General features: G+C 36.5%; 1 protein-coding gene across 1 annotated transcript; it reads right to left on the bottom strand.

The window, feature by feature from the left end:
- Positions 1–63,545: 63,545 nt before the first annotated feature.
- On the bottom strand, positions 63,546–104,162 carry Tes (testin LIM domain protein). The gene is made up of 7 exons (XM_027926307.3): positions 103,970–104,162; positions 82,672–82,757; positions 72,930–73,182; positions 71,710–72,045; positions 70,629–70,844; positions 70,090–70,248; positions 63,546–65,783 (listed from the first exon to the last, which is right to left on the bottom strand). The coding sequence occupies exons 1-7, from the start codon at positions 103,994–103,996 to the stop codon at positions 65,595–65,597; spliced, it is 1,266 nt and encodes a 421-aa protein (XP_027782108.2). The 5' UTR covers positions 103,997–104,162; the 3' UTR covers positions 63,546–65,594.
- Positions 104,163–144,179: the final 40,017 nt, after the last annotated feature.

Genomic DNA, 144,179 nt, shown 5'->3' with positions numbered 1-144,179 from the left:
CTACTGTCAATTTTTTTGAATTCTCATTTACCCCTACTATTAGTAAGTTGTGATTTTTTAAAAATCATTGAAGCTAATTCACATTTTTTTTTCTAGAAGTAGAATTGCAGTGCAAAGAATAATTACATTTTAGAACTTCTGATGTATACTGAAATTGTTTTCCAGAAAGTTAGTGCCAATTTAGGCTATCTCCAGGCACTTAAAAGTATAAATTTTCAAGTACTCCCACCTGGGTCTGCTAATTAGATTTAGTAAAGGAGTTTATTGCTTTTATTTACATGTCTTTAATCCTAAGTGAGATTGAGTCTTCTTTAGTAGCTATTATCCATTTTCTCCATATCTTTCACTATTCATTTTCTCTTATTGTCATTGCTCTTCATCTGTGTCATTGATTTTTAAAACGATAACAATCCTTTACCACAAGTGTCCCAAGTATCTCCTCAGATTATGGTTTTCCTTTTGAGGTGTTAGACGTAGATTTTTAAAGCATAGATATGAGGTAATTTTTTAAACCTGTGATTACACAACATAACTAAATTTACATTTGGGCAGAGGACATTTTTCTTTACAGAGTTATTGTATTTATTTATTTTTCCATGTAGAATATGGTGAACCAATGTTCTGTCTTCTATCTTGAAGAAATAGAGTGCCTATATGTCAAAGCTACTGGAGTGAAATACAGGCAGAGCAAGAGTGTACTTTATGCACAGATGATGGTATTGATTGGTCAACAGATTTGTTCACTTAAAGCCTAGATAAAGTTGATCTGGGCTCATTTTATTTTTCTATGTAGGGATAAGATAACAAGAAAACAAAGTCTGTAATGCAGCATGAATTGCTACCATACTTTCTGTGGGCCTCTGCCTCTAAACCTCCCTTCACTTTTCCAAAAGATACGCAGAGGTCACAATTTTGTTGACCAGAATTAACTTCAGTGTGTTAGGTGAAAATTAGCTCAGCAGCTCATATGTACTGGGAAGTATTACTTCTTCCAAGAGATAGTTGGCCAAGAGACTGCCAATTTATGTGTTTCTATGAAGCTTTTCAGAAAAATAAATTATTTTATGCTTGTCCCTAAGAGAAAAACATTCATCTCTCAGCCTTCTAGCCTTGTCTGAGACACCACTGTACGCATCTTTAGAAGCTTTATTTTCACTACCATCTGACAAATACTATTCTGTTTTCTGTTGTCATATTAAAGGTTTACTTCTCTTGATTTTATAGTCTTAGATAAATAAATATGAGGATGTAGTAGTTTAATTCAATTGCTATCGAAAGTTCACTAGGAAGAATATAATTTAGGTGTATACTGCCTAATTTATTTGTGTTGATGACTTGTTTACCAGAAACTTCCTCTAAGGCCTGAAGCACAAGTATCCAAGTATCCAAACTGTGGTAGACTAATTTCCAATGGAATTTCCACTTCTGTTTAGTCTTCTCATCTTGAATGTGGGTAGAGCCCATGGCTTGCTTCTAACAAATAAAATATGGCAAAGGTGATGGAATTTCACTCTTTTGATTAAGCTGTGTTTTTTGTCACAGGAGATGAAAGGTCTCTGTCTTCAGTAGACATGCCTCTGTCTTGGCAAACTGCAATTAGAGATTTTTCCATTGACCTTGAAGAAGCAGATGGCCATGCTATGTATGAATGGCCTACAGAGGGGGAGTTGGTGGCAAGGAGCTATTTCTAAGACCTGAGGGTGACCTCCAGCCGACAAGTGGTAAGAAGCCAAGACCCTCAGGCATACACCCATGAAGAAATGGCTTCTTCCAGAAAAATGAAAAGGCTTCAGAAATTCAATCTTCTCCTACCAAGCCTCCAGATGAGAATACAGACTGGCTGACATCCTGCTGGGGGCCTTGTGAGCTCCTAAACATAGGGCCTAGGTGAGTCACCCCTAGGTGACTCACCCAAAGGAATCTTAAAGGAGGTACTAAAGGTGAATTGCTTTAAGCTGCTGTGTTTGTGGCAATCTGTCACAGAGTATAGAAAACTGATACACAGACCTAAAGTAATCACTGCCTTTCTCAAGTCTCTTGTATTTTCTTTTTTATTAGCACAGATCTTTTTCCAGGGAATTTCATTGTTGATTCCCAAAATCAAGTGGTTACTGCATCCTGCCAATTTTATATCTAAAGCACTTCGGCTATGATTCCATCTTTCCACGTCTTTTCTCATCTCTGGTTTATTCTCTCATTCCTTCTCACCTAGACTGCTGCAGATCTTTCCCTTCATTTGGCTTTCATTGTGTCTTTGTCCTGGGCAATGGTGGCACCTTTCTCTACTCAGAGATGTACTTCCCAAACCCCTTCTGCAGATCTCAGTCCCAGGAAGCATTCAGTATAATGTGAGCTCCATAAGGGGAAGACAGGTGGCTTTTTTGTCCTCATTTGCACGCCTGGTGTGCAGTGAGAATGCGCCTGGGAAAATAATGAGTGCAGATCAGATTGTTGAAAATTCAGAGTATCTAAATAAAAGACTGATATTTTTTGCTTCAGGTTATAAGAGGAGTATAATTATGTTTGGACTGCAAGAGTTTTCGGAGCCCATCAGAGTTTCAGAAAGGGTGTGGAGTAGAAGAAGAGTTTCTGTCCTTTAAGCTCAAAATCACCCTGACTGAGACTATTCATGAAAGGTGGTAGGTGGTGGGTGAGGTCCTGGAGCTTGCAGGAGAGTGAGAACACTAGATCAGATAACCAGGCAGCTTCCTCCCTCTTGCCCCTGGCACATGCTTCCTTTCTAAATATAATGGGTTGGGAGGAAATTTGGAGATAGTGAGGCTGAATAGTCTTGATTTTGTTGTTGCTATTGTTAAACCATTGCAGTTTGCCATGTCCTTTAACCCTGATTATAAAATCTCAAAGGGAATTCAATTCCATGTGTTTCTGGTTAATTTTCATTGAATTATCCAAAAATTTTGTAAAAAAATATTTGGAATCCAAAAACCTTTGTGAAACTTCTTCTTCAATTTTTTTTTAAGTGGTGGGGTATTAGAGGAAGGGAATCAGTGGGATAGGTAAAGGAGAGTGAGAAGAATTTTGAGTTAGAATCAGGATCTCAAGAAAACCTCCCCAAAATGGCAAGATTAAAAATATAATCTAATTAAGTTTTGTGAAACATGAAGTTTATTTTGTTCAAATGTGTTTTAGTGTAGCACAGTATAATTGCCTCATTTTTGAAACTAATCTCTACTTGTAATAAATATCCACATTTCATAAGTATACTGTTTATATATATAATACTAGATTTAAAATGCCTTCTGTTCTATTTCTAGATTAGGGTTCAATGCTTGGTCATATATACTGCTTATTAATATAATCTTTTTCTCCATTTAATGAGTTGAAGAGAACTTCCAAAGACAGAGACAGTGAGGAAATATTAAGTGATAGAGGAGTTCACAGTGTGAGTATTCTCTGTCCAAAGGACTCAAGTTATAAGTTGAATTCCAGTATGTGTGCACAAATATCTGTAAGTAAATTTGAAAGCTAATGAGTGTGTATCACAATTAAAAAAAAAAGTTTATACCATTGTTACCTTTTGACAAGCATTGCAAGTGAGTTGTTCTATATAGAAACACACAAGGACTAATAATAATTTGTGCTCACAAACTCCTTTTTGTCCAAGTTTAGGCCAAGTTTCAGCATCTTACATCTATAGTTGAGAATGCCGGTGTGCTTAGAACTCAGGGAGTGGGCTTTTCCCTCACTGGTCCTGCTGATCACAGGTTGTGTTATTTGGTCCAAAGTTAATCCACTGCAAATCACATCTGAGCATAATAACAGATTTCGTGTACACTGAATATTTAATGACTTAAAATAATGAAATGAAACGGTCTTATGAAGCATTATTTACCTTTCTGAAATTTGATGCCAGGACGCATTTAGGATTTGAGCACATCTGTCTCAGTTCACAGTCCTCCAATACTAGTTTCAGGCATTTACTAACTGCATTCAGCACCTTCTAATCTGAAACAAAAGACCTTACCCACTGTCATAATAGAATTAAATTGTAATGGCATTTATGCCTACCACATCCTATGATGGGCCAGGATTTTATAGAACATACTTGATTCCTTTGGGAAGCAAGTTTATTTTTGGGTTTCTGAGCAGATGCATTTCTGCAGTTGAGAAGCAGCTTGGCAGGAAGCTAGATTCTGAAAGCTAGCCATTTTAATAAGAAAATCCAAAATAGTGGTATAAGTTCTTTACCATCTGTTAGTGCTTTTGTAGAGAAGGTGAGAGGGAAGAATTCTCAGGTGCCATCTAGTTCTAAGAATCTGTTATTTAAGCGCCTCATGTTCATTTACTATTTCATGAAAATTGGAGTTTACTTTAGGACTAGCTGTGTATGGCTATGCAAAGATCTGTGTTTTTTGAGCTGTATAATCCCTGATGTTCAAAATGTGGAGAAGTGTTACAGCTTCAGAGTTGATGGGTAGGGTTACCCTAAAGTGTAAGAGAGCACCCATAAGCAGTTGGGAGTTATACCTCATTTCTCTTCGCAAACTTGGAATTATTTTCATTAGGTAAAAATGGGCAGCATATATTTAAATTTAGCACTAAATTACATGTTCCAGGGAATGTAAAGAAGTACAAAAGGTAACAGTCACTTTTAAATAATACAGACAGGAAAAGTTAATCATAGAAATAAATTTCTATCTTAATGAGTGAAAACTAAAATTGTAATCTCTATCAAATTTATTTTTTCAGTATTTATATTTATTGATGAAAGTACACGTTTAGTCAGAACAAAGTTAATAGAAGTAAATTACTAATTTCTCATGTATCAAAACAATATCAGAAACATAGAGCAATAGGGTTTCTTTTATTTTCAACAGGCCATGTATGACCCTATTAGGAGATGTTTTAAAGGCGTTTCTTAGCATTTTGAACAAAATATTTGTACTCCTTACTGAAAATAGCTTAATATGAATTCCCAAAGGAATCCTGTCTGCCTTATAAAGTTGCTTTTAGAGTTTTAAATTTTTGGCTTGTCCCTTCTAAATGCAGTGAATATATAATCTATCCCAAAATTCAATTTTTGGAGAAATAATACATTTCCTTTCCTAAATAATGGACCCTTGCTAATTCTTTCAGTAGGGGGCATGTTCCTACAATGAAACAATCTGTAAATCCATAATTTTAAGTAGTGAATTTTAGATATTACTCATCCTGTGATTTCTATTATATTCACTCTGACTTCCCTTTTATATTAAAGAAAAACATACCCTCTCTTTTTTAAAAAAAATATTTATTTGTTATACATGACAACAGAATGCATTTTGATTCATAGTATACAATAGGAGCACTATTTCTCATTTCTCTGGTTGTACACAAAGTAGAGTTACACCATTTGTGTCTCCATATATGTATCTAGAGTAATGATATTTATCTCATTCCACCATCTTTCCTACCCCCATTCCCCTTCCTTTTCCCTTCCTCTCCTTTGCCCTATCCAAAGTTTCTCCATTCCGCCCATGCTCTCCACCTCTGATAAGTGGATCAGCATGCACTTATCAGAACATTTGGCCTTTGTGTTTTGGGGGATTGGCTTACTTCACTTAGCACAATATTCTCCAACTCCATCCATTTACCTGAAAATACCATGATTTTATTCTCTTTTAATGCTGAATAATAATCCATTGTGTATATATACCACAGTTTCTTTAACCATTCATCTATTTGAGGGCATCTAGGTTGACTCCACAATTTAGCTGTTGTGAATCGTGCTGCTATAAAAATTGATGTGGCTGCATCACTGTAGTGTGCTGTTTTTAAGTCCTTTGGGTAGAAAACAAGTAGTGGGATAGCTGAGTCAAATAGTGGTTCCATTCCAAGTTTTCTAAGGAATATCCATATTTCTTCCCAGATTGGTTGCACTGATTTGCAGTCCCACCAGCAATACAAGAGTGTGCCTTTTCCTTCACATCTTTGCCAACACTTATTGTTGTTTGTATTCTTTTTTTTAATATTTATTTTTTAGTTTTCGGTGGACACAACTTCTTTGTTTGTACGTGGTGCTGAGGATCGAACCCTGGCCGCATGCATGCCAGGAGAGCGCGCTACTGCTTGAGTCACATCCCCAGCCCTGTTTGTATTCTTAATAGCTGCCATTCTGACTGGAATGAGTTGAAATCTTAGAGTAGCTTTTATTTGCATTTCTCTAATTGCTAGAGATTTTGAGCATGTTTTTTTCATATATTTGTTGATCAATTGTATATCTTCCTCTGAGAAGTGTCTGTTCAGTTCCTTAGCCCATTTATTGATTGGGTTATTTGCTTTTTTGATGTAAAGTTTTTGAGTTCTTTATATATCCTGGAGATTAGTGCTCTATCTGATGTGCATGTGGTAAAAATTTGCTCCCATTCTGTAGACTCTTTCTCCACCTCACTGATTTTTTCATTTGCTGAGAACAAGCTTATAATAGCCTCAAAAATAAATAAATAAATGAAATGTTTGGGAATCAACTTAACAAAAGAAGAGAAAGACCTCTACAATGAAAACTACAGAATGCTAAAGAAAGAAATTAAAGAAGACCTTAGAAGATGGAAAGATCTCCCCTATTCTTGAATAGGCAGAATGAATATTGTCAAAATGACCATACTACCAAAAGAACTGTGCAGATTTAATGCAATTCCAATCAAAATCCCAATGACATTCCTCATATAAATAGAAAAAGCAATCATGAAATTCATTTGGCAAAATAAGAGATACAGAGTAGCCAAAGCAATCCTTAGCAAGAAGAGTGAAGCATGTGGCTTCACAATAACAGACTTTAAACTATACTACATAGCAATAATAACAAAAACAGCATAGTATTGGTACCAAAATAGACTTGTAGACCAATTGTACAGAATAGAGGACACAGAGACAAACTCACATAAATACAGTTATTTCATATTAGACAAAGGTGCCAAAAATATACATTGGAGAAAAGATAGCCTCTTCAACAAATGGTGCTGGGAAAACTGGAAATCCATATGCAGCAAAATGAAATTAAGCCCCTATCTCTCTCCATGAACAAAAATCAACTCAAAGTGGATCAAGGACCTAGGAATTAAACCAGATACCAAGTGCCTAATAGAAGAAAAAGTAGGCCCAATCTTCATCATGTCAGATTAGGCCACAACTTCCTTAACAGACTCTTAAAATGCAAGAAATAAAATCAAGAATCATATGCCCTCTCTTGCTGCCTTCCAGCTACTAGTCTTACCATTGAACCTATGACCTCAGATTCCAGCTACACCATTTATCAGCTCTAGCCATCAGCAAGTCACTTATCTTCTGTAATGATTCACTCTCTGATTTGTAAAAGAGGATCAAAGTAGCAATCACCCGAGAGAATTGCTATGGGGAATTAATTCAATAGTAAATTTGGAGTTTGCAGCATATTACCAGCCATGTGGAATGCACTAGAAACCATCAGCAATTTTTTTCTCATTATTAATAAATTCCTTTCCTGGATTTTATTAACAAGCCATATTTTTCTAAAAGTGACATGCTCTCTTTTTACCTAACAAAACATAAACCTTATGTAAGTAATAAGTAATAATTATAGACAGAATGTTAATTTATGAGCAAATGCAGGATATATTGAGGCTATTATCTGGTGAACGCAGTTTGTGTAGATGGTAAATCTAAACAACTTAGAATCTACAGAGAACATTAAAATTATTATTTTTTAATTCCAAGAATAAAACTGGCTGTTACAAAATACAATGGCAAACTTGACCTCTGAAATCTTTGAATAAATGCATAATTACATCTTAGTGTAAGTGCTCATTTCAATAGGTTAACAATCTATTTAGGTAAGTAAATATATCTAGTATGAACACTCTGGGAAAGTGTGTTTGGCATATTTTTTTTTTAAATCCTTAAATGAACTAATTCAAACATGTCATTCATTATGCATCAAATTTTGCAAGACCAATCCAAAAAAGATGGAAGAAAAAAAGAATCATCATTATTTCAGTTTCTACTGACTTCCATCATTACAAATATGCATCATTATATTTATAAATAATATTATAAATATTATCTTTTGTCTTAAAGTCACAAGCCAATCAACAAATCTGACTTGAGTCTATGCTTTTCTCCACTAGCCCATTTCTGTTTCCTTTTATGTCCTCCTCCCTAAGACTATCCCATCTTAACAATTTCACTGAAAGCTCTCTTGTTGAGGTCACTAATAACTCTTACATTGTCAAATCCAATGCCATTCTTCATTCTTCATCTTTGACTCAGTTTATTACTTGGCCCCTAATCTACTACTCCTACTCGTCTTTTATCTTTTGATCTCTAAGCAATGGAATGCTGCAGGGTCAGGCTTCAAGTACTCTCTCTTCACTGCCTACCTTCTTTCTCTCACCTCTTCATCCAGGCCCCTGCTTCTAGCCATCAGTATATACAGATGACCCTAAACTTCAACCAACCATGAATGACAAATTTGTGTTTTCAATGAGTGGCCTGTCACCACCTAAATGAAATACAGAAACTTCAAAATTATTTTGTATATAATAGGACCTTCAAATCTCTTTTTCCTAAAGTTTTTTCAGTCTCAGACTGTTATATAATCTTCTAATCCCTTTGACAAAAAAAAATATAAATAAATAAATAAAAAGAAAGCAAAAGAACAAAATCAGCGACCTTGGAGTTACCTTTCTATTTCATTTTTATCTTGTGTTGCACATCCATTTCCTTAGCAAATCTTTTGGCCCTACCTTCTAAATATACTCAGGCCTAACTATTTTTCACCACCTTAGACCACTAACACTTAAGTCTGTTAGCATAAATAATTAGCTAAAGATGAGCAGGAAAGAGAGAAGAGGGTGATAAAAGAGGGGCATCTATAAAAGGACCCCTAACTGGCAACTGATCCAGAGGACTTGATACCCATCACACAATGCCATAAGAGCATGAATTCCTCCCTCCCTTTATGCCATTAGGGCCACAGAAGAAATCTGTCTTAGGAAGGTGAGAAGACTGCTCAGAGCCACTCGATGGCATCACCAGTCTCTCTTCCCCCACCTTCCTCCAGAGGGGGCCATCATGCTTCTCCATAGATTTATGGACCCATATCATGTTCCCAAGTTTGTGCATGCACCCACAAGCTGCCTCAAGGATCAGTTGACCTTTATATGACCTTCCACCATTGGTGCTAGGCTCCAAAGGGCAAAGTAACTCATGTATGTAGATGCATGACCTCAGGTTCACAAGTGAGCAGCAGCAGTGCAAGCACCAGACCCAAAGAGATGTGGCTGTCTGCCATCCCAAGATCTCTTGCCACTTCAGGTTCCCATCCCTCACCTGGCAAAAGCCCAAAGTCTAATCATTTCAGTGTAGTTTGGTCTCTAGTCACATACCTGCCTCTCTCTACCAGCTATATCTCACATTTTCTTGTCTTTCCTTCACCTTGTAATAATCTGCTCTAATTACCACCCTTGTCTTGCTGTACTTCTGTTTTCACTCAGGTAATTGCCCTAATCTTAGGCATCGCTCTCAAGGACTGACAATCATTTCACAGTTGACTCTCAACCTAAGGTAGCAAGTCCATATCACCATCATCTCTCACTAGGATTATGAAAATAGCCACCTACTTGCCTTCTCTGAGTCTGACGTAAATCACACTAAGGTACTTATCACTTCTGATTACTATGGGTATATGCTCCTGATATTAATTGCCTTATAATGAAAAGGATCATGTGCAAATAATCAGTAGCTGAATAACAGGAAGTTTAGATCATTATACTTTGGGGAAAAGATAAGAAATAGTTAGAAATGAGTTTCCTGCATGGATAAAACATGAGCTCATAAGGCTATGTAGGGTCTTGGTCTTATAATTGATTTAAGTGTGTTCAGAGCCATAACCAGTGAGGGCTGATTATGTCCCACCATTGAGGTTGAAATTTTCTGAGCACTCTGCATAATGATCTGTGAATTAGGAAATTAGGAGTTTTTTCAGTCTGGTTAGTAGGAACAGGCTCTGTTCTGGGCAAATCTTTCAATCTGTTAGCATGATATATGTAGCATATCTTTTTATGTTTTTATTTATTTATTTGGTGGTACTGGGGATTAAACCCATGTGCTATATCACTGAGCTACATTCTCAGCCCAGTGACATATCTTTTTATTATATATGTCCTCATCAATTTCTATCAAAAATTTTATATGCATCTTTTTTTGGACTTACCCGTTGGGGCTTTGCCTTTTTTTATACATTCATATTTTGTTCAATACCTAAGAATTTTATGTTATTAAATGTTTTATGTCCAAATGTACTGTTTTAAAATTTCAACTTTAAATTTTTCATTCCTAAGTACTAGAATATAAAAGTTTTTGACATTGACCTTGCATCTGGTAAACTCGTTTAACTCATTCATTTGCTCTGACGACTTTTTTGTAGGTTCCTAGGGATTATTTTTATGTAGACAATCTATGACATCTAGTGTAACAAGAGGTCAAGAGTAATGAAAACAGAAATCCTTGTTTTCCTCCTGATCTCAGGGGAAAGCATTTATTCTTTTTAAAATTGTTATTCTACTTAGAGATTATTTGCTTGTTTGTCATAAAAGATGCTTTACCAGGTTAAGAAGTTCCCTTCTTAATGAGTTCTCTTCATATGAATAGATTTTGAATTTTGCCAATTGTTTTAGCTGTATCCATCTAGATTATCTTTGGTTTTTTTAATATGGTGAATTTCATTGATTGATTGTAAATGTTTAATCTTCCCTGCATTTCCATATGAATCTCATTTATTCATGATGTGTTGTCCCTTTTTCATATTTAAGTTCAATTTTTAAAAATATATGTAGAGCTGTTGTGACTATTTCTCCTCTACCTGGAATTCCCTCTACTCAGTGCCCTGGCCTTCTCCTCCTACACCAGATGAACTGCTGGAAATCCTTGAAATTCAGATCATCTTTCATTTGCCCAAAGCTTTCCCCAAAATACTCTCTTCTTCAAGATTTTCTTTCTTGTTCCCATAATACCTGTTCTTTTTTAAAAGAGAGAGAGAGAGAAAGAGAAAGATTTTTTTTAATATTTACTTTTAGTTTTTGGTGGACACAATATCTTTATTTTATGTAGTACTGAGGATCTAACCCAGCACCCCGCATATGCGTGCTACTGCTTGAGCCACATCCCCAGCCCAATACCCTGTTCTTTTTTTTTTTGTGGTTTATTTTTTTCTTTTTTTTTTTATTGGTTGTTCAAAACATTACAAAGCTCTTGATATATCATATTTCATACATTTGATTCAAGTGGGTTATGAACTCCCATTTTTACCCCGTATACAGATTGCAGAATCACATCAATTACACATCCACGGTTTTACATATTGCCATACTAGTGACTATTGTATTCTGCTATCTTTCCTATCCTCTACTATCCCCCCTTCCCTCCCTTCCAACTTCTCTCTCTACCCCATCTACTGTAATTCATTTCTCTCCCTTGATTTTTTTTCCCTTTCCCCTCACATCCTCTTATATGTAATTTTGTATAACAATGAGGGTCTCCTTCCATTTCCATGCAATTTCCCTTGTTCTTGACCATTGTTTTAGTCATTTTTTTTTCTGCCATGACTTAAAGACTGACAATTTTAGAGGGGAAAAAGTTTATTTGAGGGCTCACAGTTTCAGAGGTCTCAGTCCATAGAAGGCTGGCTCCACTGCATTCCTTAGGACTTGAGGTGAAGCAGAACATCATAGAAGAAGAGTGTGGCAAGGGAAAGTGGCTCGGGACATGACCAGGAAGGAGAGAGACTCCACTTGCCAGATACAAAATATATACCCCAATGGTACGCCGTCCAATGACCCACATTTTCCAGCCACACCTTATCTGCCTTCAGTTATCACTCAGTTAATCCCCATTAAGGGGTTAATTCACTGATTGTGTTAAGTCTCTCATAACCCAATATTTCTCCTCTTAAGCTTCTTGCATTGTTTCACACATGAGTTTTTTGGGGGACATCTCATATCCAAACCGTAACAACCATTATTGATTGTATTACACTACAGTAGAAATTTCTCTACAGCTATTTTCTTCCCAGATTATACAATTGAGGACAAGCACTATACCTTTTATATTATCATATTCTTGGTACCTATATAAAGAAAACATATATGTCTATTTATATGCATATACCCATTACACATACAAGTACTTCATTTATGTATATATTTGCACGTATGCATGTTTATACTACACATATATGTATATACATATATATGTACATGTATACATATTTTACATATATAAGTAAAAGTCCCTTTGTTTTTACCAGTTCCTTAAAATGAAATGAAAACTGTCAGAATCATTACTAAAGTCACTGTCTGGATTTAACCTTATGAGACTTAGAAAACATTTGGGAAAGTCTTTTGAACCCATGAAGCTAATTCCTATGAGGAAAGCCAGGTTCAGGGCAAATTCAGGCCAATTCCACATTTTCCAGGACTTAATTGAAAGAATATAGAGGGAAGTATTTATCAAACCTGTTGTGATTATTGGGCCATCTATATAATTATGCACAAGTATCTAGTTTTCTTCTGTATTTCTTTGGGTCTTCTTTAGCATTTTCCTTTCTAAAAAACAGGCTATATTACTGGGCAAATTTTAATACCACAATTAGTCATGGATGTGGTGATTCATCAGGTTGGCTTATAAAGTGAAAGCAACCTTGCCCTTCCTAAGCATTGACTGTTGGCAACTCTCTTTTCCCCACTCTGAATCAGACATGTATTTGTTTGAGTAATCAAGAAAGAACTGTCTGTCTTGTGACCTTAGAGGCTGGTGAAAGGGAGCAACTGAGTGTTTTTGGCATAGGAAAGTTAGCAGAACAATGCAAAGCTGTAGAAGAGAGAGCCTCTCGGCTTGGCTGCTTCCTCTGGGCAGACTTGAATGTCACAGTATCCTCTGATTGCCAACGGATTTTTCATCCTCTGCAGAAAACTAATATAAGAAAAATGGATTTCAGGTCTTAAAAACAAATGCTTGAACTTTGTCTACATTCATTTTGTTAAACTTGCTACTTTATATTAAGACCTGCAGTCTCGCCAGAATTAGCATTTTGAATCTTACTGTGATAAGAGCCAGTAAAAGACAGCTTTAGGACATGGGTACCACTGGGGGAAAAGCACACCAAATATCCGGCTGGGGAATGAATGAATCAGCTTAATGCAAATGAGGTGAGGCAATTAGACCACACAGGGAGGATGTTGAAACCTTTCAAAGATGTGTAAAAGGAGTGATAGCCAGGGAGCCAAAGAACTTTGAATGAAATGACAGATCTGATGGCAATAAAGTGAACATAATCTGGCAGAAGCAAAGGATTCCCTTCTTGTAATGAATCCACTTATCCTATTTGCCTGTTCATCAATGGGTTTTTTAAAGATACCAGTTGAAGAAAGTGCAAATATTTGATTTTCAGGATGGCTAATAGAGGAATTACAAGAGGGTCTCTCTCCCTCTCCCTCCCTCTCTCTCTCCCCCTCTCTCTCTCTCTCTCTCTCTCTCTCTCTCTCTCTCTCTCTCTCTCATTAGAAAAATGTGGGGGATATCATTAGGACTGACAGAGGTTTAAACCACAATACAGAAAAACAAGCAAGCAGAACTCTCACTCTCCTATGTTTGATATCCTTCAAATCAATACCCTTTATCTTGAAATCTTCCAAAAATCTACAACATTCTTTTGCCAGCCTGGGGTGGTCAACTCCATTACTAGAGCTGAGCTGATGACACACCTGCTTTGACTCATGTTCCCAATTGATCTTATTCCAGATATGATTTGGGGGAGAGTGATGTGTGTTGTTATGATATTTTCCTAAAAGGAAATTATTTTGAAAGTAAAGTCACTGATAAGATCAACCCAGGAAAATGTACTTTGCAAATATGAAAACATGGCATTATTAGAAGCCGTGCTATAATAATACTGATGATTACTTTTATCAGAGAATAGTATTAAATAAAATTTATGGGAGGCTGTTTTTGTGGATTAAGCTCCTGCACTAGGCCAAACAGATAAGATTGAACTAGAATGAGTCACTAGGTGTCATTTCATCAAACTGAAGATGAAAAATGACCAGTCTGTCTTCTGTTCCTTGTTTCTGCTTTCATTAGCCTTTTCTGCCTAGATAGCCCACCTCCTCTGGTCAGCTCAATCCTGTGCCTATTTCATAGATGGGATGATGCCTAATTTCATGAGTTTTTATTAAAAGCTAAGCATATCACTCAACTAAATTTGTTGAAATTTTGCCTTTTGATAGTTTATTACAATAGAAGATAAAGTGATATATTGAAAGAGTCTCAATTTGAAAAATGTGAGACAAAAGATGTTTTCTATAACTACAGCCAAGAGCACTGCCTAAGTGGTTACTTAACAGAGAATTCCTTTCATACAATGAAACAGGAAAGGCTAATGTAAAGAAAATAGGAGTTAATGTTATAAAAGAAGATAAAATTTTTAAAAAAGTTTATTTTCATATCTCAACAAGGAAGAATCTTTTTCCCTTGTCTCTTGCTTCCATCAGAAGAAATTTGCTGAAAGACACCAGCCCCAGCTCTGGCCACCTTCACTCACTGCTCCCCAGAGGGATGAGCCAACAAGGGTAGGCGTGACCCCCTCATGGTGCCCTGGGGAAGGTTAGTGAGTCTCCAGCTCTGCCCTGGGCCACTCTTCTGACTAGCTCCTTCAGGGGTTAGCTCATGGAGGTCAATTGTGACTGCAGATCTGAAGCCAGATTCTTCAATCCATATTTTAGGGCCATCTTTCAGTTGGTTCTGAATTCAGGAAGGAAAGGGAATTATTGTCTGTGGATTCTGCTAAAGCTCCAGTAGCTGATTTAAAAACAAACAAAAACAGAATTATGTGAGATGCAAGAGTTGTACCTAAGTATCAGAAAAATTAAATACAATTTATTTTCCAGAGAAGAAACTAAACCATAAAAATAATGCAAATTGAATCTCTTCACACTTACTTACACTGATGTATGATGTAAGAAAGGCCCAGCACAGAGACCATGCACAGAGGAAGCACAGGCTCCACTTGAATGAGGATTAATTGACCAGAGAAAAATCAGAACTTCAAAAAAAGCTGAAAGGAGAATAATGAATTTTGGTTCTTGCTCCTCCTTCTAAAAGAAAGTGACTGCAAATGTTTGAAAGGAAGGCATGGTAGTAGACATTTTGAGGCCCTGCAATAAAATCATATTCCAGAATATGCACATTTGATTCCAGAATTTACATGAGGATCTATCACAAGATAGCATGTGAGATGCCAGGAAACTGTGCTTGAGAAACTTCCCCGGGAATGAGGGGAACAGCAGATGCCATCTGTGGGAAGGAGAGAGCCTCCCTTCAGAGATTAGGAGGAGGAACTAAAGGTGACTACAAAGGAGTTAGAGGCTCAGGGAAACAAGGTACAGAGACCAGGAGTTGAAAACATTTGGCCAAAGATCAACAGGGCAATGCAAGTGATATCCAATGGATGTTATTTTTATTTAAATCAAGAAAAAACATGATGACTTTACCCTTCTTATAAACTGATCACCCTCATTTGAAAACTGCTGCTTTCAGTGTAATAAGGATTCATCAAGGGCTTACAGTGATTTAAAAGTTCTTAACTAAAGAACAAGTGACTGAGATGCTGATGCCTCCAAAGTCACTTTCTCTTCCAGTGTGACTTCTCCTCCAACCCACACCCTAGCTCCCAACCACTGACCAATCCCTGTCAACTCCTACTGAAAGCTCTCCTCAACCCCTTCAATTCCCATTCTTTAGCAGACTTAAGGCATCTCTTCTAAGATTTAGATGGCTGACCCAGTGTTTAAGAACTTTGATCTCTACAGCCTATGATTGAAAGCAATCTGCAGTTTACCATCTGCACAATCTTGGGTCAGTGTTCAAATCTCACCTAACTTTGGTTTCTTCATGGGTAATATTCCACAAATGTTAATATATATTGAACCTACACAAAGAACTTTTTAAAAATAGGTGGTTATGATTACTAGGGCACTCTTTTCAGTCTCTAGCACAGCATCCACACCCTACATTTCAACTGTCTGCATACTATCTGTTTGCATACAGATTAAAATAAGGGAGGTAGAATCTTTTATGCCTGCTACATCATGAGGCCCTATAAATGATTGCTGAATGCATTCAGAGCAAGCATACCCCATTGTCTACCATAACTGATGCTGATGACTGTGGCTATATTTTAGAGAGCATGCAAGAGAAATATCTGTCAAAGTCAAATAGTATCGTTGCTTATTCTTTTTAATTGGTAGTATTCTCCAGTCAACATTTTGCTAAGTCAAACAGACATACTTTAAATGAGTCAATAACTTATTATTATTAATATACATCAGGAGAAAAAGGAAACAGCTGCCTTTATTTCCTATAAAATTGTCTCTCATACATGTAAACATTTACATTGGCACTGTCTCATCCTTCTCTTCATAAAATAAATATATTTATTTGATCTTTTTAAATTGTCTTTTCTCTTCAGGGATTTTAATAATTATGATCCTGAAAGATACTGAATTAAAAAGCATAAAAATAGTGGGGGGAAAAAAAGAAAACTTCAGAAGTGACTTATCACCTAAAGAAAGGATAATCATTTAAAACCGGCCTGATTCTTTGAAGACCTACATTTATTCACAAGCGGTCTTCAAAACATTACTATACAGTTGAGTAAAATGTTAGTATTTCCTCCTTACTCTTATAAAATAAATCTATTTGCAAATGGTTAAAATACTAAGTGGATATTTTAAGATCTTTAAAATGTTTTACCTTTGGCATATTAACTGCATTCCTAAAAATCTGGCCTAAGAAGAATTATCACATGCCGTGATATATTCCTTTACTTATTTAAAGTAGAATGAGTTGGTTCTACTATTGACAACTTAGTACTCTGACTGAAATAATAACCATAACACATTTTAACACAGTGAAAGCCAGAGACAGCTTAAATTTTAACATTAGGAAAAAGGTTACACAATATAAAAAATAATTTATTTCAGAAACATTCATGTGCAACACAGCCTTTCCTAAAGAAGAACAATGTCTTTATAATTTTATGTATGCACTTAAAACAATATTTTAAATATTATTTTTGACATTGGAAAATATTCATGATATAATATAGAATTTAAAAGCAATTTATCAAATTGAATGTTCAATATGAAAAAGTTTAAAACAAAAATTAAAAACAAAATGCATATTAATAATTAGTGTTAGGTATATGTCACATATGTGGCCTTCTATGGGTCAATAGTATGATATGCTATCTTAAGGATCAATAGGATGGGCTTTTTTGCCATCTGTTATGGTTTGGATGTGAGGTGTCCCTCAAAAGCCTACGTGTGAGACAATGCAAGAAAGTTCAGAGAAGAGATGGTTGGGTTGTGAGAGCCTTAACCCAATCAGTGAATTAATAAGGATTAACAGAGTGGTAACTGAAGTGGTAGGTTGTGGCTGGAGGAGGTGGGAATTGGGGGTGTGGCTTTGGGATATATATATATATATATATATATATATATATATATATATATATATATATATATTTGGTACTGGGGATTGAACTCAGGGTCACTCGACTACTGAGCCACATCCCCAGCCCTATTTTGTATTTTATTTAGAGACAGGATCTCATGGAGTTGCTTAGTACCTCACTTTTGCTGAGGCTGGCTTTGAACTTGAGATCCTCCTGCCTCAGTCTTCTGAGCCACTGGGATTACAAGTGTGCCCCACCACGCCCAGCTGGGGTATGCATTTTATATCTCTGGAGTGGAGTCTCTTTCTCTCTCTGCTTTCTGATCACCATGTGAGCTGCTTCCCTCTGCCTCCCTCTTGCTCCATGATTTTTAGCCTCACTTCAAGCCCAGAGAAATTGAGCCAGCTGCCTATGGACTGAGACCTCTGGAACAACGAGCTCCCCAATTTTTCCTTCTCTTCAATTGTTCTGGTTGGGTGTTTTCATCACAATGGCAATAAAGGTGACTAGAACAACGTCCTATAAAGTTGGGAGGATCTTGAATAACCTAACTACAAGCTTTCCTCCCCACTGTTGTCTGACTTATAAGGTCCTATACCTAATCAGCCCTCCTGATCATAGACACCAGGCACAAATTTTGCTAACCCATGAACAGTGAGCTTCATTTCATTAACTGCCCATAGGATTACTCAACAAGCAGATCACATCTTCCCATTAGAACCAGGGATCATCCACTCTATAGATTCAGCAAAGCTTGCTTTCCACAGCCCCAGCTTGTTTGCTATAGTCCCAAGTGCCACATTCCTGTGGCACTTCCTGCATAGAGTCCCCTTTCTCCAGTCTGTGAGTATAAACCCAGTGCTAGGTGCTATATAACCTAGGGCAGAATCTTTCTATCACCAATGGGATGAATAAGAGGCAATTCAACATTACTCCCAAACTTGTAAGTACCCCTTTTACAGTAAGTGAAATGTAAGTTGTCACAGTTGGAAGTCACTTTCTTAGCTTTCCTTCTAACTAGGATGCTCCATGGGTGACAAGGTTTCCATGCATGCAACCTCATGAGACTTTGATCTGTGACGCTGAGGATTAGACATTCAATCCCTGCTCTCTGCATGGGGACGGCCATAGTGATATCTGGCAGCTGATGTGCAGCAGTGGTGCAGATTTTCAAATTCAGTCCCTATCAGTCAACTTCATAGAGAGTTGCAGTATTTGTGAAGGTTGCAGAGCGGAGTCAGTATGTGGCAAGAGTGGCACCAGTAAACATTTTTCCATCCTGCATTGCTTCTCTCACTGGATCTCTGACCCCACAGATCCTGTGAGACCTAATATGCTGTGATATATTCCTTTACTTATTTAAAGTAGTATGAGTTAGTTCTACTATTTACAACTTAGTATTCTGACAGAAATAATAAATAGTACCGGAAGAAATTACAGGCATCCAGATTCTTAAGGAAATGGAAATCTGAGACCATTTGACCTACTTATGTCTGAAGGCCTTGAGAATAAAATTATTATCAGATAATTGACTTTGCTAACTCATGGCAAGCAGGGGCAAAACAACAAATTAAACTTTCACCCTTGTTTGCTTGGAATAATGGACTTTAAGAACTAAATAAACGTTCAGTGTCATGGAATAGTAGGATTATGTTGAGAAATGCAGGAGTATCATGGAGGTTGGTTGTTTCTTGGTGCACTGGAGAACTCAGAGAAGACAATCTGCTCAACATGCAAAATCCTTGGCTCTGATCACACAGGAATAGCTGATTTCCTTGATTATATGAAAAGGTCTTTGAAAATTTCCAGTAATGGAATACTAGTAACAGAAAATAAAACTCAAAATTTTATCCTCAAGGCCACCAGTTACACAATCAGTTTAACTTTCAGTCTTACTCTCATGTAAAAGTTCAGGCGTTTCTTGGGCAAGAGGAGAAACCTATGGATTAAAATAGAATTAAATGGGAAGAGTCAGATTTTGAGAGTACATAAACCTTAAGTTGCACAAAGTTCCTTGGTAAGCAGAAGTGACCTTATTCCCTTGTCCTGTGCCTTCTTGGTTTGCTTGGGGACTTGTAACACCCTTGCCTAAGACCTTCAAAAGGAAAGCCACCTTTCTTCATGTGTGCTTATATCACCTCTCCTGTATAATCAGAGTCAGATATCCAGATACCAGCAAATCTGAGAGGCCCATTTCTAATAAAATAGGCAGGACAAAGTTTGCATAATATTATTTGAAGTGCTTTATTAATTTGTGATGGCAAAAATCTAGAGCATCTATGTGTGAATGAATCTGTTAGACCAAAAGGGGAGACATAGTTTAGCTGATGCTGAATTTGCTGACTTACAGCACTTATCAGGAGTTCTTTACTCAATGTCTTAACTCAAGCAGCTGGCAATGTGATTAATTCTTAATTTAGTTGGTTTGGGGTTTTTTGTTTTGTTTATGGCTAAAGCTTGGATTTATGCATGGTCTATATACTAAATTAAAAGAAGACTCCTTGAATGAATTTCTTGTTCTACAGATGAAAAGAATCATATGGATAAAATTACAGGATTATTTCCATTAGTACAAAAGAACATTCTAATATTTATACATATTTTCTCACTTTTTTGTCATATATCCATTAAAATATTTTAGCGAACACCTCCCCACTACCACTCCCATTTTTGTACTGTTTTCTGTGGAGAAGGGTTGGTGGTGCTTGACCTTAGTATTTAGTCCATAGCTTACAAAATATCAACAGAGGAACATGGTAGAACTAGAGAGAGAATGAATATTTGGAGGAATCCTAACTTGGAATCAGTTGTGGTAAATAATGAGATTGGGATTCAAGCTTGACTTGTTCTAACTAATTGAATATTTTTGGTTTACCCTAGGAGTAAAGGACATTGATACAAGGTGATACAAAAGACATATGTGATCATTTTGGTTGGTCTTAGCAAATTCACCATTTAAAGGAGAATTTAAAAATCCAAATGAAGAGTAACTTATGTAATCGAAATATAACACATTTGCTACCAGATTATAACATTTTATTTGGTTATATATAAAAGCTTATCCCTTTTTTCCCAGTGGTTATAACATATGAAATATTTTACTCCCCAGACCATGCAATGACCCAGTCCCTTCAGTTCAAGTTACCGTATGTAGTGTCATATAATTAACCTTCTCTCCTGGAAATTTTAATCACTATTAAAAGCTGAATATTTTTTTTTCTCTATAGGAATAACCTCCTTTTCTTTCCTCTTTAGGAATAATGTCTTTTTCTTTTTAAATACTATCAATTTTATCTCCTTATATATCCACTTGTTGAAAACTCTGAATGAACCTAGTTGTTTACCTTTGCTCACCACCATCCAAGTGCTACATTCTCTTCTTTACACACACATATCTGGCAGTTCATTATTTAATTCTTTTGCCAAGTCCTAACCAGATGTTTAAAACCTGGAATTATAAAATAGCAACCAAGGTCCAACATCTTCCCACTAAATACTTGCCCTAGGCAATCTCATCCATTCCAAGGCTTTAAATACTATCAATACACCAGTGACTAACATATAAACCTCTTGTGACCATAAACTCTTAGACACCTCATTTAGCTTACAGGCATCTTTCCACGTAATATGTCTAACTGAACTCTTTCTCCTCTAAAGTCTGTTCTTGAATTTTTCTCCTATGCAAATGCTCAAGTCAGATAGACAGCCAATACAGTAGATTGAATAGTGGCTCCTAAAAGATGTGCCCACATGTTAGAATCTGTGAATTTGACCTTATTTGGAAAAAGGGTCTTGGCAGTTGTAAATAAATTAAGAATCTCAAGATGGTATCATCTCAAAATGTCTAGATGGATTCTAAATCCAGTGACAAGTGTCTTTAAAAGAGAAAGGCAGAGAGATAAGAAGTGAAATAAGAGAAGAAGACCATGTAAAGACAGAGAAGAAAACTGAATTTATACAGCCTCAAGCCAAGGAATGCCTGGAGCCATCAAAAGCGGAAAGAGTTGAATAAGAATTCTTTCTTAGAGACTTCAGCAACTACATGGCTTTGTCAACACCTGAATTTTGGATTTCTGCCTTCCAGAGCTGTGAGAGAATGAATTGCTGTTGTCATGAACCACCATGTTTGTGGTACTCTGTTAACAGCAGCCTCGGGAGCCTCAGATGGATTACCTGGACACTCCTTTTTCTGTCATTGTTCTCTCTCACCCTTGTCTATTCTATCGTCCCCGCTGGAAGAATTACTTGAATAATTTGACTTTTAAAAAATTTCTCTTCAACAAATTTATCACTTGATTTTAGTACAAGCTGCCATTGTCTCTTGCCTTGTCTACTATAATAGTCACCTATTTATCTCCATATTTCTCCTCTTGTCTCCTCTATTGTCCTTATGACAGGCACTTAAAAATTGTAGGAATATGAAACATTCTTTTGACAATGTAAAATAAATCTTCTCATTTCCCTGTTTAAAACCCTTCCTATTTCAACTGGATTGAATTCAATGGCCTCAACATGGCCCCCAAGCTCACATTATCCATCCCCTGCCTACCTCTTCAAACTCATACCTCTCACCTCAGCCTCTGTTCCTTCAAACTGCCCATCTGTTCTGTTTCAGATCATTCACCCAGACTATTTCTTTTTCTCTCTCTTTTTTCTCATTGGCTTCCTTTTTAAAACATACCATTTCAATCACTTAGAACATCCTTTTGTCTTTTCTTTACCTGACAAATTTATTTTTTCTTTCAGTGTAATGACATTTATTTACTAAGGAAGTTATTCTGCAATCTACAGATATGTCCTGATTACAACCGTTATGCTTTCACCTAGGAACCCTATACATTTTCCCACAGAATTTATAATGTCCAATTATATAGATATACTAGAGATAATGTGTTTAATGTTCATCTCCTTCACTAACATACTCAGAAAGGTAAGATTCACACCAGCTTTGTTGACACTGAGTCTAGAATAGTAATCCTAACTTCCTCCCTAAATTCCTGTCTGGGCTTTTCTGCTTCCAACTTCAAGTTCTATTTGTAAATTTTACCTTTCTCATGAATTCAGCAGCTTTCAACCCACGCCTATCAGCCTGCAGACTTGAATTATTCAACTGCTTCTCTGAGCTCTTGTTTTCCTACAATGTGACTATTCCTCAATGACTCAAAAGACAATCCCATGGAATCCTTGAAAGCAGTAACAAAGTTCATGTATCTACACTTTGTTTTAACTTTTTTTTTTTTAATTTTTGACAACTTTCCTTTCAGACATTCTCATGAATCTTGGCACTATCAATATTTTGGACTGGAAAATTCTTTGTTGTTGGGGACTCTTCTGTGCATTGTAGGAGACTTAGCTGCATTCCTAGGTAGTGCCATCTGAGTCATGAAAACCAAAATATTTTCAAATATGTCTGAAGGTATTGCCAAATGTCCCTTGAGAGGCTAAATCACCCTGAGTTGAGAGCCATTGTTCTAGAACATAAACTTACTTCCTCTGGCCCAAGCATGACTTGGACCATGACTTCTTGACAGTTCTTATTCCTCCAGGCATTTCTTTCTCTCAGACACTCAACATATTTTTTATTAAACGTATATTGTGTACTGTGGAATATCTCAGTCCCTGCATGTGAGTGGTAGATCACGGAGTCTGTACACTAGCTTAATGCTCACATGGGTTCCACATTCTTCTTAGGCTTTAACGTATTAATCTTGTCCATTGACTCCTCAAACACTTTCAGTAGTATTACATCTCTATTAAAAGTATTTTGTAGTCCTCAGTCTGCCTTCCACAGACTGGTTTCAGTGTTGACTTTCCAAACTAATATTTCTAACCTTTCTTGGCACATGCCCTAACAACCTAACAACCAGTGTGTTTACTAATTGAACCTGTAAAGTTTCTCATCCTCTTACCATTTCCATTCCACTACCCTGCTTGTCCTTCTTGACCCAAGTCAGAATCTGTCTCCTATCCTTTGTGCCTACAGGAACTTTCAGCTCTTGTTCATTCTGTTAGCACTTATTGGTCTAAATATTGATTTGACACTTATTCTGGCCTGTCTTACGTTACATGTAAATAGTTCCTATCCAAATCACCTCAATTACATTACAATTGCTGGTAGGGAAAAATATGGTTCTCATGTATTTTTGTATCCCTTAAAACAGTTATTGATTTCAATTTAATCAGAGCACCAAATTTCATTCTGACAATGAATGGGACTTCTTGGGTGGCTCAGTTTTCTTTAAAAACCTCTGCTTTTTTTCTGAATTACACATTTAGGTCCTGTCTTACTCATATCTCTTCTAATGCAGAATTTGGTTCTAGCGCAAATATGGCTACTAACCCAAAGTCTGTGCCTGACTGGCAAAAGCCTGTGGAAATTCACACTTTAGGAAGATTTCATTTTACTCTTGTTGTTAAGGTCTGTAAACAAGTCTGGATGGCACCTGGTATTTTGCCAGAGGGAGTGGTTTGTGAAGTAATGCCAGCGAGCCATTAAGTGTGGAGATTCCTTATTGGTTGACTGATGTATCTAGTTTATGCTAATTAAGATAAGCTGTGTGGAATGTATAAATACCTCTGTTGTCCTACAATGAACGGCTCCCACTCCTGCTGTATCAACATACACAAGTTGTTCGTCACCCCCCCCACCCCCCCCCCCCCTTATTTTGCTGCAGCCAGACTGCGGCATCTTGTATTAATTGTGATGCCAGGCTCAAAACATTTCCTAGCTCCAGGGCAAGATGTTTCTTATTTCCCTACTTCCCTCTCCCTACTTTTATGTTATGAAATTAAAATTACAAATGGTGCTAAATCCTATAATAATTATGAAATTGTCATGGAGTATCCTCTGACATACTTAGGTGATTTTTAAAATGAGAATATACCAATCCTCATTGAACCTCTACTACATGTAAATCAGTAAAACCGGCACCCTTTTTAATAAAAAATAAATTTTATCCTTAAACGTTTGTGAATACCAGACTTAAAAAATGTGTACTCATTTTTGTTAAGGTTGATTTTTGTTCTTGACAGTGTAAAGAAAAATGGTGGTTCTTAAAATAATGTTAAGAAGAATAGTAGATAAATTTAAGTTAAAGTCAGTTTCAAGTAAAATATAAGGGAATGTAACAGAGTAACTTAGCCATGGTTCCCCTCACTGCCCCAGCCCATTTCCTTTTCATGTATTAGTTAGCTAGTAAAAGATTCTGAAAAAAATCTCCCTTTACCATTTGCTTTAGCTTTCCGACAGATTAAAGGGGACAATTTAGACAAAATTGTCTAATGGGAGGCCATTGCCCTGGACTGAGCTTCTGTACTGTGCCCCAATAGACCAGACCAATCAAAACACTCACTCATACTAACTACATGCCACTCAAACCTTAAATAACTAGACCTCCAAACAGACCAGTTTTTCCTGAAAACAGCAGATTCCAGTCTACCTGAGTCAGCATCATAAATCCCCCTCTGCTTTAATCACTACCAAAAAGTCACCTGAAGTAACCTGATGTTCACCAATCAGTTTTTTTTCTTATTGTTTAGTTTTCTTGTTCCTATCTTACAACACCCACCACTTACCTATTGCCTGACGGGACTTTCATTCTGTTTTATAGAATGGAGGCCATCCTGATTCCTTAATCTTGCATAAAAGCCAGTTCAAACTATGATTAAATTTCATTGCAATTTTGTCTTTTGACCTTACTGTGGATTGGAAGCCAGGTCTTCTATAAAATAGATTTTAATGGATTCAGGGATGTTGGTAGAAAAGATCACTTATTTCTACTTGGCCCATGCAATCCCTTTAGTATATTGCTGTTTGGTAATTTGCCAAAAGTAGCAGAGAAAAACCTCTAGCTATACACATATTTACTATTTTGCCAAAGGAAGCTTCTTAGAGCAGTGGGTCTAAGCAAATTGTCTCCATGAGAAGAGTGCTCCGTGTTACTATTTGAATACTCCCAGACTTCTAGAAAGGTTTAAAGCACCACACATCCCTTTAGTTTGAGCTGTTGCTGGTGTATTAGGCCGAAACAGTTCTGTTCTATTAGTTGATTATGGTTAGTCCCAGGCACAGTAGTCTGTCTATTCCCAGTTTGGCCTGCTATTGATGTGTTCAGAAATACTAAAGTCATGTTTACAGCGGTTTTTTATCTTTCCCACATTCTCTCTCTGACTGGCTTGATTGCTCAATCACCTCTGCCGTTGATCTGGTAACACAACACCTGGTCCCAGGGGTGGTCTGCTTGAGGTCTGAATCATTCAACAAATATTTATTAAGCAGCTGCAAGGAGCCAGACCCTGGGGTGGTTGCTAAGGACGCAGAGTTGAATAACACTGTCCCTCCCCTTGAGTTACTCAGAGTCTGGTGTGATGGAAACAGTGATCTATTTCTTTCTCTTGATAAATTTCTTGATAACTAAAAATGATAGTTTTAGCAGTGAAATGAAGTAAACAAAGAAAGCACAAGATTCATCCTAAAAGTAACAAATAAGATGGAATAACATTATAGGTAATATCTTAATTGGTCTAGAAGACTTTAAACGATAAATTTTAGCTTTAAGTTAGATTTGGGTCAATTTTTAAAATTATAATGCATTATAGTTACACATAATATAGTGGGGTTCATTTTGACATATTCATAAATGCATGTCATATGATTTTCTTCATTTTAATTTCCAGTACTTTTTTCTTCCCTCGAGTCTTTTAAAAAAAGATACTATGGGATGCTCAGTTCCATCCAATGTCTGACCTGGATTTATCATTCAATGCAGATTTCTTACCTGATACTAAGCAATATTACTACCTGCCTTCCTTCTTTTCTTTCTTTCTTTCTCTCTTTTTTTTCCCGGTACTTTAAACCCAGGGGTGCTCTACCCCCGACTGAGCTACAGCCTCAGACCTTTTTTATTGTTTTTAATTTTGAGATAAGATCCTGATAAGTTGCTAAGGTCTCACTAAGTTACTGAGGCTGGCCTCAAACTGGTGATCCTTCTGCCTCAGCCTCCCAAGGCACTGGGATCGCAGGCAAGTGCCACTCAATGTTATATTTCTCTATTAGCAGTTGTCCTAGTTCTCTATGCAAGGGAAACATTCTCTTTTACCTCCAGGAATTTCTCCTTTGAGCTTTACCATATTGAAATGACTTTGTGATGTTTTCTCTCCCCTTCCAGTTTCTTCCTGCCACCTGAAGCCCCTTGCTTTTCTGACTTATTCTCAGAGATTGTCCCCTATTTTCTTATTTCTAATTCTCCTTACAAAAGTCTGGCTTTTCCACCTAATGCTACAAGGCTATCATTATAAAAACATTAATTATTTCTTCCCCATATATACTATCTTTTTTGGGGGGGACCTCAATCAAAAGTCCCCAGAGGCAAGAGCTCCATTGTCATATGGTTTGTGACAACAAGTGATTGTACCAAAAGTGGAAAACTCAATCAAAGCAGACCAATTGGTGTGTGCAATCTTGGGGATTTGACATGGAGACACACCCACATTAAGTAATAGTGGAGTTCTCATAGCAATGTTATGTAGAGTACAGGATGGAATCAAGGCATAGTTGATATATTATTTAGCCTTGTGTCACTATAATGAAATCCCTGATCCAAACTACTTATGAAGATTAAGAGGTTTATTTAGTACACAGTTTTGCAGGTACAAAATCCAAATGCCCTCATGCAGGCTTCATGGTAAAGGCTGCCTTGCCCCTTGGTTGTTCACCTCATGACTTGGATAGCAACTATAGAAGCACTTTGGAAGCAAATAAGTGATGATATCTTGAACCAGGAGCAGAGGATGGGAGAAGCCAGGCTTGCTCCTTGTATCACAATCGTCTGATAAGAACTCAAAGGACCATGTGAAAACTGCCTTTCAAGAGCATGGTCTTAATGTCTAAGGACCTCCCACTGGGTCCTATCTTTTAAAGTTTATGCATCACTTCTTAATGTCATCATCCAGGGAACTAAGCCTCCAACCACAGTGGACCCTGGGAGACACTCTAGCCATACCCAGTCCATACCAGACACAAAAACTAAAATAGGGAAACAGAAGAGCCTCAATAATGGCCATGATGGAGATTATTAATCTTTAGAGAGAAGTAAAGTTGGAGGGGGTGTGGAGTGGGAAGCAGAGGAGAGAGAGAGGAGAGAGACAAGGAGAGATTTTCATATGAAATGCAAAGTAATGGGAAAGTATGTGAGTAGGAATCATATGATTTTCACTGTCAGATTTTCCTTGACCTACACAGGTCATTTATTCCTTTGTATTCTGAGCTCTTTTAGGGGGACTTAGAAGAAAATATAATTCAAGCCCTGGAAATCTAACTGTAGGTTTCTATTTATATTTCTAAGCACTGAAATACATCCCTCATTTTTTCCTGCAAGGCTTTCCAACTGCCAGACGGGTGGGAAGGAGGTATGTTGATACAGAAGAAATGAAATACGTAACCCTACCAAACCCAGAATCAAATTGTGATTCTGACCTTTATTTCCTAGATGACCACAGGCACTTAAAGTCGTTGACAACATAAAATAAAATATTGTGATGAGATTTTTCATTCCATGCCATATTTTATTAATAATCTCTGATTATTTTATCATTGTAATATTGATAATAAATTTGATAATTTGTCAGTATCTCTTTGATTAACCCAGATATAATGTCTCTACTTTCTACCTTCTGAAACTCTATCATGTTTGGTTATATTTGTGTCTTAGTACTGAAAATACAATCTATTTTTAATAAATACTTGATGACTTGAGAATATTGACCCAATGATTTCTTTACTTACAAGCAGCATATAATCTATCTCCTTAGTTAATGGATAAGACATTTTGTGTTGGGCACTTTTCCCCTGAGCTACCTCCCCAGCCCTTTTTATATTTTTATTTTAAGACTGGATTTTGCAAAGTTGCTGGGGCTGGCCTTGAACTTGTGATCTTCTTGTCTCAGCCTCCCAAGTCACTAGGACTACAGTTGTGTGTAACTGCCTTTTAAATTTTATTATCATTATTGAGTTTGATTTCATTTTCTGACTCTGTGTTACAAAAATCTACACTTTCAAGTTGTACAAGGAAAAATTTTCATATTTTATTATGATATTTCACACAATTAGTACATAAGAATATTCTCGTTGTCAAGTTTAATCAATTGAGAAGAGCATGCCTTCTGTACTCTCTCCCCACCTTGAATTATCTTCTCCCAAATTAGAAGTTTGTCTTGTATCCTTCTAAAAACCTTATGCAAATTTATACACATATACTTTTAGAAATGAGATCAGACCCTACGAATATCTTTTATAAATTCATTTTTAAATTTTTGTATTTTCAGGAGGCTCTTGCATGTCATTACACATATTTTACTTAATTATTGAATAGTGTTTCATAAGATAGAAGGACCATAACTTAAACCACCAATTGATTAGCATTTGAGTGATTGCCTATTTTTTGCTCTTGAAATAACATTCTGTTAAGTTTCCTGTTCATTCGTTTGTTTGTTTTGATGCACATGTATGAATATTTTCCTAGGATAGATTTAAAAAGGGAACTGCTGGCCCAGGGGTATGAGCATTTTTAATTTGAATGAGTCTTGCCAGTTTTGGAGTGCCATTCTTTGAGTTCTCATGTCTGGTTTTCTACTTTATCTGAAATAATGCCTGACTTACCCCTATCCCCAAAGTTTGCAAAGTTATAAGACTTTGCAAGGCCTCTGGGGAAGACATCTAGAACCCCTGCATTGAACAGCCCTGTCCTTTCCATCCTTTTTGTTTGCACAAATGGGCTAATAAGACCTAGACAAAACCAACTTTGTTCTTTCCCCCAACATCCCTTCAGGCTTGAAGTCTTTCCTAGGTGTTGAGTGATCTCTCAGGCACATCATTCTGCCACAAGAGCCATCACAATTCAGTAATTAAAATACCCAGTTCAATGCATCAGTCAGAGCTCCACATTTCAATTAAATAGAAACTTTCTCCCCTTACCCCAAAATCAAGCAAAGCAAAGGTGGTGGGATCACCTTGTACAACTCCTCTCGTGTGGGTCTCCTTGCTTCTCCAGGCAGTTCCCTTGAGTGGGCCTTTCCAAACTTCCCAAACATGCTCCCTCTCTGGGAACAGCTTGACTTCTGGGAACTCAGGTACCCTTCTCCTTGGAAAGCACAGCTTGTGTCCGCTGCTCTGATTTCCCTTTACTTATAAAAAGTGACAACCTCAGTCATTAGGAATCAAGGAAAGTCAAATGCTATTTACCCCACAGGACAAGCTCAGGTCTTTTTTGCTTCTCTCAAAACCCTTCTCATTTGATGAGGTAATAGGGAAACCTTCTTCATAATTGGAGGAGGTAAAGGGAGGTGGGGACACATTGATTTGACAGATTCTCCAGCCTCTTTATTCATCAAACTTCTGGTCTTTTGCCTTGAGGTGAGAGGATGCTAATGAATCTAATCTTTAAATCTTTCAACACAGCCTTCTTTCATCACTGACGTTGTACCACCTCCAAGGAAACACTTCTTCTGTGGGGCTTGAGGCCAATATTGTTTAGGGGGACATGTTAAGAGTCCAAATACAATGTTAAGAATGAATGCTTATTTAGAAGATGAAACAAAATTAAATCAAGATGCAAATTTTGAAAACTTTACAAATACTATAAGCCTCACAAAATTTAAAAAAGCATAATATCTGTATTAACCACCTGAATGTCTGTAAAATATATTTTTTCCCTATAATTTTTGGCTGCATATTCTTCGATCTCTTCATTCACCAGTAATTTGGAAATGTAGAAACTTTATTTTCAATAGATATATTGAAAGATATTTCAATCTTTGTTCTGGCATGGTTAATTAAAATTTTGTTTTTACTATTAGTTTAGAAGTTTTTTCCACCTTCCCACCTCCCTATGGAATGGCTATGTAAATTTTTGAAATTCTTGTAGAATCTGGGAAAATCACTGTTAAGATTCTCTCATAAATGAACTGAAGATTTCATGGTGTTTCAAGTTTTCTGGTTCAGAGACTAATGTTAAATGTTCTTTTTAATTGGAATTTTTCATTGTCTGGGGAGAGGCCTGTGCAAGTGATGGGTATTGAAGTTTAATTTTTGTTAATTTGTAATAAATCCACAGTAACTTACTGATATTGGGAGAACTGCTTCTCATAGATATGCTTTGATTTCAAGATATGCAGAAGATTTGTTACTTAGGCACTTTGAGAAATCAAGCATCCATTAACCTGTTTATATGGGAATGTTGGTTCAGACAAGCTTGAACTGAAAATTGCTAGAAAATAGCAAGGATGATATTCGTATTTTGAAGTGGTTTATTAACCATTTCCTTTCATGACTTAGTAGACTGGCTTATCTTGCCTACTTACAGCTAGTAAAATAGATTCACAACTTCAATATGTTTGGCTTACTTTTACTTAGTGTAGAAAGAATTGGTGAGTTCTCAGTTGGACAGAGAAATTTGTGTGCCCTTAGCACATGACAGAAAGCTTCTTATGGAAATGTTTGCAATACTTCTTGGCAGAAACTTCAAGTAATATTAGCTTATAAGAGTGCTGATTGACTTCTTATGATTATGATATCTTCTTTCTGGTGATTTTATTTAAAGTTTTAATTGAAATAGAGACAAGATAGAGGTTTTTAATCTCACACAAAGGTCTTGAGTGGGTTTGCATGAAGTCTGTCAACATAATCTTCATAGTATGATTCATTTTAACTTGGGGGACTTCAAGCAAATATTAGATTATTTAACAATGCTCCCCTAGATTTCAGCCACACCAGGGAATAATGACTATAGATTTTGAAAAGTTCTCATACAGCTGCTAAAGGTGATAGTGATGCACAACCTTTGTGTAGTTAGTTGCCAGTATTTCTCTACCAAAATACAGAGCATACTTAATAAAAATATGTTGACAAAAACAACTGCACTAGCAATACATAATATATAACAAAAAAGCTTATTGATGTGATACATAATATATTGTACATGTAAACAAAGAGTTTAGGCTTTTTCCCAATGTGTATTCTGTGTCCTATTTTTTAGATAATCTATAAAATCACACATTCTTTACATCTTGCATGATAATAAAACAATTTTGAACCAGAATCTAATAAATCAAATGCAGTTGATTCTACTGTGCTCACATAATTATTTCTACAACTTCAAAGGAAGTAAACATCAGGCTCCAAGACCTGAACATTTTTGTGAGGGGAATTTGGAACTCCCTTTGGCACAATTAAATATGAAGTGCTCCAGTAAAAAGAGCAGGATATGGTGAATTTTTATCAGAAACCCTCTTTTTCAGATATTCAAGAAATCCTGTGTATATATTAGGTACTTAAAAATAGTTCATTGATTATTTTAATGATTTGATAGCCCTTCCTTAATGTCAATGAAACACAATTTTATAAATTTAGCATCACTTTTTTTTTAATAAGAAAAGAAATTTGAAGCATAATGATGTTTTCACAATTCTTTGATTTAAGGTGGTAGGGTTTTAAAAATAAATCTACAACAATTTCTTACAAACACTTCAAACTCTGTGAAAGATGAAAGCTAAACAAAGAACAATACTGTTATGAGTCATTTATTTATAGAAATGGAACTGTGAAGCATAGGAATGCCTGGGCACACACTGTTGGGGTTGTAGCAGAGGCTCCTGGAGGATGGCTGAGGCTGGGTGCAGGTGCTCCCTGAGCTGTGCCTGGGAGCTCCAGGGTGCAGCCCTTTGTGACAATGCCCTAGAGGGCAAATGTATGTGAGGTCCTTCCTGCAAACCTCTAACATGGAAGCACATTGGAAATAAAATTCTCCATCTGGAAAGCAGGGGAGGAGATGGCAGAGTGAGGTGGATTCACAATCTTTCTCCCAACCCTTCATCTAAAAAAAAAAAAATTAAGAATTTACCAGTGGTGGCACAACAAAATTTACCCCTCTTTCCATACAATTTGGAAAGTGACAAACCGAGAGAGTTAGAAGAAGAAATATATTCTTTTAAAAAGTCATGTCTCTCCTCCACCTTAAGCTTCCAGTGATTTCTTTTCTTCCTCCAAAGCCAGAGATCTTAAAATATCTTCCTGGGCTATGTGTGTCCTGGTTCCCGCCACCACTGACCTCACTGCCCTTCCTTCTCCTTGCTGACTCTTTGCCTTGTTGGCCTCTTGACTCTGCCTCAAACATGGGTTTCCATCTGTATTCCTCTTCTGGACAGTCCTTCCCTGGCTATCTGCAACATCCACTCCTGCACTTTCTTTAGGTCTGTGCTCTAATGTCACCTTTCAGAAGTCCTTGCAAACCACCCCTTCCAGAATAGCAGATCTGTCGCTCACCGGGGTACATACCGCATTTTTCTTCAGAACACTTACTTTACTTGACCTATGTATGTTTTGTTAGTCATCCAATACTGTCTTGTCTCTAATAGAAGGGAATATCCGCGAGTCGTGCACCATGTCTGTTTTGTTCACTGCTATAAACTAAAAAGGGTACTTGGCACGGTGTTGCTCCTCAAAAAGCATATGTGGAAGGAATGAGTGGATTCTGGTGTGGCACAGTATTCTGGCCCTGATCTCATTTTTAAGAACAATGTTAATATTGTGAGTGCACAAAGCGATGACATTCTTCACCAACAGCTTCCACAAGGAGAGAGGTGGACTGAGGAGGTGCCCCTGGAAGGTCAAGAGAAAAATACAGGACATGCTTTTGAGTGCCTACACTCACTGTATGAGAACCTGCTCATTTCCAGGGAATCGTGACAAGGTGTGTAGAGCAGGAGAAGCTGCAGGAGTTGCATGTGCCCCTGGCTGAGTGCAATTGGCTCTGACACTGTATCTTTAACAGTATTTCAGAACAAAACCAAAAAATACATGGCTTCATTTACACCTACCAGAAAATGGAAAGAATGTGATTAATATCCAGTTTTCAAAATTAGACCCAAAATGTCTTACCAAGAGTTGAATCTTTTATGGGGGGTAGGAGGAGTACCGTTGTTGAACTCAGGAGTGCTCAACCACAAGCCACACCCCCAACTCTATTTTTTTGTATTTTATTAGAGACAGGGGACTCTCTGAGTTGCTTAGCAACTCCCCCATTGTTGAGGCTGGCTTTGAAACTTGTGATCCTCCTGTCTCAGCCTCTAAGCTATTGGGATTACAGGCATGAGTCATAACACCCAGCTCCAAGAGATGGGGAGGAAGGGCAATCAAACAGATTTTACCATACACTATCCAAGTTGTCACAATAAAAATGACCAAGATGTGGAAATGTGACCTGTTAATCAATTGATAAATCTATAATCGATGAGGAGCATGGCAAGTAAAGACAAAAGGATGAACTCAATCTGGATGAAGATAACTTCATGTGAATAACTTACATTTATTTTACAAAAATTAATAAATATGGAATTAAAAAATAAATAGAACATGCAAGAGTAGAAAGGTGCTAAGAGAGAGATCACCACACTTAACAAGCACATTTTTAATCATAACACTACTGTATAAAAAAAATAAAGTAGAAAAGGCAAAAGCAAAAAATACATACCACTGGAAATCTAACTTCTGATACAGTGGGAAAATTTCAGATGATCACAATGCACACAAGGATTAAAACAAGTAGAGAAAAGATGATAGGTATGAACAAACAAAGTTCAGTATAAGGATTCTAGGTGTCACCATAGCCAACATGCCAACAAAAGGGATATAAAGTTATTTAAACATGTCACAGATGAGCATTTCATCTGAAATGAAGAAAGAATAAAGACTATAACCCAAGAAAAAGTAATAAAGGATAATTAATGCTTAGACCTAGGTTATCTGAAATATATGAACTTCAGGAAGAGGAAGAATTCTTTGGACATCAAGAAAACCAAGGACATTGAGACAACAGTAGGAATTGAGGTTGCTTTTGACTTCTCTAGATTAATACTCAATTTCAGGGGAGAGAAGAAGACTACCAAGTTCTAATTTCAGAGATTTAACCAGAAATATTATATTCTGCCAAAAATTATTTGTTTATAAAAGTAACAGGCATATTGTCAAACATGGGAGAATGCAAGGAATATAGAATCTATGAATCCTTGAAAAATCCTGCATGATATCAACTTTTAATGAAGTTGGAAATTATTTCTTTGGAACAACTAAAGTTTATTTCTCAAAAGAAGCTTAGGGCTTGGTTTGTGGCTGAGTAGTACTTGCCTGGCATGTGTGAGGCACTGGATTCGATTCTTAGCACCACATATAGATAAATAAAATAAAGGTCTATTGACAACTAAAAAGTATTTAAAAAAATAAAAGAAAAGAAAGCTTAAATGGAAGTCTGCTCCAAAATCAGAAAGCAGGCATCTGTAATTGTTGTATGAATGAAATTAAATACCTGGCTTCTGTTCCCAGTGCTGCTATTGGTCCTTCTTGTTATCTTAGCAAGCCATTCCACTCCCATGGGATATGAGGAGAGGCATTAGTTGACTTCTACAGATGTTCTTAAGGTCAACATTTCTATGAAATAACTAGAACATACTTTGTTTCGCATATTGTGCCAAAATATTTGCAATGGAGCAGAATTAAAACTGGTTTTACCAATTTTGAGAGGTTCCCAACATTTTATTTGTGAAATCAAGTTCTAAAGAACTATCAGATTACAAGGCAGGGACATTTGCTCTTTGCTTCAAGCCAGTGAATACTATATCTTAAATTTGATATTTTCAGGACCCTTACTTTCTTAGATTCTAAAATGTACAGATTCTAAGAAAACTATAAAACATAAACTAAATCACAGCAACTTAGAAAACAAAAATTAGTCAATTGGGAAAATAGTTAAACAATTTTGTCTGCTTGTTTAAGTAGTTTTTACGATTCTTTTCTTTCTTTTTTTTTTAATTCACCTCCCCCAAATATCATGAGCCATACCACCTATTTATAAAGAAAGAGATGTATAGTTCATGTTTTCATTACCACATATTCTTGACTTCACTCATCTCATCAGCTGGATCTGAACCTTAACAGGCCCAGAAGGCCAGCCTGACTCTTGGCTTAGGTCTAGGCTGTCACTAGCAAGTGGTGTCTTGGAGCTCAGCCTGGAGGTTTGCATCATTCACCTGAAGCTGGCTGTAAGCCACTTGTATATCAAACTTCAATCAAGGGCTTCTGAATTAGTCTAACCACAGGTCCTCGGCCTGAGATAGCTAAACTGAAGTAAAAGTGAGAACTAAATTCAAGATCACAATATTTCCACATGTATTTTACTGCCAGATTATTGACTATGGTCACTGTCTGTTTTTCACCACCTAAATATTTTTTTTTAATTCTTTTTGTTCTAATTAGTTATACATGACAGTAGTCGTCACTTAAAATTAAACTAACAAAGTTAAAGAAAATAAATCCAACATTCGACTAATACCTTTTGTTTCGATACACTAATACCTTGTGTATCAAATACTTTCAAATATGACTTATTTAACTTTCTTAATAATTTGAAGGGACAGATATTTTCTACTCACTTCTAGTTGGAAATTGAGGATAAAAAGGGTTAGAGGACTTGCCTAAGGACACACAGCTTTAAATAGGATTCACACTTCCACCCAAACATTATCTCTTCAGTTTTCACTCTGCAAAAGTGGTAGGTAATGACCCAGAAAAAAATAACCAACTGCAGTGTTTCTCAGTCCTGTCCACTGGAAAATTGGCATGTCTATCAACATCTTGGCCTCAACACAGAGATCCTAATTTAATTGTTGGGAGGGGACAGATGAAGATAATTTTTAAAAACTCCTGTGATGAGTCTAACATATTGCCAGAGTGAAGACTCACTGATCTATTCTTTTTGTTAAAATAAAAAATTGGTTCTTTTCAGTTATATATAACATTAGGATTCCTGTTGATATAATTATAAAAGCATGGAATATAATTTTCTGTACTTCAGTTTTCAGTATTTCCCCTTTGTCTCCCCTCCTCCCTGCCCCTGTTCCCTTCCCTGTAATCTACTGATCTTTTTTATTTATGGTTAGTGTCTTATGGATATACATAATGGCAAAACTGTAGTATATTCAAATAGGTACACAGGTAAGTTAAATCAGATTCATTCTGCTGTTCTTTCCTTATCTTGTGCCTTCTCCCTACAACTCATTCCCTTTCCTCTAGTTCACCAACCTTTCTTCTCTTTGGAGAGAACCTCCCTCCTTGACCTTACCTTTCTCTCTTTTTTACCTTCCTATTGTGGAATAGCTTCTACACATCAGAGGAAACATTCAACTTTTGATTTTGTGAGTCTGGCTCATTTTAATTAATATGATAGTCTCTGGTTCCATCCATTTACTAGAAAATGCCATAATTTCCTTCTTCTTTATGGTTGAGTAATACTCCATTGTGTAATATAACACATTTTCTTTATCCATGTATCTATTTTCTATTATACTACTAAATTCAACTGCTTTCAAAACAAATATGCCTTCAAGAGATGGAGGCTGTATACAGCTAGTTCAGTGCTATGATAAGCACTTCTTTAGCCCAGGCTTGCATGATGTAAAAACTCAGATATTTCTTTTGCATCTCACACAGGACCTGCTCTGGGATGGTTAAGTCAGAGATCCTACATGATCCATTAATTGCTAGCATTGACCCAGAAACAAATTTTAACACATTATATTAATCATTTCATCTCAGAAATATTTGCCCTAAAATTTTAAGAAATAGATGTATAAAGGGACCATTCAAACTCCACATGACGCCAATGTTTAGTTCTTCATAGAAAATGTGGCAGTTAGGAGACTCTCCATATGTTAGGACTGCCTGAGAGCTGAGCAAAATGAGAGCCAAGAATAGGGACAAGCAGAGGGGACCCAGGCATTGTGTCATACACAGGGTGGAAGGTCCTAGAAGAATTCTCCAAGGCTTCCTAGATGCTCTAGCAGTAGGGAAAACCCAGAGCAAAGCCACACTCAGTGACACTGAGTCAGATTTTTGAGCCAATTGGGAAGCCTCACCAAACATTTATAGAATTAGAGGAGGAAAAACTTCATAGATTATTTAGTAAAATCCACTCACTTCACAGATAAGAAAAAAATGACAATTTGATATAACAAGTAATTTTAAGTAGGTACAAACTAGAGTGTAGGATTCTAGTTTCAAATTCTGGTCAACTTTTACCATCCCACACTATGCTAGCCCCTGGAATTGTTTGTACATGACAAAGTCTTTCACTTTCCCTAGTTCTCCAGTTGACTTTTTCAAATGTTTTTTTTTTTTTTTTTTTTTTTTCACCTGCTGATTCTTTACATGTTGAAGCTGAAGCCCGCCCCTACCCCAGGAGCAAAGTACATTGAATAAAAATATGACCATGAACTAATAGGCTGAACCCATGGGTTCATCACCAAGCTGCTCTTGCCTGAGCTCCCAGGTGAATGGCCTCTTGGGCTTTACTCACTGAAAGAGGTCAGCAGACCCTGAGCTATTTCAAAGCAGAGCTGAAGTTCTAGTGCAAGGAAGCACTAGCTCTTCTGCACGATTTTCTAAGTGCACAGCTTGTTCTTTCAGTGACCTTCCCAAGAGTTTCTGGAATGTGAAGATTGCTTTCCTCTGAAGACACCACTGGCCTACATACTTTTATTACAAAAAAACAAAACAAAACAAAAAAAATATTACAAGGGGTATTGCTATGACAAGCAGTATAAGGTCTTGGACTACTTCCTAGTTATCTTCTGTCTATACTTTACCCATAGGCCTGAGGAGAGGGATACAATTTCAGAAGCAAGCTATGGGCACATTAAAATAAATAAAGTAAATAAATTGACAAATTAGTAGACTGAAGAATAGGCATTAAAGTATAAACTATGTACTTCTATAATGGCCTCTTTTTTTGGTTGTATGTTATACTTTGAGAAAATACCCTTATTTCCTTATTTCCTAATTAGCTGTACTTTCTCACTTGTAACACTCTTGTATTCTCTTAAACTAAGCCACTTTCATTCATTGGTCTTCTTCTTCCCTTCTCATTTCCCACTTTTCTCTTTGAGCTTTCAAATTGATGAGCAGCTTTCATTACTGAGTCATACTAATGCTGAGTTGTTATCAGTAAACAATCCATTGGTTATATTGTTTCCAACTTATTTGGGTCTAGAATTTAACTTATTTTAATTTTTTTGCTCAAATTTTCTGATGATGGAACGAGATTTTTATAAGATTAAAATTAATAGAGGCAAAAATGAGAGAAAGAGGGAAAATATTTCACAAAAGTGTTATTTCATATTAGTTGGTGACATTTCAAACAGAAAAGCCCAAGGGACATTAGCAAGATCAAAGCTGTTTGCTAATCAAGCAGACTTCAAAGGAACCAGCAAAAGATGCCAGAAAAAAATTTTATTTTATATAATTATGAAACATTAAAACATTTCTAGTTCATATTTTAATGTAAATAAGTAGTGATTTCCTTAAATTACTCCCATCTTTTCCTTGGTTGCTGTTACATGTAACCTTTATTCTTAACATGCTAGGCAGAGAGGTAGAAAAGTTGTGTTGGTCTCTTAATTGCCTCCATACGAAAGTGACATGTGCCATTTCTACTGGTAATCCATTGGTTATGATGGGTTATGTGGCCCACCTCACCCTGAGAGAGGCTGGGGACTGAGGGAGCATCAGTGGCCTGTCATACATAACACCTGGTAGTTGGAAAACAGTTCTCCGTGGGTCCAACAGATTTGTGTTTCACTTATCAGAAATCAAGTTCCACTGTCCTCTATTCCCAATCACATTTATAATCAGGTCAAACACCCAGCTTTTAAGTGGATCCTTTTTACTCAAGAACGTATAAGCCCTTGGTTTGCTGTTTTTTATTTTAGATGAGAATAGTGGTCTTCAATAAATAGAATTGAATGTTATTCTGTCCCCCTCCCCTTAAAAATATTAGAAGAAATCTTCAGAAAGAAAAATAGGAGAGAGATTTATTTTACAGTTTATTCTTTTCTTTTTAAATTTGATGAAAAATATATGCAGATAGAAAAGTGCATATAAGTGTGCAGTTCAATGAATTTCCAAAAGCTGATCCCACTTTGTAGCCAGCCCCCAGATCAAGCTATAAAACATCAACTCATGGATAACCCAGAACCCTATTCTAACAAACCCTAGTCTACAAACTCCTGATAGTCACACTGTTCTGCTTTCTAGCACCCTAAACAGATGAGTTCATCATATAAAGGGACCATGCAGCACGTGAGCTTTTGTGCCAGGCTTCTTTTTCTGTTATTTATATATGACAGCAGAATGCGTTGCAATTCTTATTACACATATAGAGCACAATTTTTTATATCCCTGTATTCATAGTATATTCACACCAATTCATGTCTTCATACCTGTACTTTGGATAATAATGATCATCACATGCCACTATCATTTATAACCCCATGCCCCCTCCCTTCCTCTCCCACCCCTCTGCCTATCTAGAGTTTGTCTATTCCTCCCATACTCCCCCTCCCTACCCCACTATGAATCAGCCTCCTTATATCAGAGAAAACATTCATGTTCCAGGCTTCTTTGACATTGTTATGCTGTTGAGTTTCTTACTCTTAACGCTAAGGTGTTCTACTATGTGAATATATTCACACTGTTTAGTCTTTCAAAGTAAATATTAACAATATTTGTAGGTTTTGGTTCATTTTTGACCACCAACTCTTATTGACTGGAAAGTTGGAAAATATTTTCCTACTTAACTGTCATATTGCTTCTTTTGGTCAGTTTTCCTTCATGTCTCTTTTTGTCCCTTATGTTGGTATCCAACTGTTTAGTTTTGTGACTTATTATCATTAAATTTCCATAAAGTTTTTGCAGGCTCTGAGGCAAATTCTTGCTCATTCTCTCTTAAATTCCTCTCATTATCTCTCTCCCTCCCCACCTGTCTCCCTCCCTCCCTCTCTCTCTTTCTCTCTCTCTCTCTCTCTCTCTCTCTCTCACACACACACACACACACACACGCACACACACACATATACACCTTTTATTTCCTCATTCTTATCTCATACAATAATCCTTTCTAACTTTTTTTGCACCAGTGTATACTAGAGGGAATTTGGAGGCATATATATGTCACTTCTTGAAAACAAAACTTATGTATCAATACGAAACATGAAGACACGTTTTTATAAAACAAAAACCACAAAGTATTAGTGAAGTTGACTGTTGCCTTCATATAAAGCTACTAAATCACTATAACTTTTGTTTTCAATAGAGACTTCAGTTTGCTTTGGTGAATCTTTTATTTTTGGTATCATATTTTTATGCCTGAAATGGGTCACATGCTTCCTGTTCAAGTCTTATTAATGATGATCTCTGCAAACTCCATCTCTGGAAACTCCAAATAATCATCACTGCCAAGACTCTTTATTTGCATAAGTAATAAAAATTAAAACTCTAAAATGTTATAATCTTTGAAGTATTTAGCAGCTTTTCCCTTTTTTAGCTGACAAGTGTAATATTGAAAATTCCTTTTTGAATGTAAATTTTTTAATATCAAATATTTCAAAATAATAACAAAGTTATATTTTGATACAGGTCTGCTTGTTAGAGAGGGAAACCCACAGCCAACATACATGATACTTTCAAAAGTATCATGAAAGTATAGAAAAAAAAAAAGAACATTCCATATACATGAAGTCAGAAATGTGGGGCCACTGCCTGGAACTACCCCATTCCAAGCATCGACCTGGGCTGTCTTCCTCTTCCTTCCCCTCCTGGATCCCCTCCATGAAGCTCACCTTAAGCTTTTGGGCTTCTTGAAAACCAAGTCCTCTAGCAGCTTCATGGGTCCTGTAGTGTATTAAATGGTGGCCCCCAAAAGGGAGGTCCATATTCTAATTCCTGGAACCTGAAAATGTTGCTTTATTTAGAAAATATTTGCAGATGTAATTATGTTAAATATCTTGGAATGAGGAGATCATCCTGATTTATCTGGGTGGACCCTAAATTCAATGATAAGAATGATACAGGGCAGCTATCTTTGCCAGTTCAGGCTGCATAGAATAACATATGTAGAGTTTAAGCAGCATATAAACAGTACAAATTTATTTCTCACAGTTCTAGAGGTTGCAAATCTGAGATGGGGTACCAGCATGGCTAGGTTCTGGTGAGGGCCCACATCCATGTTGCAGAACACTAACTCTGCATCCTTCCGTGAATAAAAAACTGAGGAAGTTCATTTATTTGTACCATCTTATAAGGGCACTAATTCCATTCATGAGTGCCCCAGCCTCAGGACTTAATCACATTCCAAAGGCCCCACTTCTCAGTAACATCACATTCTGTTTAGAATTTTAACATGAGAATTTTGGAGGCAGTCACACATATTCAGTCCATAATCTCAGGTGACAGAAAAGGAGGAGGTGGTGTAATGTTGAAGACAGGGACTTCACAGACGTAACCATAAGGCTACAATTCACGGAATGTCAATAACTTCCAGAAGCTAAAAATGGCACCACTAGATTCTTCTATAGAGCTTCCTATAGAAATGCAACCCTGCCCACAACTTGATTTCAGACTCCTGGCCACTGGCACTGCAAGACAATTATGGCTGAGGTTTTAAGTCAATAACTTTAGGGTAATTTGTTCCAGCAGCCACAGGAAACTAAGACAGGGCCCTCGTGAGCAGGGTGGCAGGTATGGCCTTCACTGGGCTCCCTGCCTGCATTATGCACAAGGATATCCTCTGCAGAGCCTAGAGAAGGCTCTGCCACAGACCTTGCAGAGCTGCCCCAGGGCTGAGGGGGTGAGGATATGGCAGCATTCACTCCATCCCTCTGTATAGACACACTGTCCTGGGGGTGCTCACATTGGGCTACAGCTAGCATTAAGTTCATCCTCTGATTGTGATTTCATCCAAGGTTACTGACTCTGTGTTGGAAAGACAAATCTCTTTCTATGAAAAAGTATTCGTTTTAGTAGGGGAAAAGTAGGTTTATGGTGAATCCGCACTAGAAATATCACACTTAGAGGATATTTCCAACTTTCATTTGGGCTTTTATTGAAAACATTCCATGACCATAATACAAAAGGCCCTGAAGAGGCGAGGGCGGTTTGAGAAATCCTTTGCTGTCGTCTCTATTTGGGTTTGGAATTATCCTAAATTTGTGCATTAGTCTATTTGAGCTTAAATTCCTTTTGAGGAGGTAACAAAAGTTGTGAGAAATTTTCTTCAGTATGCAGAGGTCACAGTTTGCTCTCCCTAGCTCCTTTCTCTACACCCTAAGTGCCACTGCTCAGTTAGTGTTCCTCTGCCTCTGGGCACCAACTTTCCCGAGCATGGTCTTAGAGTTCCTCTCTTCTATCACACTGGAAAAAAATAACTGGGCATTCAAATGAGATTCAAAGAAATATTTTATTTGATTCAAACAGATCACATTGACCATCCAAGAGGGCCAGCTTCCTGAACATGCAGCATCAGGCGATGGGCTTAAATCATGATGAATTTTCTTTTAATAGCTGTTTCTTAAGTGACCTCTGTTTGGTCAAAACTGTTCCGAGGAGGCTATGCTGAACATATTCCACAAAGCATTTTGCACAGCATGTACACCCTGAGCATTTTAGTGTCTTGTATAAGGTGGAATTATCTCCCCTGTGGAGTTGAAATGGGGCTCTCTAGTAATATTTGACAATCGGCATGCTCCACCATATATTTGAACAACCATGACTATTCCTAACTACAGATGACAGTGTGAAGGAACTGGGGTAAGGATTTTTCCCAGGATGGCCTATGGTCATGATATTGAAACATTTTACAAAGACAATACTGAAATAGCTTGGTCAATTTAAAATTAAGTTATTGTCTAGCTTTTCAAGTGGAACTATAATGATGGATTTAAGGATTCCATATGTCTTGGGACAGCAGGGAAAGAAGGAAGGCGGGTTCTCTTCTAGGGGAGAGCATGGTCATGTTGAACAGAACACAGGCAGAGCCACACTCAGCTTCTGGAAGTTTCCTAGGGTATTGTTAAAAGTGAAACCAAGAAAGGCCACAGCACTACCAAACGGCCATCCATCCTGGAGCTGCACATATATGAACGGTGGTGATGGAGGGAATGCCCTCCTCCAAGACATGCTGTCTGGATTGTGGTTAGGAAGTATCAGGACTGACACTTAGGATATAAGTAGGTGCTCAGGCAGATTCTTGATGATACTGAAGGTGGGCTCTTGGAGGAAGACGGCAGTGCTCCTCTGGGTAGGTAGAATTTATTTTCTTTTGGCTAATATATTGACACATATGTGTTCAACATTCTAAATACTGTCATTGCTCCATTTTATAGGTGGAAAGACAAAGCACAGCAAGTCCAGTAGCTTCTCCAAAATCCCAGTTCATAAGGAGCAGCATCAGAACCAAACCCTGGCAGTCTGTCCTGACACTGGGATTGATATAGTTTGATTAGCATTCAAATCCAGTGAAGACAGTGGAAGAATTGCTCTGCTTTTATTCAATGATTGCTCCAAGGAATGGAAATAAATTGTGCATGAGATATTTACTTGTTCGCGTGAGATAGTGTCACAGGGCGATGAGAGTGTATCTATGGCATTTTACAATAAACAAGAGTCATGCAAAAATATCCAGCATTTGGCTTTGGAAAAACTGACACTGCCTATGTACACAAGATTGAGATAATATTTATTTCGGCAAAACATTTGGAGTCCATTCGCTTTTATACAGTGGGGTTTGGAAAACCCGACATTTGCTTAGCCTGGCTGGGGTAATCTATTTTAGCACTAGTGTTCTTCATTTTCTAAATTAGATTTTTGGGTTAAAAAGAAGTCTTTATTAAAGCATGTGTTGATTTCATGGTACTGTCATTTGTCTTAACCAAACTATCATCCGAGTTGACCCCTGGAACACAAGCCCTTGTAGATTATGAACTCAAGGAAGTTTCAAACTATATAACTGATTTTTCTTAAGAAATTTTTCTTAAGAAATTATAACTCATAGATTATAATTTTCAATTAATTTTTGAGAGCAAAACACAAAATTTTCTTCATTACCTCTGATATCTAGAATACTATGTTGTAGCTATTGATCTCTAATATCAATTGAAAATCAATTATTTAATATCCTTGAATTTTTCCCTTCACCCAAATAGGTGGCCAATTTTAACATTTCTTATATTTGCTTTATTATTCTATGGATACATTTGTATGCATATGACATATATATATATATATATATATATATATATATATATTCATATAAAATATATGCTGTATGTTCATACATTTATGTAATGTTTTTTCTGTTCTTTTTAAGATTACAGAACTCATGTCAATTTTTTCTTAAATATATCAGTGTTGTTTTCCAATAACAAAAATATTCTCTTACATAAGTATAGTAAAAACTTCAGAATCACAAAAGTTAACATGGGTACAGTATTGTCTAATTCATAGTACCTATTCTAAGGATTCCATCCTTTTCTTTAGCATCTCTTATATCCCCTATTTTGTTGGTCCAGGATGCAATGAAGAATCACACTTGGACCTATCTCCTGAGCCTTTCTTAATCTGAGCTAGTTCTTTGACCTTTCTTGGGTTTTATGACATTGATATTTTTTTGATAATATCATGCATTGATTTCACAAAAGGTTTTTAGATTAGTTTCAGTTTATATGTTTTTGTTCATGGTGTATAAGTGGTGTCACGTCCCTGCCAGTGCATCACATCAGGAACCCCATGATATCTCATTATTGATATTACCTTTGATCATTTGACTAGTTCATCATCTACTTTATCCCCTCTCATTCACTTCATTGCTCTCTGTGTAGACTAACCCTTTGGTGCAGTTAATTCCAAAACTTCATCACATTCAGACTTTTTCCTCCATTCCCATGGGCTTTCCCTAGACATTAGCTTTGCAACTCTGTCTCACTTCTAACCCCTCTTTCATAACCCTGGCAATGTTTCATTTCTGAAATATAGATCTGGCCATGAATCTCCCTGACCTTTACTGATTAAGACCTTCACTTCTACTCAATTCCTTGCAGTAGCATTTCCCAATTACCTTATGTGGAACACTAGCTCTTCAAAATGTCCTGTGCAGAAAAAAGTTTCTCTGATCAAATAAGCACGAGAAATTCTATCTTTATCAATGTGTTTGTATGGTCATATATATCAGAATATTGAAGACTGAGAAATTGTGCAGGTAAGAAATGTAGCATTTCTCTAACACACTTGAACAAGAAAACTTTTGCTTGTCAGTTCTCCATAAACTGCTTAAGAAATAAGTGATGTATGAAGTTAATATTTTATAAAACACCTTTGGGAAAATCTTGCTGTGCAGTCCACACTCTTATTAGCCCTACAGCAATACTCACACCTTCCTCTCTTCTTCACCAGCTCTAAGTCTGCTCCTCTCCCTGCCAACATGCCTCTTTCATTGATCAGGGTTGCTGATTCCTTATCATACTCATCACCCATGGCTTGCTAGTGCACAAACCATGCCTCTGTTTGTGTGAGAGTTGTGAGAAGATGTCTGGAGTGCCCTTTCCTGTTCTACCTCCCATGCTCTCTTACTGAGTCACTCTCCTCTTAAAGACCCAGTTCCAATGTTATCTTCCTCCTGGAAGCACTCTGCTTGCCTCTTCTCTTCTCTACGGAGCATTTATGCTGCACGTTGTAGTTTACTGGGGGATCCTATCACAAAATAACATAAAGTGGGTAGTTTACAAGCAATGAAATTTACTTCTCTTAGTTCTGGAAACTGGGAAGTGCAGGATCTAGACTCTAGAAGATTCGGTGTCTAGTGAGGACTCACAGATCCTCATTTCCTTACATGGTGGAAGGGATGAGGAATCTCTCCTTGGCTTCTTTTATGAGAGCACTTCAAGAGGGCTCCACCTCTATAATCTCCTCACTTCCCCAAAGCTTGACCCCCTAAGACAAGCACCTTGGGATGAGCATTGAAACATGAATTTGGGGAGGCTATAGGCATTCCCCAAATGGGGTAAATTACTTGTTTGTGTGCCTGCCTGCTTCTCCAGGTTGAGCATCTTGAGCTCAGGAGCTTCTCCCGTGCCTTGTAGCTATCATAGTATTTGGTAAATTCTAAGTGCTGACTATTGAAAAATGAATCAACACAGGCTTGAAGTTTTCTACATATTTTCAGACTATTTTATGGTGAATTTGTTTTATCAACTACACTTAAGGACCATATCAGATTATTGATCCTGAAAGGACTTTTGTATCAAGCAAAATTATAAATGTCCAAAATAGGTTATTTATTTTTCACATTCTATTTCTTACAACACTCACCTAGATTTGGAAATAAGTGTTACAAGTTATATGAGGGAAATAACTTGACTCTTTGAATAGTAATCAAAATCAGCAGATATTATACATACTTCCATTTTAATTACTTTATAAAGCCATGAAGTAAAGATGTGTGATTATTTTATTTCAGTTAGTTAATATTTTTTGTGATGCAGAGAATTTAACCCAGGGCTGCTTTAACACTACACTATACCCCCAGCCCTTTCATTTTATTTTGAGACAGGGTCCTGCTGAATTACTGAGGCTGGCCTAAAACTTGCGATTCTCCTGCCTGAGCCTCTTGAGTACTTGGAATTACAGGCAAGTGCCACTGTGCCCAGCAATAATGAATGATGATTTTATTGCTTAATAACCAGAGAAAATTTTGTGGTATATGTACATTTTACATTTTTGAAATAATAAATTCTCTATAACTTGCTAGAATATGTGAGTTTGATATGCTTGGCTTTGGGGAGCAAATTCTAAGCTATAGTTTCTAGCTTTCCTTTTCTTTCAAAATGGCTATATTAACATATTTGTTTTTTAGATTTCAGGTATCAGAGTATTTCATCAGACTTTAAAAAAAAACATTTGGTTAGTGTCTTTGAAATAAAATTTAAAACTTGATAGCTAGTCAATTTATTTGTTAGATTAGTATAATATTACTGACAAGTAAAACCATATTTTCAATTTATTGTAAAGTTGTAAAGAAAACAGTGGGAAAGAGTGTTCTTGTCTTTTCTATTATGTTATTGTTATTGTTGTTGTTGTTATTGTTGTTTGGTACTGGGGATTGAACCCAGGGGTGCTTTACCACTGAGCTGTATCCCCAGCCCTTTCTTTATTTTGAGACAAGTTCTCACCAACTTGCCCAGGCTGACTTTGAACTTGTGATTCTCCTGACTCAGTTTCCCTAGTAGCTGGGATTTATAAACACCTTATCTTATAATATATATTTAGCCTTCTTGCAGTTAAAAGTTAAGGTTCAAGAGAATTAGTGGGAGGCTTTGTTATGGTGCCTGCATATGCTCACTGGCATGTCCTCTACCTCAGCTCACCACTGGACCCACCACCTTTATTACCTTTATAGGAAAGCAGGGTCATCTCGAAGGGTCAAGACATGGACTCTTTCCTAATCAGCAACCCCAGAGCTTGAGCATGTGCAGCTTGGTTCCTGTCCTTTTGGAGACAATATTATGTGAGTGAACTTTTCCATAGTAGGAGAGACACAGATTTTTTTCCGTATTGCACTCCAATTTCTTGAGAATGTGTTTGAAGTTAAAATGTTGAACTAAACTCTAGATTTCTGACTTCTATTTCAAATAAATTCCATGCAGACTATGGCACAAGACTAGCATATATCACTCAGCCTCCCTGCCCACTGTGATTCATAAGGAAACCCCTTTTACTGACTGCCAACAAATCAAGAGCTTGCCACACCAGGGTTTGAGGGAACAGGGTGGGTTTGGGCCAGGCAGGAACACAGTGTGCATTGCAGGATCCCAGGCTGGCAAAAGTGTACACTTTACAATTGCAAACAAGGTAGAACTGCTGCAGCCAAAGAACTGCCAAGAAGGCTGATAAATAAATAATAAATAATAAATGAGGCCCAAAGGTGCATGATTCTCTCCCTCCCTCTCTCCCTCCCTCTGTCTTGACAGTTTCTCTAATGTGTTTTCAAAGCTGAGGCATTAATTGTAAATATTGCAAAGTTCGTCATCCATTGTTAATGGGCAAGCCACTCAAAAAATATCTCTGCAGCTACATCGTGCTGACCCCAAATCACTGCTAAACTTGTAAAGCTCAAGTATGTGATGGCTTGAGTCAGCATTACCATACAAGGCAGCTTTGAATTCCTCGTGGTAACCTTTTATTGCTGTTTTGAAGTTTCCCAAGCACTGCCAAACTTCTTGAACTTTGTGGAATGATTATAAACTTCTTAAAGATAAACCTTTGATTCCACTTTGAAATTCTATTAAAGAAAGTCAAAATTATATTAATAATGAGTATATTTCCAAATCAAAGACCTGGGGGTTGGGCATGTGACTCAGTTGTAGAGCACTTGCTTCACCACATATAAAGCCCTGGGTTAAATCCCCACCAAGGAGGGAAAAAATTCAAAGACCTGGAATACCATTTTGATTATTCAATATTTGTTAGTGTTATTGGACAATTGACAAAAGGGCATCCTGCAACAGCTGTGCTGGTTTTCAAAAAAAAAAAAAAAAAAAAAAAAAAAATTATGCAACCCAGAAACAATGTTTGGGCTGCAAAGCTGGTCCGTTTCTGGGTTGTTTGTAGATTCCTTGGATATTTAGAGAAAGCTACCCCTTTAAAACCTCCAAAACATTTGTTAGAACCACTTCATAATGTAAGTATGTTTCCCTTGGCACCCCAGCAAAGTGGGTCTTGCTTTCAGCTCAAAATACGAAGGATTCCGTGGAGACAGAGAAGGGCTTCACCTTTACTACTGATGTGGTGCGGAGTCATTCCTCCGCAGAGCCACTCAAACTGAGAAGCACTTCCTGCCAAGTACAGGCCACAGCTTCTGAAAGACAGAAAGGCAGGTGAAAGAAATCTCGGAGAAAACGCAAACAAGCAAAAGACGTATGTGGTGCCAGCATAGTGACGCGGTATCATTCCTGTGCAAGGGAAGGAAGACACTGCGCAGTGTGGCAGGGTGGGGGTGAATGCAGATCGACTTTGGAGCCTGAGTGCCAGGGTGGAATTCTATAGTCCTTTTGCTTCCCAGCTCGATAGGCTTTGGCCAAATCGCATGGTCCCACAATCCTCAGTTACCTTATCTGTAAAAGAAAATAATATAAGTACTTACCTGGAAAGGTTGTCCTAAGGGTGACATGATGTGTTTATGCATAAAGCAGCTGAAACAGTGATGGGGGATACTGTTAAAAAGAGCATCAAGAAAGAAAGAAAAGAATAAAGGAAGGAAGGGAGGGAGGAAGAAAGAAAGGAAGGAGCCATGACTAAAAATGGACTTTATTAAAAAGATATTTTAAGCCAAATTTGCTCTCACATGATAAGGCTTGCTCCAACACAGAGATTCATGACACACACATATGCGCGCGCTTGCACACACACACACACACACACGAGGTTATTCTCATGTTTTTTTTTTTTTTTTTTTTTGAGGGGTCGGGGGCAGGAGGTACCCGTGATTGAACTCAGGGGTACTCAACCACTGAGCCACATCTCCAGCCTTATTTTGTGTTTTATTTAGAGACAGGGTCTCATGCCTCAACCTCTCCAGCTACTGGGATGACAGGTATGCACCACCATGTTCAACTATTCTAATCTCATTAACTCTCCATTTGGTAAAATCCATGAGCACTTACCTCTTGAATGGATGTAAGTAATGAAAATTCGTACTTCATTTTAAGAAGTGAGACTCATTCCCAGACTTGAAGACTCTGGGTCTTCGTCTGCTGTGTGTTTCATGCTGGCCATAGGAATGGACAGGGGGTGTACTTAGTAACTATTGAGTGCTGAAGGTATTTTCACAATAGTATCTTACAGTTACTCCACAGATTTCGCAAAGCTCTGTAGGGTATTTCCTGATGGAAAACACTGGATGGAATGCCATTTGGTGGAAAATGCAGTAGGGTGTGGAAAATCAATTCAGAATGAAAGTACTGGATGTCTCTGTGGTCCTATGTTGTCCTCTAGCTCCTCTCTGCTCCCATTTCACACCCATTAGCAGAATTTTGGAACAAGGAAAGAGAAAAGATGTGTGGAAAAAAAAAATTTACTATACGCCTTTGTCAAGCTGGGCTGCCAGGACTCACTCCTGTACAACAACCCTTAAGAATGCCTTAGTGCTTTCAAAGTACCACCCCTAAGTTATATGAATTGAAATTAAAAGAAAATAATTCATTTTAAAATTTGATAAAAATTTGTAGGAAATCATGTAAAGCACTAATTATGATTACTTTCACATGCCATGGTTTTACTAATTTGAGGGCTAATCACTAGATATTTATCTCTACTATTCTGTTCATCACAATGCATTGCTAATTTGTTGAAATACCTGTTTTATGAGGTATGAGACTATGGAATTCTTGAGGGCAAGCCCTACAGTACAAAATTTTATACCCACAGTATTTGGGAGCTTATGTATGATGGATATATCCATTCATCTTCCTTATATAAATGTCTTTCATACCAGAACTGGGAGAATGAACAAGGTTCTGTATTCTGAGTTCTTTCCCATTGAATCTTCTGCAGCCCTACAGGTGTTTCTCACTTTGACAACTCGAGTGCAGAGGATTCCATTTGTCCAGCATAGGAATTCAAGATCTGAAGGCTCCCCAAGGAACACTGGCCTTCTGCTTTCTCCATGACCACGATGCCTCTGGAACATGCCGTCCTATAAACAGTTCTCCCCAGGTTTTCTGAATCTAGAGTACTGTGAATGTTCCTGCTATTTATACACTCTCAAAAAGAAGTTATCTTCAGTTTATTAAGATTGTACTTCTATGTGGATTCTTAAACAAGGGGAGAAGAAACATAGATGAGACAATAAAATGATAAAATTAGTGTTCCAAAGAATGCATTTATATGAATAACAAATTGTATGCATTTGTAGAAACAACATTTTAATGCATACAGAAAAAAATGTACACATTTTTAGTAATTCTCCTTTATGTATCAAATAATTATGTTCAATAAGGGTTATAGACACCATATATACAAACCAAAAGGGCCTAATGTTTAGCACTGTGGAACAACCTTTCATTTTGCTTATGGACTGCAGTCTTGGAACTTGGATGGAAAAATTTCTGTTTGGCTATCTCTGCTGATATGAAGGGCTTCAGCTGGGAGGCTTGAGGCTTGAAGCTGAAATTGTTTGAAGGATTGGCCACGTAAGCATCTAGCAGTCAGTGCTGACTCTAGGTTGGCAGCCTCAGCTCCTCTTTACATAAATCTTTCCACATGGACTGAAGGGGCTTCTTTTGTGTTTCCTCCAATGTATGATAACTAGGTTACAAGGGCAAGCAGAAAAAAGAGATAGAGAGAAGGGGGGGGGGGAGGGAAGGAGGGAGGGAGGAAGAGGAGGTTGTAGTACCTCTTATAATCTTGGCATCTTGGCATTTTGTTTTGGCCCAGTAGCTACAACACCTATAGGGTCACTGAAGATTCAGTGGGAAAGAACTTAGACTACAGGGCCTTGTTTATTCTTCAAGTTCTGATATGAAAGGCATTTATTTAAGGAAGATGAATGGATATATCCATTGTACATAAGCTCTCAAACACTGTGGGTATAAAATTTTATACTGTAGGGCTTGCCCTTAAGAATTCCATTCAGGTTCCAGGGGAGGGAAAACGGACTTTGGATGGCAAATGGCAAAGTTCTAAAAAAATATGTGAGGCCAGAAATATTTTTATGACCATTTTTAAAATGTATTATGCTACAGATGGCTTGGTATTCCTATTTTATAGATGAGAAGTTGAGATTGAGAGCTTAAATTGTGGTTCACATTGCCACAGCTGGTGAGTGGAGGGCTCATGCTCCAGTCCAGCTCTCTGTGGACTTTTGTCACTACATGACAAACCATGGAGAGCCAAACCTTCATGTGAGTGCTCCACTTATGTAAAGAGATGACTATCAATTAAATATATTTTCCTTTAGTCGTAATTGGCAACTAAAATATAACTTGTGAGATCTTCTGCCAAATACTGTATTTTAAATTGAGATCATCAATAAGAGCAATATTACAACAAAATCCCAAGTTTCCTCCTGAATAATAAGTTGAGAATTTCTTTTAACTTTATACTCCAAAATAGTTGCAAGCTTATGAAAAAATTGCAAACAGTATTACAAAGAATTTCTGTTTACTCTTTCTTCACCCATCTTCCTCAACTGTGAACATTTGCTGTAATTATTCTATTGTTTTCTCTCTATAGTGCTTTTCCTAAAACATATGATGTTCCTTTATCCATGAATACTTTAATGTGTCTTTTCTAAAAAAAAAAAAGGATATTCTCTTGCATAACCATAGCAGAAAAGTAACATGGATATGATGCTGTTATCCAACATATGGACCTTACTTGAGCTATAATTTTAAATAAACAAACATGGGAATAGAATAGAATTTTCTACAAAATAACAAAAAGAAGGAAATCCATATACTTTCTTTTATCTTTTCACAAAATGGACAACACTAGTTTTCAAAGGCGTAACTACTACCATGGAGAAGTCCATGCTACTTTGGATACATTTTTTTAAATGAATAAAAATAACTTATTTTTTATTTTTAAAAAACTACACGGATTTGCTTTCATTAATGGTCATAGTCTCAATCAATAAGATGAGAAATAAGACTTCTACCCTTTTGTTTTGATTTAGATGTGGTGTCCCCCAAAAGCTCATGTGTGAAACAATGAAAGAAGGTTTGGAGGAAAAACGATTGGGTTATAGCCTTAACCTAATCAGTGAACTAATCCTTAAAGGGATTAACTGAGTGATAACTGGAAGCAGTTGAGTGGCTGGAGGAAGTGGTTCATTGGGAGCGTGGCTGTGGGGTATATATTCGTATCTGGCAAGTGGCATCTCTCTCTGTTTTCTGATCATCATGTGAGCCACTTCCCTCCGCATGCTCTTCTGCCATGATATACAGCCTCACCTTGAGCCCTGAGGAAGGGAGCCTGCTGTCTACAGGCCTCTGAAACCTTGAGCTCCTAAATAGACCTTTCTTCTTTTATAGTTGTTCTGGTTCCGTCCTTTAGTCACAGCATCAAAAAAGCTGACTAAAACACCTTTCCAGAACCCAAGTGAAATTTGGCAGTGCAGGTAATAAAATGGTTCCTTCTACAAATGAAACTTTAGGTCATTGAAAGTAATGAAAATAACTGTAGCCAATGAAGTTAATGAGTACAGAACTAAACCAACTAATGGAGAAGTTATTTTGAACCTGCAGTTGGGCTGATTCCATGTAATATATATGGATTTCTCTTTTCTTTTTATCTACCTCCTTCTGGACTCCTGTAAATGCTTTATTCTTCTTTGATGGACTTAATGAATGAATGATGCTATCAATTGGTAATTAAGCAATATGTCAAATAGTTAAAACAGAAAAGGGAGAGGAAAGACAAGGAGTAATGATTGGGAAAGGACAGAAAAAAAGAGTTTAGAAGAAAAATTCAGAAAGTTAAGAGTTGAAAAGGAGAAAGGAGGAGGGAAACAAGGAATGGCCAGCATGTTCTGGTCAGTGGCATGGCTTATAGGCAGACGAAGTTCATGGTTGCAGCAATTTGAGTTAATTTGCAATGTTGGAATAGGGAGACACAGAAATGATTTTTCTTAGTAGTTGATAAAACTCCCAACAATCTGTAAACTAGGATCTGAGAATTCAGAGGCTCATTCATTGCCCTAGAAAGAGGGGAAATAAAGAATTGTGCTGCTCAACTAAACATTGAATAACACAACCATTTTTTTTGTAGTGTGTTGTCAGATAAGCAGATCATTGTCATCCTTTGCAGCATAATGTGTGCAGAGCGGCTTCAATGAGCTGAGCATTAATAAATTCGGTGCTATGGAATTTTAAAGGTCTCAGACCTTACATTGTTTATTGCTGAAGTACCAAAATGGTCGGTATAAATTTTAGTTCTTCAGAAAAGAGAAAATACATTCAATTGTCTTTATTGGGACCTAGAATAAATCATTTCAAAAGTATCTTTGACAAGTCACATTCCATAAAGAGATAGGGTGTTTTATGAAAAGCCAACAGGAGATGCTAAGGTACCTTTTATCTAGTGACTTCTTTGCTTGTATCTCCAGCCAGATGTTTTCCTTGAGCATCATAACTCAGGCCCCAAATTCCCTGTTGTATCTTACCACTTGCCTCAAGTTTAACACAGTCTAAAGCAAGCATCATTTTCCTTTCATTCTGGCATTCCTACAAATTAGATTTTTCATTCTTGTTGATGTCCCCACAGATCTTCCAATTGACTTCTCTGCTCCCTGACTTTCAATCCTACTGTGACCTGATCTCTTAAATTCTATTTTTGCTGTGTTTCTATTTATCCATCCACTCACCTAGGAAAACAGTGACAATAACCTCTCATACTACAGAAGATATGCCAACATCACAAACAGCCACTTTGGGATCATTTCTTTCAGTTCCTCCCAAGGACAGATCTTCATCACCGGCCTATCTCCTCTAAGAGACTATGAAAAATCGAGAACAAAGATCTGTCCATTCACTTTCAGTTCCCCAATAGCACAATGTAACACATGGCCTTGTTAAGGGATGTTTGTGGCATGAATAAATGGTCTTCCCTTGTTAGAAAAGGTAATCTGTACTAGAGAAGGTTAATTCCCATAATAGACAACTCTAATCTTAGTGACTTAAACCAATATATGCACATTTCTTGCTTACATCATGGTATGGTAAGGGATGTGTGGAGGGCAGATGCTTCTTTATCTCTTGGCACCACCATCTTGTAGAGATTTTTGAGTTGTAATGGCATAGAAGGGAACTATATTACTCTGTCCATGCTCTATTGGCAAAAACCGAATCACAAAGCCTCTCACAGCTTTAGGGAATGCTGGAAAATATAGTTCCACTAGGAATAAGTTTGATGATCATTTGGCCAGTGGCAGGCAGACTATCCTCCTAAATGTCTGTTGTTTTCAATTATAGTATTCATTTTGGAGGGTACCTTTTTGATTTTACCTCCTTTATTCCAGCTGTGTATCCTGATGCCTGCAAACAAACAAAACTCATTTGGGAGATTTTGAGCCATTGTTCTTACCTTACACAACTCTACCCTTAGGGTAGAAACTGGCTTGTCAAGTGTGAAAGAGTTGGAACCATTTGGTTTTCTTTCTGGAGAATTTTGTAATCCAAACCAATAGGCTAGTCAGCTTCTTGGTATAATGGGATTTATATGCTAGGCAATTGCTCTACTACTGTGCCCCAGCCTCAGCCCCCAATTTATTCTTAAAACATTCTTTTTTCTCAAATTGTGTTTGATTATTTGGGAATGTTGCAGAAATGCCAGGTGTATTTTCTGTCTCATTCTTCCCATTCTCATTCTTTAATGACCACCTGAGGGTTTTTGTTGTTGTTGTTATTGTTGTTCTTTTTTTGTTTTTGTTTTTGCTTATCTCTTACTTAGGTAATGTAACTACATACAGTTGTAGGGTAGCTGTTAATAGTCCAAAAAAAACTTTCCCTTAGGAAATGGTTTTTAACTCATGTACTCATGTGCTAAAGTCACATTTTTAATTGCTTGCTAATAAACATGGAGCACCCATGTTTTACTAGGCAGAGAAATATGTCTACAGAGAAAGAACAATGGAGCCAATGTTCAGAGAAGAACCTGGATAAGAGCAAGATGGAGGGACAGCTGATGGCTCTTCCTTCCAGGGCTGAATACTTTCCTATCCACACCACTCCCCACCCCTCATACCCTTAAAATAAATAACTTTTTTTTTTGTTATTTAGCAATCCTAACCAAGAAGACCCCGAATTAGGTGAGGATCTAATTCCATAAAGAATTTGAAGCTGACAAAAACAAAGTTGTCTGGAAATGTAGCAGATATTTAGTCACAGTTGCTATGCTAGCAGAGGGACAGATTCTGCTCACAGCTCCCTGAAAATCAAAATAAAAAAGGAGATACAGCAGTCATCTTTTATCCAGAAAACTTAGCTTTCTGTGGTTGCAGTTACTTGTGATCAACAAGGGCCTGAAAATACTAAGTGAAAAATTCTAGAAATAGCTTTAAATTGCATGCCAATCTAAGATGTGTGATAAAATTTTATGCAGTATCATCTAGGACATGAATCATCCCTTTGTCCAGTATATCCACACTGTATACACCACCATCCCATTAGTTACTTAGTCTTAGTTATCATATCGACAGTCATTGTATCACAATGCTTATGCTCAAGTGACCCTTATTTTACTTAATAATGTCCCCAAGGACAAGAGAAGTCTGCTTTTTGTTACTGTGACCAAAATGCTTGACAAGAACAACTTATAGGAGGAATATTTTTTAACTCACAATTTCAAAGTTTTAATACATGGTCAGTGGATTTCATTGCTCTATGTCTGAGGTAAGGCAAAACACCATGGCAGAAGGTTGTGGCAGAGGAAAGCTGCTCACTTCATGGTGGCCAGGAAGCAGAGAAGGAGAGCAGGAAAAGCCAGGGACAAATACCCTTTGACCCACTTACTCCAGCCATGCCCAACCTGCCTACCTTTGCCACTCAGTAATCCATTCATATTGTTAACCCATCAAGTGGATTAATCCATTGACTAGGTTATGGCTTTTATAATCTAATTATTTCACTTCCTGCATTAACACAGGAGCTTTAGGGGGACACCTCATACCCAAAACATTATAAATAGAGATGATGGCAATATGGATCTGCTAAGAGAAGTAAAAAAGTGCTCTCTCTAGTGAAAGGGCGAAGGTTCACAATTTAGTAAGTAATGAAAAGAATCCTATGTTGAAGTTGCTAAGATCTATGATAAGAACAAAACTATTTGTGACATTGTGTAGAAAGAAAAATAAATTCATGCTAGTTTTGCTGTCATACCTCAAACTGCAAAAGTTATGACCACAAAGTGTAAATGCTTAGTTAGGATAGAAAGGGCAGTGAATTTCTTTCTGTATGTATAGGAAAAACACAGTATATGCAGGATTTGTTACTATCCATAGTTTCAGGAATCCAGGGGGCAGGGCCTTAGAATGTATCCCCTGCAGATAAGGGGGAGAGGGGGGCTACTTTGCAGTTATCTTTCTTACTCTCAATTTCATATAGAAGAATATATGTGTCTTTCTTTGGGGAGTGAAGCTGTGTGATTTCTTAGGCAGTGGGGTAAAAATGATTCTTGTGGAAGAGTTCCTTACCTTCCTGAGGTCCAATTTGATTATCACAAAGAAACTAATTCTCACCTGGAAACGTAAAGAGTAATATGGGAACCTTAGAGGAAACGTTTTTAAATCAACAATAGTAATGTATATTTACAAGGTACAATGTGATGTTTTTATATACATGGTACAAAGATTTGATCAAGTTAATTAACATATTCCTCCTTTTATCTACTTATCATTTTTGTGTTGAAATTTTTAAAATCTACTCTTTTAGTAATTTTTGAAATACATAATATTTTATTATTAATTGTGATCACTAAATCTTATTCTCCCCGTCTGCTAAAACTTAGAAATGTGATATGTACATGTGACAAAATTTGAACTTCATTACATGTACCAAGAAGTCCTTATGGTTTAATATTTTTATGTCCTTCTTTGGTTATTTGTTAACCCTCTACCCTTGAGTCTCCCCCACCTCCCATTTGGACAACATTTCAGTTGATTTGTTAAATTCTTTACACCCCATCTGTTCTCTCTAGCAGTTCAGTTAAAATACCCATGAGAGCAAGGATCTTGTTTTGTTCTCTACTTTGTTCCCAGTTCTCTAACCATTCCCAACATACAGCAGATACTCAATAAATATTGATGGTTTGACTGTGAGAATAATGAATACATAAATTAAGGAATGTGGAGAAATGGAGACGGCTACATGCAAGAGAATAAAAATTGGGCAGGATTGAGGTTTGCAGAACTTGTATAGAGGGCAGCTAGAGGTATGAAGGAAACAGAAAAGGGAATTGTAGTAAGTATGTTTGAGGGCAATATAATTGGTTTCATGTATTGCCATTTCTTTGTCAATGGAAGTAATTGATTTTTTAAAAAAAATTTCTAGGTCTACAGAGCTATGTTTTTTTCTTCTGCTCCAAGTCTTAGAAACTTGAACAAATGAGCTTCATCTCAACTAGAAATCTCTTACCTGTATTTTAGGCTCATTTAGGTGTTACTTAACTCATTTCCTTATTCACCATTTTGATAGTGTATATCATGTGGTATGTCCTTATTGGGTGCTAGGGAAATAAACAATACAATTATAGTCCTTCACTAAGTAGGGTCATGATATTGGAAAGATAGTAGTATAGGTCAAGACCTTTATGAACATAGGATGGGTCCTAAACCTGGGATAGGAGAGGGCCATGGATTAACTTTTCAAAGTTACCTACCTTTGCAAAGTCATAGAAGTATGAAAGACACTACTAGCTTCAAGAAACTAAATATTTAGGTATGGCTAGATGACAATGTGTGTGTGAAAGAGATATGAAAAGAGTCTGTATCACTCAGATGTTTTAAATAGGATTATAGAATTGCCACCTTTGTCTGATACTCTGGTAGAAGAATAGAGTAGATCAGAACAACATTTCTCAAAGTGTAGATTCAGACCTTCAGTGTCATCATCTCCTGGGAATTTATTAGGACGCAAATCCTCAGGCCATTTCCAACACTTACTGAGTCAGAAACAGAGGTGGGGTCCAGTAATCTGTATTTAAGTTCTCCAGACCTGGGTGTAGTGGTTCCAGCCTGTAATCCCAGCAATTTGAGAAGCTAAGGTAGGAGGATTGCAAATTCAAGGCCATCCTCAGCAACTATCTAAAAAAAAAAAAAAAAAAAAAAAAAGGACTGGGGATGTAGATTAGTGATGAAGTGCCCCTGGGTTCAATCCCCTCACCAAGAAAAGAAAAGGAAAAAAAAAAAAAAAAAAAAAACAAAAGAACAACAACAACAACAAAAAAAAAACAATGCTCTCCAGGCGATGCTAATGCATATTAAAATTTGAGCACCATTGAATTAGAACAAGGGTGAGACTACAGAGTGGAAGACCTGAAAGGAATTTACAATATACCTGGTGAGAAAAGATAAGGTTATGAAAAAAAGTTGGGGCCATGGTATAGGAAAGGCACAGATAGATTCAAATGAGTATTTCAAGCGGCTAGATTAATCAGCATGGAATAAATTATCACTTGTGTGGGGGGTGATATTTGGTAGGGAAAGTAACAGTGATCTGCAGCTTAAAAATGGGAATGAGGTAGTGGGAGGAATCGCCCAAGAGAAATGCAGTAACCAGCCACCCAAGTCATCACATTGTCTCTTGCTCTTGAAACCAAAGTTTTGAGATGAAACTTGATTCTCTGCTTCTGCTGGCAGGTGAGATTGGAGTTTCCCCAAGCTTCAGCTGGTAGGAGGGGTTTGAATAAGATTGCAGGTCTCAGCTGCCCAGAAGTTTTGCAGGTGTTAATGGTGAGCCATGTCCTCCAGTGCTGCAGAGACTCAAGCAGCTCACCATCGATTTCTTCTTCCCTGTTCCTGACTTAAATTTGAAGAATGAGATACATATACCAGGATGAGTGAGTTGTGAGAGTAGGATTTACTGAAGAAACAGAAAGAGAACTCTTGCAGTCCAAGAGGGGACGGGATAGCACATTTTATTCCTTTGAGTGTGTTAGTCTAGGGGTTTATATAACACTTGGAGTCACTGCTATTGGTCCAAAATTATGCTAATTAGGGTTTGGAAAAGTACTAAGTTCTTGGTCAACTCTTGAGTCACAACTCAAGACTCAGGTCTGCCCCACTTTCATTTTCTCCCAGCAGGTCAGAAAACAGGAGGTTGAGGTTGGTAGATCCTCTGTGCTTGCAGGTTCTGGGCTGCAGTGCTATGTGGAGCAGGCTCTTGCAGCAGGCATCTGTAAAGTGCCCAGGCCTGGCTACTGAAGGGTAACAGGTCAGCACACCTTGGCACGCAATGCCTCACAACCTGTGTGCCTGCATGGTGGGCTCCACATGGTTTAAGGCCATGCTTGCCCCTGCACTCCAACCTACCCAGGTCCACTCTGCTGCTCCCACTCTCCATTGCAGCTTCTCAGCAGGGACCAGTAGGCTGGCTGCACAGCTTGGCAGCCCAGCAGCCATGCCACTCTGACTCTACATCAATGCTGGCTATTATGTAAGTAGATTCCTGCCTAAGAAAGCTGTCCATAAATGATCTCCCTGTCTCATTGCACAAGCCAATGGAAACCCTAAGCTTCAGAATCACACACACACACATGCATAACTTCTAGGTACAGGCTCTGCCTCTAAACAGTTATTCACCATTGCTGTGTCTGTCATTCATTTGCCAATTCAGCAGTCATTTCTCCCTTTCCTATACCAGAAAATAATCCCTTCCCAGGCGGCCAGCTCTCAGGGTAGGAATGATGATTAGCTAAGTTATTCATGGCTACTCTTTCCTTTTGCCTTTGATGGGGATGAGCATGTAACTTAGCTCTAACAATGAAATGGAAGTGTAGGTGAGTCTGCTGGTTCTCCCCAGAAGAGTTTTCCTTCTCCAGAGAGTAAACATGCATTTGCCTTTATTCTCCTCTATTACTTTGATGCTGTCATGTGAAGGAGTGAAGGAGTGGCGCTTGGATGTCAGACAAACGTTATAACTGAAGGCCACACAAAAAGAACAGCAGAGCAGAGGGATTCCAATGAACTTGCCAAACTTGGGCTAGCCTGCCTTTTGTCTTTAAGACATTCTTAGTTTTTAGTTACTTATTGCCAAAGGCATTCCTGACTATTCACCTTTCTCTAGGAGACTAAAAGGACTAGCCTCAGCACACCTCCCAGCCTTGGTTAAATGCTGCTTTTAGAATGTCCTCATCTGACCCATCTCTTCACACACTAACTTAACCTCTGTATCCTCTGAAATCCAACTTCTGTGAACTGCAAACTCCCTTGTATTCAAAACCTCTTCATCTCCTTGCAGCAACTGACACTTGGTAATCCCCAAAGTCTCTGTTTTTTTGTTTTTGTAGATTTTCAAGTAGAGGCTGGTTGTTTTTCTCTATGTAGGCATTTCACAGCACCTGTGGGGGTTGGTGTCTTTCTCTGTTTTCATTTCCTCTAGTTTTTGTTGTTGCTTCTAACAATTGCAGCTTTTTGAAACATAGTACATGGCCTCAGATATACCCACCCATTTCTAACCTTAGTTCCCATCTTCTATCAAATTCCAGGACACTCCTTCACATTCTTTGATGTCAGACACCACCCCCACCTTAATTCTTGTTTTTTCTATTGTTATTCTTGACCTCAACATATTTGATGATGTCCATCCAACAACACTCATGTCTATTATTTCTTAAACTGCTCAAATCTAACACTCTGTCCTCCATCCTACTCAGCTGTAATTGTGGGGAAAAGGAGAATCAATGGAACTTGAACAGAAGACATCTGTATAGACCCAGCCCTCCTTTGAACTATACCACGATGCCCTTACAGTCAATAATTATGGAGAAATCAACTTCCACATCTCTGCATTCAATAATGGCTGACTCTGGTAATGATAACGGGTACAAGTTGCTTTTGTTATTGTCTGAAGGTCAAGATATTCTGGGGAGAACTATCATGGAAGAAAAATCAATAGCAGCCTTTAAAAATGTCAGCGTAAAATGCCATTCAAAACAAGTATAAAAGGTTAATGCCATTTTGTTTTTGAGTGTTTCAAAATATTTTATCAGATGAATAGAAGCTACAATGACATGTTCCCCATAAAAAGACAAAATAATTAGCCAAAGCTACTTAAGCATCTGGTGAAAATGTGAAAGAAATTCTGTTAAGCCAGAATGTTTTTCATGTTGTGTGCTCAAAACACCCATGTACCCCAGGTGCAGTGGCTTCTTATCATGTATGTGAGCATTCAGTAAAATCACCAGGGTTGGCATTGAGCCCTTAGGTAACTGGAGGTCAGTAAGGGACAGAGTGTCTGGTAAGAAATTGGGTAAAGTGTTTTTATTTGGAGATAATGATGGAGTCATAAGTATTCTAAGGAATTAAATGAATACACAGAAGATGAGTTCAGATATGCCAGGGCATCCTGAGACAAAGGATTCACACTGATCTTGGATGGTGGTGTCTTTTTGGTAACCATGGTGAAGTCAGATGAGTTTAAACACTAAGTGTAGGAAATTGCTTAAGAATGAGTCAATAATGAATCTCCCCTCTTTGGTAAAATTGGGCTGAAATCCTTCAAAGTCAGACTTGGAAATATATGCTTGAAAACTTCAGTCACGTAAGTTTCAGCTAGAGTTGATTAAAGAAAAAACAATCCTCAGTCCCTTATTTCTAGAGGAAAAAAGATAAAGGTAACATAAAACATATAAAAGCCTATAAATCCAATAAGTCTCAAGAGCAACTGGGATTTCATAATAGCATTGAGTAACAAAATACATTGATTTCTCATAACTATATCCAAATTTTTTTTTTCTGCTTAAAGATTAATAGGTGTAGATTTCATGAAGGAGTTCCTGATTAACTGTTTAATGTGAGCTGATTCTACTAAGGATAATAAACGTATTACCTCAGCATACTTCAGCAACTGATGATGCATCAAAATCTTGCTTTGCTGGGGCTTGGGATGTGGCTCAAGCGGTAGCGCGCTCGCCTGCCATGCGTGCGGCCTGGGTTCGATCCTCAGCACCACATACAAAGATGTTATGTCCGCCAATAACTAAAAAATAAATATTAAAAATTCTCTCTCTCCTCTCTCTTAAAAAAAAAATCTTGCTTTGAACTTTGTGGATCTCAGGAGAGAATTATTTCCTTTCTCTTTCCCCATCCAACCCCTTTTCTCACTGCTGTTCAGGGGACAGAAAAAACAGAAGTCATCTTGTATCTTGTAATATTCAAGATGGGTACTCCACAGAAGGAAAAGGACATCTCTTCTCTGTGGTGGCAACAATGGTTCTGCACTCTGGCATTTTCTCCCTCCCAATGTGAGGATCTCTATTGCTAACTGCACAGATATTGTTAAATGCTTATTAAGCATAAAAAATTGAAAATAGAATTTACATGGGGTTATGATGAAACTTCTATCATTTGATCCATGGGAAATGATTAGAATAAAATCTTACATTATCCACTTTTAGAGAAATAAAATGCACAAATCCAGATAATCTTCCATGATGATCAGTTTATTGGTTCCAGAAATAGCCTAATATACATGCAATCATTCTTTTGGGTAGTGAACAATGGATTTGGTCAAATTCCTTGGGCTTCTATATCCCTAAAGCAGCCTGATTCTGTCTCAGTCTCAGGCATGGGGCCAGGCTGGCCAAGAGTCATGCCATTAATATGAAGGATTTCTCCTTCAGTTTATTCTCACTTAGCCACTTTTGGGAAAGGTAAGCTGTTGAACTTCATGCATGAACTTGTGGAAAAAAATATATGTATATATATAATACTATTTAAGATAAAGGCAAAAGGTAAACATCAAGTGATATTTATACACAATTATGGGTATTTGTAATATTAGCTTTTTAAAACTGCATGCAGAATTAGATTACTTCTTTTTGTAGGGTAACACATATTCAAGTTGCAAGATACCTTTTCCATGGTTGGGGATAGTATAGTGCAGAGAGAATGCTTGTCTATTTGTATGTACACAGGTGTATGTGCGTGCACAAGATATAAAGAGAAGCACTAACAAACATGAGCAGCAAAATATGAAAGCAAATTATTCTGGGTATATGCCAGAGAAAAGTACACTCCCACTAAGAGAAATACTTCAGACTGAAGAAAAGAAAGCAAGCTCTCACAATCTTACATGATTAGGAAGAGAATATTATTTCCCATTTACTTCATTTCTCACAATAGGTTGCCATAAAAGGATTTCTTAAGAAACTGAGAAGTTGCAACTCGAGTATCAGAGTAATATTGTCTGAATTTCACGGAAAAGTTTCCCCAAATTCAGTTAAAATATTTTTTCTAAAAGAAAAAAAAACTCTTGCATGACCTGAAAATAACTGAAATGTTCTGATTTAAAGTTTCATAAAATTTAACCCTTCTCTATAATGTAGTTTAGTTTCTCTTCTGTCAGAACCTTTTTATCTGAATAGTTTTTCTACTTGGAGACACTGCCCTCTGCTGTATCAGGCACTTAACTGCAGAAGGATTTTTACTCAAAAGGATGGGGGTGGGGGCAATTACTCAAGTGCAAGACTTTATTTTGAATATACATATAATTCATTACATTTAATTTTCATGGTGAATAACTACGTATGGAAGTATACAAGGAAAAATAAACATTAGACATACCTAAGGATGAAAGTATACAGGCAAAGACATTATATCTATGAATAGGTTTAGAAGTATCATCAGACAGTATCCATTGGATAAGACTGAAAGCCATGCAAAACATTTATTCAAACCATGACAGGCAAGTGCAATCATTACAAGATATAGTTTTCTGTGTACAAAAACGACATGTTCTTTGGATTGAAGACAACATAAATGAGTGGTGTGGCTTTTATGCCCAAGACAAAAATCTATAAAAGTTAAAAAGTGTGGATATTGTTGTACCACATGTGATAATAAAAAGGCCACAGATGGAGATCTTCAGTTCAGTTTACAAAGAAAATATTGAGAGGTAGGGTAAATAAAATACAGGGAAATGCAATAAAGAAAATGCTATCCCTGCCGGAACAAGGAAAGAGCAAATGCACAGGCATTCAAATATCAGCTCTACGTATTGCACTGCATTTCTATTTTCTCTGTTAAAAGGAATTAACTGTGCATCAAATACACAGCCTTGACATTAGGGAAAATTTAATTTCCTATTTATTTCACAGATGAAGGAAAGAAGGAGTAGAGAACTATGAATGCTCATCTTTCCATTCAAGACACTAACTTTTAAGGGTTTTTAATATACTGCATTTGGCACCAAGGGTATAGGGATTTGAAGGTTAATTATACCCAAGCGTTAGAAAGCTGAAGTTATTTACCATTTTAAAAATCAAAGCTTAAAGCAGGCTTTTAAAATTGAGGGAAAAAAAAAAGTTGATAAGGAAAAAACAATGCAGAAAGATGCTGAACAAAATCTTCTGGTTCTCTTTATAGTTTTGTTTCCCCTTTTATTATTATTTTTTTCCAAATTGCATTTTACAGTAGAAATGCAGATCACTTTGGATAGATATGGCTCAATATTGCTTGGTTCTCTCCTCCTAAGACATTAATTTCTTGCACTCTATCGAACAGAAAACCATCCCTTCTACGGGCATGAACTTCTGCCCAATGAGGCTCTTGCTGCAGCAGGAGCACAGAAAGCACTCTGTGGTTGCATGCCAGCTGAAGTTGTTGTAGGTCACGCGTTGCACTTCTGGATCGATGGCATTGTGGCATCCTTGACACACCTGCTCAGGAATAATACAAGAGAAGAGAGGAGAGTGAGAGATCAAACTGACAGTAACATTTTCATATTAGGACACACTAACACGTTTCTTCAGATGGTAAATTAAAACTGAGAATGACTACTTCAGAAATATACAACTCAGATTGAGTGACCTTCTAGTTAGCCTTTTAAACCAATAACCCTTAATGGGGATCTAAATGCTGAGCACTGTGAGGGATATAAGATGAAGGCCAAATGCATGACTGATGCTTCAAAGATGTCCCTATGGTGTTGAAGGTGGAAAGTCTTGACAAGTTCTAAAACAGTACATTTTGGCATATTCTATTAGACTGCACATTAGTAATTATAAAGAAGTTTATGAGATGATTTTTCCTTGTGCATTAAAGCTTTGAGGTGGGAATTTTACCAATCTTACTGATCACACAGAAGATTATTAACACCACTAATTTCTAGATAATGGTAAATTAAAATCATGTTCAAAGTAATTAAGGACTCAATTAAAAATACTGGCAGTGTTTGAGAATAATGAGTTTGCACTAAAAAATATAACTTGTAGTTAACTGGTTTCTGTTCTGTCATAAGATCAGTCATAATATGTGCAAATCTAATACTATATTAGAGTAACTATATTGTATTAATACTTATATCCCCTATATTATTCAATATTATGTTATACTCAAATATATAAGATGTACACATACACATACATGCATCATATTATTTTCTTAATTGAACATGTATGTGAAAAAAAACAAAAAACTAATCCACTGATATCTTTAAAGCACTAAACAGTCCATGTGGTTTGTTTACCTCTTTTCAATGAATGTGGAAATACAAAATTTTTGTTTCAAATATTTTACAAGAAGCCAATAAGACTTTCCAGTATGACAGTGACTAATCCTGGTCTCTTAAGGAACTACTGAGTGATGAGGGGTAGGAATGAGCGAATTGAGGAGGGTCATTTAGTGTGAACCTCCTTAGTTGAAAAGACTTTAAAATGTGGCTGCTGCTTAATGGATACACTGGTTTAGGCAGGGAAAGGAGACCTATTACACATTCATTGAAGACGTGCAATATATTTTCCAGATTTTTCAGGTTTACATTGCTTCTAATTCCAGAGATTAGAGTTCTGTAATCTACAAATTATATCAACTCAGTCTTCCCTGGAAAACAAGGGAGATCCTTTCTTTGGATGATGGATACACTATTCCTGAATACTACAGATCAACACTATAATTACAAGCACACTCCTAATTTGTAGCTCCACCATGTGAATAAGTGCTTTTGTGTATATTTAATTTTATAGGCTTATAATTCATTCAGAATGTGGTCTTACAGTTTCTTTATTTCATATTAATCATTCAATATTTTTAAACTTGTTCATACAAGTTTATTTCATACAATGTTTTAATTGCTTGCTACTTTTTCCTCAGTTGAGTAGTACTATTTGTGGACCTATTTATGATGAAGTAAAACACACATTTTCATTTTGCAGAAAAAAGATATAATCACTATTTAATTGCATATGGAATCAAGGAAATTATTTAGGTTAGAAAACAAATAAATACAGAAATGGTGTAAAGAATTTAGGGTTTGTGATTTTATAAATTTAGTTTTACTAATTTTATTTGATCACCATTCACACCAAAGTCTTAAGTATAATTCCAGATAAAATTTGTAGAACCCTACTTCTTCAAAACACTCAAATTCGCTAGACACCAAGGGCCTGGGTGCTGTATAAGCTTTCAGAGAAATGATGCACCCCACCACTTTCCTTCTGGCATTGAATTGGCTGTATTTTTTTTCTTTTTTCTTTTTTTTTATTGGTTGTTTAAAACATTACAAAGCTCTTGAAATATCATATTTCATACATTAGATTCAAGTGGGTTATGAACTCCCATTTTTACCCCAAATACAGATTGCAGAATCACATCGGTTACACATCCACATTTTTTACATAATGCTATACTAGTAACTGTTGTATTCTGCTACCTTTCCTATCCTCTACTATCCCCCCTCCCCTCCCCTCCCATCTTCTCTCTCTACCCCATCTACTGTAATTCATTTCTCTCCTTGTTTTTTTCCCATTCCCCTCACAACCTCTTATATCTAATTTTGTATAACAATGAGGGTCTCCTTCCATTTCCATGCAATTTTCCTTTTCTCTCCCTTTCCCTCCCACCTCATGAATTGGCTGTATTTTTAACCCTCTCATATTGTAGGGTTTTTATCTCCTTCAATCCCCCTTCTCTGGTTTTATGTCTGTATTTGCAGTGCAAATATCAGGAAAATTGAGAAAGTAAACCTTTTAAAAGAAATGATGCCTGTTATAAAATTAAATAATTTGAAAGTACTTTTGTTTTTAAAAAATTATATCTGTAGTGTTTTCCTTCCATTGGTTAGACACAATGTAATGGACAAGAGCTTGAAACAGCTGCCTAAAGAACTTTGCTCTGTTGAAACATTTATTCAGCTCTTATTTATTGAGCACCCACTATATTGTTCTTGTATTTGGAACAGAGCAGAAGAAGCTCTCAGAGAGTTTATGTTCTAGTCTTGAGAACAATGTTACACATCCTACCAAAAAAAAAAAAAAAAAACATATTATGATCTCTCCCACAGAGAAACAGTTGCAAGAATATTTGTAGATGTTTTAGCTAAGTAATATATTAAGCTCCATAGTGATTTAACCTCTTGTTGCCAGGTAAAAGGAAGGTCCATGGTGATCCCAAAGTAAATGAGAAACAAGAAAAGAAGTCAGTTACTCAAACAGTTCCCAAGTGTAGACACTGATAATGTGTAAATAAAAGAGCAAATTCTTGAGCTACTTACAGTCTAGTAGAGGAGACAGGGGAGCAATATTAACAACCACATATACCCTCCCCTCTAGAGGAACATGGAATCTTGCTAGAGAGAAAGGGGTGGTTGCTGGGAGCAGGCAGTCAGAAACTTTTCAGAAGTTTTTACTTCTGAAAAAAAGTAAATCCTCAACTGATTCTGGAGAAATGTGTAGGCGCAGTCAGGTAAAACAAGGAGCAGGAGGATGTACCAGACAAACTAGTAAGAGTGAGCAAAAGACAAAGAACAATGTATAAACTAAAGAAAGCAGATAATAATGTGGAAAGATGCAATCTAGGTTGTTATTGCTAGTAAAAAGTGACAGGATAGTCAGGAAAAGGCCAGATCTATTATACAAAATCTTAGTGATGACATTTGCATTTTAGGAAGATTGTTTCCCATAATTATGGAAGATGGCTTTGGAGCAAGATGAATAACAGAAGTTGGGGGCATATTTGAGAACACTATGATAATCAAAGTGACAAAAAACTAACGTCTAAAATGGAATAGCTGTACCCGCAATGAGCTAAGATACACACTGCTGAGGCAGAGTCCAGAGAAAATGAATGACTATCTGGGGCAGTGGGTTAAAATTGGCTGAAAATTGGCAGTGACATCAAAACTGCTATCTTTTTTTGAAAAAAAAAAAAAAATAGCACCATACTCTTAAGAACTATATAAAGATGTAATTTTATTCCTTAGCCAGGAGTCTCCCATGCTTGATGGCTTACAGGAATATTTATTACATTCTCCTACATATAAACAAGTACAAGTCTATCCTTCTGGTACTCCTGGCCTAAATGCCCTACCATATATGGTCAAATTTTTACCTGTTATCTACGTTACCAATCTCTTGGCCATTACACAATAGCAGTTCTGTGGAAGCAGAGTAGATGCAAGAAAAATTATACTCCCACACTAACTGAATGTTTGGCCCACAGAAATCTAAATATGCAGGTCAAATTTTGCTATACTGAATCAATTCAATGAGGGTTAAAAACAAAAAGAAAACCAAACAAACAAAACAGGTACTGTACAACTTCCAGGTAGCAAAAACAAAAGTCCTAGTGGGTGGCCCAATAACACACGAGAAATCACACAAGTTTGGAGGCTAAGGTTATGAACAGTTGCCAGAAACATTATTTAAATGTAATCTAACCTGAACCTATGAGAATAAATCAATCTTATTCCATTAAGGATTTTATTTTTTCCATGATGGTTTTATTATCAAGCAGCACTTATAATCTACACTGTAAACACACAGGTAGAACAAACTATTTTGAGATGGTCTGTAGTCAGTGCATGTACTGCTTTTGAACTGCTTGGATTTTAACACCCTGTAATGGGAACCACATGGTTTCTATGTAAGAGAAGTGCTATCTGCCTGCCATTTGTGAAAAGTTTCAAGAGAGGCATCACTCAGGTTTTAAAGCAGGCTGAGGCAACCATATCCCTAAAAGGCTTCTCACCACAGCATGATTCTTCACATAGCAGGGCTTGCATACAGGCTTGTCATTGACCATTACATATATTTCCCCCGCTAGGATGTTGTCACAGTCAAAGCAGCAGAAGTGTTTCAGATGCCAGTTTTGGTTTTCGGCCTGGGTGTACTCATTGCTGAATATAAGCTGGGAAGAAGATTAAAAAATAAGATAAATCAAGCATTCTTCTTTGTGCTACAGATAACAAACAAAGCTAGGTTCTTTAAACAATAAGGCATTTAGATTTACAAGCAGATCAAATATTTTCTTGGGGCTTAAAGTTTGAAAATGATAACTTGAATTTGTGTTTACATAGTTCAAATCAATATTTTGTTTCTGAACAGTCTTTCATCAGTAAACACAATTAAGACAGACACCTAGAATGCATAAAGTCAAAAGTTTCTTTCATTAAACTTCTTTGAAGGTATGAAGCAATCAATATTTGGTTAATTTCTGCTGTCTTCTAGTAAAACAGCCATATAGGGGAAAGGAAGGAGCCTGCATGCAGGTTGCCCCATGAAACAAACCTCATCACAGCCAGCACATCGTGGTTTCTCGCTGTCACAGTAATGTCTGCCACAGTACAGCTTCCCATTCTTCCAGAAATAAATCATGTCAACCAGGAGTTCAGAGCAGGTACTGCAGACAAAACAAGCTGGGTGCCACAGTTTATCATAGCCAGCCCTTTCAGCATAGATGGCTGGGTCACCTTCCTTCATACTCAGTTTGCAGCAAAAGCAGGACTAAAAGGAAAGCATCAAAAACAATCTGGTCATCAATAGACATAGTTTCCTCATCAGTGCCAGCAAGAAAACAGAACAATAATTTCAAGAGAAATAATTTCTACTGAATTTATTAATTTGTCCCTTCAGATAAGGTATTAATATTTCTGTAAAATGGAATCTCTTAATTTAGGCTATTCAAAGCTCTGTCTTTTGTTTCCTGAATTGAAGTCACTTATGGCAAAAATCTAATAGTAATTTCCATCTCAATTTTACATGAATTCTCTCAAAAATGATTACATTAAGAGCTTATTAGTATTTTTTTTTTTCAGAACTGAAGCTTATTAGTTGTTGTGTTAACAGGATCTATGAAAAAGATGTTCCATTAAGTTTAGTTCTAAGGCTTTACTCATTTATGTCATAATTGTCTTCTACTTTTGAGTCATTAGACAAAGACTTCCTCTCTGGAAGCAACTTAAAATAAAAATACTGGCTGACATTGCCACATAAATTTAATAACGAGTTTTAGGCATGTTTTCACAGCAAAACTGAATTAATCTAAGCATGTATTATTCTTACTTATGAGAAGAGATAAGCAAATAACAATTTCACAGTTCTGTTTCAGCATGTTGTTTTCAAGCAGGATGCCAATGCCAACTACTGTGGGTACATAATATTCATGATATCCTTAACAACAGATAATCAGAAAACTTGGCTTTAGACACAAACAGAATGACTCTCTAAAATAAGTCTAACTCAAATTTTCATTTACCATTTACCTCTTCTTTTTGGAAAAAGAGGAAAGGCCCACCAAAAAAAGTTCTAAGAAAGGGAAAAGACCTATAAAATATACTAATCGGACCATCAATGTGACCATTTTACTTACGTATTGTTTTTTTTTGTGCTCTGCAGATTCATTCTCCATGGTGCCCACTGTTATTGGGGTATTTCTGTCCCCACCAGGAATGTATATTTTGTCAGGTCCTTGAGTGTCCATCTCATAGGGAAGTTTGACATCTCCTACACCCAGAGCCTCGTTCTTGTATTTCTTCACAAACTGTTCCATCTCTTTCATCTCTTTGGGAGATAACTCATGGCACTTGGAAGGGTCCTGGTCATGTGCAGGGAGCTGCTTTGCCAGCTGCTTTTTCCGGTACTGTGCCCCCTCTGAGCCTGCCACTGGCTGCTTATCCTTAGGCAGCATCTGCATGTACTGTCTGGCCTGAATGACAGGGACCAGTGTTAACAGGGATAAGACTTGGTGACTAGGCAGTATAATCTTCTATAATACATATCAGAAACAAGTTAATTAAGAAACAGTGGGTTTTATATATGGGTAGCAGTTCATCCTCATACTACAAGTATCTTGAGATACTAACACATTAAAAATGGTATGGTAAATAAATGATTTAGTTGGGTAATAAATATATTTTTCTCCATGAAATTAATTTTTTTCAGTTTGTAAAAAAGATTTGGATTACTATTGTTTACTTGTGCTAAATATAATTGGGAAAAAACCACAAACTTTAGAAAAACTTGATCAGAATGGTTTAATGGTCAGCAACATTTTTATCATATAAAATGTGATCTTATCATGAGATCTACTTTAATGATATAAGTAACCTTTCTAAAAGACTTCCAAATGCTTCACCTAGTTGTCATTAATTGTGGAAGGAGCCTGACACAAATTCACAATTTTTGGCCTTACATAGTGAAAGAAATAAAATGTTGAACATTTTTTGTTCAGTTCTAATGATGTAAGTAATTCCATTCTTTAGACATCCTTTATCATCTTGTGAGAAATCCTCTTAAGTTACTTGAATAGAGAAGTTACTAGATACAAAACATGTGATTTCATTAATTATTAGGATTGTTAGACCACTCTTTAAAGTGGTAAATATATTTAGGTAGTCAAAGAAATAGCACAAGGGATTTAGTCTTACTTTCAAAAAGATTCTAATAGGGGCCAGAAGTAAAAGTAATAGAAGCTACAGAGAATTAATAGATATGGGGGTAGGTGAGGTGAATTAGGTCAGTAAAGAAATTGTTCTAAATAAAAAGCCCAAGAACTTGGATAAAGGGACTCCTCATGCCCCTATTATTTACCAACGCTTGATTCTGGACAGGAGGAGCCCACTCATAGGTAACAGTATTGATGGAGACATTCTTCTTGGCAGCAACTGGATTGGTCAATATCATAACATTGCGTTTATACATGGGAATTCCATCTGATTTTAGCTTTGCAATCAGGGTGGTGTACTTGGTGTCTTCAAAAAGTTTTCCCACTTTTCGGTCCTCTTCATTGCTCAAGAGGACATCATGCTCTTCTTGGCCACACTTGCAATTACGGCATATTTTTCTATAATTTAAGAAACAAGTAGGAAGTGTTTAACTACAACAAGTCAATAATAATCAAGTATCCACATACATTTATAGTTCACAAAATACTTTTAAATACATGCAATATAATGGAATGTAAAGGCAAGTCCCTTTTTTTTTGCAGGGGAGAGATGTGTATCCATAAATTTAAGCAAGAAGGAAACATGAAAAACCTATGATAGCTTTATAAACTTCAATAAGTGAGATTATGGCTAAAAAGTGCATGCTCAAGGAGGCAGGTCTGAGGGTAAACCCATCAGTGTACCCTTACCAAAATAAATAAATAAATAAACCAAACCAAAACTACCCAACAAAATATTTCATATAATATTGTATGTTAATATTTCAAAGTTGTTGTTGTTGTTTTTAAGTGAGAGGAAGGGAGATTGATAACTTTGTTTAGCAAAGACTATAATCCTACATTCAGGTTTATAGGGTTTCTCATTTCTTTTCCTGTCCAATTTCCAATTTCTTTTCCTTTCATTCCTTTCCTATCCTTTTTCCTTCCATATTTCTTTTTTCTTCTTCCTTTAAATTCCATAAGGGATACTAGTACACAGTGAAAAAAATGGGTCCAGTTTCTGCCCTCTAGAACTTGCTGGTGGGGAGACAGAAAATAAAAATCTCTTATACAAATACGCACACTCCTATAAGTGATATCTTTCCTATTTGTGAGAGGAAAGATAAATAAATGTTATCTTGAGAGAGTAATTTTGATTTGAAGTTGGTTAGAAATGGCCTCCTTAAGAAAGTGACATTTAGATATCAAGGATGTGTAAAAACATAGGTGTGAACTATGGATGTTGATGGCGAAAAATGAGAAAGAAAAGCCCTCACCCCCAACATTCTGGTAGAAAAGAGGAATATCTTCAGTGGTCCTCAATTAGAAAAAAAAACAAACCAAAAACAACAACAATGAACAAACAAAAAAATGACCCTTAAGTCCCATAACTAGAGAAGGCTGGTACAACTATAATGAATAAACTGGTAAGTAACAAGATTATAGAGAGGTAGGCAGGCATGAGATCATGGAGGGACTTGTAGGACACATCAAGGAATTTGCCCTTCGTTATAAGAGCAATTAGGGGACACTGAAGGGTTTTAAGTGATACAATAACACCAGATCTATAATTTTAAATAATGCAAAGCCTGGCGCATGGAAAATGGTCGAGCTAGAACACATCTGGAAGAATGGAGACCAGTTAACATGTTAATTGTGGATGCAGTTTGGAAATGCATGGTTCTTAGTAACAATGATACTGCAACTATTTTACGAATGGAATTTACAGTCAGATGGGCTAATGCTTTGGTCGCAGTAAGATGGGTTTTAACTTGAAGTAGGGTATTTGACAGCGGAAATGAAAAGAAACATATTTTAGATCTTCTTATATTTAACTCTTTAAACTCTGCATCTTGATTTGGATGTGGTGATAGTTTCTGAAAAAATAAGCACAGATTTTTGAGATAAGTTGGTAGAAGGAATATTTAGTTTATGAGCATAATAAAAAGAGGAAAAGATTTGTGGTAAGGGATGGGAAGGTTCAGGGGAAAGTCTTCAAAACTAAATTATTTAGTCTGAAATGCCTATGAGATGGTGAAGATATCAAGTAGATAATAGAAAATGTAAATCCAGGTGTCTAAAACAACCCTGGTAGAAAATGAAAATTTGGGCAGCAGAGAAAAATACATATGCATCTTAGTTTAACAGATCACCTGTATCCCATAGAGAAAGTACAGAAGGAAAAGTTATTCACAGGTATATTGACCGACTATAAACAAATGCAATGCATTAGCACTAAAAGTGTTTAACCCACTGTGTTGCAGACAAGATGCCTATACAAATCTTAAATTGAGCGAATATACCACTTGCAGTAACTTTGAAAATAAATACTATGTTTTAAAAGATCTTTTGAGAAAGTAATAGGTGAATGATTAGAGCACTTGAAAATATCTTTAAATTCACTGTGAAAATGGTATTAACTTTATTGGAAAAGTTACTTTTACTAAATGTTCAACTGAACAAATATTACATACATAACTGATATGTAATATAAGAAATAAATTCATGAAAGCATTTTCAAGAACAAGGTTCTCATTTTATCTTCAGGAATGCACTATATTTCAAATTATCACTATTCCAAGATAAAAACACTGGGACAATATATACTTCACAGTAATTTGCGTGCATTGCACTATTGCCTGATTTATGTTACATTTTGGAAAAAGTGCTCAAGAAGGCCCAACAAGGATCCTTCACCTGCGAGTAAGTGAAGTTCTACATATACTTGAAGTGGTAGAGAATCCTAACCACACTGTTTTTTCTAACACTCTATTTACTGGTTATGACTTGTTTGTATACATTCAAAATATTGGATTCCGTACTATAGGCATCATGAGGTTTAAAAATAGATTCAAGTACCCTCTAATGGAAAAAACAAGTAAGAAGGTCATAAGATTACAGATTTGGATACAAATTAAATTCTCATTGTAAAATGGTTAAATAATAGTCATTGTTGGGATGAACTTCGTGTAATCACTTGGCACAGTTCAACAATGGGAAAAAACACACTCAGTAGAGTCAATATGTCTCAAGTAAAGGTGGTGGGTAGCTGTATAACAACTTTAATGGTAGTATGGATCAACATGACTGGTTGGTTTCCAAATATTTTACTTCTAATAGAGGTAAAAAAATGGTATTGGTCTCTGTTTACTCAAGTAATTAATGTGTGTATTGCAAATGCACAGATTATTTATAAATTTGTGAACAAAGAGAAGAAAGATCTCATGAATTTGTTGGATTTCAAAAGAGACATCTGCTTAGCATCCCTAAAACAATGCAATTCAAGAAATCATCAGGAGGAAGAAAGTGTAACACTCCTGAATCTGCTGCTGTCCAAGATGATTTCAGATTAGACAAGAGAAACCATATTATTTTCAAATGTTAAAACAACAATGTCAAAATAAGCAATGTTGTGAAAAAACAACAATGTATTGTCAAAAATGTAATGTAACCCTGTTTGAAGGGTTTTGTTTGTATCAAAAATAATTCTTGAATAGGGCAAGAAAATCACTTCTTTGTATACTGTGCAACATGTGAAAGGATATCATATTACACGATGTCCTATTCTAGGATGGCTAATATATGTAAAATAACTACATTGTTCTAGTTTCCTAATTATTCTTGATGATCATAAAAAAATAGATAAGCCTCAAATTATGGTTTCGAACCTATTTTAATACATCTGTGTCAAGTTTGTTAAAATCTTAACAGAACCAAATATTTGGGACATAATGGGTTAACAGGTTTTCTGGATTTGAAATTCATATAAGTCATGGGATTTCTCTACATCAGAAACAGGAAAAATGAACAACTAAAAACTTAAATAAATCTTTTTGCCAAATAAGAAATTATCAAATAATCAGATTTTTTTATTTTCTTAGAACAAAAGGAGCTTCTTAGAACTCTTTTCAGTACAAAAACTGAAAATATTAGATCTGACTTGCAAATAGAGGAGAAGGGGGAAAGAAGGGGAGAAACAGAAGGAGAAGGAGAGATGGTGAGGTCGATGGGTAGATATGAACAGATGTGGGAGCATGGAGAGCCAAACTATTGTCCTTGTGCACACAATAATAGCCAGGAATCTTTACTTGGTAATAATTTGTTGAAGAATTATCATACTTAATATAGCTATAAAACAGTCTTATATTTGGTTATCTCACACTCCCATCTAGTGGAAAGGAGCATATTATCCTACTACAGTATGGTCTTTATTTTTGTTCTTCAGTTTACAAAAAATATGGAATTACTTACAAAACTATCACATTGCTTTTGGATCAATTTAAAATTATGAGCTTTTGGAAAAGAGCTAGGAGTAGCAATTTAGTTCCCAATATATCTTTCTGTGGCATGCATGCTAATAATTAGCAAAGTGATAGCCACATCAAGGCTATGTGATGAATAATGGACTTAGGCGGGAGTCAGGTTTTAGAATTTTAAAAACAAACAGTAAAAAACACAGTCTCCTGGTTGCTAAAACATGAACTACGAAAAGCTATAGCATGGCTAAATAAATAGTATTTACTGTGAAAGTGCAAAATATAAAGGGATATATTAACTAATGACACAAGATCCATTGCTTCAACTGTTTTATTTATTTTGGCCATTCTTAGAAGGACATTCTGAAGAAGACTGTTTCCCTATTCACCCCTTTATTAACCCAACCTATCTTTATTAAGCAAATAAAACAGGTTAAAACAACAAGCCAACAGCAGCAGAGATGAGGAGCAAAAGAAACCACTAAAAAGTCATACCAGGCCCAATTATCAGTTTTCTAAGTAGGGAAAATCTGTAATAAATTTATTAACAATTTTAAATCTAGACTACAGTGTAGCCTCTTTTGTACCCTCAACTTCTACATGGTGAGCTGCGGAACCAGGGATGGTAGGAATCTGACTTGGGCCAGAAGGGTCCTTTCAGCCATCCCCACTGCAGCAGCTGGAATGATCACATCCTTCCATTGCCCTACACTGAAGTTCCAGTTCCACAATGAAAAGAGCCACCTACAAACCACTAAGTGGGAAAGAAACTTATAAACTCAGGACCAGGCACTATCTACTGTGGAAATCTGTTATTATCATTTATTTAGTTTAAAAAATTTCTATTTTTTTTCTTGTGTGGCTTTAGTCTCCAGTGTCTTGTATGTGGGGAAATGCAAGGTAGAACAGGGGATTCAGAAGTAAGTTATTTCAAAACAGCCCTTTTTTAATTTTCAAAAAGCTGTATAGATAGACGGGGAAGCTTTAAGGTGTTGGGGAGGAGATTCTTTATACTACAATTATTTGTAGAAAATGTTTAGTGCCTAATAAGCACACACGCTCAATAAGCCAAAACTCTATATTCAAAACTTTCTGTAACAACTTGAGAGTACTCGAGTTAAAACCGAGGGAGAGAGAACCAAACAAACTACCCAAAGTACTGCCCCAGAAAAATAGAGATTTACAGCTTGAAGCTACAAGAAGTCAAGCAGGTATCTGTTAGCCTCCAGAAAGAGATGTTTTTTTTTTTTTTTTTAGTACCACTATTCATAAAAATTATTATTTTTCCAGGCCAAATAGCAGAAACCAGAGTGCTCTGACTTGCTGCCAGCACTCATAGTGATTTAAACGCAAGGCCATGGCACTGTTACAAACCGTAATTTAAAAAGGCTGGAAGCTGCCCTTTTGTAACAGGGATATACATATATGGACTTGAGTGTGGACCTCTGTTATAGAATTCAACACAAGTATTAATCCATCTATGGTGGGGAATTTTTAGTTTTCAGCCATCTCTAAACCAATAAGAAATTCTGAACAGATGTTTGATGTGATCAAGTACTACTTTATTTTGTAAAACGCAACTGTTTAAATACAGGTAAAGCAAAACAATACTTCTATTACTTCTGATGACAAGTTATCTATGGTTGCCATTAAACCTTCAATATTAAATAACTGGGTAAATTCCTTGAAATTTTGAGTTTGTAAGAAATTTCATAAATAATTAATTCTAAATATTACTTGGAAGCATACCCAACAGAGAGCAGTTCTTATGGGTAGGGATTAGGCTTCCTCAACATTTTGTTTTCCTCTGTCCACTAATCACTTGTATGTTGAAGAAGGGGACAGCTTCAGTTAAAGGATCCCATTGTCCACAAGGATGTCTATGTTACAAAAACCCTTCAGAGAAGACAGCCTGGTGTAGTTCAAAGTTCAGTAGTCATGAAAGGGAAAGTGCATTCCAGTTTCTAATCTGCCACATGCAAAGTCCGTGATAGGAAGGTTTTGCAAAGCTTTGGATTCAAACTCAGCTCTGCCATCTATCAGCAATGGCTGTGGTGAGTTATTAGGAAGATTAGGTACAATCAGGTACATAAAGTGCTGTGGTAAGCAGAATTCTATGTGGTCTCTATGACCTTTGCCTCTGGCATCACTCCCATGTTTATGTGGTGAACTGGGGATTATCCAGGTGTGCCTAATCAAATCACTCAAACCCTGGAGAAAGCATATTTCTTTTCTGAGCTGGCAACAGCCGAGGAAGTCAAAGAGATTAGAGGTCTGTACCTCAGAGAAAGGATTCTAAGCACTGCTGGCTTTGAAGATGGAGGGAACTGTATGTCGAAGAATGTGAGTGATGTATAGATGCAAATTTGTACCTCAATCCTCCAAACACAAAGAATCAAATCCTACCAATAACAGGAATGAACTTGGAAGTAGGTTTTTCCTCAGAGCTTCAAGATAAAAGCCTAATCTGGCCAACACCATGATTTCAGCCTTTTGAGACCCAGGGCAGAGAATGCAGCTAAACATTCTCTTTATTCCTCAAAACTTCTAAATTAAAGAATATGTGGATGTTGAGTTAATACATGTTTTTATGTAGCAATAGAAAACTATTACAAGTGCTATAAAGGAAATGCTTGCAAATATTTCTTATTAATAACTCATGGGCAAAAACAAATCACTTCAGCTTCCTTGGGTTTTAAGTTCATAAATGAGTTTTGACTAGCAAATACCATTCTAAATTTTTACCAGTCTAAGAATTCATTTTCAGCCTTCTACAACTATGGTGACACACCCTGAACTGACCTCTTCCAAACTCCAATCTCCACCCTTGAGTACTCTAGGTGCCCTTATCAATGGGGTAAGAAGAGGCAGCAAGCAGAGATCAGAGTGATAAAAGAGTGAGCTCTGGGTATTTATCTCCTGGTTTCCTACAATGTGCTAGGAGGGAAAATGATCTCTAACTGGAAATATGTGAAAGCAAGAAAAGGAGGTGAAATAGACCTAATTGTGTCCTCTTCAGATTCATATGCTAAAGTCCAAAATGCCAATGTGACTATAATTGGAACTGGGGCTTTTAGGAGGTAATCAAGGTTCAATGAGGTCATATAGATAGGGTCCTAATCTAATTGAACTGGTGGCCTTATTCAAAAGGAAAATCTTTTCCTACCCTACACACACAGAGAGAGAGAAACACTATGTGAGCCACAGTGGGAAGATGGCTAGCTATACCCAGAAAGAGAACCCTCACCAGAACCCATGGTGTCACCTCATCTTGGACTTTCCAGTCTCCAGAATTGTGGAAAGACAAATTCAGGTTTAAGCCACCATTTTGTTATGGCAGCCCAAGCAGACTAATACACTGGGCAAGGAATACTCCTCAAGAGGTAGTCCTTGACCTGGGATTTTTTGGTTCCTGGTGGTTTGAGGAAGGTTCTGTCTAAGCAAAGAAAACATGCAGTAAGGCACAGTAATTGCAGGGAAGAGCATGCATGAAGTAGTTGAAGCACATAGTGCTTGGAAAGGAAGTGAGAAAGGCTGGAAAAGCAAGCAGAGGTGAGATGCTAAGGTCTGCCATCAGGGGCAAAGACTTTGCCTTAAGGATTAAGTCCAGTGGAAACTGAGGGTTCTTAAAGTATGAAGAAGTATATAATAGTACCCATTTCAATACACCTTCCTGGTGGTTATATGGAAGGTCAACTGATAAAGAGGTAGAGGCTAATTTAACTCTTATTTTGTAAATATGAAGCTCAGAGAATCCTGGAAATTAAGTATTACTACAAAGTTGGAGGTGGAGGCTACGTGGGCAGGGACTCCAGGTTCACTTCAACCATAGCAGTTCTGTGTCCCTTGACTAGAACTTCAGTCTTCATTATATTCTGGATGATTAGTATAGAATATTTTACTTCAACAACTGTACTGAAAAATGGCTGCATCTGGAGGTCAAAGGCATCATCCTTTGGTCTTCCAGTTATGGTGAAAAAGTCAGGGAATGATCAAGAATCCTAACAGCGAAACGTGCCTGGACTCATGCCAGGAAGATGATAGAACTACTAAGAGATACCATCTGCACAGACTACATCATTGCCAGTGAGGCTGAGACCAAGGACCAAGTGTTTTGTGGCTCTTAGAGTCCCAAACTATACCTAATTATTAAGTCTGTGCGATAAAACTAAAATAAAAATGTAATATCCATGCCATAGAGATCTGCTCTTTACTGATATATTTTTTAAACTGAAAAATATCAGATTATAGTGATCTGCAATAGCAAAATAATACAGACCAAATGAAAATCACTATAAGCTAAACTTCTGCTAGAGAGAAAAGGCGATTATCTCTCAAGAATGAGCTTTAAAAATTTCATTAGCAGTTTCTAGCAATTGAGCTTAGAAAGATTATTTTAAGGTCATAAAGTAAAACTTATGCCCAGCAGAGGGCACTATACTCCTCTACAAAGTTAACCAGTAGACATAAGAGAAAGTGGTGTACAGAGTAAGAGTTAAAATACAGTCAGCCTTTTGTGTCCTATCCTAACTGTGGAGCCTGTATCCATGGATTCAACTAACAACAGATGGAAAATATTTGGGGAAAAAAAATTCATCTGTACAGAACATGTATAGACTTTTACAAACTGTCATACATCATAATTTCCGGGAAGACTGAGATTTCTGTTGCCTTCACTATTTAGAACAATTGTGTTCATTTCTTAAAAAAGACTTATTAGAAACTTTTAAAGAACCTAACATCCCAGATTGTATCCTGTTATATTCTCTTTTAACCTATACTGTACATACCTATAATGGCTGATGAAACTATTTATTCTCAAGATTTCTAAGGAAATTTGTATTACAGAAGTGGTTGTCAAAAAGATGTTAATTGTTACAAGACAGCCGACATTCTAATATTGTATAACTGATCTTTTTTTTTTTTTTTTTTCCTTCTAGTAGGCTGATTCTAACCTAACTTTGAGCATACATGTGAACCACCATCATGGTCTTGACAGTTATTAAGAACATTTATATTCTTCATAAGAACATGTTTCAAATACTGGTTTAGATTTATATGATACACAAAACTACTTTAAAAAAAAACAAGACAAAATTTATTTCACATTCACATTTTTGATCCACTAAACCTTGTCTTTATTATACCAAGAGACTAGCAATAAAATGTTTATTTCTTAACAAAAAAAAATTGGAGTGATTGAAAAATAAATCTGCTGCTGAAAATTTTGAAGATATCAAAATTAAACTTTTTTTCTGACAACTAGTATATCACAATTCAGCATTCATATTTATCATTATTACAAAAAGAGATGAGATGTGAGAAGTTGGCAGCTGTTAAGAGTAATTATTAAATTAATAAACAGTCCTAGAGAAACAGTTCAAATTTTTTTGCCATTCATAAAAAGCATATTCAGTATTTTAGAAAATCTGAAAGATAGTAAATAAACAATTTTAAGGAGAGTCATTACGGTTCAATTCACTTAATCAAACTTAATGAAATGAAGACATAACAGCTATATTTTTGATTGCCTTAGAAAATAACAGATCTGCATCTTAGCAACTGTGCCTGAAAACATGTAAGAGGCTCGCACTATCTGTGGAAGTTCTGCTTAAGAGTGTATGTTACTAATATTGTAGCTTCAAAACATTACCTCCAGAAGTGCAGTTCAAATCCTTCACATTTTTCTTTGCATTTTAAACAGGGAGCTCCAAATCCTTGCTCATGACCTAAGCCCATCTATTAAAGAAGAAAAACATGGAACTATTATTATGTTTCCAAAAATCTAAAGAATTCAATAAATTATACTTTTAATCCACTTACCATTTCTGCTGATATAACTTTCAAACAAATCTTGTATGAGTATCACTTTGTTTAGCCAATGATGACACCCAGGTATGTAAATGGCAACTCCAAGTACATACATAACATACTTTATATTCTATTGCTTTTTATCATGAAAAGAAAGGCATTAAAATAAAACTATGAAAAATCACAAATAATGAAAGTCACAAAAAAGTCATAAATTTATGTCTTTGGTCACTATATGGCCTGGACACAGTAAGTACTGGGAATACACAGAGAGCAGAACTTTGAAAGCAAGCTGGCCCCAAATGACACATTTGGCAGGAAATAAGGAATGTATGAAAGATATTCGGAATCATAACTAAAATAATGTTATTTTATATTGTGACAAATATAATAATAACAACAAATATTTATTTAATGACAGGAATATCTTGTTATTTATCTTATTAAAATATTGCAAAACTTCATGAAATGGAAATGAAGTAGGAAATATTTTTCTCCATTTTAGAAATGATGCAATTGAAGCCCCAAAAGGTTACAGAACTTGCTTAAGATCATCAAAGTGTCAACAAATGGCAAAAAGAGATTTGAGTTTGACTTCAAGGCCTGTGCTCTCACACCAGGGAGAAAGAAAGTGGTGGTGGAGGGGGGTAATACTGTTGCCTTTATTATAGCAAACCATTATTTTTTTCTGTGCTATATTAAACAATACCAAGAATTCTTGGTATCCTACTGACACATGCCTAATAAGCAAAGGGGTGGGGGTACAGATAGAGGAAGGGCACACATAATGGCAATGTAAGCACTTCTACCAAGCTATCTGGAGTGAAAAATATCAACTGGCTTTGCAGCATCAAATCGGCAAGTCACCAATGACCAGATTATCCCATATTTTAAATGTCACATCAATGATTGTGATAAATTAGTTACTAGCTTGTGACCTGCAGTGGTAATTCAAGTTCAATAAATACTAGATCTTTCTCAATGTACACCCCCCTCCCCATAATTTACCAGGTTGTGTTTATCACTATGCAACCTAAACCACATTGTAACTTGTTCCTTGGAAGATAAGCTGATGTGCCTGATGTGCACAAAATGACCATATCCCCTTACTATAACTATGGGAATATCCAAAACCAGTGGGGTCCACCAGCTGCTTAGGAAACCCATGTTATTTTTAAGTCACAAGCACAGTCTCTACAGAGACCATAAGATACTCAGAAGTATAAGAATCAGTCCAGTGTCCAGCATTAACTAAACCTAAGTACCTTTACCATGTCTACAAAACTACCAATTTTCAAAAGAATTAAAATTTTATGTTATATGTATACCTACTATCAGCCCTAAACCTTTTTTTTTTTTTTTAAACAAAATCAAACTGTTTCTTTGTTATCGATGACCACAGTTCATAATACCAAATACATGAGTTAAAACAGAGGGAAACTAGTTATTTGAGTTTTCTGGTCTTCTGTAAGGGAACACAATTAAGAATTTTCTCCATTAAAATATCTGTAATGAATGAAATGAAGAGCAAATCTAAAAGGGTGTGTATTCTTTTTCAACCTGTTCTAGTTTTCTATTATAGGAGAGTTAATAATCCTGAATTCACCTGGAGTATGGATTTATTTCATACTGTGTTCTTTGCACCTCCTGCTAAATTCTTAATCCCAAATGAAAATTAAGATTAATCACACAACCACATAACTTAGCTTAAATCAGTGGCTTTTAAATTCTCATATGAGATCCATAATAAGAAATACATTTTATCTCATGACAGGCTTACAGGAGTGCACACATGCACACGCATGCACACACAAAAAAAACACATTTATATATACAAAATACTATATATGTGGGTGTAAAATTCTGAGATTTACTGACTTATATAATATCTAGAGTTAAGCTTACTTTTTCTCTAAATAAAATCACCTAAACAAATTATTCCCCTGCTTTCAACCTGAGCCACCTGGTGGACTGGGTTTGTTCACATACACTGCACATGTACTGGAACAATATGTCTCCTCTATTTCTGAATACAACTTAAAAGTTCAGCTAATATAACTAGAACCTCCATTAGACAGCACAGCTTTTACAATAAGGTCTCAGTGTAACTCACTGCAATCTGAAGAAGTCAACCCTACAAAGGAGCAGGCTGTTTTTTTTTTTTCTTTACCCACATTTTATCTTCTTATAATAGTTACCAGTTTATGGTGACATTTCATGAATACCTGCTATTCTAAATGTCTTACACATTCTTATTCTGGATAGGTCGAGGCATCCCTCTCATGTGAAAAATCAGGAAACTAAAATCCAGAAAGAAGAGATGATTTGCTGCTGGTTACACAGCTAGTCAAAGGTAAACCTGACCTAAAATTCAATGTCTGGCTCTAAAAGTAGACAACTTTCTCAGAGCTTGATAATGGCGTGGCTTGAGTAAATTAGGGAAGTGGAGAAAGTTTTTGAACAAAAGATGCTTGAATTGAGATTGAAAGGATGATCAGCATCTAGCAGCCAAGAGAATACTGTACACTCGACAGCAAGGGAATATCTCATTCAAAGGTCATAGTGGAAGTCAACAAGAGGGAAGCACAACAGGTGTAAGGGCCAGCCTCTACTGCAGTCAGAAAGTTTTGTTTTGTTTTCCTTTTTCCAAGAAGAAAGTAAAACTCCTGATGCCTTCCGTATTATGTCTGGGGCTACCAGGTTTATCAGAGGAAAGACATCCCCAGAGATGGGAGAAGACTGATAGGGAGGAAGCCCTAGAGAACAACCATGCGATTCTGCAACTGGGGCACTCCCAAGCTCCACTGGCCTACCTTGGCCAGTGGCCCTCAGGGCAATGGGTAGGGAACCTGGGAAGCCCCGACCTGAAAAAGAGCAGTAATTTGAGAAAGTGGCTCAGAAAGCATTGCTAAAGGGTTCTTTCACTCAGCCCTTCTTGAGGGCCTACTTATTGTCCATACAGGCTCTTTACAGCAAGGTTTGTGAATGCCTAGAGAAAATGCAAATCCACACACTTTCATCCTCCCCATGTGCTCAGACACAAAGAGTGAGAAGACCTTGGAAATATCACAGATATCAAGAGAATAAAAAAAGAATGGAAAGAGGTCAGGGCAATATGATATTTTTCTCCTGGAAGTAATCTTGATTAAAAACAAATACAAGAACAAGAACACCTAGTTTTCAAAACCATTGTTGGTAGCTAAAGCAATTACAGAGTTTCAGACTAGTTAGAGACTTATTTTCCAAGGAAAATTTTAATCAGAGAAATTATTTTATAAGTGCATAGCTGCAAAGCTTAAACATCACTGACATCCAGTACTGAAGATCTCTAATTTTATGCCATATCAGGAGAAAACTTGGGTATGCAAATCCTCTTTATCAACCTGTTAGGATTAAAAATAAAAAGCACAATACCACTCCAGCAAAAAAGATTTGTGATTCCCACTCTACTATTTCCCTGTTCACTGAATATAAATGCTTCCAGACTGAATTATAATCTAGAATGCAGAGGCTAAATCCAATATAAATTACATTGCCCAGTAGCAGACACACTTGTATAGGATGAGGAAAAGTTCTGCTCTGCTCCCACCCCAACTGAGACAGTTGGACTTCTACTAGTATCCCCTAGCCAAATATGTATCAGATAAAGGAAAACAGACTAATTCTGTTCTGTAGTTTGAGAGTCAGAACTGCCCCAGGCAGCTTGTTAAGGCCCATTCCCAGACCTTTTGGAGCAGTATTAGAGAACCTGGGGTCCCCAAACTCTTCTCAGTTTCTTTTCAGTTCAAGGATGTGAAGCCCCATCTGTCCTAAGAGCTCCACCAATTTCTCTCCCTCTTTCACTTTGTGTTCAGGATTCCCTGAACCCAGGATCCAGAATTCTTCTATCTTCAGCACAGACTACATCATCTGGTTAGGGTCCTTCTTTCCTCAAGAGCAGTAGCTGTTATTCATGCACATCCACATCTTATAGATCAGTTTCTGCCCAGGTGTCTGTGTTGGAGAATTCATGGTGAGGAATAAGAACTGGGAAGGTGTTGCTTAAGATATCCCAGGTCCATACAAGGATATATGGGAGGGTGTGGAGAAAATGGTGAGCTGAGAAAGTGTTAGCTACTCTTTAGTCAAGGCAAGCTAGCTGTTTAGTAGATGAAGTATAGTTCCTCAGACTAGTGTAAACACCAAGATATTGTGCTTGTATACAATACTTATGTTGTCAGAATTAGCTATTCCAGGTATTAAGAAAATGATCAAAAATTACATGGTTAAAAATACTAGAGAATTAATATAACAGAGACCTTTGAAAATGTAGAAAAGTCAGGAAAACTTTGGTCTGGTCCCAGAATATCATGGGTGCCACGTTCAGTGATTTTGTAAGTCATTTTTCTTCTCTGGGTTTCATCTAAATAATGAAGGAATAAATTTGACTTTAAAAAAATTTTTAATTCTAAAATTCTGCCTGAAAACCATGTGTCAGATTAACTTTATCTTAGATTGTCATCCAGCCTGGTCAAAATTTAATCACTAGAGAATGATTATTTAAGAAAGCTAATATATTAGCAGCTCTTGTAAGTCAGAACCATTTGGAATTCAGTTTGGAGGAGCAGTCTGTAAAGTACACAAAGTAAACAAAGACTTAAGCTGAGAGGGATATAACTCAGTTCTGTTGTACATTACTATTCATCAGCAACTGTGATCCAGTATTCCCCACAGAACCAACAGTTGGTGCCTAAAAACACATGTTTTTCATAAGCACACAAGTACCAAAGCTGTCCACCTCATACAATTTTAGTAACACAATCTGGCCAGCATCAATACAAGGATATGACAGATTAATTTTTCTTCTTCAGTATGCAAGAAAACAGGTCCTTTGGATTGACTATATTTGGAGAAATCAGTTACCCTTTGTGAATACCTATCAAGGTCCTCTGAAAAAGCCAAATTACTCTACAATATTCAGCCTGAAATAATAGTCAAGACAAACAGGACTGTTTAAGTATCCCGACTTCAAAATGACAGGCTTCAAAAACTGAACTTAGATCTCCTGATCTGTGCCTCCAAACACCCCCTTCTCCCCACACATTTTAGAGCAAGAAATGGGAATGGTATCAGTTTCTCCATATTCATAATTTCAAGCAGCCAGATAGGCCGGCAACATTTCAGGTTACCCTTCTGACCCAGAAGAGGGTATTGTATGTCAGATACTTTAAAGAAAAAGGGAAAAAATCACTCAAAACATCTGGTATTTCAAACATAGTCTGAGTTGATCTGGAGATAATTTGGATCTGGAAGATATTATGCAGTATTCAGGGTGAGGTCATCTGATTCATGCTGTTTTCATAACCAAATTTCCCTCTGGAGCAAAGAATCATATGTGGTTACTAAATAAGCAAGTGTTACCAAGATTCTTTAATCACCTTGGAATGAAGCTGACCAAGGTAGACTATGTGAAATAAACATATTCTCTTTCTCTGGGATTGTGTGTGTCAATATGCATGTATATTTATCTACCTATCATGTACACATGCATATATATAATATACATATATATTCATATTACATTCAGATCTTGCCCAAATAGATTAATCTCCTGGACAAAGGAACTACGTTTTTAAATCCTCTTAGCACATGGCTCTTAGAAACCTAGTGCTATTGGTAAAGTTTCTCATTCCCTAATCAATATCTTTTGATTAACCTGTGACTTAAAATTTTAAACTGTTTGAAAATTATAGTTCATTACCTACTGCCCAGTCAGTACTATTAAGATTTCATTAAAATAAAGAGGGGGGGAGTTTTAAATTACTTAAATTAAAAGGAGAAACATCCTTCAACTTTTGTAGTTTCCTAACTTTCCAAGGTTAAAAATATAAAAAATAGTTTATTGTGATTAAGAACTATGATTAATCATTTCTAATAAAGCTTGCCCACCCTCCCTTCCCTCCCTACTCCCTCTCTCTTCCTCTCTACTTAAAAATAAAAAACTTCCTGTTTCTCACTAGAGTCTGAAAATAATGAAGAAAATGTTGCTGCCACTCACCTGGTCATCCAAGTGGGGGCCTGAAAGCCATAGCTGTGTGTAGGCATGCTTATTATGCTCTAAATTCCACTCCAGTGTTCATGTTCAAACTCTCACATGTCAACCACACTCCTGATAGATCCCTTTGTGTGATATCGTGTTGCTATTTCCAAAAAATTTAATAAAGCCTGAAGGTAATCATAACACTCCCCTTTTCAGATGCTTCTAATGAGTTCAATGAATTCTAATTTTCTCAGCATGGCAGAGAAGGTCCTTTAAAACCTGGCACTAGCCTCCCTCCACAAGCCTTTACATTCCTCATACCTCACCCTAGCTGCTCTCAGCTTCTAGGGGTACTTTTCCCTTTTGCAAGGTCTCAGCTCCCCTTTTCCATCTGCCCAAATTCTACTCTCTATTTGGTTTACTGGACTGATTCGAATGTCAGTCACTCTTCAACTCTCCCCTGCAAAATTCTTCTGATTCCCACAGATCTTGGTACAAATCCTATGATCTGGTCCTTCTTTACTGCACTGATCCTTGGCACATCAATTTACTATCAACGGTTTGCTTTTTATTTCTATTTCAATTCCTGATGCCAGCCATAGTGCTTGAAAATAAAGTTTTCTCTCTTCATTTTAATTATCATGGCCTTTACCTCAGGGAACTCCCATTGCTTTTCACAACAAGGACTCCGGAAGGGGTGAGCTGACATTTTCTGAGAACTCATATTGCCACCAGACATGGTTCTGAGTGTCTTACATGAATCATCTCATTTTATCCTCATAAAATCTTAAGATAGTCCAAGATAATACTATCGTCTATATTTTCATTCAGATGAAGGAACCAAAGGAGAGTTCTGCCTGTTCTTAACCATTAGTGCCTAGAGATAGGTCATAAAATGGAAAGACCCTACACTAAACAAATATGATTTAGTGAATCATTTTTTAAAAATAGGAAGAAGTAGAATTTTTAACTTAAGACCAAAGGATTACAGAATAATCAATTAACAGTCTTTAGTTGTCAATACTACTTATCCAGAAGTAAAAAAAAAAAAAAAAAGAATAAAATCTCCACTGCGGACCTTAGAATTCATTTCCCTCCCTTTAGCTTTTCTGTGCGAGAAGAAAAAGCCGAAAGCTCTATATTAATCTCTATCATGAATCCATCATGAGCCAAATGCACTGAAACATTTTTGTTCACACACAATAATAAATAACCATAGACACTTCTGTTAGGAAAGAAAAGGAAATCAGTTATCTTTGAGCCTAAATATTTTATAATAAATTCTATTCTGAAAGTACTGGGTCAATCTTCCTGAAACTTTAATGAATTAAAGTAAAATGAAGCCCACCCAATATGCCTCTATGTTTCTTAAGGCTGTAGGAGAATATGGTGAAAGAGGGACTGCCACCAAGGTAATCTATGTGGGCCAGAGATATAATCACGTGGTAGCAGATCACCTAAGACAACTATATGAGCTTGATAAATGTAGAGTTTTGGTGGTAGAGGTGGTGGCAAAAATATCTCAACCACCATTTATTAAAATGCTACTACCCTGTAGGCTATAATACATATATCATCTCAATTAATCCATAATAACTTATGGGAAAGGGATTATCATCACCATTTCACAAATGAGGAAACTAAGACTAGGGACACTAAAAGAACCTCACCTAATTGTTCAGGTAGCAAGTGGTTGAGATTTGGATCTTGGCATATTTTACTCTAAATCCTGGGCTCTTAAACATAAAACCACATTTATTTTTTATTTCTTCAAAATGGGACTTTAAACATATGTAATAATCTTAAGAGTAATATTCCTAATCTGTAACTTCTGTGAAACAATGAATTTTGATCTGAAAAGACTGTCAATGATCCACTAGCCAGAAGTTCCTCTTTCCCAGACGAAACTGAGGCTGATTAGAAGGCACCTGAATGTCTGCATACCATCTGGCCCCAGTGATTAATTCACACATGAAGATCCTCAAAAGAGGAGTGTGTGATTCAAGACAATTCTACAGTTCCTGATGAAAAACAGGTTTCTTAAAATGTTATAATGAGAGAAAAGAATTTTTTAATAATAAGAAATAAATATGAAGGAAATAAATTATATCTGTTGGAAGGTCTTTATTCAAAACATGTACTTACTGTTACTACCAGAAATTCTCTGCTATGTTATATGGAATATATATATGTGTGTGTGTGTATATATATATATATATATATATATATGTATATGTATGTAAGTCAAACAATTTTAATGAGGTAAAAATGAAATATCAAAATATCATTTTTTCATTTTTTCCAAATCACTGAATTTTTAGATATAGAAACTTCTGTGTGGGTTACAAACTACCCCAAAACTTTGGGGTTGAAAACAAAAACATTTATATCTCATAGTTTCAGTGGATAAGGAATTTAGGTATAGTTTAACTAGATGGGCTGTCTCCTGTTTCCTCCAAGTCTGCAACCGTGGCCAGCACTGACTGCAGTCATCTTTAGGCTTATCCAAGGGAAGACCCATTTTCTCACATGGGCCCTCCCACATGGCTGCCTCACAATATAGTAGCTGGTTTTCCCAGGAAGAGTGATCTTCACTGAGAACATGAAAGATAGAACCTGTAGTTATTAATTTTGGAAGTGACACCATCACTTAACACATTTCATTTTTGGCAGCAACTGACCAGGCCCAGTCCATACTCAAGAGAAGGGGAAGACACAAGAGTTTAAATATTAATAAATGGGAACCATCTTTAAAGTCTGCCTCCTTCATTCTCTTCCTGTTTTGGTTTTAAATATAAAAATTCCTGTTATGGTGAGGCAGAATTGTTATAAATGGAAAAGAGCATAAAGGGTGCTTATCTACCACCTTGCCTTTATTTTTCTGTTTAATATTGAAATGTCTTTTCACTCAAGTGGGCATACAATATGAGAAATTTGCTTCTTCCTTGTGAATGATCTCCTTCCCCTCAATTTGTTGTCTGTTCACCAAGGAACAAGAAAGTCTTCTAAAAGTTAGGGCAGAAGACAATTTTTAGCCCCTAAATCTCATTTTATATCTCAACATATATACATTTATACACACCCGTGTGTGCACATACATATACACACAATCACAAACCAGATTATGAAACACGAAAAAATACCAGGGTTGATTAGCAAAAGAAATTTCTAGAAAAAAATTTATGAGAAAATTTCCAATTTAATAATATGTCATGGTTCTCCTTAAAAAATATTGATTAAAACTTATTACATAACCCATCTGGAGATGAAATTAAGAAAAAAATACAGTACTTTTTTTTTTTTTTTGGTAGACAGCATGCCTTTATTTTATTTGTTTGCTTTTATGTGGTGCTGAGGATCGAACCCAGTGCCTCACAAGTGCAAGGCAAGCACTCTGTCACTTAACTATAGCCCCAGCCCCATGAGAAAGAGGAGGCAAGAAGACTTGTGTGTGTGTGTGTGTGTGTGTGTGCGCGTGTGGTGCTGGGGATTAGAACCCAGGGTCTTGTGCATGCAAGACAAGCACTCTACCAACCAAGCTACATCCCTAGCCCAGTACTTCTTTATGATAAGGATGTTGCCTGTTTCAAATTACATAGTGTTTAAAATCAGCAGTTCTTACCTTCCCAGTACCTTTAACTTACTCAAAACTTAATGTATTCTTACAATATTAATAAGGGCAACATAATTTTGACTTTTGGCTTTTTTTTTTTTTAAGGCTTCCACTGTTAAGTAAGCAAATGATAGAGAAAAAAAATGTCTTCTGTCTGCTTTGTTTATGCTGTTTCTCACAACATTTTTCAAACTGACTACTATAAAATTAACTTTTATGCTGCTGAATAAATATCCTCCAAAAGAATACCCCTCCTATGAACTCTACTTAGAAAAAGCCTCCTCCTGAATCTGTTACTGAAAAAGACAAGGCAAGCTGTAAAGATGTCACAATTAACAGGCTACGGTTGCTACTGAAATGACTTCTTAATTAGGATTGGTTCCACTGAAGGACTCAGCAATAACATGTGCTTATACACATGCCCTCAAAGCCTCCTACGTATTAGCTATAAAAGAGATTTTAAAAACCTGATTCGAATCTGTAGAAGTTCCTTAAAAGAATTTGGATCACAGCACTCCTAATTTGGTCTTGTGTCATTACATCCACAGCTGGCTCTCAACAGTGGGTACACAGACAGAGGTACATTAAGGGGACTTTATTAAGATGCAGTACTTCCAAAACTGAATACTGCCATAATTCTTGTTGCAATTAAGAACTACAGTATACTTTCTTCAGTAGTAACCCATTTGAACACACTGGTGAGATCTTGGGGAGGGAGACTGACTGTACAAGGTAATCTGTTGCCACTTATTCCCTATCTCATTAGAGCACAAGCAGAAAAGAAGAGATTACAGATGTGTTTTCACCATTTGTGAAATGAAATGAAATGAAATAGTGAAAAGCCTTGTGGTATTGGATGAAAGCTCTTAGAACAGGGGACAGGAAAATCCAAGGGAACCTGGAAAGCTAGGCTCAATGAAGAGAAGACACAGAAAATGGGGAAAAGGGTACAAAAAGACAATCTGCTCATTTTCTACTTTTGCCCAGGATTGACATGCAGGGGCATTTGGAACAAAAATAAAGTTTTACAACACAGATGGGGGTCTTGGAGACCAGGAAAGGAGGGAACAGATGCAGAACTCTACTGCAAGATACTTGTACTTGCTTATTTATTTACTGCTAGCCTTTCTACTCCATCCCTCACTCTGGAAAATTGCAACTATGTTGACAGCGCTGTATTGTGGAAACATGACAGCCCTAACTACCTTTTGATTGATACATCTTCTGATTTTTTTTTTTTTTTTTTTTTTTTTTTTGATGGATTACAGAAGTGATTTGGTGCTGGCTGGGGGTTGTAGCTTAGTGGTAAACTGCTCAATTAGCATGTACCAGGCCCTAGGTTCACCACAGGAAACAAAACAAAACAGATAAGTGCTTTGACTCATCACAAGTTTTGTCCTATATTTACAGACTATAGTACAAGGACTTCTCCACTAAAGAAGGTATGCAAACATCATTTAGATTTGCTAGTGATTCAGGGAAATTGGACAACTTTCAAAACATGCATATACCATTCACCTACAACTAGGATAAAATCTCAGTTGCAATTTTATTGTTGATGGAACCAGAAAAGAAACAAAAATTGGATTTATCTAGATAAGAAAGATATTCACAAGCTACCAATGATGTCACAGAAGCTAAAGTATCTTGAGTCTTGATCCTTTCACATGCAAACAGAGTAATTCAGAGTGAGGAAAGTCTTCCCTAAGATTCCTTCTGGGGAGGTTTGCTGAGAAAACTTACACTTCAGCAATAGAAGGGTATCAGTTATGGTTTCCTGCTTAGCAAATCAACTCCATTGCTCTGGGCCTGAGGTGAAGCAGAAGATCATGGAAAAAAGGTGTGACCAAAAAAAAAAAGCTGCCCTCATGGAAGCTGGGGAGCGGAAAGAGAAAGAGGAATTAGGGACAAGATATAGTCTAAGGCCACACCCCTAGTAACGAATTTCCTCTAGTCATGCCCCACCTACCTATGGTTACAATCCAGTAATCCATTTAAATTAATAATCTACCAAATGAATTAATCCACTGATGAGGTTACAGCTCTCATAATCTAATAATTTCACTACATATTTCTGTGTTGCCTAACATACAAGCTTTTGAGGAGACATTAAAGATTCAAAATGTAACACCACCCTTAAACAAAGTGGCTTAAAACAATAACCACTTATTCTGTAGTTTCTGATGATGCTATTTTGCTTATACTTTTACAGTTTGATTCGGTCAGCTGGGTTCAGCTGGATGGTTCCTCTGGACAGTGTTGAGCTGACTGCATCAGCAATCATTCTTCAGGACAGCTAGATAGGGGAGCCTCTGCTGAGATGTTTCATCTTTTTTCCATGTGGTCTCTCATCCTCCAAGGCTGGCCCTAGCTGGTTCACAAGGTAAAAACAGGGTTCCAAGGATGTAGGTAGAAGCAAGCAAGGTCTCCAGAGGTCCAAGCTTGAAACTCATACTTCCCACTACATTCTGTTGGCTCAGGTATGTCACAAGGCAGTTCTGATTAAAAGGATAGGATAACAGACATGTACTACAAAAAACTATAGTATTTTTGTAATTTGCAGTAGAAACTCTGAGGAAGATTCTGATCAGGAAAACATACCAATTCCCTATACTGGATCACTAACAGTGTTCAATTAGTGCTTCACCCAAGAACCTGATACAGCTTTGAATCCTTTCTATGGCAACTTACACATGGTACATACACATTCAGGAAATGCCTTATAATTTTTAATTTCATCATAAAAGTTAAAATCAAGTAATCTGCAAATTAGTAAAAGAAAAATAATTAAATCGAATAATACATTCCAAAGTTACTGAACTTGAACTTTAAATGAATATTTCTTTGCATTCAATTAATATCTCTGCCATAGACTCATGGTTGCTAGCATAGATTTCTTTTCTGGACTTAGATATGTGACTACTGTGACAAAAAAAAAAAAAAAAAAGAGGCTTAAAAGTTAGGCATGCTCTTTACTGCTCCAGGTTTTTGCTTTAGGTACTCACTGATCTGAGAAGGTTGAACATCGTGGCAACAAGGTGATGTCAACCCTCAGGTCTAAGCCAAACCTAGACAACAGCAGCTTCAGCAGGAAGTTTCCTCTGCTTATCAGCATATGGACACAATGTATTAAAAAGAATTAAAGTTAAGGTGAGTAGATCCTCAGCAGTGGGCTAAGTACTAGCACAGTGATATATTTCTTCAATTCAAACCTATGCTTTGGGAAAAGTATAAGTTACTAAATTACTACAGCTCTACTGGCCTTTTTTTTTTTTTTTTTTTTTTTAAGAATCAAATGGAAAATGCCAATGTAAAGCAAGGGTTTACTGACTTTTCACTCATGTACTTTTAGTTCATGCTATGTATTCTTCCTGTGCCATACCTTCTTTACCTAATGAAATCTTATTTATTCATAGGAGTTGTTTCCTCAAGAAAATATTCCTAGTCTACCCAATTAAAGCCAATTAGTTATGCTTCTGAGACTTTATAATAGTTTTTTGTATTCAGTTGTTGCAGTGCTATTCAAAATGCAGCAGTTCTCAAACAGTGAGTTACCAGTCCATAATGAGACATGTAAAGAAACAGCAAACAATTAGGGGCTATTAAGCACTTTGATAAAGTAATATCATGTCTCTTGCCTTTAATGAATTGGCCCTATATGAGTCTTAGTAATTTATTTTTGTTGTGTTTTTAAAATATTAGGCCATGATGGTTTTTCTTAAAAAGTGATTCCTCATCAAAGAGAAAAGAAATACTGTATTATAGCACTTATTTCATCCTATCCAGCATTGTACTCAATTTACATACCTATCTTACCTATGTTTTTTCCCCTGCTTCCTACTTTTCTTCCCTTCTTTTTATGCCTACTGATGCCCACATGACAATGTTCTGAAGAATATAAGCTGACAGAAATGAAGTTTAGATTCGATAATCTTAAATTTAAACTGTACCTTAAATATTCTTTATGAAAAACAAAGAGTAACTTTTGTTGAGTTCCAGTATTTTTATGCAGACCAGATCCTATGAAGAAAAAAACCAGACCCTTTATCTTTGAGACTTATCCTAACAGGCTGTCATGAAGATGTGCTCAGAATAAAAACAAAAAAATCCACCTTAACATCTGGCATGTTCACTTTGCAATACAGCATATCACTTCCTTATCACACAAAGCAAGGAAAGTTCCTGTGGCTTTGACTTATCAATGAACTCCCTAACAAGGCATTAAAGCTAGATTCAGCCTTCTTTTTGGCTAGACCCAATGTTCAGATAAGGAGCTATGCAACAGATACCCTGAAATTCTTTTTATAGTTTTTCTAGGTAGTTAGCATGTCACTATAATAAATATAGAATGACTCATTCGGGGTTTGAAGATGAGTCAGCACTTCAGAGACTAAATACACTTATACAGTAGTAGCCTTGCTGTCATTTAGCATAGGAGACTGTAGCAATTCCCACTGGCTAGCTTCTCATAAAGCTTCCTGCCCTGGAACAGAGCAGTGTCCCATTCTGAGAAGACTAAGTAAGGACCAGAGAAAATAGCAATTCTAAACTATGGTCTTATTTTTTGAATATGACCAAATAAAAGTAGTGACACTTAAATATTTATGAAACTATTCTAAATTTGACAGTAGCTCTTTCATAGAAGAGTCAAAGATTGTAGCTGTAGATGAAAAGTATGATGTCTTAATTTAATTCTCTGATAATAGTGTTTGAGGCAAACTTTTTTTTTTATTTTTAATTTTTTATTGTGGGTTGTTCAAAACATTACAAATTTCTTGACATATCATATTCCACACTTTGATTCAAGTGGGTTATGAACTCCCACCTTCACCCCATACACAGATTGCAGAATCACATCAGTTACACATCCATTGATTTACATGATATTTACTCAAAGAACAGTGGTGAAGTTACAATTACCAAATTATTTTTAAATTCTTGAAAATATGAGGTTTTTGAAATCTGCTTTTAATTTATCTTTTTCTCTTCTTTCCTCTCCTTAAGAAAGTTTATTTTGTAAATCATAACTCATACAATTTTCCTGAATAGTTCACCATCTTGTAAGAAGCAAAATAATTTCCTGTATGTACTGCATATTAATGATCTGATAGACAGACCTTAAAATTACATTTTCAGTTACCATGGCAGTAGTTACCAAAAAAAACTTTGTTATGACTACAAACAGGAAATTCATGAATGATTCTTATAAGGCATTTGTAATCAAGAAGACTTAACTTGTGCACTTCATAGATAGCTGTAGTTCTACAGTTTTATCCATGTGCAATCTTTTTCACATTCTATACATTAAAATGGCTTTCTCATTTCTTTTCCATTGACCATTTGCTTTAGTGAACTTTTTTGTTGCTGTATTCATATAAGTTTTTAAGAGAAGAATCTTATTTGGTAAAGATAACTTTTAGAGATAAATGATCCTTTGCTCCTTTAGCTTTCTTTTTTCCCCTAAGTAAATGCCAAACGAAGTAATATATCACTCCTAGGCTTACTTGACCTACACTACTAGAGCAGTTTATATCTAGTTAAACTTAACACATTCAAATACCCTATAAATATTATGAACTGACATAATTAAGTACTAATCCATTGAAAAAATTCACTAAGATTTATGAGGAAAACACAATTCACTATGTTCTATAGGTTTCCTCAAGAAATTCACTGTCACATAACACATATATTAAACCACTCCATTTATACATATTTGTATTTATACACATGTATTTTTAGATGTCTGTGGTTTGTGTGATTTTTAAACCTTGTGGAACATTATACTTGGTAGAATACTGATAAAATTTTCCAAAAAGAATCACAGGATTTAGAGAAACCTTAGAAATTATCTGGTAACCTTACTGGTTTTTATAGGTATGAAAACTGAAATCCAAGTGGCCAACACCATAAAGTATAATAGACTCAGATCCAATAACTGTCATCCCAAGGCAATGTTAAAGATATACTACTGAAGCAAGTGAGAAGGCTGAGAAACTTACAATAGCTAGCTTTTCATACATCCAGATGTTTACATATTCTGGGTATTATCTTTCCTAATTTCTAGACACTGATTTGGTTTATAGAAACAAAACAAAAACATATTTAAATTAGTATGTGGCAAAGTTTTAGTCTTTTCAGAGAAATAATATAGGAAATAGCGTTATTTTCCAATTTATCATTTTATTTTCACTAAGAAAATCCTATTCAATAATCCTTGTTTGTACACTGATGCATCCATGATGTTAATTACACTGCTCATAATTTCCTTAGAGCCTCATGAAATAGCTGATCATTTTAGTGTTTTCCAATGCTTCTCAATAAATGCTTTTGTATGCAGATTGGAAAATCAAAATAAATAGTTCTCCCAACATTAAGACTAATTTAAAAAAAAAAACAAACAATTGGTGTATTCTTAACTCTCTGGTCTACCAATCGAATGACACTAAACATTTTGCAATGAGAAGGAGGTTTATCCTACTTATGCTATGTGTGAGGCTTTCTATCATCATGGACTTCAGAAAATAGAAAAGACTCTACAACCCACCCAGGGGTACCCTCTTCTGTTCCAGATGCCACTGCTTGACCTCTCAAAACAGTCAAACACAGACAAATACTACAGCTTAAGACCATATTAAATAACTGAAAGACAGCATAACCCTTGCTCCCAACATAAATTGTGGAGATGAAAGAATCCTAGAAGATTCAATTTAGAATATTATTGGAGCTTAAACAGTTTCTTTGCCTATAAAATTGCCCAGAAATTCTTTTTTACAATACTTTTACTCTTTTAGACTTAGTCTCTGTCATAAAGGGTCAATAGTAACTTACACTAAAGGGTATACATATGACATAAAGTATAGCTAAACATATAAAAACCAACAGAAAAGTAATTTTACTGGAATAGAAATCAGTTCGTCAAATATAATTCCTTTAAACAAGTGAAAATTTGAAATGTACCATACTTTATTTCTCTTTTTATAATAGTTATATTTAACATATTTAGTAAGCAAGATGGCAGATATATAAGACTCAGAGGCTAGGAACATGGATTCTCCAAACCATGTTTCCGGTTCATATTAAGATTCTCTACTTTCAAATTAAGCTAACCAAACCTCAGTTTCTTCATTCTGAAAAAGTGCCTAGGTTCTATTTCATATAGGATTGCTTTGAACAGCCAACAAAATAACTGTGTAAGCACTAGAAAATATAAATTCATCTCTCGAGAAGCTTGCAATCAGATAAAAGGTGAATTTCCAAGGTAAATAAACCTAAAGGTAGAGAATGATGAGCACCTTGGAGTTGCAGATAACATGCTTTGGGAATTTAAAGAAAAAGATTTGCCTCTAGGTGGAACATGAAGAAACATTTCCTAAAGGAAGGTGCATTCATGCGTTAAACCTTGAAGAATGGGTACAATTTCATATTGCGGATGGAGTATGGGCACTGCCAAGTAATGTCACAGGGTGACATGATGTTACACAGGTAAATAGCGAGTGCAGTTAGAAAATTCTATTCTACTCCACAGGATCATATAAGGGAACAAAATCATTAGAAACCCTAGTTTTATTCAAACTAATCATAGTAAGAGAAAGTGACTTCATATTTAATGATATAATGAATCACACCATGGGTTAGAAGAGAGAAAAGTCCAGCCAAGGACCATTGTACTTTCTTCTGCACTTTAGAGTCAGAGTACCCACTTCTATCTAACACAAAGCCCTGGGTATGCCCGGCTCTCACTCAGTTCCCAGACTTGACAATGACTCTTGCAGCAAAAGTAGCTTCAGGCAGAGAAATCCACTAGATCATCACGTTTGTGCCTTTCACTTCAATCAGAGGCTGCCTAATGGAAAAGACTCATTCTAATTTCTAATAGAAAGACTCTTCGTGGTTTAATACTTTTTCCAAATGTAATCACTTGAATCCACTATGCTTTTTTGGCTAATGACCAAAACTTTTAAAACATATTTCGATGTGGAAAGTAGGGATTTTTACTGACCTTTAATCTTTAAAATGCAGCATTTTTTAAAAGTAAAATTAAAGAAACAAAGAAAAGAGTCCTAAGAAATGTATGCAGGATCCTACGAAGTATCAAATGAAAGAGATTACAAAAGAGGAAAAAAATCAGTATGGTAAAATTTAAAGCCCTGTAGCAATTCCAGGCAGTATAAGGGAAATTACTGAAGTTCTCTTTCTCTCTGGTATGTTTTTAAAGAAAAAAGTGATTCTCATGGGAGAGTAACACAGAAAGGAAAGAGGAAAACAGCTGGCTGTGGGCCATAATTTACCATTCACCACAAAATGAGATACTGTTTCTGCTTTTCAAAAGCCATATTTTTTTTTTTTTTCTTTTTCTTTTTCCCAAGCAGACAGACTCTAGTTACACAGTCAATTAGATGAGAGATGAGAGATAGAAGGAAAAGATTAAGATGAGTAACTCAAAAGACAGGGCATGGACTTATAGTCAAATTCTGTTCTAAATATTACTAAAACAAAAACTCTGTATAACCAAACTAGCTCACATCCTAGCAACAGCTCACTTACTGCAAACAAAATATAGCAAACTCTAATCCAAAAAATTCCATTGAAGGTGGGGTTTAATGGTAATTAATCTAAATTGTTAAGAATGATGTGAACAAGTTCTCTTTGTATAAACTTAAAATCCTATAACGAATCATTCACCTAGGTCATTGTGTGATAAAGACACCATCTTTAATCTCTTTTACAGAAAAAAAATAAAATTTTTCATCTGCCTGGGGAAAATTCTTTATGAAATCAGCAATGTAATATAAGGGCTTTAGAAGGAAAAATGCCATACATCTTAAAACATAAGTTAAATTTAGTTTCATTTAAATGACTGTACTTTATTTCTAACCTGCCTTTCTTCAACGTATATTCAAATTATTATTTTTCTTGTATACCCAAGTCAAAAAGGAAGGAAACCTTGAAAACTAAATAGATACCCAAAAAAGGGTAAGTTAGTAAATCAATGATAATTGTACAATGTGTCTTTTTTGAGGCATGTTAGAAAACAGTTTCTAAAAAAATATAAGTTTATTTTTGAGTTTACGGTTAAGACTGTGAAATGTGTTCATGGGATTTCCAAACTGTTTTGTACTGGGAAACTTTCTGTCCGAGCCACTGAAAATTGAGTCTCTTAAAAGCACAGAGAGGCAGTCAAACTGAATACCTTCAGGGTCTTTCAGTTGTTTCCAATTTACTAGTTGAGGACTCTGTTCTAAGAATCACTAGCAATGAAAAGGTAGTGAAAGGGATATGTTAATGGCATGGAATTCTCTCTAAAGGCTATCTTTAAATCTGTAAAATCTCTCCTTCTTGGGGACAAGGTAGAGAGAAGGAAGATTACAGAGAAGGTTAAGATTCTTGGTTAAAAAGGTATTCTTTAAATTTAAACAGGGGATGAAGAAGGAAAATTACATCATATGCTAAATAATTATAAGTCACATTTTGAAACTTTATAAAACTATATAAAAATAGTATTTGGATTTTTCTTTTGAAAGAATAGATAATTTTTTTTTCCAGTTGTGGGGATCAAATCCAGTGCCTTGAACATGCTAGGCAAGCACTTTATCACTGATTTACATCCCAAGGCCCATATAATTCTTAACTCTGGACCTCTCCACTAAGAATTATTCTTTGTCTCAAAGAGTCTTTAAAACACTCCTGAGTGTTTTTTTTTTTTTTAATATACTATTTTAGGTTCACACCAAAGTTGAGCAGAAAGTATAAAATTCCCATATTCCCTCTTTCCCACACAAACACAGCCTCCCCCACTATCAATATCTTACATCAAAGTAGTATATTTATGAAACCCAATGGAACATACTTACACATCACTATCTACAAAGTACATAGTCTACATTAGGGTTTGTTCTTGGTAAATTATACATTTTGTGGATTTTGACAAACATCAAATGACACATATCCACAATTATAATATACGAAATTTATAGTGTCACTGCTGTAAAAATCCTGTGCTTCACCTATTCATCCTCAGGGTGTTGACTTTTACAAAGTAGTTTTTGAATCAATATTTATAAGCAAGGCAAGGCACCCCCAAATTTTAGACAAGAACTAAATTAAGTATTTACACACAAAAAATCAAAATGAGTGCAATGATCAACAGAAAACTAATGGTGCATTAAACACATGCTTTCAAGTGGAAAGCAGATTAGTCAAAAAACTGTTATTTAAAATAACTTTTTAAATATTAAATGGGAAGAGAATAGAAAGCAACTACAGTATTCTTAAAAAATTTTTTTCCTATTCTTGAATTCTGTTTTGAGTGCTGATTTTAGTCACAAGAGAACAAAAAACTGTTTTCTCATTGCAAGTTTTTATTGTTTAACAACTTCCTAAACTAATATCTTGCATTTGCATACAGTTTCAAAAATTAAGTTCTTACCAGAAAATATACTTAATGTTCTGGTCAGAAATTTGTCTTTTAGAAGACAAGCAAGAAAATTAAGTTTTTTGCCTCTTTTCCCTTTCTCACTCTGCACAACTTCCTTCCCTATTTGATAAGAGACAGCTAGCTTAAATTTACTGCAAAGTAAATATGAACAATTCCCTGGAAGGAGACCTTTCACACAGAATGTTACACTCGAATGTGACATCAGCATTCTTTTTGGAGTCAAAGTCTGGTCCCCACCCTTTCTCCCAGACTACCGGGGGCTCCCCATACCCTGGGAGTGGCTCAGGTAGGATTCTGAAGCCCAGAACCATCCAGCTAGAAACCTTCCCCAGAACTGAGCACTGGTGACAATCGCTCTTTGTGGCTAGCTGCAAACAGGGAAAAAAAGTTTTGAGAGATAACTTCGCCAAGAAGGAGGCAATGTGCTTTGGCAATCAAGTAATGAATGATAAGAGCAAAAAAAAAAAAAAAAAAAAAAAAATCATCACTTTACAAAATAATCAGCAGTGGCGGGTGCTAAGGAAGTGCATTAAATCAGCACTCGCTCACTTTAGGGCACCTCAGGCAGCCAAGTAGTAAAGGGAGGGGGTCAAGGCTGTCAAAGTAGCATCAACACTCCTAAACCACAAAGACTTGATGAAGTTGAATTTCCTGAGACAGGAAGAACAAGTGTCACGGTCTCGCCCGAACTCGCTCTAACCTCGTCTTTTCCTTTTGGGGGAGGCACAGGCGTAGCTGAAACATTTTCAGAAAAAGTTTCAGACACCTCCAACCGTTGGGCGTGGTGAGAGACAGGGGAGCAAGGTCCCGCGCCTGCCCGCGCTCGCGCTCGGACTCACTGTCGCTCCCAGGTTTCAGGAGTTAGCGAGGTTGCCAGGCACCTCTACCCAGAGGGCCCCGTACCTGGACCCGGCGTCCTGGGGACACCGTAGACAGGGAGGTGGCTCGCGCCAGGCGGCCCGCGCGCCCCACCGCTGGCGACGGCCAGGGGGCGGCGTCGCGGGGGGTTCCGGGACGCGGCACCGGCGGCGCAGGTGAGGCGACCGCTGTCGCCGCCGGCGACCTGTTACCTTCTTCATTTTGGTATCCAGGTCCATGTTGGTGTGTCAGACGGGTTCCTTCCTCCTGTCCGGGATCTCACGTCCAGGCTTGGCAGGCCTCCGCTCCTCTGCGGGCCCTGGGGGGGATCTGCCGGCACTACGGCGCCACTACCGCAGCCACCCACCCGGCGCCGTCGAACTTCCGCCGCCCAGTCCGCTGCAGTTGTCCTGCGGCGTTGACCGGGAACAAAGAGGCGCGGGCAGCCAATGGCAGCGGGGCAGCGCCGGGCCGCCGCCAATCACCGAGCGCCGCACGCACCTTCGCGGCCCGAGCGCAGTGCGGGCAAGGTGAGGGGCGGGGCCGCGTCCGGGGCGGCGTCCTGCGGGGGAGCTCAGTAACCCGCACTAGGCCTTGGCTTACGCGCCATGCAGGGTGGAGACCTTAATCCTGCCGGCCTGTGGCTGAAGAAGAGCGCTTTCCATTCTGGCAGTTTGTACCTGTTTGTAGGGGACGCTTGACTCAGGTCAAAAGGAGTAGTTATCCCTACCCTAACTAGGTTTATTTTCAGGGAGAATAATTAAAAAGATTTTGGAGATTCCAGTGATGGGATTTAGGCTCTGATTTCACTATTGAGTTGTGGAAATGCCCTTTTCACGAATGCTTTTCTCCAAAGTCCCAAACGCTAGCAAGGGACCTTATCTTGAATTTTTCTTGTCAATGAAAATTGTTAATATTGTTTTCTGAGCATCTGATTATCCAAAAGTGAGGATGATGTGAATCACTTCAGAAACAGGTTATGTCATTCCTTTGAATATAGAGACTTGCCCTTTGTCCTGCTATGTGAAATACTGCAAGGGGGCTCTTATTCCCACGCTTCTATGAAGCAAAGTTTCAGAGGTATCACAGCAACATTGGAGCCCCAGAGCTGGGCCCATTTCATACCTTCATTCAGGAGTAATTGCAATAAATATCAGATTGGTGAGTTTGGAATGAAATCCAGACATTGTTTTGTTCAATTCCTTCATTTTATAGAGAAATGAAGACACACACACACACACAAGTGTAGGGGCCTTCCTAGAATCTTAGGGGATAGAGCTAAGAGTTTTTAAACAACTTCTCCATGATGTTTTGGACTGGAAACGGCATTTTGACTACAGAAAAAGAGCAGTTTGCTTCAGTTTGTGATAATGACAGAAAACGAAAATGGCCAGATAGCAGATAGCCTCCTCATCTGACATCCACCTTTCAAAAGCAAAAACCAAAGAAAATAAAAACCAAATTCCCTCCAAAACAAATACCCAACACAATGCAGATACAAGGTCAGATGTCCCTCCTCCACTTTGCCTCTTGAAATTTGGTCGTAAAAAAAAAAAAATCATCTAGACAAACTTTCAACCCTTTGTTTTATTAGGTTATTTGTTAACATTTTTGACAAAGCATTGACTTATGATATGCATGTTTTTCTATCCTATTAATTACTAAAAATAGGATGACCAAAATGGATAGTGATTTTTTTTTCTTTTCACTCAGTTGAAGTAAAATATTCTTCTTTCCCAAACCATCCTGATAGGTTCGAACCCTTGCATGTTGTGCTCTCATAAATACGAGGTCTAGCTATGACAATGCAATTTCTTCTCTTTCAAAGAGCTTAAAAGATAGAAAACGTCCAGTAAAGCAGTTTAAATAAGATATCAAATAAACACTGCAACATAAATTTTGTATCATAAATTTTGTGACACTAAGAAAATGACCTAGAAACATTTTATTTATTTATTTTTACTTGTTTATGGAACTTTATTTTAGATATTTTATTTTTTATATATGGTGCTGAGAATCAAACTCAGTGCCTTGTACATGCTAGGCAAGTGCTCTACCACTGAGCTACAACCCCAGCCTCGAAACATTTTTAACCATCAAATTCTGGCTCTCATCCTTTCTTCCTTCCCAGCCCTCTCAGTGTCACTTGTGTGGGTAGCATTGGCCAGGGTAGATGCTGGAATTTAGTGATTTTTATCTGAAATTACTAATTTTCCAAATATAGGAAATTATTCACATATTATTTGTAAATTACTTACAGGAAACAAATTAATGTAGTAAGTGTTGACTAGGAAAATTAGATTACAAGAGCTAATTCAGTTATTCAAGTGTTAGGCTGTAGAGATATTAAGGAGTTAGAACAGGCACAGTTTGATGACTGGATGTAGTTGATGACAGATGAATGAATTAAAAAAAGTGCAAATGGTTTTAGCACAATCACCTTTGTGGATAGCTCAAGAAAAGAGAAACTGTAGGATGAAGGAAAGGGTTGTGTGTGTGTGTGTGTGTGTGTGTAAGGCAAAGGATGCTAAGATAAAAGAGTATGATTTGGAAATTGGGATATTAAAATCAAGTAACCAAATATAAACCTAAGAGATAAAATATGGACTGGAATGATGATTTCAGCGTCAACATCCTACATAGATAAATAATTAAAAGCATGCATAGAAAGAAGCACATCTTGGGAGATAGAAAAATGAAGGAAAAGATATCAAAGACAACAACTGAGCAATGTAGAACAAGATAAGCACAAACAAGAGATGAAAGCTAGTCAAAAGGAAAGAGGGGAAAATAGGAGTAAAATCTCAACAAGCAGAAAGCAAATTCAAGTAATTGCAAACAGTATGAAATTGTAGAGAAGGGTCAAATGCACACTGGATTTAATAAGAAGATCATCAACAACTTTGGAAAGCGTATTATTGGTGGAGCTGTGGATACGGGCATTACTTCGTATTTCTCTCTTTGTGCCTACCAGAGTGCTTTGGTCAATGTTGAACTTGACTCCTCCACAAAAATGGAAACATCAACCTAATACATGACCCAACTCTGATGTTTCTATCAAGTAGAGAGGAAATCAATATATCAGATAATACTAAGGGATGTTCTTAAGATCTTTATCTTAAAAAAGTAAGTAAAAATACTAGATTTTACAGAGACACACACACTAAAAAGTTCTTTATATGAACCAAACATAATATTTATGTATGTTAAATTCAGTCTGTAAGTTACAGTCTCTGATGAAGGAAATGTGTTAAACATATAAGTACCTTGCACTGTAATGGACATTAGAGATATTTAAAAAAAATATGTAAGACATTTCCTTCATTCTTCAGTTACTTACAGATTAGTTTGGGGTGACAGGCATGTAAAAATAATGAAGTGTTGCTGGTAGAGGGACGTGCCAATGCAGGGCAGGGGTCTGTATTGGGGTTTGTAAAATCTTTAGAGAAGAATATCTCTTGGTTGAGTCTTGGAATACGAACGGTGTCTTAATTAAAACTCTTTTGATTGTAATAAATAGGAACCCTCTTGACCTAGTTTAAAATTAATAAAAAAATATGGCATATCTTTTTAAAACTAAATAGATGTCTTGCAAAACTCAAGACCCAGACATCTGAGTTCATTTGTGACTAGAACCAGGCTCTTCATAACATCTGGAGCCAAAAGAACAACTCTTTCTCTGGTAACATATAGATTCTTTCATCTTGCTACTCTGCCAACATCAGTTATTCCCCTTTGCAAATTTGTTTTTGTCTGTTTTTCTACACTCACAGACATCTATAAAAGCAGTCTCAACTCATGAGCCAATATTCCCTTAGTTCAAGCAAGAGATCTAGAATGGGCTTCCAACCCCTCCAAAAGAAAGACTGTTGTTACCTCAGCATGGTAAATGTGGACCTCTGATCCAATTGGTCGGGGCTTGTATCATTTCAGAAGCACGGAGGACAACACAGAGAATGAAACTTAAACTGACAGGTAGGGCATCTCACAGAAAGGAGTGACAAGAGTTTTGTAAAAATCCCCTAAAGGCATCTATCTCTGTTTCCAGTATTATAAGGAAATAAGGAAGAGGCTTAGTGAATAAGGAAAGAAATTGATATTTTTTTTCCCTGTGGACATTGGAGGACTACTGACCATTTTCAAAATGACTTATACTTTAGAAAGTCTACTTGTGCAAACATTTGTAGATGTTTCTTTTGTTGGGAGGAGTAGGAGTAACTACTATATAGGACAGATCTAAAGAAGAGAAGATTGATTAGGATATTATGGCCCAAACCCACTTGAAATATGATAAAAGCCAAAGTAAGGCAGTGGCAATGAATGGGTATGATGTTTGAGGGAATTACCAATAATATTAAAGAAGTAGGAAATACGGAACTTGATTGATCCCTAAAGAGAGGGAGGATAAGAAATCTATTAGGATTCCATTTTCCTATCTCTTAGGAATCTTTTTGGTGGTAAATATGGTAGGTGTAACTCACACCTTACACATTCGTTCTAAAGGAAACTGAAGAGGAGAATGACCTTTCCTTGAGAAACCTCATGGATTTCGTTTCATATGTACTGGTGACCAAAAGAAACATCTCAACTGAAGATAATAGATGGTTTTAAGTACGTATAGATTATAAGCATATGTCTCCACATACAGAGTAAACACTATGAACACCAGAAAAAGAGAATTATTGAAAAGCTTTCTCCATTAGTTGAAGATTTCAGGATAAAGATGAGGATACCTTTTTCTTCAATCAGTAATGTAGTCCCAGGAGGCCTCTCTGGAGAGGCAAATTACTTGTTAACACTTGTCATGGGAACTCCTAGGTGAGCCTGGCACATCTATTATTACTTATTAGCAGCTTGAATGAAATCACAGGTTGTCCCACAGGTATATCTTAACAGCAAACAGGTATCTAATATATCTCAGAGCAAATCATCAGCTGTCATTTTGACCAAATATTGAGGTTTGACTCAGTAAATAATGGATGAGCCACATGATAGATTTAGCACAGCTACTGAACAATATTTAGGAATTTTTGTAATAGAAAAAAAATATAATGTCATGGGAACAAATTGGAACACAGAATTGTATATACCGCATACTTACAACTATGCAAAATACCTTGTATAGGAAAAGAACATGAATGAAATACACTAAAATGTCAGTAGTTTCTTTGATTGGTATGTTCATGGTGATTTCTTCTTTTTAAAAATATTTGATGATGTTGTGGTTTAGATATTGAGTGTCCACCTAAAATTTATGTATGAGATTGTGCAAGAAAGCTTAGAGGTGAAATGATTGGGTTATGAGAGCCTTAACCTAATCAATGTGTTAATCATTAATCCGCGGTTAGCGGTTAACTGGGTGGTAAACTGTAGGTAGGTAGGGTGTGGCTGGAGGAGCTAGGTCACTGGGGGCTTTCTTTTGGGGTTTACATTTTGTCCTTGTGGAGCAGAGCTCTCCCTGCTTTTTGGTGGCTGTGTCCTGATCGACTTTCTTCCACCACACTCTTTTCCATGACATCCTGCATCATTTCAAGTCTAGAGCAATGGAGTCGGCTTGGCCGTCTAAGGACTGAGACCTCTGAAACTGTGAATGACAAATAAACTTTTCTTCCTCTAAAATTGTTCTTGTGAGTTTTTTTTTTTTTTTTTGATCACAGCATTGAAACAGTTGACAAAAACACATGATTAGTATGATATATTCCTTAATGAAAAAACCTTATTTTTAGAATATGTTATTCAAAGCATTAAGTAGACAGGAAAATGGCAGTGTAATTTTCAATCTTTCTGAATACCTACACTAAAAATTTAAAACAGATCAACTAGTTAGCAAAACCAAAAAAAATGTTCAGGGACAACCTTTATAAGAAAACCAGGTGACAAGTTATTCCATAAATGCCAAAGCGCAAGAGTTGAGGAACAAAGTATCAAGAGGCACAAGACACATGTGTATATATATTTAAAAAAAATTGTTGCAGGGAGGGAAGGAAGTAAGGGGGTGGTGTCTGATGAAGAGAAGATGAAATGTTCTTTTTCCAGGCATTTATTTAGAGACAAGTTCTCACTGAGTTGCTTAGTGCCTCCCTTTTGGTGAGGCTGGCTTTGAACTCCGAGCTGCTGGGATTATAAGCCTGTGCCACTACACCTGGCCCTAATGTGGTTAATTTTTAATTAAAGTATTTAAATATAATTAATACTTTAAACTTGACCTTCTCAGTCATACTAATGGTACTTCATATGCTTTACAGCTAGAAGAAGGGATTTGCATCAGAAAGTCCCCAAAGTGCTGCTATACTTTTTAGCACTTCATAAGAATGTGGAAGACTGAGTTCTTTAAAGTTGGATGACACTCTCTAAACCTTGCCTCACTGTAAAAATTTATAAAACTAATATCATGTAAAAATGAGCAGCAGAAAATTAATTAGGATCAAATTCCATACAAAGTTATCATAAGAAAAGAGGAGAAAAGGAAAAGAAAAACATCCCACCACATAGAGAGCATCAAAAAAATGTCCCCCAAAGAACAAAAACTGTGAATTATTATTTTAAAACAAGTGACATGAAAACACTAATGTATATAAAGAACTACATATATCAGAATTAGAAAAACTCAAAACTGTGGTGATAGAACCCAGGAAAGAATTAGAAATGATGAGGGAAAAGAGATAAATGAAGAATAAAGTAGAAAGAATACAAGAGTCAAAAACTGATAATGCTTAAGAGTAACAGAGGATAAAAAAGAAAGTTTTCTTTTAAAGAAAAAATGTATTACAGACGGCTGGGGATGTGGCTCAAGCGGTAGCATGCTCACCTGGCATGCTTGCGGCCCGGGTTCGATCCTCAGCACCACATACAAAACAAAGATGTTGTGTCCGCTGAAAACTAAAAAATAAATATTAAAATTCTCTCTCTCTCTCTCTCTCTCTCTCTCTCTCTCTCTCTCTCTCTCTTTAAAAAAATGTATAACAGAGAAATTAACAAATATTGAAAACAGATCATAAAATTGGAACTTGTGGATTATAGGAGACCCAGAAGAGGAAAATCAAACCAAAAGAACACATCCCAAATCATAATCCATGAAAACTTACCTGAATTAAAAAAAAAAAAAAAAGATTTAAAACTTAATATTGAAAGTTACATTTCATACCAGAAAATATCAACTCAGAAAAATTAATAGCAAGATATAGTTTAGAAAATTACTGGACTTTGAAAAACGGGGCGAGGGGAACCCTTTGGTTATCTTCAGAATTTTTTAAAAGTATATCATTTATAAAAGAGAAAATTATCAAATTTTCTATAGTGATTCACTAGATCAGAAGAAAATGAAGTAAAATAAGACGATTCAAGAAAGATACTGTGAATCAGGCATTTTATATGAAGTGGCTTTCAAGTATAAGAAACATGTTTTATCAACATGCAAAAACTTGGAAAATATTATTCCCATGAGCTCCTTCTGAAGAATCAATAGGGAATGATCTTCAGACAACCAAGAGATATTGGCATGAAGAGGTAGGCATTAAATACACCAATTTCTGTGGAACTAAGGTGGAACAAGACTAATATAGAACAAGGAGTGAGTATAATGTACATCAACTCTATACCCTGACACTATAGAACTAATATAAATAAATAAAGTGGGAGGAAACCATATAAAAATTGAATATATTTCTAGTGTTCACATTGTTAGTATTAAAATTTTAATCTGTTATGCATATAATATGAAATAAAATAAATAGACTATAGTCTAATTTTATCATTTCCTATAACTTTGAGAAACTGAATCCTAAGTATAGAAGAAAGTAGAGGAGGTAAAAGTAAATCCCTAAAACTGAAATAGTTCTCAATTTGATTCTATCTATCTAAATTACTACCTCCTTACTCTATTTATCTAACTATCTGACTAGCTCTATTCCCAGAAAAAGGCTGCAGTTACTAACCCAATAGTGATAAATATCTCTGGTGCCTGATTGTGATCTTGAAATAACATTTCTCAGTAAGAGAAGCTCAGAGCTTCTTAAGAAAATGACTGATCATAGGTCTGGAAAGTTTAAACATAGAAAAGAGCAAAGAAGCTGTAAAAACACTGATGTCATGTTAAAAGTAATGTAACAAATATATGTTGGATTGAAATTCATGAAATATGTTTATGGATTCATAATAATATTTTTAAAAACTACATTGGCCATCTTCAGAGAATTATAGGGAACCAACAAATTAAAGAACTTAGCTGTGTGCAGTGGTGCACACCTGTAATTCCAACTACTTGGGAGACTGAGGCAAGAGGATGGCAAGTTTGAGGTCTGTCTGGGCAAATTAACAAGACTTTGTGTCAAATTAAAAAAAAAATAAAAATATGTAAAAAGAAAGAAAGAGAGAAAGAAAGAAAGGAAGGAAGGAAGGAAGGAAGGAAGGAAGGAAGGAAGGAAGGAAAAGGCTGGGGAGTATCTCAGTGGTAGGGTGACCACTAGGCTCAATCCCCAGTACTGCACGCACACACAAAATTAAATGTAAAATAGAGGAAAAGAATCAAGGATTTACCATTTATCCTTCCTTTCTGATGCGAACTGTATCACAATAATGAAATATTGTAAATAAGTAACAGAATATTACCATTTCATAACTCTTAATGAGTAAGAAAAAAATAAACTATCACTGATGGCTGCTATCATAAAAAGAGAGTCAACCAGACATTATGTGCCAAATACCTCTTGAAGGGCTACCAAAGAGATAATACCTGAATCTGTTCCAATCTTCATATCCAGCCATCAGTTGGTAGGAAATATCATGGGTGGAAGAATGTACTGAACTGCACCAAGAATACCAAATCAGCAAAATTCAGATGGTGAGAAACTCTATAGATTAGATGACCCTGGTTTTTCAATGGAAAAATTACAAAGAAAATGAGATGATGGAGGGAGAACCTATAAAGTAAGAAATTTAAGAAAACACATTCATTATTTTAAGATGAGTAAGGATAAGACCAAATCATACTATTCAGCAATGCACATTTGAGTGATAAAACTCTAAAAAAATACATGCTGTAGTTACCATAAAAATCAGGGTGATTGTTATTTGTAGGGGCAGAAGTTAGTTATGATTGAGATGGAGTACATTAATTTATTAGGTACTTGTCAAATTTCCTAGAATAAGGTTCCAGAAGGGCTAGTGGAGAGACTATTCTAAACAGAAAATAATAATAAATATCAATTATGTCCATTATTTGTCTTCTTGTGAGTTTCTTATGTATTAATATATAAGCCATTCTATTAGATTGAAGGCAAACACACACATATCTTTGAGATTATCCTTTTTTTTTATCTTGTGTTCCCAGTGTGAGACTTTCATGGGCTACCACATTTAATATTCTTAGGAACACTTTTTTTTTTTAATACAGATTTTCTATGTGGCACACTCTTAAAATCTGTAAGGGGCCTTCTGTCTGTCTGAAATGTTACATATGAGTCACTATGTTAGATATTGCTGAGTTCTTAATATAAGCTCTTAACTACCATCTTGGATTTAGTCTTTATCAGAAGTCATTTCTTAATTCTTAATTTAAAATCTTTTGCCACATTGTTATGTTGGACTAGAGATATAGGCTTATTTTAGAACCCAGAAAGTACCAGTCCATTTTTAACAGTATACGATTTAGTTCATCTCTTCTTTCACATTTTATCATAGACAAGGAAAATAAGCCAGGTGACACTTTCAATATTCTGCAATCATCAAGTTTTAGGCACATTTTCTATTTTCTACATTACTACAGACAATAGTTGTGGCAAACTTAATGCCACCATATAATAATTGCTTTTTTCCTAGTAACATTCTCCATACTTTCCTTTAAGCCTTCACTGACAGTCTCCTTGAGTCCTTTTGGCTTTAGACAACTCTTTGCTAGAAATCACTTAGGCTTTCAAGTAAAAGAGACTTTCACTTCTCACTTCTGTCAAATGCCAATGCCACCTGTTTGTTCTATCTCACCCTAATTCCAGGCCCAAAGGATATTGTAGTAATTACTGCTTTATGACAAACCACCCCAAAGTTGGTGGCATAAAACACCAAATGAGTAGGCTTAGAAATTGGGGCGGGAATAAGGACAGAGCACAGGGGGGCAGTCATGTTCTATGATGTGTGGGGCTTTAGCTGGAAGTCTTGAAGACTGGGATGAGTTAGTCATTTGCCTGGGGGCCAGAATCATCTAGTGTTATCTTCACATATCTGTTTGTTAATTTTTGCCTAGGATTATTAGCAAGAATCTCTGTTTGTGGACTCTCCATGTGTTTTTTTTTTTTATTGGATCAATTTGAACTTACTCATAGTATCATATCTGGATTAAAAGCATTCATATTCCAGAGAGCGAGGTGGAAGCTTGTGGCATTTTCTAAACTAGCCTTGTGTGCTATACAGAGTTAACTCAATACATCTCTGTTGTTTAAACCCTGCACATTCCAAATAAAAGATGGGCTCTTGGCTAGCTCCTTGAAGCTAACCTCCAAACCCTTAGAATGTCCTATCTGTAAGACATTTAGGATACACCAGATAGTTTATACTAAAATGTGATTTATGGTAACGGCCTTAGATCATGCTTTATCAGTTTGAGTGGGTACAGAATCAATTTGGCCATATAGGTACTCTGTACTCATATGAATGAGTTCCTGGACATCAAGACTCAGGCGAGCTTCCCTGGTTGCCAATACTTCATGTGTCACATATGTTTGCTGGAAGAATTAAGTGCTGTCTATACCCCTCCAGTGAGAGAAGATACCTGAACACTCATGCCTGATCTCTCCCTGATTCTGCCATATGCTTTTTTTCTTGATGATGTTAATCTGTATCCTTCCATTATGAAAAATCATAATCATGGGTATAATAACTTTTCAGAATTCTGTGGGTCCTTCTACCAAATCATTTATTGAATCTTGTGAAAGTGGGAGGATCCTAGACATAGGAAAGACTTATTTGTGTTTCATGGTATCTGTACCTGGAGCTTTAAGCGGAAGACTTGAAGCCTGGGGGTGACTCAATTGTTGGGGGCTAGAATTATGTGGAGAGGTGTCTAAATTGACAATGGGTATTGACTAGGACTATCAGCAAGAACATCCACACATGGCCTTTCCAAGTGTTCTTTTGTCTACACTTGGAACCCAGCTGCTATGCTATAGTTTTAATTTCCTCATAGTATGGCTGTTGGGTCCCAGAAGTAGACCTCCCAGGAAATTAAGATGGGAGTGCATGGTATTTTCTGAACTAGCCTCATAAATCTCTTAGCATTACTTTCTTTAAACTGTGTTGGTTGAGGTAGTAACAATCTTCCACTTAGGATCGAGGGACATAGGCCTTGCTATGCAATAGGAAGAGTGTTAATATCACATAGTAAGTAAGGATGTGGTATATCAGATATTTTTGTGGCCATATTTAGGAAGTACAATCTACCACACATGTCAGTTGAATCTTGGCATCTCTATCCTCCAGCCCCATTGTTTTAGTTTATTAGCAACAAGTTTAGTCTCTATTTTTCTCTTCTGTCTTCAACTTAAATACCTGTTTAAGGGACACTGTTTGAATTGGTTTAAGCCTATTGAGGTTTTCTTTTGGTTTCATATGACAGTGAGAGAAGGGTGGTTGGAATTTCCTTTAAGGATTACTAAAGAGAGATTTGAAAACACTCTCTCCTCCCCTCTCCCCTTGCATTCCAGATCTATTATCTCAGGATAGCTTCTCCACGTCATGCAAGATGTGATTCCAGACAGTTGTAGGTCATATCTTCCATAAAAAGATAAATGAGGTTTCTTTTTCTACAAATTCAATTTTGAAAAAAATGCTGGGAATGATCTGTGATCAGCCAAGTTTGCTCATTAAAAAGGAGTCATGTGGTGTTATTAAATTTGATCCTTAATAATCAGACAAATACTGGTACAAAATACTCATTTTCTACCCCAGATGCAAAATTTTATGCTTGTCTTGATCAAAAAAAAAAAAAAAAAAAAAAAAAACTATTGCACAAAAATAAATCTTAGTAGATTTATTTTTAACTTAAATCTAGTGAACAAAATAAATCATTTAGAAATTATTTAAATAGCAGGAAGAAAGGACAAAGTCTGTTTTCTCCATAAGTAAATGATAAATGGTAAGAATGATATTGAGTATATACTTAATACTCTCTTTGACAAACAAAGAAAAGGTGATGTAAAAAATAGGATTATAAAATAAAAGTATGAGGCATTATAGCATTGGCATTTATTGAGGTAATTGGCTGGGAATTCCTGTGTATTTTGGAATGGAGAATTTCACATCATCTTAAAACAAACATTTCTTTGTGGGCAAATGCAGTGCTGAGTGGTATTTGTGGAATTCCTATCTATGGCAGCATGCTCCCTAGGTAGAATGATACCTTCTAGAAATAAGGAATAGACTTTTGAAAGTTTTCTGAGAAATAAAAATGTCTTTGGGAGTGTTCCATGACTAAAGAACCATGAGTACCCTGCACATTTAAACAAATGTTACTAAATCTTAGAGTATTTTAGCTATTGTAGAAGTTAATTACATTATAGATGATTTTTCCAGTAGGGAATCAGTACAGTGTATCACTAGAGAAAACAAAAGTTGGCTTGAATGTGAGACAAAAGTGCCCTGTGCTATTTCTACAAGACTCAGAGCTCACAAACATTTAAACTCTATATTCGTTATAACCCAAAACCTTGTCTTAACAGGGAATTACTACGTATAATAAAATAATAATTTTACTTGGTAACATAATCATTCTTCTAGTTTATTAAATTATCATCTTTTTTTTTTTTTTTACTTTCAAAATTAGAGAGATCTCATTTTTAAAACTGCCTTTCCATGCTGTCCCAATTCCTGGGAGCTCAATATGTTATGGGTTAATGGAAATGTTGTACTTTTAAGATTGCCTCTTAACGGTAATATAAATATGAGTCTCTGGTAAGTCTCAGTGTGAACAAAAGCTGCTAATTTATTTTTCAAAAGTTGAATCAGTCCAAAAAAGGGATGGCACCAGCCTATTGGTGACTATTTTTGTGTAGCTCTTGCTGTGATAGTTGGGTAAGAAGAAAAATCTATTACGGTTCTGAAAGCCATGTAGATTTTGTTCACTTAAAACTCAGGCTTTTAATCCCTGGATAAAATCCTAGCTGGGAATGCATTTTTAAAGATAAAACATTCGCTTCTGCTAAGAGGATGTAACAACTTCTAGAAGCCTATCATTTAAACACACAGATTAGTCAAAACAATGATGTGAAAGATATACCAAATAAGGCCAACATGTTCTTTTTGGGTCTGTGAAAACTAAATTGCGCAACAAATTTTCCATCATATTTCATCTGTTTTGATGGATCACAGAAGTGGTACCAATGTTCATATGTACATGAGAAATTCCAAGAGTATTAAAGGCAGATGGATTAATTGGTTTGCTTGTGTTGGTTAAGATTTAGTCTCTCTGTAACCTTAGAAAATAAAGACCTATGCATATGATCTAATATACATGTCCAATTTATTTAATCACTGATTCTGATTTTGATGAGTCAACAGGAAGTAAATTGTTAATTTCATGTTACATTTCTCTGCCAACATCATTCCATTCAAGTTAATTCAACCTCATTTCCACTCCTAGTCAATATGGCAGGTAGTCAAAAGATGTAAGCTTATTTTCCTTTCTTTCAAGTCCTAGTGGGAAAAGAATAGGTAAGAAGTAAAACATAGTTAAATAGTAATTCATTACTTAATTAATGTAAGGCATAAGTGACAAACAGAAAGTGCTATAGACATTAAAAACTAAGATATATAAGCATGTTTATGTCAACTCTACTCAATTTTATAGCAAAACACTGGAAATAACCAAAATTCCCATTATCAATGGAGAAGATAAATAACTTATTATATTCTCATATTGGAATTCAACATTCAAGATGATAATGGGCAGTTCTGTGTACCAATTAGTATTATATATAATATTTAGTTGGGTCAATTAGGTAGCTCCATTCCTTTTACCATTTACCAAACTATCCATTCCTTTTACCATACATTGATATCAACTCAAAGATTAAAATGAAATCATTTAAGCACTAGAAGAAAACACACAAACCTCTTTGGAAATTTAGATCAGGAGAGTCCTTTCTAATTACTTCAAAATGCAGAAGCTACTCTAGAAGTGGTAAAACCAATTACCTTAAAGATTTTTTTTGACACAACTATCATAAGCAAAGTCAAAAGACAAATGTCAAACCAGAAGAGAAAATAATTACTAAGGGGCTGGGGTTGTGGCTCAGTGGTAGAGCGCTCACCTACCATGCGTGAGGCACTGGGTTCGATCCTCAGCACTACATTAAAAATAAAATAAATATCTTGTGTCCACCTATAACTAAAAAATAAATATTAAAAAAAGAAAATAATTACTCAGAATTAATATGCTAGAATTGATTTTTAAAAGTATCAGTAATCCAAGAGAAAAATATGCAAAGAACCCAAAAATATGGGCCACAGAAAAGATAGACAAATATCTATACACATGAGAAAAAAATGTGATGTATCATTATCAGAGAATTGCAAATTAGAGTGAGTTGTATTTTTCACCCATTTATCCTACATTTTATCCAACAGAAACAGAGAAACACAGAAGGAAGGACATAGGCTATTACTTGCAACAATGTGTTAGTCAAAAAGCAGAGAGTATCCAAGTGTCCATTAATAGAGGACTGCTCATGGAAACTGTAGTAGATTCACACCAAGGGATGTTATGCAGTTATGAAAAAGGGTGAGAAGGTGCTTTCTGTGAGAATGTGGGTAGATCTACATGTGATAAGATATGTACCTTTTAAATAAAAAATGAGGGAAGTAAGAATACAGTTGTGTACATTTACTTTCAAAAGATTGGAGAGAAACTAAAAAGAGTGACTATGGGGAGAATGCAGAAGAGTACAAGGGGGGCTATAATAAGGGAGAAAGAAAAGCTTTTCAGTTTATTGTATATTGCTTTTTATTGCTTTGGGTTTTGAAGCATGTATTGCTGGGAGCCATTAGCCAAGTAGGTATGACAATTTCCTTGCCAGCGTACCCCATGTTGCAGTGACATTGAATGTAGGTGACCTTGTTCAAGGACCAAGGCGGATTAGGGCGTTCCTGGTTTAGGTTCCAGGTTTAAGGTTTAAGATTATTCCTGCTGGGAATAGGGCGTATCCTGCTGCCTGAGTTCCCACGGGATTCAGACAGTATACTTTTTGGGAGACAGAAGCCCAGTGGATGTAGATTTAGGCAGAGAAGGTGGATTTCCCCAGAACGTGATTGTAGACGGCTGGTGTGAGTTCGGGAATAAAGAGTTGCTGTTTGAATCTACAAGCTGTGTGGTGGCTCCTGATTTTGTGCCCAGCCAGACTGCGGCATTTGTGACCAGCCAGACTGCGGCAATGTATGTAACATCTGTTCACATCAACAGACCCATGATGACTAGAAGAAAGAGTGAAGTACTATAAAAAATAAATGCATATGATTGCTTTCATGTGAAGTTAAAAATAGGCAATATAACAGTTTATTATTTCAGAATATATACATGGACAATAAATACTTTAAAAAAATGAATGATTAACACAAAATTCAGAATAGTTGAAGGAAGACAGGCAGGTAGAAAATATAGACAAGTAAAGAAAAAACAAATCAGTAAGGTTTCCTGGAAGGAGGAACACATAAACTTCTCCTTGAAAGGTGCAAATCCCAGTAAGTGTAGTTCATAGTTCAAACACTGCATACATACTTTTTATTGTATTATAGTTTGCAAAACATAACATACTCATGAGGTCACATGAAGTTTGGATAGGCAGAGAGAAATAACAAGCAATCAAAACAATGGAAACAGATAACCATGGCACAGAGGGTGTGAACACATTCTGTTATAAGACCTGTTGAAAGATCTGCCTTGCTAGGTAGTTGCCTACGGTAGTCATGATTAACAGACCAAGAGAGTCACAAGGTTTGATTATAATGGGATTGAGAGCTTATCTAAAAAGTCGGTAGACATTTGTCTACAAAAACATATCTAAGACATACCTAAGAATTGAACACACCTGCACTTCCTTGGCCCTGCCTAATAATGGCTCTGGCCTTCATCTCAATCCTAGCAGTCACTGTAGGACTAACCTGTCCAATGCCCGGTCAGATAAATCCTTTGATTATTCACAAATATATTTTATAATTTCTATGTATTTGCAGAGTTTCTACATTCTTTTCTGTAACTGACTTAATTTCAATCACTGTAGTTGAAGAGCACACTTTGTCTGATTTTATTTCTTTTACATATATTGAGACTTGTTTTATGGGATGATATAGTGTTTATTTTGAAGAATGTTGTATGTTTATGTTTGTATGTATGCATGATGGTGTCCTAGAGGTCTTTGTGTCTCTGTTCATTTTTTTTAAATTCTTTTTTCTTTATGTAACCCCAGACTGCATAATCTTGTATTACCTGTTCTCATGTTTCTGACTCTGTCTTCTGCCTCCTTAAATTTGCTATTCAGCCCCTCGAGTGAATTTTCCATCTCATTGTACTGGGGCAATCCCAGAATTTCTCTCTTTAATAATTTCTATTTTGTTTTTATATTCTCTACTTGGTGAGACATTGGTTTTGTTTTGTTTTGCCTTTTGTTCCTTCTTTAAACATAGTATACTTTAATTCTTTTTTAACATCTTTAAAGTATATAATTTAAAATTTTCACCCAATTATGTTCAATTACATCAGGACTTCCCCTGAACAATTGTTTTTCACTGCTTCCCTCTCACCCCACCCATGCATAGGTTATTCCCCTTTGTTTCTTTCCGTGTCTCATACTTTTAGATGAGAATTGGGCATTTTAAATAATGTGGCAGACCCAGAAGTCATATCTCCCCCTCCCACAAGGGTTTTTGCTTTTGCTGTTTGTGGTTGTTGATGTTTGTTTAGTGCCCTTTCTGATTCAATTCTGTAATGTCTGTATTCTTTGTCATGTGTGAACATTGATGTCTACACTTGGTTATCTTAGCAGTCAGCTGATCACTGAGTGGAAATTTTCTTAAATTCCTAAAAGCAGTATATCCCCCAGTCTTTACTGAGGAGCTGTGTGTGACAGAGTGTTTCTTTACCACGGAGACAATTTCCACCTCTGCTATAGCTTTCACTTCCCACTTTCAGAGAGCCTCAAGGTTAAGTAATAGTGAAAACTTACAGCCTTCTCAGGTCTGCCTTGTGCATTCACACAGAACCATGCTTGCATGTGACCTTCTAGAGCATCAGGAATATGGTAGAGCTTTTCAGAGCCAACAGTGAACATCTTATTCTCAAGATTTTCTTTAAAGCTTTTTTTTTAGCTTATTGTTTTTGACAACTGTCATTTCCCACTGCAGGCAGCCAGCACATTCAACAATTGTGTCTGATTATTTTCAACAGATGCTCCAGGAGCAAGGCTGTTCACAAGGGGTTGACTTTGAGTCCCATCATTTAAAGACAGCCTTGTGGAGGGTATTCTAAGTAACCACCAAATGGTTCCACTATTTACTTCTTCAGAAATGGAACTTGAATGGATGTATGGTCCCATTTCCTCCTCCAATTGTTGCTAGGTTGCAGATTTTCACTGTGATTATGGGTTGTTGATTTTCAAGTTTACTGTGGAACTAGGTTTGAGAGGAGGACAAGTTAAAACACCCACAACTTGCTGTTTCTATCAAGATTCAGCAGTTTTTCTTCAGTATGTTTCTCCTGGAGTAATTTGTATCTGATTACTTTCTACAGTTCTAAGAGTTGATTGTGATATTTTTTGGCCAGTGTTTTCATTGCTGTTGTAGAGAGAAAATTTCCAAGTCCTTACTCTGTAACAGTTGTTGATACCAATTTATCAGACTACCTTAATAATAAAAATAAAGAGAACAGAAAGAATGATAAGAAGCAAGGGAGGGAATGCCAATAAATTAGAGTTGGGAAGTTCATTATTTAGAAAATGCAACATTTCTACAATGATGTAATGAACTTACACAGTGGGATGATACTGAAAGCTTTAAAGGGGACACTAACTATAGTGCTTTTATTTAATTTAAAAAAAAACCCACTTGTCTACCCCTTATTTTGTCATCTTGAACACGTAAGGAATGGAAAGGAAGAAAATAACATTCAAAAAGCTTCTAGAACATTCTGTACTATGGTGGGAATTTTCCAAATACCCAAAATTCTTTTACTGTAAATAGTAATAATTTCCAGAAATGAATACTTTCTGGGATACCTCTTTGTTGCTGTTGTCATATGCAAAGCCCTATTGATAGACAAGGCACAAAGTACTTAAAAAAAAACAGAAAAATCCCATTTTATGATATCTGAATTAGTAGAAATAATCCCACAGTGACTATTTAGTTACTGATGGGACATAGCTTTGTTCATACTTCAATACAATAGGCCAGGCACAGCTTCAGGAACACCTTGTTGATTTATGAGTGATGTAAAACACACACACACACACACACACACACACACACACACACACACACATACGTGCACTTTACATTCCTTGATAAAGAATTGATTTAGGTAGGCATATTAGTTTTCTATTGCTGCTATAATAAATGACTTCAAGTTTGATGACCTGAATAAATGCAATATATTATATTACAATTTAATAGGTCAGAAGTCACAGAAAGGTTTCAATGGGCTAAAATCTAGGCATCAGCAATAAGCATTCCCTTCTGGAGTTCCCAGGGGAGAATATGTTTCCTTGCCTTCTCCAGTTTCTATAGACCACCTGAATTCTTTGGCTCATGTATTCTTGCTCTAAATCCAAAGGCAGCATTTTAACATCTCTCTGACCCTGCTTCCATTATCACAGAGCTTTCTCTAACCACAGCTGGGAAAGGTTCTCTGCTTTCCTGAGGAAGGTGATAAGATTGGACCACCAGTATAATCCAGGATAACTTCCCCATCTGAAGGTCATTAATCTTGATCATATCTGTGATCACCCCTTTTTACATGTCAGGTGACATACACAGGTATTGAGGATTAGGACATGGATATAGTGAGAGGACTTTATTCTGTCAATTGAAGTAGAGATAATCATTAAGTAGATTTTATGCAGATTTCAAAGGAGAAAACTGTAACTTTTAAACAGAGATTAGTTCGTCTCTCTTTTAACCCTGTTATCATACTTTCTATCACTAAGAACACATTATCAGACATTATATGCTTTCCAATATGATGCCCAGTGTTATAAAAAGTATCACTTATGAAGTAGTCTTGTTAAAAATATTTAATCTAAACCTAATTCATCCAATATTTTTAACCTCCAGTTTAGGGAAATACAGGTGATAGAGGATCAATTTAAAGGATACTACAAAGAAATGAGCAGACAAATCAAGCGGATGTAATATTCTACATGACAACTTATCTCTTTGACAAATATGTATTATGGAGGAAGAGGAAGAGTGAATATAAATTGCTTTAGGTTAAAGGACACAGAACAACCAAAGGTAATGAATGGTCCTTGATGGAATCTTGGTTTGAAAATTAAAGAAGCCTGAAAAGCATGTTTTGGAGGCCAGTGATGGTATTTAAACATGAATGAGGAAGCAGATGACATTAAGAAATTCTCTATTTGTTTGGTGACCATTTCAACAGTACTGGAAATATGTAGGAAAACACTCTTATTTTTTGGAAATGCATGCCAACGTATGTTGATGCATCATATCCTTCATAATTAATCTTATAATGGTTCAGAATAAAACATATGTTTAAGAAATAAATATGGCCAAATGTGAATAAGGTAGAATATGTGGATAACATTTTGTTATTTTTACTTTTTCTTTATTATTAAACATTTTAATGTTAGTACAGTTTTTTAAAATCCAACCTAAAACAATACACATATCAAACCTGCTTAACTGCATTATAACTAGTTGAAGACAATTAAGATGTCATTACAGAAATATTTTCTTCAGAAATAATTAGGAAAAAGTCATTCAGTCTAATCTTTTCTCATTCTAGTAGTGAATTCCTTTAAAATGAATTTTCTTATTTTTTGTTTTTAGAAAGTAGAAAGAAAATTTCTAGAATCACAAAAATAGAGCTATGATAACATGATTTTAATTTTATTTTTAGAAAGTCAATGTGTTCTTAGTGCCTGATACAATACCTGACACATCAATCAACAGATCAACTATCAATCAACAGATCTTTGGGGTCTCATTGAACCTTATACAATCTATATATCAGACTCCAGTGTGTCCTTGGCAGACATCTGGCTCCAATTCTTGAAGTACGGAGAGTATGTTTTATTCACAAAATGTGAGAAGACACTACTTGGAGGTCAGTCAACCATAGAATATGAGTTACATGAAGGAGGAGTCACTTGATATCACTAGTCTGAACTTCAACTTAATCAAGAGCATCAGGCATCCAATAAACTACTCTCTTGGCATGCCTATTCTTGCTCATCAGATGTCACTGCAGGAGAACCCTTATAATGATGGGGCTTATAATGAGGACACCACCAAAGTGCAGAAGTTTTTGGACACTCCTGATGGCAATATAAAGGAAAAACAGTGCACCACAATTTTTTTTTAAAGAATTTGTTCAATTGGTTATTTATGACAGTAGAATGCATTTTGACACATCATAAATTAATGGAGTATAACTTCTTATTCTTCTGGTTGTGCATGATATACAATTACACCAGTCGTGTAATCATATAATACATATAGGGTGATAATATTCGATTCATTCTATTATTCTTCCTATCCCCATACCCTCTCCCCTCCCTTCACTCCCCTTTGTCCAAGGACCTCTATCCTTACCCAGCCTCACTCCCCATTGTGAACTAGCATCCACATATCAGAGAAAACATTCAGCCTTTGGGTCTATGGGATTAGCTTATTTTGCTGAACATGATAGTCTCTAGCTCCATCCATTTACCTGCAAATACCATAATTTCATTCTTCTTTAAGGCTGAGTAATATTCCATTGTGTATATATACCACATTTTCTTTATTCATTCATCTGTTGAAGGGAACCTAGGTTGGTTCCATAGTTTCTGTATTGTGAATTGAGCTGCTGTAAACATTGAGGAACTCATCACAAAATTTGAGTCCAGTATGGAAAAGTATAAATGGAAAGTGAAGCCATTTCCTCTGAATTTCCTTTCACATCTCTGACATTTCCATTTTATTCTTGCTCTCTTTGAAAAGTTTGTCTTTCCTTAGAGGTTTTTTCATGCTATTCTTCTCATTTATATGACCTCCTTGAACATTCATGTCCAGTCACCAAATCATACTTCACCTAGGTTTCTCTATTGAGCCCCGTGTCTGTATTTCCAATTCCCTGCTAGATATTTCTATTTAGATCAACATGAAAAATGAAAACTTGATGCCCAAACTTGCTAATCATGCATCCCCTACCTTGTGAAATGGTACTGCAATATAGCCAAGCTAGCTGACATAGTCTTAGAAGAACCTCAAGGTTCAAAGAGTCCTGCACACTGGTTATGTACCAGGCATGTCCATCCATTAATATGTTGAAGGCTTGACTCCAGTGATCCAGAATGTGACTGATTTTGGATGTAGAGTCTTTAAAGCAGTTATTAAGTCAAAACGAGGTCTTTCAGATGGGTTTTAAAACCATAAGTCTGTTGTCCTTAAAAGAAGAGGAGGTGTACACTGAAGAATACAAAAGGAAGATATCATGAAGACACAGGAAGAAGCCAGCCAGCTTCAAGTGAAGGAGACTCTCAGGCCTTAAAAGGAATCAGCCCTGCTAACACTTTGATCCAGGACTTCAGGCTCCAGAGCTGTGAGAAAATAAGCTTCTGTGCTTAAGCCACCCAGTCTATGGTACTTTACTATGGCAGCCCGAGCAAACTAACATAGTCTGACTCTTTTTTTTTTTTTTTCACGGTAATAAGACTTTTCTGAGGAAAGAGACTATGCAAAAGAAAAAACTATCAAAAATCATAAGTTACTTGGGAAACCATGAATAGTTCAGTATGACCAGATTGTTGGTTTTAAAGTGGGGAAGGCACACAGGGAATTTGGGGGAATGAGACGAGAGAGAGGAAAAGCCAGGTTATGAGAGCCTCCTACGTCAAATAAAATAATAATAGAAGTTGGGGTATGTGTGAAGACATTCTGGAATAAAAGGAAATTGTATTAGAGATTTCATAAATTTCAGTTAGATTCCTCCAATCAAAGTTACTCACTGGTGTGCAATTCTTAGGGCTTATAGCTGGTCCAGTTTTCTCTGATAGTAGGAGAATTTAATGAGAATAATTAGTAGTTTTCAAGGGATAGAGACATATTTTTAAGAACTACCTTAATCCTTTTCTCTCACAAGATGTTTATCACTCCTAAGAAATTTAAATATTTTTTTATATTTGTGTCAATATTTGTTCCCCACTCCCTTATTCCAATAATTTCTTCTCTACAATGTTTATGTTTTGATAGTATCTGGAATTAGTTCTAGCAAGTTTTGTTGAGTTGTGCTTATGTAAGCTGGATTTAGTTAGAATCTCTACTTCTATAAAGTCAGTATCTTTGTTTCTCAAGTCTTAGTATTTACTTTGCTTCTTTTTAATTACTGTTCACTTTTCTAACATCTCAGATATGGATAAGTATCTTTGTTTTCCTTTCTGTTGTCTCCATTGTAATAATCTCGACTTTCCTGTGGAGAGAGTAGAATTAGTAGAGAGCTGCAAATTCCATGAATGCACTGTTCACAACTAATTTATTTATCAATATGTTCCCAAGGTCTTATATACTGCCTGACACATGGTTAATCATATATTTATTTTAAAGGAAAAGAAAAACTTGCATATTTACTCCAAGTATCTGTCAACAAGTCTTTATGATACAATATTCTTAAATTAGAGCATTACTTAAGAATCCATGAGGGGGGACCATTTTCAATACACACATGAGCTAGTAATGCCTCAGTCTTGCTGAGTCTGGGTTTGAGGTTGGGAGTGATGGAGGTATGAAGACAAATGTATCATGAAAAAGTTTCCAATATGATTTTGATGTCCATTTCTAACTGATAGGGACTGAAGTTGTTTCTGCTTTTATTTCAGTCAAATTCCTCCTGAACTGAGTCAAAGGATACATAAATGTGCCAGGAAGTGTGAGAAATGCTTTGGAGGGATGGGAGATTTTGTGTAGAACCTCTCAGCACATTCTTTTGCTCTTTGTAATCATAGGGCTGGTCTTCACTGAGATCATGCCTTGTATTTTTATCCTTAAGGAGTCATTCTGGAAGGGCAGGGAAACTACTGACTGAGAATCAAAAGCCCTGGGTTTTATTTCTGGTTTTCATTTATTAGGTTTCAGCTCTCAAGCAAAATGGTTCTCTGGGCCTCAGTTTCCCCACCTGTAAAATGGGAATAATAAGGTCTATTTGAAAATATAAGTAATATGAATATTTGAGGAATGAATTATTCTGATTAACTTCTGTGATTGAGGAATATCCCTTACTACTCTGACCTTTAAGGCATGTGTTTTACTTTAAAGACATAAAACAAATGGCTACTTGTAGAAGAAAATAGAGGTAAGATTTCTACTAATGGACTTCCAAAGCCAGCTGTCCTTATAACCAAGACATTTGCTGATTTCTCCTACTTTCACTGAAGTCAAGGGCACAGCAGCAAAATTGCTTTTGGTGATGTCTTTCCTATCTGTCCCTTTAGGATGTGTCAGGTGTCTCTGCTGTGGCTTTTAAGGTCTTCATATTAGCAAGTTTATGGTTTTTCATCACTAGAGAATTTTATCTTCTATCCTAGTCGGAGAACTTCTCATTCCAAACAATTGAAACTGCTTAATCTGGTTTCTTCTGATCAAGAGGAAATGGTAGCAATGACAGTGAATATCATGGGACTCAAAAGGAATAACTATCTTTGGGCCTCATAGGCATTTGCTGGAAAAGCAAAAGTAGTTGAGACACACCAAGAAGCATTAATATCCATCAGGTGTGTGATGCTTTGCAATGATGACTCTTTTTTTAAAACAGGAATTTGAGACATTGAAGGATAGAGAAGAAGACCCATAAAAATCAGTGAGCACATATAAAATGTTGAATATTTGGTTAGGGAACTAAAAACAGTATTATGTTGAAAAATCTTATGTTAAATTTTATTTGAAATATTTAAACCTGATATTAGTATATTAATTAAATTTTGAAAAGTAAGAAAAAGTAAAAAATAATAAAAAGAATCCCTCATAATTCCATTATGCTCTTAGAATAATGACATTTCTTTCTTTTTTTTTTTTTGGTGGTGCTGAGGATTGAACCCAGGGCCTTGTGCATGCGAGGCAAGAACCCTACCAACTGAGCTATGTCCCCAGCCCCATGACATTTCTTTAAAATGTTTTGTTTGGCCTCTTGCTCCACAGGCACGTATGGGGGCAGCTAATCTTGGTTAAGGTTGGAATTAGGGCATCCATAGAAGTTGGTTCCTTGTAAAAGCATAAGTCTTGGAGTTTCTTCCTCTGTGATATTCAAGGGAGGACATACTTTTATAACCTATCCAAGGTTTACCTGAAAGATACAGGTGCTCATCTGTTTTGACCAACTTGGAATTTACTTGGGGCAGTTAAGTGGTGGGCCTGTTCCATTTCTTGTTTTTGACAGTGGAACATAGACATAGATATTGGTCAGTGCTCCTCTGTATACAGTATGTTGACTATTATATTGATTGTGTGCAAATATCAGGTTTTTGCCCCTTCTTTTGCATTTAAAGTTTCCCAGGATAGGAAGGTGGGAATGGGATGGTGAGGAGAAATGCTTTGGATGGGGAGTTCGCATGCCGGAGCTTCAGCCATGGTGTGGAAAATCCTCCTAGGATTGAACTAAAGTACATCATCTCAGAGCCTAGGAGTTTTATTGGTCTAGGTCCCACCTCCAGCACCTGGATGGGGCCACCTATTCCTCTAGTCTACCTATCCTTTGAATGGGAAACCCTTATCTTCTCTAAGCATTCAGTCCAGCTCCATAGAAGGGAGATCATACTGCCTGTGTTTGAGGATTTCTTCCCCTACGCAGGCAGCATAACTCTGTAAGCACTTTGGGTCCTTGCACTTAGAATAATTCTGTTGCCATTTGGGTCCCTTTCTGCTACAACTCAGGATATTGATGAAGATGGGGCCAAGTGAAAGATTTTATACCTAAGCTTTGGGAGTGGACTCGGAGCCTCTAAAACTCCTAAAGTTGGAGATGAAGGAAGTGGATATCTTTGCTTTATTTATGAAATTTTGGACCAATGGAGTAATATTAATGATATGTTATGGTGATCTGCAAGCTTGAATTTCTAGTGCAGAAAAACTTAGTAGACAGAAGAAGTGATTTTGCTCAGATAACAGCAGATTGACAAGAGAAGAGATGACAGCTGCATGTTGGTGTTTTGGTGTTGCAGATGTTTATTGATTCCAAGTCAAGTTATACCTATTGGAGCCAAATTCATAAAAATAGAAAATGTCCAACATAGTATTGATACATGTAATTGACACTAATTGTTTGGCATGGATTGAAAATTAATAGTTTGATTTTTTAAGTCAAAATATTGTTTTTTCTACTAACCACTAAGTCTTGAAGTTCAATATATCACTAGTCTCAGTGTGTATGGAGCCTCGTCCTCTGATAGAGACAATTGAACATTAGTTCTCTATGTGAGGTGTAAATTGTTGCACTTGGCATTAAGGTTCCAAAGTCAAAGGCTTTTAAAAGTTAACAATATGGAAGAGTTTTGCTGCCACCTAATGGACAAGTAAAATATTTTCATTATTCCGAATAAAGAATTCCTTTTACCATCCTAAGCATTTATATACAACTGCAACAATTATTTTAACAGATTTACTTGAATTAAAAATATTTATTTATCTCAATTTTAACATTCTTGGTGTGTGCTTTGTATATGTGTGTTGTAGTGGTGGTAATGAAGTGGATACGATAGAACATGAAATCAGGTGGTTAGTTAGGTTTTCATTGAAGCATTGCAATGCAATTTGTTTTCTATGATTTTATTTCAGCTAAATTTAATAAAAGCACTATGACTTAATACATGAGTTTAAATACTGAGTTCTTTTGTTTAAGAACTTGGGGAAATTCTAATAAACTTGAGTGAAATGAAGAATTAGTCATAATAAGAGGGGGTGCTGGGGAAAATAAATGGGTTGAATATTATATAAATAAAAGGACACTGTGTGTGTGTATGTGTGTGCATGCGTGCACACACGCATGTGTACGCTTGAATACTGGTAAGGCATGTATCTGGAGAGAGAAATATTTGGTCACTGAGCTAAAAATATTCAAGATTCCATTTTTTTTCTGCCTTTACATAGTAGTTATTTAAAATACAGACAAGGTTTAAATTTTGCCTCTTTTTTTTCACTGATGAAGAATGACTGGCACATGGTCAGTGTTAATAAATAGGTTAATGAGTATTTTTGGATGAAAAGAATGTATGTGCCTGCAATGACTCTGAAAAAAAAAAAAAAACAGAGGAAAAGGAAACAGTATTATTTGTAGTCCTACTCCTAACATGAACCACATTAGTTTTGGAAAACATGTGATTTCGTAACTTTCAGATGTTAGACCCTTTCTTGCCTTTCCATCCCTCAGTCACCTGTGAGGGTTGCTAGAAGTTTGATTGCTGAATCCCTCGCCTATGTGTTTTCTGGATTATTTTTTCACATCTCAGGGACCCTCTCCCATAAGGGTTCTTCCTGTAGGTACTTCTGTCACCTGTGGGATCCTGGAGGTACAGTTGTCCCAGTCTGTTACACCCTTATCTCACCTAATCCATGAAACCTCTTGGCTCTTCTATTTCTTCACCCCCATGAAATTATCACATCTGTTGTTCTAAGAATATGCGACTATTTAACTACTTTTGGGACATTTTAGAAAGAAATACAAGACTGAAAGGATTAAGGTTAAAGTTCTGGTTAACTTGGTGATTTCCTTTAATCTCTCAGGTTAAGGAACAGAGATATGGAGGGTTTTCCAGGGATGGAACTTCACAGATGACCCATCTCTACCTTCTCCAAATGGCTGGCCATTTTTTCCCTTGGAACTCCTGTCTCATCTCTAGTTCCACACACTCCCTCATCACTGTCCATTAAAAAATCCACTCTATTCCTTTGGAAAAACTCTCCCACTTCCCACAGGAAAGGCCAACACTCTCTGACTTCGTCTGATGTTCTGGGCTTCTGTCTAGTGGACATACATGTTCATTTACAGTCCTCTGAGATATATGTACATTGACATTTAAATGTGCAAGAAAAGAAAAGTAACTTATTTTGAAAATATCTAGTTTACACACACCCAGTTTTGCTAGGGTGGGGGAGAGGGATTGTGGGAATGAGCTTAAATTCATCAACTGTTTTAAAAAGACTTTTTCATTAAGCTCAGTCTTTCACATGTTCTCTTCATCTTCCTTAAAAAAAAAAACCCCAAACAAACAAACAAAAAAACCTCACAGCAGGGCCAATGAGGAACATCTGCTTTGCTCTTTGTATGTATCACTAGTTCCCAAGGAACTCGGGTTGTATTTGTTGGACATCAAATCACACTACCATGACATAAACTATGTTAGTCTTCTGATGACACATAACAATATAATTTTCAGTTCACTAGGTTCATCATTGAGGATTCCAACTCTTTTGCTGAAAATTCTAAGGTACCTGAGGTGGTACAACTTTGGTCTTGTTCTCCTGACATTGATGTGGTGAGGAGATTGCTGCCAGGGAACTTGGTTATCCCTCAGACTGGTCAAGTCCTATCTCAATTGTATCTAGCTTAGCAGACCTTCCTTGAGGTCCATTTGTGACTCTAATTCAATGTCTGACATTGGAAGTTGACCTTAGACATCTGTGCCAGAAGTTAACTTCCTATTTATCCAGACTGTTCAGGAAAGCCCACTTCATCTACCTTATTATGTGTCTCCATTTTTTTTTCTGGTGGTCAAATCTAAATTTTGATAACAAAAAAGGAGTAAAGAAATCTGGAAAAGAGGGGATCTTCAAAAAGAGTTCAAGAGTCACCAGTGAGGGAATAAGGGGAGTAGAAGTGTGTAGAGCCAGGAAGCTAAATCTCATAGTCCTACTTTGAAGTCATTTCTACTTTACTTGGTGACATCAATCTTGAGTTTTACCTTCCAAGTGGAATGCAGACTTACAGAGTTGTCAGTAAAGTGCAAAGTTTAAACCATTCAATGCAAAAACTTCATAGTGTGCTATTTAATGTTGAATTATCAGGTCTCCAGGAAAAACAAAGGCCCTTGTTTGCTGATTTATGTGGTGTATGTGTTCCCATGATGGCCAACTTCACCCTACTGAAATTTTATCAATGAAAGTAGAGTCTGGGAGAGACATTAACAGTTGCCTGTTTTGCAATGGAGTGAACTAGCTTTAACAAACCGTGGATAGACTGATAGGAACTCTAAGATGTTACCCAGACATGCTTTGAATAAGCCTAGTGACCAACTGTTATGGTTTTGATGCGAGATATCCCCCCAAAACTCATGTGTGAGAAGAAATGATTGGGTTGTGAGAGTCTTAACCTCATCAGTGAATTGGTAGGGATTAACTGAGTGGTAACTGAAGTGGTAGAGTGTGGCTGGAGTAGGTGGGAATTGGGGGCGTGGCTTTGGGTTATATATTTATATCTGGTGAGTTCTCTCTCTCTGCTTCCAGATCATCATGTGAGCTGCTTCTTTCTACCACACTCTTCTGTCATGATGTTCAGCCTCACCTTGAGCCCCTAGGAATGGCGTCTGCCGACTATGTATTGAGACCTCTGAAACTGTGAGCCCCCAAATGAACTTTTCCTCCTCTACAGTTGTTCTGGTTGGATCCTTTAGTCAGAGCAGTGAAAAAGCTGACTAAAACAGAAATTGGTACTGAGAAGTGGGTTTGTTGTTGTGACTAACATGACTGTGTGGTTCAAAAGCTTTTGGAGCTTTTTGGAATTGGTTGGAGGAATTTTGAGATATTTAGCAGTGCAAGCTGGAAATGCTTTAGATTGTTGTAAGTGGGGCTTAATGGCTAATTCTGGTGGGAGCTCAGAAGACCAGAATGCAACAGGAGCATGGACAGTGGAGACAGGGCTCAAGAAGGTTTAGAGAAGAAGAAGAACAGAATTGGTAATTGGACTAGATGCCATTTGTGTTATATTCTGGCTGAAAAGTTGTCTGCCTTTTGCCTGTGTCCTGAGACTTTCTGTTAGGCTGATTTTTAAAAGCAATGATTTTCTTAATGTGGCAGAAGAAATGTCTAGGTAGCATAGCATTGAGGTGGTGGCATGAATATTGCTGGGCTTTTAGCCAAATTTATTGTGATAACGAGGAGGGGAAAGCAGAACAGAAAGAAATTAAAAACTTGGATTAAAAGATAGGACTAAAATTAAGGCTAAGGAAGTTGCAGTTGTTAATGACACTACTGCCACTAAAGAAATGTTAAAGACTTTTCCAGAGACTATAAGAAAGTTGGCTTGAGGGCATCTCAGGAGCTAGCAAGACCATACCCATCTCAGGCTCAAGGGAATAAAAGTAAAAATTCTCTTGAGAAGAGACCAAGGGGAACCCTTCTTGCACAAGGGAGCCTAGGAAGTTTTTTAAATGTGCTCAGCCACCCAGGTATTGGAGACTTGCCAGGGTGTCTGGAGGCTCAGCTTCTGCTCGAGATGGCTCAGCTTGAGAGGGCCATAGACCTTGGCGTTAACCATGCAGTGCTGGTTCTAGTCATTCAGGATGCTGGAGTTAAGGGATCATGGAAGCTTTTATCAAGATTTCAAAGGAAGGCCTTGGAGGCCAGACAAGGTGCAGCAGAGTTGGAGTCCCTGTGGGCACCCCCTGAGAAGGCAAAATGCAGAGACTTGAGGAGAAAGCCAAAGCTGCAGTGGAGTCCTCTGAAAGTAAGAAATGCCACTAACATGTGACATCATCCTAGGAAAGCTGCAGGAATTGAGCAGAGACAAGCCAACGGAGAGGCCACTTGAAGTGCAACAAATAAGGCCCACAGGGCAGAGCTATATAAGCCATTTGGAGAGAACATCATAATGCCATGTGTCCCAGATGCTGGATATGGAGCTACAGAACTTGTTTGCCCAGGTGGATTTCAGTCTTGCTTTGGTCCTATCTCTTCTTTCTATGCCTCTAATTTTGTAAATGGAAATGTTTACTCTGTACCTTTATATATTGGATACTCGTAAATTGCTTTTAATTTTACAGGAGCTCACAGGCAAGATTGACTTGAGCCTCAGAGAAGACTTTGGACTTGAACTTTGAGCAATCTCGGAATTGTTGAGACTATGAGACTATGGGAACGCCTAGAACTGAACAAAATATATTTTGGATTGTGAGCTTTTGGGGGCCAGGAGTGGAATATTATCTTTGGATGTGATCTGTCACCCAAAAGCTCACATCTTAACCCCATCGGTGAATTAGGCCCCTGATAGTTACTAATTGAGTGGTAACTGAAGTGGTAGGGTGTGGCTGGAGTAGGTGGGAATTGGGGACATGACTTTGGGGTATATATTTTTATCTGGTGAGTGGAGTCTCTCTGCTTCTGATCATCATGTGAGCTGCTTCTCTCTACTACACTTTTCTGCCATGATGTCAGCTTCATCTTAAGCCCCTAGGAATGGAGTCTGCTGACTATGTATTGAGACCTCTGAAACTGTGAACCCCCAAACAAACCTTCTCCCTCTACAGTTGTTCTGGTTGGGTCCTTTACTCACAGCACTGAAAATGCTGACTAAAACACCAACATAACCCCTTCCTAGGGTTGCCATAGCAAATTACCAGTAACTCAGTGGCTTAAAACAAAAGAAACTTATTCTCTCATAGTAAAAGATATTGATAGATACAGTTCCTTCTAGAGGCTCTGAGGGAAATGCTGGTTGTGCTTCTCTCCTGCTTCCTGAGTCTGCTGGCCTCCTTGGCATTCAATGGCTTGTAGAGGCAGCACTTCCATTTCTGGCTCCTTCTTCACGTGGCCTTCTTTACATATCTCTCTGTGCCCTCTGTTCTTAAAAGAACTTCAATGATCGTATTCATGACCTACCCTAAAGACAAGATTGTTTGTCATCTCAAGACCCTTCGTTACATCTACAAAGATCCTATTTCCAAATATAGTTATGTTCTGAGGTTCTGGGTGACCATGAATTTCAGGAGGACACTGGCCTACTACAAGTACCTTCTATGGCATGGTGGGTAGAGAAAGAAGACAAAAAAGAATGTGAAGGACGTCCTTACCAGCTCCAAACTTGAAGGAGCACAGAGAGGAAATTGTGTCCCAGGATCCCAGTGAAAGCTAATGTAGTGAAGGAGGAATTTTAGCTGTAGAAACAAGAATTCCAGATGTTGAAGATGGTATCTCTGCCAAGACAGTAGGCTCAGAGCAGATAGAAAGCCAGTAAAGAAAGGCTCAGGTCACTATCTGCTCTCAGGTTCTGCTGTCCTTCAGATGACTTCTTAGCTAAATCCAACCAGAAGCCAGGTTTTATTTCCTATTACTGTTATAACAAATGATTATAGATTGGGTGGCATATATATTTATTATCTATTTTTAAATTTTACATCAGTTTAAGATATAATTTATACATAGTAAAACCCATTCATTTGAATGCAGAAATCTGAGTTTGGACAATGGGCAATCAATACTTCCGTAGCCAATACATAGAATAGTTCCATCACCCACGCCCCAAACTTCTCACATGAGATTAGAATTGATAGAACAGAGACCTACTGTGTAAGAGAGATAAATCCAGATTAATTCAAGGATCCTCAGCATGATTTGGAAACTACCTGATTAGGGATTTTAAGGAAAATGATTCATAAATTGGTGAGATCTGGCTTGCCACAATGGGTGTCTGCTAATGGTAAGAGGAAATTTATGAGGAATTTTCCAAGCAACTGTGTATTTTGAATATTCTAGCTATTTAAGGGTCTAAAATTTTCTTAAATCCTAGAGTTATTTTTTCATTCAGAATCATACCAGAACTATTGAATTTACTTCTGATTGTCACTTCCAAAAATCACTTCCTTCTATGTAGCTAGAACACAGCATCATAAGGAAAGGGCCATGTGGATAGAAAACACACACACACACACACACACACACACAATGTGTCATAGCCTAAGGCAGATATAGAAGCCTATATGGAGAAAACAAATTTATTAACTTTTGGTTCTGTAGGTCCGAAGTCCCACAGCTGTGTCCCTGAGCTAAGAATGAAAACACCTCAAGGGCTGGGTTTCTCTCTGCAGACTGTAGGGGAGAATGTATTTTCTAGCCTTTTCCAACTTCTATATGTCATCCACATTCCTTAGCTTATGGTGACCTCCATCCTTCATCTTCAAAGACAGAAATGACAGATGAGTCCTCACCTGGCATCCCTATGACCTCTTCTGACATGTCAGGTAGCTTATCTATAGGTTCAGGTGTGAGGATGTGGACATTTTTGGAGGAGCTGTTATCTGTTACCACATCAGTTGATGATCTATAGGATTCAGTCTCCTTGGCAACACTGACTCCAGGTTATGTGGGGATGAAGTTTACATGTTATGTAGCTCTCTACAAAAAATAGTTTGAAATTACATTAGCACAAGGTTTAGAAGGGGCAGTGATGGAGGGGTGGTGAGCTGAAGCTTCATTAGCTCTAGGAAACCAGTCTCTGCTCCTAGCACCAAGTAGGGCAAAACAGAACAGAGAGCAATATGGGCTGTTGGGGAGTGGGGAAAAGTGGATGAAAACCAGAACATCTTGCTTTATAACTTCCTCCAGATAGCTGATAAAATGGTAGACTTACTGGAGTTAGCTGACATTTCACCAATGCTTGTCTATCAGGGTGATATCAATCTTTTTCAAATATCCAAAAGCAGTTGATATTTAATCATCTTGTTAATGAGGATAGCATAAGAGGTGGCCTAAAGCTTATTGAACCTGATCTATTCCATGCTTTTGTAGAGCCTGGGCTTCACCCACTCTTTCCTTTTCCTGCACTTAGGCAAATGTAGAGTCAAGTTAATGGGTTTGGTGCATTTTTTTTCCCAATACCATTCCTTAGCTTTGTAAGACAGTGTGGAATATGGCACCTTTCCCCGTCTTCTCAAATGGCCTGTAACAAGTGGTTTAATCACTAATGCAGAGAAGGTATAACAGCCTTAGCTGTTATAATCAGATGTTCAGCTGTGGGAATTCCATCAAGCCACACTTAACTTGATTCTAAGTCTGCTTCTTTCTTGTGACCATGTAATATATTTAATACAAAATTTCTAGACACCTAAATTCTAGGAATTTCAATGCAGTCATATGAGACCAAGTCAGCAGTTTAATTCCAATGTATGTCCCCACCAGGGACTTTCTAACAAGAACTAAGACTGCTATTAGTTTTATTATTACACAACTAGAATAAAGAGGAACTACATTAAGAATAGAGAAGTGAAGAATACCAATGCCCATGTCCTCATAGTTAAGAAAATAAAAGAGAGAGACTAAACTTCACTATGGATTTTACTTTATGGAAATAGACTTATTTCCTGAAGAAAGTTTTATTTTCAGGGTGTTGGCTTAATTTGTTCTGTTTCTATACTTTAGATGAATTATTCTATTACCACCCCCAATTTTACCAAATTTCCAAATAGAAATTACAATGAAAATAGAAAAGACAAGAGAAATGGTTGTACTGAAAGAATGAAAAGGTTAGCATGTAACCTAATATGGACATTTTGGCTAACATTTTCTTTTCTCAAATATGTTTATTGGATGAACAAGTCAAAAATAATAAAAATGAAGTTAGATGTGTGTCATTTCTAAATTCATAGTGTAGGTTCTAATCCTTACAATCTATTAGCCAAGGTCTTCACTTTATATTAACATTTTCAAAAAGAAATTTCTAATTCTGTAGTGAACATTTCTTGTTCTGTTTCCTCTACAGATATTTAAAAACAACAAAAAAAGTTAGCAGTGAGGTAAAAATCAAAGGAAACAGAAGGAAAGGGACCAAGATGGAGGTAGTAATTATTGCAAGTGGGAGAAGCTTCCAGAAGCTTGCTGTCTGATGTAGCTCAAGCACATCTTTTAAACTTTGATGCACAGTAGTACCAGCTATGAGTGCTACTTTAACTTAACATGTGTTCTGTGCAGATGTCAAAAGGGAAAGCTCTTGATTGGCCTTCTTCTCAGTTGGTTACTAACTGTGATTTTGGGTAAAATGTTTGAATTCTGTAAGCTTCTTTTTCTGGATTTGAAAGTGGGGAATCATAATATCTTCCCTGAAGTGCTGTCAGAGCTAATGTGACACCACTCCAGGCCATAATGGTCCAGTAATGCCAATATTTGTCACATTGCACAGAAATTCATAATTATTTTCATACTCATTTTTGTATATTTACTTTTACATAAGAATGAAGACTTAAATAATCTCTAGTTTAGAGATTACATGAGTTCTTTGGTTACTGGGAGTGATGATCTTGGGTGAAAGGGATAGCAAACACCTTTCTCAAAGGGGTTTTCCTCTGAGGTATGGTTTGCAGATGTTTGCCACAACATGTCTCTTCATGAATAAAAGAAATGTAGAGCTCAATTATAGTTGAATTTGCCATGCTATAATTTGTCTTTGAACTCTACATCACTGAAAGTTTTTAAAGTAATAGGTAGAAGAATAAAGTTGTAACCAGCAATACTTTGTGTAAATACAATGGACACAGAACAGAAGAAAAATAAGCATATGAATATGGCAACTTTATAACGAATGATAGCTAAGAAAGTCAATCATTTTTCCAGATTTCTTTTGAATAACTGAAAGATGTTATAAAACTGTATTTTAGTTTATTCATCTACAAAAGCTGGGGTAGGGGGATTGTGAAATTCTTTTACTTTCCATACTCACATTTGTGATGCTGTCAAGGTCCCTGTGACAGTTTCATCCTCCTTTCTTCTTCTTCTTCTTCTTTTTTTTTTTTGTAAGTTCTGGGTTTCAACAGGATTTATGGCTTTGACTTGTCCTTTGGGACAATGATTTATCTTTGGGATGGTGGTCTCTATTTGGTTGTTTTGGCATTGAATACAGCAGTATTTTAAGGGGGTTGCCTTTCTACTAGGTCAAATTCAATTGAAACTTAGGAAAATGAGTTTGTGATTTGTAAACCCAGGCACTGCTAATCTTGCTAATCACGTGTAACAAAGGGAAATTTTGTTGCAACAAGAGAAACCAATAATTATTGAATATTGTGCAAAATGGTATGTCACAGCAATCCTATGATGCCTCATAGGGTATTTTTCACTGTTAGTTATGTCTATGGAAGACTTGATTGATTTAGGAGTTTCTCTTGGATGAGACTGATGTGTCTGTTGTACTTCAGAAGCCTACATTGCCTCCTTCTGTCTGTTCTTAATAACGCTTCTGATGTCTCTAGGAACAGCTCCACACATTGTTTTTGTCACGTATGTTGCTTCCATGTTTTTTTTTCTTTATCTAGTCTGTCTTGATTTCTTTATCTAGTCAGTCTTTCCTGTTGACCCACTGAAGGAGCACTTTTTGAAAACAGTGAACCTTTAGCAAATAAAAATTTCTTCTTTCCCTCCTCTACCCCTTATTCCCTCATCCTTTCTTCTCCTCCTCCTCCTCCTTCTCTTTCTTTTACAAAGACTCTGTTTTGTGTATCTGTTAAAGCAAAGCCCTCCTTTCCTCCCACTTCTACATCATGAGGTTCTTTCTCACTAGGTATCCAGATGGGAATGTTCTTATGCTTAAAGAATAATATGAAAGCCTTTAGATGGAGGCAATGTGAGCAGGAAGGAGAATATTAGAAATGAGGTCAAAGAAGTAGGGGAGAAACTAAGTCCCTTGTTGACCATGATGTGGGCAATGAATTTTATTCTGAGTAAATTAAAGACCATTAAAAGCTTTTAAGCAGAGAAGGAACATGATTCAGCTTTCATTGGCAAAGGATCACCTAAGTAGCTGTGGAGATTTTAGAGATGCAATTGAATGTGTGTGTGTGTGTGTGTGTGTGTGTGTGTGTGTGTGAGAGAGAGAGAGAGAGAGAGAGAGAGAGAGAGAGAGAGAGAGAGATATTGTATATGTGTTTCAAGCCAGGTTTTCTAACTGCAGCCATTACAGGCCCTATGACACCAAGGCGACAGTCAAACTGCAGAGCCAAGGAATCTATCTGTGAATTCACAAATTTATTTAGAGCCTTTTGTAATCAGATACTTTAGGAGGTGATTGGGATTTTTAGTGAAGAATAGAATATATTTCTATCCTCTAGCAATGGCAACACATAAAAACTCCTTTGATATTCAAGTTTCTTATTTAGACAGAGAAACTATTATTGCCCCCATTTACAAACAAGAAAGGTAAGATTGGAGTGCTTAAATGACTTGTTTACTATGATATGAGTAAGTTAGTGAGAGGTCCACATTCTGCTGCTAGCTCCTTGCACTATTTGGACAAGTATCTAAAGCTCCTAGGCTTGTTCTCTTTCTGTTCTATCACACTGCTATATGCATATCCACTGTGGAAGGAAGACAGTCATGTGCTACCCAGGGGAGAGCAGAGAATATTGTTATCCTTTATATATATATATATATCTCCTATATATCCGTATTGTTTTAGCCAGCTTTTTCGCTACTGTGACTAAAAGACCCAACCTAAAAGAGGAGGAAAAGTTTATTTGAGGGGTCATAGTTTCAGAGGTCTTAGTCCATAGAAGGCTGGCTCCATTCTTTGGGACTCCAGGTGAGGCTGAGCATCATGGCAGAAGAGTGTGGCAGAGGAAAGCAGCTCACATGATGATCAGAAAGCAGAGAGAGAGGTCTCCAGTTGCCAGACACAAATATATACTCCAAAGTCATGCCCCCAATTCCCACCACCTCCAGCCACATCCTACTACTTCAGTTACAATTTAGTTAATCCCAATCAGGGGATTAATTCACTGATTGTTTTAAGACTCTCACAATCCAATTATTTCTCTTCTGAACCTTCTTGCATTGTCTCACACGTGAACTTTTGGGGGCTACCTCACATCCAAACCATAACAGGTTTTAAATGGAATGTTACTTTAAAAAATAAAAGTACTTATAATCCCATCTTTCGAGTGAGTCAGAATTGGCTAGGTTGTGGCACATAGCCTCCAGATCTCAGCAGTCCTAATAAAATATTTAATTTTTTCATTGATGCTACAAGTCCAACATGGCTCAATGGATTATTGGGTGAGTGGGTGGGTGTATTCACCAGAATCATTTGGGCCCTGGGCTGATGATATCTGCATTTGGACACATGCTTCAGTGATCATCAAGGCACCTGGAAAGGAGGGCTGTACAGCCAAGTGCTAGCAATGTTTCAAACCCCCACTTCATTGACCAGAACTAGTCCCATGGCCACTACAAACTTCAAGTGAACTAGAAATACAGGATGATTGAGTATGGATAAAACTGTTCAATATTGGTAATGATCATTATACCCACACATTGACACAAATACATCTTCCTTCTTTCTTTCTTTCCTTCTTTCTCCTCCCCCTTCTTTCCTTCTTCTCCTCCTCTTACCCCCTCTCTTCCTTCTCCTTCTTTTCTTTCATGGGAAGGTAACTAACCCACTTGTCCTGCAAGACCTTTGGGCTGTGGGGAACCCCGTGTTTCTCACTTGGTTTCACTTACCAACATCTCTAGAAGGTATTTGTAAAATCCAGGGAAACTGAAGCCAGATTATAATGACTTTTTCCTGGGAGCTTTTACTTGACAGTGACAATATTGTTCTCTTATTAAACATTTAAGTTTGTGCTTGCTACTCAATGTTTGAATTAATCAGTTCTAACCTGTGTCTGTATATTGATTTTGTTGATAAGATTAAAAAAAATAGTTTATAGAAGAAAAAAAAAAGAAAGGAATTAGATTGGTCTTTGTAATCTTGAATTGTTCAAATCATGATCTGTCGAGTATTGCTCATTCTCTTTAAACTTAGAGTCTGGAATATGAGAAATGAATGAAATGTCAAAAAGAGGAACTAAATTGTGGTTTATATAGCTTGGCCTCCCTTACAAGTAGAAAAAGTAGAGAAGTAGGAGTAAAGCAGGAAGATAATGTTCACAGTACATAAAAAGCAATTGGAGAGACTGACTCTTATTATGTTCCTGAGCCAATGTTAAAGGTAATTTCTTCTCTGAATTATTTAATTACAACTATAAAGTATAAAATTACTCCTTTTCAGGGTTTTGAAGTCATAAAACTATGTATTTCAACTTATTAAATGTTTCAATATTATTAACTTTTAATGTAATTTTGCTCAGTAAGTTAGAAATAGATCATATTTCAGTGCTTTTATTAGTTCATTATTGGTGGTGTTTGCTTATCACATTTTAGTGATGGATTTGATAAAAGAAAAAGGAAATGGTGAATTAAGTAACTGATACACAAGACTTCTAAATATTCTCATTTTACAATGCAGATATGGCTTAAAAATTTTCCAAAGTTTATGGAGATTTGGCATGGATAGGTCTATCTTATTTTATGCCATAATGTGTTTCTGAAGAACTGGTTGAAGATCAAATTAATACATATGATTAAGAAATATTATGTATCTTCTATCAATCTAATTAAAAAGAGCACAAGGCAAGAGGATTATTCTGAAAAATGCATTTTTGAAAAGATATACTTAATAAATTTAAAATATTGAAAATTATATTTTATTAATGTATAGTATAAATAGATTTGATTTCATAGTTTAAGAGCAAGATGTTTATTTCTTATTATTTATCAATATAATTACACTTGCAACTTATTGATCACTTCTCTTATCATGTTGAATACTATTTTAGATAGCCCATGAGTCAAAATTAATTATTTAAATATGAAAACTATTAAATAAATCAATCTTTTGAATTAGATATGAGTGTTGAAGATCAAATTATTGCAAATGCTTTTTTAAAACTATAGTTTCAACTTATATTCATTAAGTATGAGGAAGAAAGTAAATAAATAATTATAAAAAAATTCTCTATAAGCTATAAAAAAGCCATTAGAAATCTACAAATTATCTTTTCATAGTTTTTTTTTTAAGTTTTGGTGGATACAATACTTTTATTTTATTTATTTATTTTTATGTGGTGCTGAGGATCGAACCCAGTGCCTCACATGCACTAGGTGGGCGCTTTATCGCTGAGCCACAACCCCAGTCCCCTTTTCAGAGTATTAATTATATTGAAGAAGTTGCGGTGACAAATTTAAGACTGGATTTTGGAAATTTTTATATTGATTTTCTTAATACCTTTACCCATTCATAAGTTTTTTTGTTTGTTTGTTTTTGTATTTGTAGTCAAAATGATGATCAAATGGTACCATTATTATATATGAGAAGAAAGTTATGACACACACAGGGGGAAAATGGTCATGAATATGAGGCACATGGTATATTTGGAAGTTAAATTAAAATGTGGGAAACAGAGAAGTATTTTTTAAATGTGTGGGGAAACATGTAGGGTGGTGGGATGTCTAAATAATTTAAGCAGCTGAATAATGAGTTTAAGACCTCTGAGTGGCCTAACTTCTAGAGAATGTGCTTTAAAAATCTTCGTAAGTAATTTCCGATATGTGAACTGATATCTAAAATCCTCCCCAAATTGCCTTCTAGTGAGATTCGTGTATACTTCTGCAGCTCACACTAGAAATTAGTTCTTTTTCTAGCTAGAACAGGCTGCTCTTCTGAAAAAGTACCACACATTTGCTTCACCCAAACAACCAATGACTCTGTGAACTCACAAATCACCAGATTATGTAAGACATGGGAATTGCTTTAAAATGCTGTACAGACAAGATCTGTCATATTTTTTCCTGAGGGAAAAATGAAATCAAATGTATCCCATTCACCATTCCAGATATCAGTTATACTTTGGCTCTTCATCTTGGGTAGTTCTTGGATGAGGATCTGCACAGTTCTGGGAAGATCTTGTGGAACACTGCTGCAATTATGTGCTCTAGTAGATAAAGCTGCCTGAGCTCTGTGGTTCCTAGTTCCCATGTGAGGCCTGCCATACCAGTGACAAAGGTCTCAGATACCAAAGAATTTACCATGCTCTTGTCCCTCTAGATCTCAAAATTAGTTTTTTTTTTTTTTTTGCTTCTTCATCAACCTTTCAAGACCTTTCTTTCTCACAGAATCCAGTTTTACACCCTCTGAAATGTTAGCCTTTCAAAAATAAAATTTTGATTAGTTCCCTAGTGCTCAGGGAAAGCTCAAATCTAGCTATTTCATTATCATACTGGGATAGTATTTTCTTAATTTTCCAAATGAGGGCATTGTGGCTCAGAAAGACGACCAAAAAAAAAAAATTGTATATGTCCACATGCATAGTAAGTAATGGACATACAATTTGAAATGGTACTGATATGTGTTAGATGCTGATTTCAGAGTTGAATGATATCCAGCAATGT

This window comes from Marmota flaviventris, chromosome 1 (assembly GCF_047511675.1).
Source record: "Marmota flaviventris isolate mMarFla1 chromosome 1, mMarFla1.hap1, whole genome shotgun sequence".
Lineage (NCBI taxonomy): Eukaryota > Metazoa > Chordata > Mammalia > Rodentia > Sciuridae > Marmota > Marmota flaviventris.
The sequence above is the reverse complement of the archived record's forward strand: the minus strand, read 5'-3'. Positions and strand labels throughout refer to the sequence as shown.

Excerpts from the sequence above, each read along its gene's own strand:
- Tes (XM_027926307.3), bottom strand. The coding sequence starts at position 103,996 with ATGGACCTGGATACCAAAATGAAGAAG. Across the intron at positions 82,758-103,969 it reads TGGATACCAAAATGAAGAAG|ATGGGCTTAGGTCATGAGCA; the intron begins GTAACAGGTCGC and ends CTTCTTTAATAG. Across the intron at positions 70,845-71,709 it reads AGCACAAAAAAAAACAATAC|TCCTGCTTTTGCTGCAAACT; the intron begins GTAAGTAAAATG and ends CTTTCCTTTTAG.